At 67.5% G+C, this 136,935-nt stretch overlaps 2 protein-coding genes across 2 annotated transcripts; one reads left to right on the top strand and one right to left on the bottom strand.

Moving 5' to 3' along the window:
- Window positions 1-8,502: 8,502 nt before the first annotated feature.
- On the top strand, window positions 8,503-11,853 carry ARC (activity regulated cytoskeleton associated protein). The gene is made up of 3 exons (XM_055314235.1): window positions 8,503-10,537; window positions 10,778-10,902; window positions 11,126-11,853. The coding sequence occupies exon 1, from the start codon at window positions 8,713-8,715 to the stop codon at window positions 9,901-9,903; it is 1,191 nt and encodes a 396-aa protein (XP_055170210.1). The 5' UTR covers window positions 8,503-8,712; the 3' UTR covers window positions 9,904-10,537; window positions 10,778-10,902; window positions 11,126-11,853.
- Window positions 11,854-62,562: 50,709 nt separating this feature from the next.
- ADGRB1 (adhesion G protein-coupled receptor B1) lies at window positions 62,563-136,325 on the bottom strand. Its single transcript, XM_055314421.1, has 31 exons — window positions 136,164-136,325; window positions 123,045-124,054; window positions 113,136-113,294; window positions 111,932-112,042; window positions 111,347-111,511; window positions 111,091-111,255; window positions 110,510-110,674; window positions 110,091-110,255; window positions 109,808-109,909; window positions 108,471-108,577; window positions 108,071-108,265; window positions 107,849-107,917; window positions 107,104-107,212; window positions 105,748-105,891; window positions 105,178-105,253; window positions 104,669-104,771; window positions 103,896-103,939; window positions 88,378-88,519; window positions 82,474-82,577; window positions 80,057-80,159; window positions 79,321-79,471; window positions 77,816-77,885; window positions 76,495-76,561; window positions 74,419-74,504; window positions 70,903-71,074; window positions 69,042-69,137; window positions 67,498-67,537; window positions 65,044-65,726; window positions 64,065-64,100; window positions 63,802-63,906; window positions 62,563-63,347 (listed from the first exon to the last, which is right to left on the bottom strand). The coding sequence occupies exons 2-31, from the start codon at window positions 123,832-123,834 to the stop codon at window positions 63,147-63,149; spliced, it is 4,725 nt and encodes a 1,574-aa protein (XP_055170396.1). The 5' UTR covers window positions 123,835-124,054; window positions 136,164-136,325; the 3' UTR covers window positions 62,563-63,146.
- Between the last annotated feature and the right edge of the window lie 610 nt (window positions 136,326-136,935).

Below are 136,935 nucleotides of genomic sequence, written 5' to 3'. Positions count from 1 at the left end.
GGACGGGAGGCCAGAGAAAGTGCTAGGTGGGCATGCAGCCGGCAGGTGGCGCCCGGGCCTTGGACGGGCCTAGGAGGCCACAGGTGGGTCAGGGACAGAAGACAGAGCAGAGGGCAGGGCGGGTGCGGGAGAGAGCACTGCGATGGGAGGAGCCCTGGAGCCCACCCCTGCCTCCACGGGAGACCTGGTGGGTCCCAGAGCCCCCTCACCGCCAGGTAAGGGACAAGCACTACACCCCCCCAGGACACCTGCCGTGGAGGGGAGGGGACAGTTGCTCTGCAGGTGGCGGTGGCCCTGACCCCCTGGGATGGCTGGCACCAGCTCTTCCTCACTCTGCGACCTCACCCAGCCCAGTGCACAGCAGCCTGCCCGCTCCCCGCCGCCCCCACCGCCCTGACCCTGTCTTGGGGGCCTGTCCCCTGAGATGCCGCCCCCCCCACCCCCACCCTGGCCAGGGAGAGTGGCCGTGCGTTGGGAGGAGTCCACAGAGTGGGAGAAGCCCAGACAGGAGGCCGGGGTGCAAACAGCCTTTTGTTCTGTGCTGTGCCTCCATTCCTCAGCCACCTTGGGCAATTCCTGACCCTCGGGGTTTCAGGGTCTCAGGGGCCAGCCTGGAGCTCGGCTGGGTGGGGAGGAAGGGACAGAGGCCGGGTCCCATCCAGGGACAGCGGCAGGAGCCCAGTGGTCACACCCTGGCCTTCCCACCCGAGCTCTGCCGTCCACACTGGCTTGTGGGGTACAGACAGGTATCCCAGAACCCGGAGGAGGCATGTAGGGCGGGCAGTGCCACAGAGGCCATGTCCCACCTCGGAGCACCCCCAACAGCAGGGGTCACGTGCAGAGGTCGCTGTCACCCCACCCCCCCAAACTCCCGGGTCAGGCACTTGCCCCAGACACGGATCTGAAGACCAAGAACGCAGCATCAGGGATGTGGAGTGTGAGCTGGCCGAGCTGGTCAGGGGCCCTGCAGGCGCCACGGAGCCACCCCACATCCCTGATCCCCACATCCCGTCAGCCACGGTGAGCCTCTGCAGGGCGACACCCCCCGCAGCTAAAGAGGCCAAGGCTCAGGGGGCATCTGGAGTAGCTCAGTCCTACACTGCACAGCAGTGGACGGTAGTGGACAGGGTAGGACGGGGGCCGCAGCCTCCCTGGGCAGGATCCCCAGCACCCCCCACCACCCAGCTAGCCCAAGCTTCGGGGAGATGCTCAGCATGCAGTGGGGTCCCCTTTCTCCTACGTGATCTGATCTCTGTGTCCACACTCTACCCAGAGAGATCACAGGACAGTGGACCCCCACCCCCGGGATGGGGAAGGACCCTGGCAGGTGGCACTGGCTCGTGGGGTCCACAGCAAAACAGAAATGGGGGCCTTTTGTTCAAAGTTAGTAAGAACCGTAGGCCGACTGTGGTAGAGCTCAGCCTGGAGACCACAGAGAGGGGATGGGGCCCTAGGGACAGATGCCATCGAGGCACCCCTGTGGGGAGTGCCGCTGGTGACAATGAGCCCCATCTGGGAGATCGGCAGGGGGCCTGTGCCCAGCAGACACTTGGCCCCCGAGGACCCAGAATCATCACGGCTCACGCCCGGCACCCAAGAGGTCTGCGGCGGGCAGGGAGGCGCCCACGTCCGAGAAGCGGGAGCCGGGACAATGCCGGATGCCAGCGCGGGGCCGCTGCAGGGCCTGCAGCTGAGCAGGGCGGTCGGGCCGGCAGCGGTGGGACATCCAGGTCCAGACCCCAGGACAGGGCCTCCCCTGGACAGGATGGCCCGGGGCATCGGGGGGCCCAGGCCCCAGCCCCAAGGGGCGAGCAGACACGGCGCACAAGGGACCCCCGAGCCATTTCCGGCAGGGGGTGGTGTGGGGCCGGGGTCCCTCCAGGACGGCCCCTCTCGGGTGCAGGCGCAGCGCGCAGGCCTGCGTGCGTGGGGAAGCTCCAGGCTGCGTCACACTGAGCTATTCTCAGCCTCTCCTTCTACGGCTGCGGAAGTGTGCCTGGGAGCTGGTGCTCCGAGCCGGGAGCCCTGTAAACGGGGATGCAGAGGACAGCAGGAGAGTCGCTACCACCCCCTCCCTGGACATCCTGAACCCCCAGCTCTGGGGGTGTCCGGCCAGGGCCAGCTGGCAGTGTCCCCCCTCGTCCTGAGGGGCCGGCCATGCTGGGGGTTCCTGCTGCACCATCTGATCTGAGGGCCCTGGGCGTCCAGGGAGGCGGCGGGGGCAGCACAGCCTGGCCGGGGGCCCAGTGGGGCAGAGAGGAGGGGGTGGCCACGGGCTCCGGCCCCCACAGGCGGCTCCCCGGCTCCCGCCCCTGCCCACTCACTGTCCCCCCTCCAGGTCACAGACCCAGGCTGGCAGCCACGGTCTCCCCACCTTAGGACCTGCCGCCTCTCTCGTAGTGCCCCCTTCAGGCCCTGCCCCTCCTGCTCCCCCTGCCCCCCCACGGCCAGCCCACCCCTGCCCATCCCCAGCTCTCCTCTGGGCAGCTGGCCCCAGAGCATTCGGGCTGTTGGGGGACCTGGGGGGCCAGGCTCCTCCGGGCAGGGACCAGGTGGGTGGGGTCCACTCCGCGTGCCCAGAGCCGGCTCAGAGGCTGGCACAGCCAGGGAGCCAGAGCCTGCCTGGGTTGGACAGATTGGGAGGGCACCGACGCACACACGTACACACTCACCACACAAATGCGCGTGCGCACAGAGACGTTCACAAACACTAGTAAACTGACACACACAGAGGAAGATGTGGCGCTCAGGGGCTCTGAGCCTGGCACATAGGGGGAGGACAAGGTCACAAAGGACCCGGTTAACCTCTAACCTCCGGCTGGGAGGCTGCTGGGAGGCCTTCCTGGAGGCCGTGACTGTGGGCTCAGGTTTACACAGCATGTAAACCTGCGCTGAGCTTCTGTGCTTAGCTCTTCAAACCGGAGAGGACCTGGCACCCGAACCAGGGGCGACGTGCAAGGGTGGGGTCGGGCACTCGTGGTGGGGCGAGCAGGGAGGGCAGAGGTCCAGGCCACTCCTCACCACCCACCACTCAGTACAGCCTGCCTGTTGCGTGATGAGGACGCCGGGGTCACAGGGGTCAAGGGATCCGCAGGAGGCCATGCAGTGCCTCAGGGAGAAGCGGGCAGGGACGCAGGTGACCAACGGATTCACACTCAGCCAGGGGCACCTGCTGAGCGGGGGCGCGTTTGGGATCCAGACACCGCATGGGCGGCCCCACGGGGAGCAGTGAGCATGGAGCTGGCCGGGCGCTGAGCCCGGGGTTCCCACCCTGCACACCTGCCCCAGGCCACAGTGGGATCCCTCCTGCTGGGGCAGCAGGGAGCCAGCCGGACTCCCTGGGGGTGAGGGGCTGCTCCATGAGGAGCCGGAGCCTCTGAGCAGGGGCCCAGCCGGCAGCCCGCATCCTCGCGGCTCCGTCCTCAGGGCGCGCGGGGGTCCTGGCGAGGCCCCTCCGTCACAGGGCAATGTGCACCCCCTGCACCCACCGTGCTTGGCGCCTGCCATGTCGGGCTCGGGAACTGTTCTCACCTGACTGACCGACCAACCACCTCCCGGCTGAGCGGGACCAGGAGTCTTTCCAGGGAGGGATGTGGATGCCCAGAAGGGGCAGGGCCGAGGGGCCCAGGCGCGGTTGCACGGGGCGTGGACTGAGCTCCCAGGTGCAGCAGGGGCCTGCAGGTCTCCGCACACACAGCCTGCATGCGAGGGGTGCCTGGCTCGCCCCGCCCGGGTCTCAGTTTCCCCCTTCTGTACTGGCTGAGGGTGGTGGCGAGGCTGGCCTCTGGGGCCCGGGGCCCGGCCTTCCTGCTCAGCGGGGCCGCCTGCAGTGCCCAGGAGCAGCCGGCTCCGGCACCTCTGTGACAGCCTCCTCGGAAAAATACAAAACTTTCCTTGGAGGCCGGGTGGGGAGGGAGGCGCTGAGGCAGGAGGCAGGAAGGAGGGAGCGGGGAGAGGGTCTGGTGTGTGGGGGCCCAGAATGAACAGGCTGCCTGTTCCAGGGACAGGACGCAGCGCACTCCCTGTGCCAAGCCTGAGACAGAGGAAGTTCAGGGTGGGGGGAAGGACTGGGAAGATATCGCCTCAGCTCTGGGTGCTCACTCGGAGCCCCCCTCCCAGCACCTCTGCCTCCCAAGGGGCCCCCCACGCCAGCGCTCAGCCCCCCATCTCAGGTGTCTCAACAATGTGCGCCTGGTGCTGACGGGGCTCCTGCCGCCCCTGCCTCCTTCTGCCCTGGCCGCCCAGGGGTCTCTGGCAGGTGCAGCAGGCAGGTGTGGCCCAGGGACCCCTCCCTCTCACTTGCCGGCTGAAAGGCCCCAGGGCGGGGCCCCCCACCTCTTGGAACCTCTGTAAAAACAGGGCGAGGCTATCCCCTTGAGACATGAACGGGTGCCCTTGTCTCTCCCAATCTCCTGGCGTCTCCAGCTCTCTGCCCCCCTCCCCACCCCACTTGTCCCTTCTTCCTCTTTGCCCTTGGGCCCAATGTCACCTCTAACCCACTGTATCCCGAGCCTGGCCCTGGCTCCCCAGGCTTCCTGTGGCCCAGCTCCCCCCGCAGGAGGCCCCGAGGAGGGTGGGCAGCAGGGAGGCCCTGCGGTGGGGGGGCGGGCTGGGGCAGGGCCACCCGGAGGGCCCAGGGGTCCTCCAGCTGCCAGGGCTCAGATCCCAGGCCCTGTGCCAGCTGCTCCTCCCGCATCACTGGGGCCTGTGCAGCCGCCCTGGGCAGCCACCCCGGCCCCACTGCTGCCTCTGAAGACAGAGCCAGCAAGTGGCAAAGCAGAGCCCTGGGGAGGGGACTAGGCCTGGGGGAGCACCGGGGATCGGGGTGGCCTTGCCCTCGGCTCCCAGCTCCAGCGGTGGTGGTGGCAGTGGCGTGGGGCCCCACAGGGTGGAGGCCGTGAGCGAGGGCCGAGGCTGGGCAGGAAGGGCCAGGCGAGTCCCCGTGTCTGCGGTGGCCATGGAGCCCTGCACCCCCTGGAGGAGCCTGTGATCACGCCCTGGGTGCTAAGTGGTGTTACGGGTGACAACCCCGGGAGATTTCCCGGGCGGTTAGCTGCGAGGGAAGCCCTGTGCCAACAGGGGAAGTCTGGAAAGCCCAAGGCCTGCAAGTCCACCGGGCACAGGCAGCCTGACCTGCCCGGGTGAGCATTACCCGCAGCACACCTGGGGGCCAGGCAGTGGGGTCAGGGAGCCTGCACCATGGGGTCCCCAGGGGCAGGTACGAAGCTGCCGGGGTCACGGAGCGGCCAGGGGAAGGCAGGCCCTGCGCAGGCCCAGGGTCTGTTTAGGGTGCGGTGGGGGGCATGGATTGGGGAGGGAGGCCTCATCTCCAAACAGGCCTCTGAGCATCACAGATCAGCTCCTGGAGTCTGGGAGCCCGGCACCCCGGAGGGGATAGAACGGGGTGGGGCGCGGGGTGTTGCTGCCTGGATCCTAGCGTTGGCCACACACACCCCCCACCGCGCGTGGTCACTCTGGCCTGCCCTTCCTGCCCAGAGCCCCCTCCTCCCAAGGCAGGCCCTAGGAGCAGCTGAGCAGCTGGGCTCTAAGCGGGGAGAAACCCCCAGGCTCCCCCTGCTGCATAGCCCCCCCTTCCCCCGCCCCTGCAGCCCTCAGCCCCCCCTTCCCCCGCCCCTGCAGCCCTGAGCGGCCCTGCTCTGGGTGAGGCGGGGGAGGGCCCGGAGGCCGGCACTCTGCACCTTCACCCCTGCTTGTGGGGATGGGGCACAGCAGAGGGCAGGCCAGAACCCCCCCTCCGGGGCCGCGGGGAGCCCGCCTGACCTCTTCTCCGGAGGCAGCAGAAGAATGGAGCCCAAGGCTCCAGTGCGGGCGTTTGTCGAGGGCTTCTGGGGCGATAATTGGGCAGCGATTAAGTGTTCCCGAGCAGAGGCTGTCGCCTGTCACCTGTGACGGCCAGCACTGCGCAGCCTCCGTGCTGGTCCTGCCAGGTCTCCGCGTGACCCACCAGCACCCCCTCCCGCTGGCCCCTGCTCCCTCATGCCCACATCAGGCTGGTCTGGCCACGGGGGAGGGGGTCCCAAGGGGTTCGGGTCTGAGATCCTGTCCCCCAGCCGGGTCCCCCCACAAAGGGGATGCTCACGCGGCCCCAGCCCCTCTAGCGCTTCACTGCTTCTCAGGGTCTGGTCAAACCCTCCTGACCCTCTGGGTCCCGCCTGGGCTCCCTCCTCCAGGAAGCCCTGCAGGCTGCCGCTGGCTGGCCAGGCAGAGTGGGGGCTGGAGGTCACTGTGGGCCTGAGACCCGGAGGGGTGTGCCCGGGCCCCCAGCTGATCTGGACCGGGCCTGAGGGTCACCCTTGGGGATCACGTGGTCTTTGCAAGCCGCTGGTCACTCAAGTGCTGGCTCTCTGGCCCTCCCAGCACACACGCGCACACAGAGGCACGTGTGTGTGATCCCTGCACAGCAGGCTTATGAGGGGTCCTCCTTGACAATGGCCCTGACACAAGCCCGAGCTCACCCCGTACGTGGACACAGACTCAGAGCTACACGCGGCCCCAAGCTCCCCACCACACAGACTCACACTCCTCACACCGGGCACAAGCAGGTCTTGTGCCCGCTGCCTCCTCCCGCTCTCAGGAACGCAGCCTGGGCTGGGCAGCTCCGGGATTCCTGTTCTTGCAGCTTCTCTGCCTGGCTCCCCCTCCCCTCCCTACTCCGTGCTGCCCCTCCGCCTCCCTTTCTGCCCACCCACTCGCCTTTAATTAGAAATGCCAGGAGAGCGATTTGGGGCAAGTTTTTGCCAGAAAGACATTTCCCCCCAAGTAGGGGTGGAAGCTTAGAGTGGGGGAAAGAGACAGATTGGTTCTGGGGTGGGGAGGAGGGCTTCTAGGGGAGCAGGGAGCAGGGCCTGGTGGAGGAGCTGGGAGTGGGGATTCCAGACTGTGTGAATCAGACAGAGTGGGGCTGGACACGGATGGGGGACAGGTGGGGGTATGAGTGTGCCTGGGGGATGGCTGGGTGGGGGGGAATGAGTGTGCCTGGGGGTGGGAGTAGGAGAGGAGCCCATGAGTGTACCTGGGGGTGGGGGTAGGAAAGGAGCCCATGAGTGTGCCCTGTGTGGCTGACAGAGGGGGTGGGAAGCTGACAGGAGGGGCTAGGGCATCTTGGCTCATGGTTGCGGGTCTGTGTGCCCAGGGCTTTGGTCACCTGTGCCCCCATAACATCTGAGGACCCGGGGCCCAGAACCATCCATCCTGGGGTAACCCAGAAAGGATGTCCCTCCCCCACCACTGTTGCCAGGGAGGCAGAAGGGGCCTCCCTCCCGAGGGAATCTCAGCTTCCGGAGCCCCATTCCTTATATGGCATTTTGCTTTTCTCTGCCTCTCCTGACTGCATAAGGCTGCCAGCACCCCTTCCATCCGCCACCGCCTCCTCCTTCTCCTTCCTTCCCCCTCCCCCTCCTCCTCCCTCCCCTCCTCCTTCTCCCTCCTTCCCCTCCTCCTTCCTTCCCCCTCCGCCCTCCTTCCCCTCCTCCTCCTTCTCCTTCCTTCCTCCTCCTCCCTCCCCTCCTCCCCCCAACTCTCTTGCATCCTCTCAGAAGTCTTGGAGCTTCTTGGTTCCCTCTGTGACCTGCGAGGTTCAGGGATCAGTACCCCTCATCTCCTCCCCATGCCCCCCCTCCACTGCCACCTTTCCCTGGAGGCATCACATGGAGAAATCTTGGGTCTCACCAAAGACGTGGGGGGGGGCACCGGGCAGTCCTGTCCAGCCATCGCCACACTGGTGTCACACATCCGCACCCCTGCCGGGCGGGGAGTCCGTCCCTCACACCCAGGAGGGGGGAGCGGCGCGGCGCCCGACCCGAGAGCCCCCAGGCAGGGGTGGGCAGGAGCCCGAGGCCACACCTGGGAACTCACACCTGACACCTGGGCGTGCTTGCACCCTCCGGGCACGGGGAGGCTCCTTGAAGCCTTCAGCTCCGGGGAGGGGTCTGCAGGGCCGTCGGCGGTCGCCGGGGCTCCTCCGTGGCTGAACGCCCGGCCACGCCACCCCGGGCGGGCGCGGGGGCAGCGAGGGCCCCAGGAGGGCGGGGTCGAGGCCCCCCCGGCCGGCAGCGAGGACGGCGGCCGCGGAGCGCGCAGGCCCTGCGGGAGGGGCTCGCTCCCGACCTCCCTGCGCGCCCCGGGCCCGCCCCTGCGCCCCGCCGCCCGCCCCGCGCTTTGGGGGGTCGCTGGGTCCCGGCACCGTCCCTCGCCCCGCAGGCCGAGCGCGCCGGGGAGGGGGCGCGGGAGCCCGCAGGCGATTAGTCACCCCGGCCGCCGGCGCGTGCAGGGGGTGGGTCCTCCCCGGGCGCCGGGCGCGGGCGGGCGCGGGGGGCGGGGCGCGCGGGGCGGGGAGCCGGGCCGGGGCCAATGGGAGTGGGGGCTCGGCGAGGGGCCGCCCACGGCCGCGCTGCCGCATAAAGAGCCGGCGGCCGCGGCAGGGCGCAGAGCTCGGCGCCGCGGCTCTCGGCTCCTGCGGGCGGCTCCGCTCCTCCGCGCTCCTCCGCGCTCCTCCGCGCTCCTCCGCGCTCCTCCGCGCTGCTCCCCGCTCCCCGCTCCCCGCTCCTCCGCGCTCCTCCGCGCTCCTCCGTGCCCTTCCGCTGCCGCAGCGCCGCGGGCACCGAAGGGACCGCCCCGGCTCCACCGCAGCCCGCCCGGGAGCCCTTCGCAGCCGTTTCCCGCCCGTCCGAGCGCCTGGCCACCTGCGCACAGATGGAGCTGGACCACATGACGAGCGGCGGCCTCCACGCCTACCCCGGGCCGCGGGGCGGGCCGGCGGCCAAGCCCAACGTGATCCTGCAGATCGGTAAGTGCCGGGCCGAGATGCTGGAGCACGTGCGCAGGACCCACCGGCACCTGCTGACCGAGGTGTCCAAGCAGGTGGAGCGGGAGCTGAAGGGGTTGCACAGGTCGGTGGGGAAGCTGGAGAGCAACCTGGACGGCTACGTGCCCAGCGGCGACTCGCAGCGCTGGAGGAAGTCCATCAAGGCCTGCCTGTGCCGCTGCCAGGAGACCATCGCCAACCTGGAGCGCTGGGTCAAGCGGGAGATGCACGTGTGGCGGGAGGTCTTCTACCGGCTGGAGAGGTGGGCCGACCGCCTGGAGTCCATGGGCGGCAAGTACCCCGTGGGCAACGAGCCGGCCCGCCACACCGTCTCGGTGGGCGTCGGGGGGCCCGAGGGCTACTGCCAGGAGGCCGACGGCTACGACTACACGGTCAGCCCCTACGCCATCACCCCGCCGCCCGCCGCCGGGGAGCTGCCCGGCCAGGAGCCCAGCGAGGCCCAGCAGTACCCGCCCTGGGGGCCGGGTGAGGACGGGCAGCCCAGCCCCGGTGTGGACACGCAGATCTTCGAGGATCCCAGGGAGTTCCTCAGCCACCTGGAGGAGTACCTGCGACAGGTGGGCGGCTCCGAGGAGTACTGGCTGTCACAGATCCAGAACCACATGAACGGGCCGGCCAAGAAGTGGTGGGAGTTCAAGCAGGGCTCCGTGAAGAACTGGGTGGAGTTCAAGAAAGAGTTCCTGCAGTACAGCGAGGGCACGCTGTCCCGGGAGGCCATCCAGCGCGAGCTGGACCTGCCGCAGAAGCAGGGGGAGCCGCTGGACCAGTTCCTGTGGCGCAAGCGGGACCTGTACCAGACGCTCTACGTGGACGCCGAGGAGGAGGAGATCATCCAGTACGTGGTGGGCACCCTGCAGCCCAAACTCAAGCGCTTCCTGCGCCACCCGCTGCCCAAGACCCTGGAGCAGCTCATCCAGAGGGGCATGGAAGTGCAGGACGGCCTGGAGCAGGTGGCCGAGCCCGCGGGTCCCCGCCTCCCCGCCGAGGACGAGGCCGAGACCCTCACACCAGCCCTCACCAACGAGTCTGTAGCCAGTGACCGGACCCAGCCCGAATAGAGGCCAGCCCGGGCCCCAGCTGCCCACCACACCCCACCTGTGGCCTTTGCCGACCAGGACTTTGAAGCTGGGCTGACTCCTGCACGGGGGAGCCCTTCATCCTCATCTGGCTGGGCCCCCCACCTCAGCTTCCCAGCCTCACACAGACACATGTCATCCAGCTGTGGGCACAATCCCCCAAACGCCGAAGGGCCGCGGGCCCCTGGCCCCCTCCCTCTGTCTGTCTCTCCTGGCCTCTGACCCCACCCCGCACACCCTCAGGCCACGACTGGCCCTCCCAGCTTCGTTATTCTGTTTAACGCCCGGGCCCTCTGGGCACTCAGGAATCAAGTGTCCAGATGGTGCAGGCCAGTGAGCAGCACGCCCAGGGGACACCCCAGAGCAGAAGCTGAGACGGCACCACGGGAACCTTGGCTTCGGGGCGCCGCCTCCTCCTGGCAGTTGCTGCCGCCGGCTGGCGCTCTATCACCGCCGCCCAGGGCATCTGGCCAGCCTTAGGCAGCGCGGCTCCCTCCTGCTGGCCCCGAGCCGCAGCCTCCGTGGAGCCGCAGCCTCAGAGCCCGAGCCGCAGACGCAGCCCAGCAGCACCGCAGCCTCCGCAGACCTGGCGTCCTGGTGCCCTCTGGCCCCTCAGGTGAGGCTCTGCCCCGGGGAACGGCCGCCAGGGGGCACTGCGGGGCAGGGAGGGCCCCCGGCCAGGTCCGCTCTCCAGGTGAGCTCCCCCCAGGCCCAGAGGCATCCCCAGCAGGTTAGCTGCAGGGATGGGGGGGCTGCAGGGATGGGGAGTGGTGGGGGGAGCAAGACCCCAGGTTTCAGGGAGATGGGCTGGGCTGGGTGCGGCTCTCACATGACCCCGTGTGCTCTCTCTCCTCAGCACCAGTGATTCAAACCAGCCTGGAAAAGGATGGGCTGGGTGCGATGACTCACCCCCGGCAGGCGGAGGGTCCCACAGGGCCCCAGTCCTCAAACTCAGCTGAGGAGCCAGGAGGGTGACGACAGGTACGTGGCTGTCTCTCCACGGAGACCCTGACCCTCAGCTGGCTCCCCTGCTCCCCCAGGATCCCAGCCCCCCCCCCCCCCATGCACACAGCACTCATCCCAGGCAAGCCAAGAGGCGGCCCATCACGGGGGCCACAGCCCATCACGCCCGCCCCACAGCCTTCCTGTGCGGCCCCTCCGGCCTGGCCCTGACCCCCGTGACCTCCTCACGTCTTTCCCTCAGGTCTCAGGCTCCCACAGAGCCTTTGCTGCTGTGCCTGGAGCTGCCCCCCTCCTCCTGCGAGCTGCCCGCACCGAGGAGACGAGGGGACGTTGAGGTCGGCGAGAGGGTGGGCCTGGCAGCGGGCTGCTGACTAAGACGGGCCAGCGTGAGGGCCGGGGCTGCCACAAGGCCTGCCCCGCTGGCCACCAGCCCGCCCACCTGCCCCCAGGGCCCCTGCGGCTGGCGTCGGGGTCTGCCCCTTGGGCCCCGTCTTGCTCCAGCCCAGGACCCCTGCCACCGAATGGTGGCCGCCCCCTCCTGCCAGAGCTTTCCAGGAACTCTGAGGCTGAGGCCACAGCCCCGGCCCCGCCCGCAGCCCCAGGCCCCCCCGCCCCAGGAGATCGCAGGAGCCTGGCACCTGGGGCTTAGCAGGCTCTCTGCCAGGCCCCACTGAGCCCCGGGCACGGACCCCCAACCCTCCCGGCACCCACACCCCGGTGCTGGCCGGCCACTCGTGTCTGCGGCCCGAGCAGGCCCTGGCTGGGGGTTCTCGTTTCTGCCTGCCCAGAGGGGGTTCCCAGATTCCGGGTGACTGTCAACCCCTCCATCCTGCACCCCTGCCAGCCTCCCCCCAAGATTTTATTTTTGCACATAAGCCATAACCCATACTCACAGGCTGGCATAGGCTGCAGGGAGGCCCCGGGGTCCTCAAGACGGTGGCCGGTCCCCCCCACCCCGTCCCCAGCGGGTCAGGCCAGGCCATGTGTACCCCTGCCACCTTACCTGAAGATAGACTCTTTTGTAAGATTTTGTTAATAAAACAATGAAACTTCTCTGCGTGTGCTGCTGTCTGTCTGCTGGCATGGGGTGACTGGCACGGAGCTGCAGAGGGAGGCAGCTCGGGGTGGTGGGCCCCTGGAAGCCCTGTGAGTACAGACTGCAGGGTCTTGGGGGCCTGGGGAGCACAGCCCCATCACCCCACAGGCCAGTTGGTTGGGGTCCTGGATCCTCGGGGTAGAAGGGCCTTCGGGGCTCCCCTCATGGAAGCCAGTGCCCCGTGGCCTCCTGGCCTGAGCCAGGCGGCACTGGGAGAGACCCGCCCGCCGCCTGCTGGGGCACAAGGGTGTCCTGAGAGCTCCGAGGGCTTCTGCCTGGGGGTCTTCTCTGGCCTCGAGCCCTGGAGACCCAGGCAAGGCAAGATCCCCGCTGGGAGGTGACCCTGACGGGTCCTGGGGCATAAGCTCGTTCTTCCCAAGCCTGTTTCCTCATCTGTCAAATGAGCAAACCGTCACTAGTATAAATCCACGTGTGGGTCCAAGGACCGAGAGACGAGGGCCATCTTGTGCCCGGTGGGTGGTCGGCCTCATCTGCTTCCATAGGGCTGCAAGGGCCGGGAGAGGGGAGAGCTAGCCTGGAGGGGGCTCGAACCCCTGGACCAGCCAGTGTTCCAGGAGAAGCAGGCCCAGTGGAGACGGACAGTGAGCCGTTGGTCACAAGGAGCTTGCTTGCTCAGTGGCGGGGCAGTTCCCCTGGTGGGGAAGCCCGGGGTCAGGCGGAGCTGCTGTGGGATCTCTTCTTCCCGGTCGAGGACGGCTCAGCTCCGCAGTTAGGCCCGTCGGCTGATTAAGCCAGGCCCACCCAGATGCCCTCGGGGATCTTCCTTACTTAAAGTCCACTGACTATGGGCTTCAGTGACACCTGCCAGAGGCCTTCCAAGCAATGTCTACATTAGGGTTCGACTGAATGCCTGGGGACGGTCCCCTAGCGAGGCCGACGTGTCCAACTGACCAATACAAGTGCCGCAGTCACGGGCAATGCTCGTCACCTACCCAGCGCAGGTCCTCCCCTCCAGAGGGGCTGCCCTGCTCCATGGGGTGCGGGGCCAGGTGGCGAGGCCAGGTGCAGGCAGTGCGAGTCCAGCCCAGGCTGGGGGGGGGGCTGCTCCTCCTGCTGGAGCCTCGCTGCAGGGTCACGGCGGAGGGCGGGGGCTGCGGGGCGCAGGAGGAGGCCTGCGGGGGCAGGAAGGGAGCCGGAGCAGAAAGAAACACCTGCCACGAGGAAATATCGTCACCCTCCGCGTGGAGGGGGCTGGCGGCCCTGAGCCAGGGGCTCCATGGTGAAAAGGAGCCTCTTCCCTATTCTTCTTCCCTTTTATGTCTTTTCAATAATGGAAGCTCGGAAAGAATGGGGAAAGGAAGTTGACAGGAACTGGAGGCTGGGGCCCCGTGGCGATGCCTGAGAGGCAGTGATTCCTCCGGGAGAAATACTACAGCTCGCATCAAAGGCTGGAAGCTGTAGGTGCTTTTTCTTTTTAATAATAAAAAAGTTACTCCCTATAATTGGATGATGGTGAGACAGGCTAACGGAGCACTTGGAGTAATTGGAGAGGCCGCCTCTGTGTCCTAGAGGATGGCGGGGGCGGAGCGGGGTGGGGCGGGGTGGAGGGGCCCAGACCCAGCCAAGCCCTGGGACAGGATGCGCCCCCTCCCCCAGGCCGCCTCACCCCTCCCCATCCCGCCCATGCGCATCGCGGAACACCCCCCCGCCTCCTCTCTTGCCTAGTGCATGGGGAAACTGAGGCACAGGGAGGGGCTCTGCTTGCCTCCCTTGGAAGCTGGACTGGAGACGGGGTGTCCGGAAGCCCGAGGGGCTCACCCTGCAGACCCAGTTGGGTGCGGGGCTGCCAAGGATGAGGCTCAAGCCCCAGGGCTGCCACTTCTATAAAACCACGTATGCCCGAGAGCTGGCCCAGGGTCCGCGGGCAGGGTGCCAGGCTGGGTGGGCGCTCGGGCTGCTACTCCGGTCGTCCCCTGGGGCCTCGGCTGAGACGGAGGCCTTGCTTGTCCCACGAATGTGCTCTCGGGGGTGGGCCCTCAGCCTGGTGCTGGGGAGACTGCAGCACCCCGCAAGGGCCGGCCCAGAACCCAGCTTGGAAGGTGCGCGAATCAGCGCGGGGCTGAGCTGTGTGACAAAGAGGCCCACAAACATACATGTGTGGCGGGTGCCGGGCCCGTGTTTATCCAGACCTTCCAAAGCCCCTGGCTGTGTCCGCTGAGGCCAGAGGGACGGCGAAGGGCCAGGAAGGGCATACCCCAGTCTTGGGCCCCAGAGGCCCAGGGAGGAGGCCCCACGCTCCCACGGGCACCTGCACAGGGACCGCGATCACAGCTCCACGTGCTGCGGTGAGCAGGACGGAGGCAGGGAGGGCTTCCGTGGACAGCCCGAGGGCAGAAGGCCACGTGGAAAATTGTTTGGAGGGATGTGAACTTCACCCTGCCCCAGGGAGGCCCGGCCTCCGCCCTTGGCTGCGGGGGGGTTGCCGCCGAGCCCGTGGACGCCCTGAGTCCGGTGTCCTTGCTTCCCTGGGGCTCTGGGCCGCACGGCATTGGCTCGGCCTCCCGAGGAGCTGGATGCTGAGGTCAGCCACGCAGGCAGCCGACCAGGTCCACGCGAGGGAAGCCCCACGAAGACCTGGGACACCGGGGCTGGGGACTCCCCGGGCGGCCACACTGGTACGCACTGCCACCGCGCAGCCAGGGGAGCCCACGCTGCCCACGACTCCGCGGGGAGAGGGTGGTCTGGACCCTGCGGGGCCCTGCCTGGGGCGCCCTTCTCCTGGGTGCTGGGGGTCTGGGTCCTCTCCCTGCGGTACACCGTCACCCTGAGCATGACGGCTCCGTGAGCTCCGGGGGCCCTTCTAGAGAATCAGCAAGCCCCACGGGTCTCGGGGACCCCAGACTGCAGCTGGCATGACCAGTGAGGGTGGTCTCGAGGATTGTTCCCAGGTGATATAACGTCACAGGTGACACGACTCTTCCTAACCTGTAAGAGACTAACTCCAGGGGCTTTAGGATTAACATAGACATTTAACAAAATCAAACTCAAAATATTACCATTTTTGTTAAGAATTTGTATGTGTTTCATATTTTGAGCTTTTTCACACTGGAGAGAATTTGGCTGATAGAAGTAATGGAGAAGCTCGTGATGCCGATGTGAAGTGTTTAACTGGGCCGCTGGTGTGGGTTTGTGACATTAGGTAGAAATCACGTAAAAGTTTTATGTACGGTGTTGGAACATTGGAAAGAGCTTAAGAATCACCATATTTTTTTTATCCTAATTTATTGAATTTATAAACATTTTTAAGTACTTGGAAATATCACGAAGTTTGACAAAGTAGATTCCGTGCAGAATATGTTGATTTAATGGGTGTAGATGAAAAGGCTTGAGGACATCAGTGGGACCAAACATTATTTTAAAGTCCCCTTCAACCGGCTACGGAGAGCGTGTAGAACCGCGGGTGTCCCTCAGAATCTGAAGGGAAGGGGCCTCTGGGGGGCTCAGAGGTGGAGTGCCTGCCTTGGGCCGGGGGTGTGACCCTGGGGTCCCGGGATCGAGTCTCGAATCAGGCTCCCTGCAGGGAGCCTGCTTCTCCCTCTGCCTGTGTCTCTGCCTCTCTCTGTGTCTCTCATGAATAAATAAATAAAATCTTAAAAAAAAAAATCTGAAGGGACGAGGCCTGGGGGACTTGTCACGTGGAGCTCCAGCACCCATTTAAAGGAGGAAGTGGCTTCTGAGCCCCTGGTCCTGGATGCAGCCGAGCACAGCTGAGCTCCCTCCAAGGGGACTGCCTCCCCTGAGCTCAGAGCTCCGGGTCCCTTGAGGGCCTGGGGACCACATCCAGCTGAGCTCTCCTGTCCCGAAGCCCCGCCCCTGACTCACCCCACATTCTGCTCCCACCTAGGCTCCTCCTCCCCCTCCTCTCCTCTTCCCTTTGGCCTTTTGGGGGCAGTCTCTGGGTCCCTGTTGTCTCTGTCTCCACATATCTCTGTCTCTCTCCTTTATGACAAGCTTCCCCATGACAGGCCCCCCCAAGAGGGCTCCCCCAGGATGGGCCCCCAGGATGGCTCCCCCATGACAGGCTCCCCAGGATGGGCCCCCCAGGAGGAATCCCCGGGACGGCCCCTCAGGACGGGCTCCCCATGACAGGCTCCCCCAGGACAGGCTCCCCATGACAAGCTTCCCCATGACAGGCCCCCCGAGGAGGGATCCCCAGGACGGCCCCCTAGGATGGGCCCCCCAGAATGGCTCTCCCAGGACAGGCTCCCCCATGACAGGTTCCCCAGGAGGACTCCCCCAGGATGGGCCCCCCAGGACGGCTCCCCTCAGGACAGGCTCCCCCAGGACGGCCCCCCCAGGACGGGCTTCCTTCCAGGGCCCCATCTTCCCAACCTGGGAGGGGAGGCACAGGGAGGTGCAAGGATGTGCCCAAGGTTGCAGTGAACCAGCCAGACACGTGGTCGCCTGCCTACTGCCTGGAAGATGCTGGAACTAATGGCCGCACTGCAGGGGTGCTTCTGAGGCCCCCCTCACTGCAGCTGCCTCGGGGGGCCTGCTGGGAACATGCTCTTCTCCACAACAGCAAAGGGAAAGGCAGGCGTTGAGGATGGTGGTTCTGCTGTGGGCATCGCAGGCTTGCAGGACCAATGTACCCAGGGCCCTGCCTGCAGGGACCCCGAGTGCAGACCAGCCTGACCTTGAGGTCTGCCCCCTCCTCTCCCCAGAGGCCAGCACCCCGCCTGGATCCCACACTCAGGGCGCACTCCTCCCCCAGGGTGGGGTCTGGGTTGGCAGCTCCTTGCCTCTGTGTGGGTCTTCGCTTTTCCCGGGAGTTTGGGCGGCTCCCTGCCCCTGCCCCTGCCCTGCCCTCTACTCCCTGCCCCTGCACCGCCCCGCCCCTGCTCTCCTGCCAGCCCCCACCAATGTGCACAACGCACTCCTGCCGCCGAGGCTCTTCAGTCCTACACGCGGCCCACGGCCTCTGCTTCTGTGTCCGTGTCCATTTGTGCTGATTTCCCTGCAGACCCTCTTCCTGGAATCCAGACGTTTATGAAACAAAACTGCTGAGCAGGAAGGCCCTGCTCCCTGACTCCGGCGGCCTCCTCCGGCCTCCCCTGGGGCCTCAGCTCCCACCCCACTCCCCGCCCCATGGGGCCCCATGGCTCCCCCCCCCCCACCCCCGCCACTGCCCCTCCTCCTCTCCCTCCAGCCTCCTCTGGCCCCTCCCTTCCTGCCTGCCGCCCTTTCCTTCCAGAATCCCCTAGAAGCAGCCCTCCTCCCCTGTCCTCCCCACAGACCCCGCCCTCTGCCCGGCTCCCGGCTGTTTCCCCGCTGCCCACCTCTGTCCACCTGGAAGTGCTCCAGGGTGCCTCTTCCCTGTGATCGGCCTGTGTGCAGGAGCCCTGGGCCCTGGCACCGGCTGCCTCGGTTCAGCCCTGGCAAGGGCAGGGGTGCCGGGTGTCCCTCCCCGACCCCTTCCCCCGAGGGCCCGTCCCCCCGGCTGGGCTGAGACCAGGGGAGGACCTGCGGAGACCGCTGGGTGCCAGGTGCTGTCCCTCTGAGCCGCGGCCTCAGGCAGGACGGGGTGGGGGGCCCGGTGGAGGGAGGCCTGGACAGCGCTGTTCCCCCAGATAGCGGCACCCTGAGGAGGGGGTGCGCGCCCCCCGAGGGGTGGGGGAGGCCTGGAGGGGGGTCGGAGCAGGGCCCCATGAGGGCCCCCTCCCTGCTTGCCTCTCCACGGGTGGGTCTCACCGGGCGGGGAATGGCCACCGCCCCCCGGACCCCTCCTCCTCCCCCAATGCCCTGCTCTCTGGCCTCCCATGGACACCACCCTCCACCCCTACCCTTGCCATGGCCTCTGTGGGCCCCCGGCGCCCCCGTCCCTGCACCTGCTTGGTGCTCGCTGAATACAGACCCAGCGGTGCCCTCTGTGCCTGGGGGGGGGTGCACTCCTGGGGGCTCTGGGCTCCCCTGCTCCTGCTGGCTTGTCTGGCGTCCTCCGCAGCAGGAGTCTGGGCTGTGAAGGAGGCTATTTTTAGCCTCTGTTATCCCGTAACTATCTTGCCTCTGTTTCGCCCTGTGCTTGGTACGGCTCTGCCAGAGAGCATCAGTCTGTCTGTGCCTGCTCGGGGGAGCCGTCCAAAGCCCGCGAAGGACGAAGAGCCACCTTGGAGCGGGTGGGCTTCAGCCTGGTGGTAAGAGAACACCCCGAGGGCGTCCTGGCCACTGCAGAGACACCGGCCCCACCCACGGAGGCCGGGAGGGCCTAGGGCGCCAGCGGCAGGGTGGCTGGGGTTCCGGACCGTGGGCCCCGCCTGTGCCCCACCGCGCTCAGGAGAGGGCCTGGCCTCCAGGGAGGGGGGGGTCGCGGAGAGCACTGATGCATGAGGTGTCGTCAGTGAGAACTCGGCCCCGGCTGTCCTCTGATCCCTGGATGAAGCAAGAGCTTGTGGTCCACTCAGACCCCCACATCTCCTGGGCAGCGGCCCGCTGTTCCGTCCTCGAAGCCTGAGGAGAGCCGACCTGGGCTTTGCTCCCCTGAACAGCAACGTCACTGCTGTGTGGGCTCCCGTCTAGAAGGGCCGGGCTGGGCCTTGTGCGCTGCTGCCCGGGGCCTGGTGACGGAGGGGGCGGAGGGGCCGCGCGGGGGGCTGGGTTCCCGGGTTCCAGGCCTCAGGGCCTCCCCTGACGGTGTCCGGCACCTCTGCTTCCTGGTGCCCTCTGCCCACCCTGCACCCCTGCCCCCACCTTCGGGCCCCCTCCACGCTCCCCTCCCCTGGGGGCTCAGGTGTGGAAGGTGTGTTCTGTATTTAGAGTCTGTCTGCATTTCTTCTCCCTGCTGCCATCCGGGTGTTGCCATGGGAACCAGGCTGCGCTCCCCGTGGCATCCTTGACGGATGAGTGTCAGGGCCCACCTGTGCGAGTGTGTGTGATAGGGTGTGTGCGAGTGTGTGAGTGTGCGATGGGGAGTGTGCAAGTGTGTGACTGGTGGGGACTGTGAGTGTGTGTGTGATAGGGTGTGTGTGTCTGAGTGTGTGTGGTAGGGCGTGTGCCCGTGTGGCACAGTGTGCACGAACGTGGCAGGGGGTGCACGCGTGTGTGTGTGGAGGGGGCCAGGCCCCGAGAGGCGCCGTGGGGTCCGCGGTTGGAGCAGCGGGCAGAGGGCAGGTGGTTGTGGGAAAGCCACCCCGTGCTGGCCCGGCCTCCGCGCAGGGCTGTGACCCGGTGGCCACCAAGGTCCTACTCCTGACCCACCGTCCACCCGCGGGGCGGCCCCTGCCCTCTGCCTCCCCTTTGAGCACCAGGCCTGGGCTCAGGCCACAGCCCATCCTCTGGGGCAGGTGTCAGGGGGATTCGGAGCCGCCCCTGGCCCTTGCCCCCGCAGTCACGGGGTCCCCAGCCTCAGGCCCTGCACACTCACTGGGCACAAGTCCTTGCTGACTGGGGTTTTCTCCGCCCCCTCGGGCCTTCTGTGCAGTGGCCGGTCTCCAGGGCCCTCCCCTGCTCCTGGGACCCAGACCAGGGCGGGGGGAGGGGAGCGGCGGGGGGAGGGGAGCGGCGGGGAGAGGGGCTCGCTGGGCGCCCACTGACAGCAGCCCCCCTGTCGCCTGTCATCGGCCTCCACCCACCTGGGAGCTCCTGCCAGGAGCCCCGATGAGCCGTGTGGGTGGGAGAGGAGGGGAGGGGGCAGAGGGGAGGGAGAGCCCAGGACAGCTGAGAGCTGCAGGGGCCGCCTTCACAGGCCTGGAGCTCCTCCCTGCCCCTGTGCCCGCCCCCACCCCTGCAGCCTCTTCCACCCCTGCGGGCCCAGCCAGTGGGGCTGCCTGGGTCTCCAGAGGGATGGGGGGGGGGCTCCTTCCCCTGCAGAGCAGCTCCCAGGGCAGGGCTAGCCTCGGATTGGTCCTGCCCCCCCCCCCCCCCCCCCCACCCCCCGCCGCTGCTCGTCCCCATCACCCCTGCCCTGACACTGGGTCAGGCTTTGGATATATTGGGTTAAACAAATTGCATAATTAACACAAATTTCTCTTTTTTATTGTGGCTACTAGAAAATTTTCAGTCACGTCTGCAGTTCCCTCTTCCTGTCGCCAGTGCTGTGTGCCTCAATGGGGGGGGGCAGGACAGGGACGCCCCTGCGGAGGGGCAGGGGCTGGCTTGCTGATCCTGACTGCTGGGTGACGGGGGTCTCTGGAGCTCCGGCTTCCCTGGCTGCAGGACCGTCTCTGAGGCCAGAATCCCACAGGGGTGTTGTCCTAGAGCCGTGAGGCCCCAAGCAATCACCTGGGGTGATCCAGGACCCCACAGGGGAGCCGGTCTGCTTCCAGCATCGCAGGCCAGCTCAGTGCTTATCCACCAAAAGGGGACCCTCTGGAAAAAACACACAGCGCCTGGGGTGCAGGGCTCGTGCCATGCCACCCATGGCCCCAGCCCCGTGGCGTGCACCCCAGCCCCTCTCTGCCCGCAGCCCATCCCGCTACCTCTCGGGCTCTGGACGCTTCCTGGCTGCACCCCACGCCCACCAGGCCCGAGCGCCCTGGGGTCGGCTTCCCAGCACCTCCCCGACCTAGGGGCCCCCCTGGCACTTCAGCCCCTAGGACTTGGGTTGGAGGCTCCTGGGCTGCTCCCCGCAGGGCAGGAGAGGGCAATGGGGATTTCTAACAGGCTTCCAAATGTGGCTAAAGTGATGCTGATGACAGCCAGGCCCTGGGGGGGAGGAGGGGGTCTTCTCTGTCCCTACCCCATTTTGCAGGCCACATGTCCCTGTGCCTCTGGGTTGGGTACCCAGTGTCAGGTCAGGGAAATGGCCCAGGGGCCCAGGGCTGGATCCTGCGTCCCCCCCACCCACCAGCTGATGACCCCTTAGTCCGAAGAACTAAGGGATCCAGAGCAGGGTGAGGTGGCCGCAGGGGTTTCTGGGCCCAACCCACAGACTGAACCCTTGCTCGTGGCCTCCGCTGACCTCCGGCCTTGGACACCAGACGTCTGTGGGGAAGGGCTCTGTCCCCGGGGTGGGGGACTTTGTAGCTCAGATGTCTCGAGACCTGCCCCCAAGATGCCACCTGTCTGTGCCCCGGACTTGGCCGTGCAGAGCGCCCAGCCCCAGGGCCCAGCCCCGCCCAGCAGGGACGCCCTTGGACACCCGCACTGCCCCGGGAAGCGCCGCTGCCCTCCCGGGAGGCCTCTGGGTGACTTTCCAGTCATGGAGAGTGGAAAGCCGTCGCCGTGCGGACCCTGGTCGCCCACAGAACGTCCCGAGGGTGGTGGCACGTGGCCGATGTCGCCGCGTCTGTTTCAAGCTTCCTTTTAGCAGTTCTTCGGCCCGGGGTCCGGGTGCTGCCCTGGGCATCGCCCGACCTGGTCCCGACCTCCTCCCGGCTTTGACCGAGGCCTGGCGCAAGGAGATGAAGGCCGGCTCCGAAACCCGCACGTGAGCAGGTGCTTCCCGTCGCTCACCACACTAAGGGGCTTCGGGACAGAAGGGGCTGGATCACATCCCTTGATGTGAGAAGAGAGTTGAGAAAAAGTAACGCTCGGGTTACCGGTTACGATAAAAACCCAGCAAAGCAGGAGGAGAGGGGAGCTCCTCCAGCCCCAGCAGGGGAGTCTGCAGGAACGGACACCGACTCGGTCACCAGCGCTAAGAGGCCAAAGGTTTTCCCACTAAGTGGAATAGCGGAATAGTGGAAATCCTAGCTACTGAACGAAGGCGAGAAGCACACACAGACGCACACGCACATGTTGAAAAGGAGGAGGGGGCGGCCCGGGGGGCTCAGCGGCTCAGCGCTGCCTTCCGCCCAGGGCGGGATCCTGGAGTCTGGGGATCGAGTCCCACATCAGGCTCCTTACATGGAGCCTGCGTCTCCCTCTGCCTGTGTCTCTGCCTCTCTCTCTGTGTGTCTCTCATGAATAAATAAAATCTTTTTAAAAAATAAAAAAAATAAAAATTCTGACGTTTGCAGGGAAAGGAGAAGGAACAGGACTGGTGAACACAGTTTGGAACAAGAAGAATGAAGCGGGAGGAATCAGTCTCCCCGATATCAAGGCTTCTCTGCGGCTGCCGTGATCAAGACTGTGGGGTGCTGGCAGCGGGGCGGCCGCGCGGGCAGGGGGAGCAGGGCGCAGCCCCCGGGACAGGGCCCCCCAAGCCATCTGGCTTGTTCTGACTGCCCTGCAAGGGGGCCCCCCTGCGAGCCTCCAGGTGGCTGGAAACCCCCCGACCTCGTGACTGCCATGACCCCTGTGACCCCCGCAACCCCACAAGTGTGCAGGAGGCCCCCACCCCGGACTGACCACCTCGAGGAAAGGGTGGGGACCGTGGGGTTGGCCTAGTGCCCTGGCTGCCAAGGGGCCTGGGGTTGGCATCTTGTGGCCAGTACTGCTCCGGGGTTTGAACACACCTGGGCTCAGATTCCTCCACCGGGTGGCGTGGAGGGCGGGTGGTCTCTGGGCCCACCCAACCGCATCCTTTGCGCCCGTGGCTGCCATCTTCCGGGGGGCTCTGGCCTGTGCCCACCCAACCGTGCCCCGGGAGAGCGTGAGGACGGCTTCTTCGCCATCTGTGCGGCCCTGGGGGGACGGCGCGGCTTCATTACCGCCGCCCTCGATGGGTGCCCAGGTGTGCGATGACCCGTGTCCTGCCTCCCTCCCTGCTGCCTTTACGTGTTTTCAGGGGTCGTGAGGTCACCTGGCCTTGGAGGTCCCCGAGCCGGTCTGGGGTGACCCAGGCCAGGGGTGCTGTGGAGGGGACTTCTGTTGGGGAGGCAGGAGGCTGGCCCTCTGGGCCCCAAGGTGGGGGACGCCCAGGCAGCTTCACCCGAAGCTGGTCCCTTGGGAGGTGCCTGTGGATGGGGGGGGTCATGTCAGCCTCAGAGCGGTGGCCAGGGACACAGGGAAGGAATCGAGTGACCGTCAGGCCCCGGGAGGTGGGTATTTCATCAGTCTGGGGTCGGGGGGGGGGGGGGGCTCGGCCGTCACCTCCTGCTGCCACCAAGGGGCTCCTTGAGGGATGCACCACCTGCGACCCAAGGGCCACGAAGTTCACCCCCGGTTGGCAGAGGCGGGGGCGCCCATGTGCTTGGCGTCAGGAGAGCCCCGTGGCCGAGGTGGTAGCGCCTCTGGGGACAGGTCCCCATTTACCATCAGCCGCATCTGTGTCTCTGTGGGGCCCCGGGGGCCCTAAGGTGACTGCAGTGGGGCTCGCAGGCAAGTGGGGGGATGGACTCCCGCCGGCAGACGTGCGAAGTGGGTGACGTAGCGGCGGTGGGGACATGGGGTCAGTCTGCCGCCGAGTGGAGGACGCGGGAGGATGTGGGAGGATGCGGACCCAAGGACTCCCCATGAGTAACCTGTGTCCTTCTACATCCTGCCGGTGGCCGGCTCGACATCCACGCCCCGTCCCTCCCACGGAAGCCCTGGTGTGTCCGATGTGGCCACGTGGCCCGTTTCCTGCCGACGCGGCATAAGGGTCCCTGCGTACAGCTGACAGGAGGGCTCGTTTCCAGCGGACTTGGAACTGTTCACCCCTTTGGCCACAGGGATGTGACCTCCTTTGTCTGATGTGATGGTCGGAGGCAGGCAGCCACCTGGGGGACAGAGGGAGGAACAGAGAGCAGGAGGAGGGGGGTACCAGGGGGTGGGGGGACATGCAGTGTCCAAGCTTGCTTTGGGTTTCCCGTCCCGACTTCGGGTCCAAGAGGAAGCCACTTATTTGAGGCGCGACTCTTGCACTGGGGTGAGCGTGGGCGGACTGGCAGTGTCAGCGGAGCAGACACACCTGGGGCCCTTGGCGTGAGCTCAGCCACCTCGGACTCCTGCTGGGGCATGGCCGGTGACCCGCAGCGAGCAGCTCCCCCGTTCCAGCTTCCCTCCTGTGCTCAGGGCCCTCCCTCACCTCCCCACCTCCCCACTCACCCCTCACCCCCTCACCTCCTTGTTCACCTCCCTGCTCACCTCCTCACTCTCACCCCCTCACCCCCTCACCTCCTCACTCTCACCCCCTCACCCCTTCAACTCCCCGCTCACCTACTCACTCCCTCACTGAGCCCGGGGCTGCCAGAAAACTAGGGCAGAGTGTGTTATTCCAGGCGCCCAGAAATCTCCTGAGACACTGAAGGGCCCAGACTGTGCGGATGGGCGGCGGCCGTGGGCAAGGACGCAAACGTGGGGGGCTCCGTGCTCGCTTGCTCGCCCACCTGCTCATCCTCTGCTCCACTCGCTGGGCTGTGCTTCCTTCTCCTTCTGTCCCAGCCGCTGTTTCCTGAGGACCCGGGGTGAGGATGAGGCCCAGCCTGCACGCCCTTGCCTCTCCCCCCCACCCCAGGGCCCCTGAGTGTCCACCCCCCACTCCTCCCCGGGCGTCCTCGCACTTCCACTGTCCCTGCCCAGCACGCTTGCCCAGCGTTTTAGTCATCAATGCCCAGTAATCTGCCTCACGCCCCATGTGGCCGTGGCGAGGCACAGGGAGGCAGAGGAATGTGCCCCAGGCCGCAGCACGCGGGGGGGGGGGGGGGGATATGAGCATGAACAGGTGTTCGCCTGAGCCCGGAGCAGGGGCCTCCGGATGTGGCCACAGCCGGGCTGACTGCAGGGGCACAGGCCTGGCCTGGCCGTTGGGCTGTAGGCATCTGGAAGCCACCCACAGCCCTGTCCCGCCCCGGCCTCCCCCTCCATGGCCCCACCAGACCCTGGAGAATGAGGGTGGACGCCGCAGCAGCAGGGCTGTGGGCCGAGGCCCCCGAGGAGCCAGAGCAGGAGCAGGAGGGGGCCCGGGGGGAATGGGGGGGAGCTTGGAGAGCAGACGCTACCTTCCTGTGGCCAGAGACCCTCTCCCCCGGTAGGTGCATCCTCCGCCCCGGGCTGGGCCCTTGCACACCACCCCCTGCCCTGACACTCGCTGGGGCTGTCCCCCACGTGGGCTGCGACACCTTTTCTTCCCTCGCCATCTGGCAAGCTCCTACCCATGCTGCAAGCCCCAGCTCGGATGCCCCTTCCTCCAGGAGGCCTGCCCTGATTCCCCCAGGAACACCTGGATGGTTTCCCCTTTCCTTCCAGTGAGTCTGTCTCCCTGCCAGGCAGAGCCCCTGGGCACAGCCCGTCGCTCACACCGTCTTCCTCTCCCCAGCTGACGGGGGACAGTACATTCTGGGCGTTCGATTATCATGTACTGAATAAGCAAGTGAGTCAGATGGTGACAGCCTGTCGCCGGGAGCCGTGGGCTGCAGCGGGACTCGGAGGAGCCCTGCCTTCCCCATCCCGCCGCTCCCTGCCAGGGAGGGATCCATTCAGCAGAAACTGCGCCACCCCCCGCCCCGCCTCCCCCGTGCTGCCGGCCCGTGTGGACCTCAGGGGGCAGGAGCGAAGTCGCGAGCACAGCGCGGGCCCCGGGCCGAGCCAGCCCCTCCGTGACGTGAGCAGCGGGGGCGCCCGGACTCCCTGGTGTTCAGGGCCTTCCCGGGCCCAGGGGTCACTCCACATGGAGGTGCTGGCGCCCCGGGTCGCTCTGTCCAGCGGTCAATCTAGATTTCCATACACGGGGCTCCGGGTCCTCAAACTGTAGCAGTGACAGCAGAGACCTGGGTCAGGGGGCAGGAGACCTCGGCGTGAGGCGCACGCCCTTCTGCATTCACGGAGCCACACTGCTGGAGCGGGGATCCCTTGTCAGGCCACACCCTGCTCCCCACTGCTGCCACCGTGAACCCCCATGACGCCCCTCCTCTAACGTGGTCCCCCCAAGAGCACCCAGGGGCCTCTGTCCTTCTCTGCCTTCTCCAAGAAGCCTTCCCAGGTTGCCCGTGACTCCGCACCCACTCCGGGGTGAGGGCCACCCTCTCACTTCCTCAGGCCTTTGGTCGCCCACCCCAGGGCAAGGGCTGCACCACTGACACCTGCACCCTGTCTGGAAATTGCCCCTTGAGTCCTGGTCACTGCTTGGCTTCTGACCCCGGCTCGGATGGGTCTCACCAGCTCCACCCCAGGGCCCCCTGAGCCTTTGTCTCGTGCAAGGCCCTCGGCTGCTCCTGGGGAGGTGGGACGCCACCTGCCCTGCACCCTCCATCTCTAGCTGTCCTCAGGCCTCAGTTTCCCCGGCCCTGCTCTGCTCCTCCTCCAGGATGCCTCCTCCAGGCTGGGTGAGGGCCCAGGGAAGGGCTGTCAGGAGCAGGACATCCTTTCCCAGGCCCCAGGCTAGGGTGGGCGTGCCCACTGAGCTCAGGGCCTGGGGGTTCCAAGCTGGGGGGCCCCTGCCAACAGGCACCTCTCAGGGCCCCGGCACCTGCCCACTTCTGCTCCGATATGTCCCCAGGCAGCTGGCTTTGCCCTCAAGTGGCTGCCCTCCCAGCCCTGGCCTGCCTGGGGCCCCCGCCTGTGACCTGCCCTCGTGCACTGAGCTTCGAAGCCCCATGTGCAGGCCTGGCGCCCAGCTCACCTCTTCCTCACTCGGCCCTCGTTGCCATGGAGATGGGCATGCCACCGGGGGCCAGGGACTGAGGGCCCCATTCAGATGTGCCTTCCGGAGTCCCATCATCCCATGTGGCCAGAAGGTCCAGTTCCACCCCACCGTGCTCCGGGGCGTCAAGCATGATTGGCAAGTCCCCACCGTGACACATCCCAGGGTCAACTCGTGCCCTTCTGCTCATGACAAATGACCCAGAGGGTTTGAAGGGATTGGGAACCCTCGATGTGACCCCACAGTGCCCCAGAGCCTGGCCTGGGCCGCGCTGGTGTCCCCTGCCCGGTCCCACCCTCTCCACAGGTCGTGTCAGGGGACAGGGGCAGAGGGAGAAACACCCACGACCCTGAGGCACACGGTCCCTCTGGCCGCAGCTTCCAAAACGCCCCCCAAGGTGGTCACTGCCCGACCCAGGGAGGCCTCATCCGGGGCTTTCCCCTACATGTGGCCCTGACACCGGCCCTGACACCGGCCACAGTGGCCTGCAGCCCCGGCTCCCCTTTCTGTCCGAGCCCGGGGTCCCCGTCTCCAGCTCCTGGGGGCCACGCTCCTCATGGGCCCCTGCTGGTGGCCGCTTCGCATCCTCTTGCCCGCCCACTGCCCGCCTCCGACCTGGAGCGGCCTCGCCTCCTGGGGCCTCACCCGGGCTCGGCAGAGGCGGGGGGCCTCTGTCTGTTGGCTCTGGGACTCTGCCTCAGGAACCGGGGAGCCCACTGTGCATCAGAGATGCCCCCGGGAGCGGCCCCACACCAGTGAGGGTCCCACAGCTGCCCCAGGGCGGCTGGCGGGCAGGGGCATCTCTCAGGCCAGAAAGTTCCTCCAACAAGAACTCTCCGTGGGCAGAGGCTCCTCAGGGGAGCCACCCTGCAGGCACCTGCTGGGGGAGGGAGTCCTGGGTGCAGGGTCGGCCCCAGGCCCCGTGTGGCCTTGCCAGGCTGGGGACCGCTGGTCTGCCTGGGGCTGGGGGCAAGCTGTCCTGGGGAGGGGGGAGACGGGAGGAGGATCCCATGGGGGGCAGCACAGGAGGGGGCTGTCTCCCCAGAGGCCCCTCCAAGAGGCAGCTGGTTAGCCCCACCCCTGAGAGCCCCCCGGTCCCCGTGTGCACCCGAAAGAGAGAATGTCACCGAATCCAGCTTGGGCAGTGGTGGGTGGGGGGTGCAGGAAGACTGGACCCGTTTTATATTCTCGCGGTTTCCAGGGCACAGCCCTGGGCAGCGGGAGCTGAGACGCTTGACCCAGCGACCCCGTGAGCCCAAACCCGTCCGGTGATCTCAGGTGGGTGGGCCCCGGATGCTGCGGGGGACACGCACCCCCAGAGGTCGTCAGGGTGCCTGTCAAGAGCAGGCCCGGGCCTGTCTCAAAGGAGAGCCCTGGAGTGAGGCCGCCTGGGGGCCACACTGTCCCCTGGCCTGTCTGGGTCAGCGCCCAGTGGGGGTCCCCCTGGGCCTCGGAGAACCGAGCCCATGGCCACGCGCAGGGGGAAGGCCCCAACTGCCTGGGCTGTCAGTTGGAGGCCGGAATTCTCAGGCCTGCGGGGCTGTTGGAGGCCGCAGGGGAGCCTTGGTCTCTGGACTCGCTTCTCGGGAGACAGGACCTCGGGCCTCAGGGGCGTCTCTTGGGGGTGCCAGCCCCACGAGCCTCAGCTCAGCCCTGGTGAACCGCCTGGACCCCCTCCCTGCAGCAGTTTGCGGAAGGGGCTCAACTGTCTTCTCGGAACACACGGGCACCCTCCCCGCCAGAGCCCGGAGCCAGAGTGCAGGTCACAGGGGTCTCCGCAGGGACCCACACCTGAGCACGGGGTGCTGAGGGCGTCCTCGGGACTGGATCGCCGGGTCAGAGCAAGAGTGGGGCCGCCGGGGTCGGGCAGGAGCCACGGGGGCCCTGGACGGGAGACGGGCCAGCTTGGCCTGGGGTGGGGGGCAGGGCTGGGCTGTGGTTGTCACTTGTCACATCCTCCAGGCCTGGGCAGAGGGACATGGGACATTGGTCGAGTGAGGGAAGAAAGGTGGCAAGAGGGATGGTGCAGGGAGACTCATGGGGTGCATGGGGCCCCAAGACCCGGGTCTGGCTGGTGAGCTCCTGCGAATGGGGCTGAGTACCAGGCCGGCACCCACCTCTCCTGGTTCTGGGCCGGTGGGCACAAGAGGCCTGGTGGACAGGGCTCTTGGCCCCGGTGCCACTGCCTGGGGAGGGGCCAGGTGCCTTCTCTGGCTCACCCTTGGGTGCGTCCACTGGCGGGCACGTGCTCATGGATCCGCTTGCCTTCGTCTATCCCTGGACGCGTTGGGGCCTTGGAGTGCAGACGCCCCCCCCAGAGGGGAGGGAACCGGACGGTGGTGGGGAGGTGCCAGGAGACGTGTGAGTCCCTTTGGGGCCCAGGCAGATGGGGGCAGTGAGAGGGTGAGTGCACAGTTTTGGGGAGTCACTAGGGGGCAAAGGGAAGCCAGAGCCCCAGCGTGGCTGCCAGGCTCAGAGGTGCCCGCCCCCAGAGGAAGAGCCTGGTCAGGGCCTGAGGGAGGTCCGTCTGCAGGCGTCCCGGGGTGCCCCTCACCCCAGACTGGCAGCCGATTCCGGCCTGTCCTGGACCCTCTGAACCAGAAGGTCCCCCAGAACCAGGCCCCTCGGGGGGTGGGCATGGATGGTCCAGGGGAGGTGAGGGCCGGGGAGGGCACAGGCTGCCACGGGGCCCCCAGGCCTCTCAGAGCACATGACCTCTCCACCCGGCCCAGGCCACGGGGGTCAAGCCCCTTTGGCCCCTCTGCAGTGTCCCTGGGACGTGCTGGTACGGACAGTGTGGATATGGAATCCCAGAGCCTCCAGGGAGGGGGGCCTGGTAAGGACGGGGGCCCTTGAACATCAACTCACAGTAGGAACCTCATCTGTCCCTCCTTCCCTAGGTCACCTGGAGCTCCTGAGGCTGCATGCTCGAGGTGGGGAGCACTGCAGGGTTGGGGTGCCTGGCCAGGGTGGAGGCCAAGCAGGGTTGGGGTGCCTGGCTGGGGTGGGGGGCCAGTGTGGTCCTGCCCCTGCCCCCCAGGACCTGTGCTCCCATCAGGAGAGCCTGTCCATGGTGGCTGCGCCCAGCGACGGCTTCCATGGGTCCCAGTGGAGGTCCACCTGCCTGTTGCCCACAGAGGAGCAGAAGCGGGATGTCGGTGAGCAGGGCAGGCTCGGGGCTGGGGGTGCAGGGTACAGGGTGTTCAAGGGCCTGCTGGGCTGTCCCTGGATGGCACTGTCCTGGTCCTCCAGGCCTGGAGCACACCCCTTCCCTGGGGGGCTTGCTTTGCGTCGCCGTGTCTGCTGGGGGTGGAGGGACGGCTCCACTGGCACCTGACAGAAGGGCCTTGTGTCTGGAGCCATCGCAAGCGGGCGAGGCTTGCTTCAGAGCCTTGCTCTCCCCACCCACCTGCAGCACCACGAGAGGCCACGGCCGCCCCTGCACCCAGACGACACCGGGGTCTGCGGCCACCCGGGAGCGGGTGCGGGTGGGGGTGGGGCGGGCACCACCTGCCGCCAGGCAGCAAGCCCCTGGTGTCCTCCTCCCAGCTGCCCCTCCTGCAGCCCCGTGAGGCAGGGGTGGCGGGGGGCTCCCACCTGCCCTGGGGGCACAGACCCCTCGAGAGTGCGGTAAACAGCATTTTGGGTTTATTTGTGGTTCCCGTGCCTGGTGAGTGGTAGATGCTCAAGAAGCTTCTACTGAATGAACCAAGGAACAAAAGGGTGGACGGACGGGTCCATGGGCCACAGGGCTGCGCCAGCAGGGAGGTCGCCTAACCAGCAGCTCAAGCCTGGGCCTGGCCCTCGCTCTGAGTGGTGGCCCTGGCTCCGGGTGTCAGCGGGGGTGGGGGTCCCTGAGTGGGACACACTGGGACACACCAGCAGGCCTGGGGGCCGTGGGGCACGCGCGGCCGGGAGGGCGTGAGGCCCGGGGAGGGGACGGGCAGCGCGGGGCCCACAGGCGCCCGACCCCAGACCTGACTTTGTGTCCGTTCCCGGCGGGTGCTGGCCGTGCGCCCCCATCTCGGCTGATCAGGGAAGTATTGGTTACCTGCGAGAAGCATCAGGCGTCAGGCCGCCGGAAGCCTGGACGCTGGGTTTTACCAAAGGCTCCAGGCTGCATTTAGTGTACGAGAGAGGAAGCCTGTCCCGGCTGGCCTGAACACGATTGTTGCTTATTTTTGAGACCTGTTGCTAAATTACCTTTCGAAGATGAACCATCTCCCCACCCCCCCCACCCCCCCACCCCTGTCCCGGCCCCAGGGGTGGGAGACCAGCTTCCCGCTCGCTGGCTCGAGTCCTAGGTCCTCGTGCTTTTACTCTGCATCTCCTTTATCACTGGTGGGCGGGGGGGGCGGGGGGGGGGTGCACGCCTTCCCATTTCTCCACTGGCCACGGGGTCTTCAGGGCGCCTCCACTGCCTCTCCCGACACCGAGTTGTTTCCTGGGCAGTCAGTCTGAGCCGTTGTGCCCACGGCAGAGATCTCTTCAGGGGTCCCTGCGTGGCCGGCCGTGCAGACTGCGCCCCGGGTCGGGGCCACGAACCCTAAAACTCTTCTCCCTTTGTTTCTGCCCTGGTGCCCTATTTAGAAAGCCCTTCTCTACTCTGGGATTCCTAATAACAAAGCCCAGGGACGCCCGGGTGGCTCAGTAGTTGAGCCTCTGCCTTCGGCTCAGGGCCTGACCCCAGGGTCCCGGGATCGAGTCCCGCTTCGGGCTCCCCGCAGGGAGCCTGCTTCTCCCTCTGCCTGGGTCTCGACCTCTCTCTGTGTGTCTCATGAATTTAAAAAAAACCACAAAGCCCAGTCTGCTCTGTATATTTAAGTTGTTTGGAAATTCAAATATTGTAACAGCCTGCTCTTGATTTTGCTGTGAGTAGGGACCCAGGCTAGTCTTTTTTCTTCCTCCTCCTCCTCCTCCCCTTCTTCCTTCTCCTTTTTCTTCTTCTTCTTCTCCTTCTCCTTCTTCTTCTTCTTCTTCTTCTTCTTCTTCTTCTTCTTCTTCTTTTTCTTTTTCTTCTTTTTGTTTTGTTTTTTCTTCCAAACGATGAGCTTCGGGACTCCATTGTCTTGGGCTGGAGTTTTGTGCTCCTGTCGTGAGCTGCATTCCCTCCGCCTCCACCGGGCTGGCTGGCATCTGCAGGCAGCTGTGCCCAGGGCCGTGTCCCAGCGCCCCAGTGGCCTCTGCCCTCCCCCGTCCCGTGCTTGCAGCCCCCTGGCTGCTCTCCCACGGTTTCCCCGTGGACACACTGCAAATACAGTGGCGTGGGCCCCGGCCAGGGCAGGAGCTGAGAGGTGTAGGGGCACCCCCAGCATAGGGCTGCTTGTCTGTCCTCTGCAGGTCACCTGGGCAGGGCGACCTTGGACGAGTCCCTGGGTGACAGATCACCGTGGGAGGAAGCGCTCCTGGGCCAGATCAGGGCCATGTCAGACTCACAGAGGAGCAGTGCGCTGGAGGTGATCCAGCACCGCATGGAGGAGCACACTCAGGTGGGGCCCGGGGCCCCCGGTCGTCCCCACAGGACGCCGCCCTCCACCACCCCGAGGCCCCGGGGCTTGCACTGCCTCTCGGCCCCCACTGGCCTCCAGGTCCCTGACGCCCCTGACCTTCTGGGACGTTGTGGCAGAAGGTGCCAGAAGGCAGGAAGTCTCTGGGACACAAGTGGGGGACAGTTGGGACCCAGAGACCGTGCCAGGGGTGCTCAGTGCCTGGAGCCCCACGGAGCCACACACAGCCTGCCTCCACCTCTCGGCCTTGGGGGCTGCAGGGACAGGGTGGCATCTGCAGCCGGGGCCCTCCCAACCTGGGGGGTGCAGAGGGCTCCCCAGCTCAGGCCCCTGCGATTGTGGGGGCCAGGCCCTGCTCTGTCTTCTGAGGGCCTGAGCCACCCCAGGGTGGGGGGTGTGCCGGGCCACGGGGCTGGGTGGGGCAGGGCCATCCTGCCCCCAGTCCTCCTGATTCCTGCTCCAGATTCTCTGGAGGGTGTGGGGTGGGGCTGCCAGATGGGATCGAGCAGGAGGGATCATGGCAGGACGTGTGCCCCAGAGGGACCCCGGCTCCAAGGCCACAGAGCTCGGCTGCGGGGCCCTGGAAACTGGCCGAGGGCCAGCCCGTCCTCGGAGACCCTGGCTCGGACTGGGGAGGAAGGGAAACCCAGCCGGTGGGAAAGGCCCATGCAAAGGCCCTGAGGCCAGCAGGACGGTGGCCGGGCAGGGTTGGGGAGCTCTCTTAGGAGAGGCCGCAGGGCCAGGCGTCATGGGCTCACCAACCAGTTTAAGGGGTGTAACCTGTGTCCTGCAGGTAGGGGCCACAGGATCAGCAGAGGTCGGCCTGGCTGGAATCACACTTAGAGTGAGCTCCCTCGTGGGTGGCCGGGGGCACCCCCAAATCTCTCCTTAACCTCCCCGGGAGTAGCTCATGTTCTCTGCCACCCACAGGTGACCACCATCCCTGGGGGCTCCAGTGGACTCGGGCTCCAGCTCCCCCGGGCAGGTCAGCTGGGGCCTGAGCACTGTGTTCTGTCTGCAGCTCCTCTGGAAGGAGGTGGCCGACCCCGGCATCCGGGAGCTGCTGGCACCCTTGAACCTGGAACCCCAGCAGCCTGTGGAGAAGGTCAGTGGCTGGGCGGCGTGCCCAGGTGTCCCCACGAGTGCCCAGAGATGCCCATGAGCCTCTGCTGGCGGCGGAGCGCGTGGCTGCTGCAACCTGAAGCTCTGGGTGCGCGACCCGGCGGACAGGCAGCAGGGGTGCCTTTACCACAAGGGGACGGGGGCCCGGGGGCCACATCATGCCTGCTGAGCGCGGGCTACCAGCCCGCTGGGCGAGGCCAGGGCGGCAGGGCCTGCGCGCAGTGGGCCTTATGCTCCGGGAAACCCGTTCAGTATCCTCGAGAGAAAGCCAACGGGGATTCCTGGGTGACGCCGGGGGCACCTCCTGCACCCACACGACGTGGGGTCGGGACTCAAGGGCCCGTCCGGGGCACAGGGCCTGGGTGCTGCCCTACGGGAGCCGCAAAGCTTGGGGCCCAGGCCCAGCAAGGAAGCCACGCGAGGCGGGCGGGGAGGGGCGTGGTGGCCCGGGGCAGGGGCTGTGCGGGTCGGGAGGGGCTCCCCCTTCACCCGCAGCCGCGGGGCTGTCCCTTCCCTGGCTGCTGGGGACACCTGCCCTTGCTCCTCCTCCCAGGCCTTCCTCTTCCTGGTTTACGGGCTGATCCTCAGAGAGTGTGCCAGTGGCGATCTGGTGAGAAGGCACCTGACGTGCCTCCTGGAGCTGTCCCACCAGACGGCTGGCCAGCGGGAGGTTCGTCCGCAGCCCGCGCTCCCAGCCCCTCAGCCCAGCCCCCAGGACGCCCGAGCCCGCGGCGTGGACTTTGCTACTTGACGGTGGGGGCCCTTCCGCCCTTGACGCCACCACTTGGGGGTGACTCCCTCAGCACCCAGCGCTGCCCTGATCACTGCGGGGCCCCGTCCTGTCCTCAGCCACATCCCAGCTGCATCCTGACCCGGTGGCCCCAGTGGGGTGCACGCCCTTCAGGGCCGGAGCAGGCCTCACCCGCCAACCTTTGTAGGGCTTTCAGGAGGAGGGGGCAGGGGATAGAGGCCACGTCCCCCACTCCTACCTGGGGCCCAGCTCACAGGCTCCTCTGGCCGGCAGGGCATGGCAGTGGCCAGCGGCATAGCGTCGTCCTCGCACCTGCAGGAGGTGTGGGCCACGCTGGAGCACCTGGGCCGCACCAGGGTCCTGAGGACTGCCTGCACGTCCCCGGACTACCAGGTAGGGAGGGCGGCCTGGGACCTGGAGACTGTCGTCCGGGCACTCCGAGCCTCAGTTCGCTCCCTGGAACTGTGCGGGTGACCCCTGCCCTGCCCACCTCCCCAAGGGGCGGGCACCTGTGAGCCTGGTCCCTGGGGCCCCACACATGAGATCCATAGCCTCTGTAGGGACTGATGGCCGGAACCGTAGGCCGGCTCGGCCTCGGGGTGGGGGGCATGGCCTGCACCTCCAGCTCCCCACCTGGGCACCCGCCCTGGGGGGGGATGCCGAGCGCCCCCGTTCTGCTAGTCATAGGCACCATGCTGGGAAGAGCGAGAGGCACTGCCTGCAGAAGTGGCGACTCCCGCTAGAGGGGCAGGGGAGCGGGGGGCTTTCGGGGCGGGGTGGGGGGCCGGCGCTGGGCCTGGGAGCAGGATCCCGACCCAGGGCACAGTCCCCAGAGGCCGCCCGCCCCGTCGGCAGGAGCTGGACGCTGACGTGCACTGGAGGTGGGTGAGCAGCACCTCCCTGCTCTGCTACGGGCACATGGCTGTGCACGCCGGGGAGCGCATCCTGCCCTGGGTGGACAATGTCATCTCCAGGATGGTCTACTACTTCTCCTGCAGCTGCTACGTGAGCCCTGCCCCGCCCGGCAGCAGGGGGTGCAGGCGTCCTCTGGTGGGGGGGGGCGCCGGGCTGCGGGGTGGGATGCCAGGGACCCCCGCTCAGGCTGTCCTGATCTGCGCGGGCAGGACAACGTCCTGGAAACCAGCTTCGTCTCGGCAGCCGTCATGCTCATGAAAGCCCTGAAGCAGGAGCGCAGCGCCCAGAGATACAGATTCACACAGATACCAGAGCTTATCCAGTGTCTCTTGGTGAGGGGCTCGCACGGGGACCCGCCAGCAGGGGCGCCCAGGGCAGCCAGGGCGACGGGGGGGGGGGGGACACCGAGCTGGGCCCAAGCTGCCGCCGAGCACCTCCTGCTCTGACCCCCCAGGCCATCCTCCAGAAGGAGCCCAACTTCCTGGCCACGCTCTTCCGGCAGAAGATCATACTGGTCATCATGGAGCTCAGGTAACTCCCCTCTGGCTCCAGGAACAGACAGGCCAAGTCCTCTGTGTGTGCGGTGGGAGCCCATGCGTGCAGGGATGGGGTGTGACGAAGGGGCCACAGTGTGGGGCAGGCCTGCTGAAGCCACGTCACATATGGTCAGGGACAGATGGCCTTGCTCCCATCTGAGATGGGCTGTTACCACGGGGACGCCGTGACCCTGATGCCAGTCACACCCTGAGCCCTGACCCTGGTCACACGCTGAGCCCTGACCCTGATCACACTCTGAGCCCTGACCTTTTTCACAGGTTGACCCCTGATCCCATTAACAGAGCTGACACTGACCACAGAATAATTCCTAAGTTTTCTCACAAATAAATGTCAGTAAACCCACGTGAATGGATTGGGGTGGCCTCCCCCAGTCCACACGAGCTCTGTTTTCCCCAACAGCATCCCCACACCAAGCCAGGGTCTCAGTCCTGCCTGGAATCCAGGCCCACTTCCACATCTTAAGTTGTGAAAGCGTCTCCCTGCAGGGGACCTGTTCGAGCCGCGTCTCTCACTCCTGGACCTTGGGCTCTGTGACGAGTCCACAGTCTTCGTGTTTCTTCCAGCAAGCTGCGGCCCAGCCTCAAACCCGTGGTCAAGTCCAGGATCCTACAGACCTGCCTGCAGAGCCTGTATGAGCTCCCGCCCATGGAGATGCTGAAGAGCTGCTTACCCCCGCTGGACTTGGCCCCGGATGTCATGGTGACCACCTGTTCTGGGCGTCGCTCTCCCGTCTCTGGGGGCTGGGGGCTGAGGGCTGGGCTGGCTTGTCCACCCCTTGCTGCGGGAGAGAATGAGGGAGCCCAGGAGAGAGGACCTTGGCCCAGCCCAGGTTTCACCCCGACTTTACCACAGACCTGTCTTCACTCTGGAAAAGTCTGCGTCTTGAGTTCTGGTGGGGTCTGGTGTCCACGTGGCCCACTGATGTTTTGTGGCTCAGATGGGACTAGGGCACAAAAGCACTCCCCCAAGCCCCCCAAACGTGTGCAGCTTCCAGCTGCCTACCCACGGGCTCCTGCAGCCCTAACAAACACGGCCTGCAATGTGCGAGCAGGGCAGCCCCAATCCCCACCCGTCAGGCCCAGCGTGACCCAGCTCCTCACCTGCACCACACGTTGTCCCCCCAGGGTGGCAGAGACACACGTCCACCTACATGCCACCAGGCAGGCAGGTCACAAGGCCATGCCCAGAGTGTGGGCTCACATGCTCCCATCCACGGGAGCCCTGCCAGAGTCCTGGTGGCCTTCCAGTGCGCAGCGACAGGAGGCCTGGGTGACAGGGTCCCGCAAGAACCACTTTTCTCAAGGACTTTAGGTTAGGTCCCACGAACACAAAGCAGGGCAGGTAGGGAGCCGTTGCGCCCACCATGCCCTGCGCTGCGCTGAGCAGGATGCTGACGGGCCGCACACATTCCTGCTCGGAGTTGGGGGGGGGGTCGTCAGGAGGACACGGAGACCCGCCTGGAGACAGGATGCGGCAGGGGCTGGGCTCCCAGGGAGAGACTGTGAGCTCAGAGTCGGGGAGGCCGTGGGGAGCCGAGAGGGCAGGGTGGGGTCACTGCCGGGGAGGGCTCGGCTGCCAGCTGGGGAGCTCTGGCGCCCAGGCCGCTCCATGAGAGCATCACTCCGCCAGGCCCCCGGCCAGTCACTGGCCACGGGTGGCCCTCTGTGAGGGGATGGAAGCTTGGCAGCTGGGTCCTGAGCGGCCAGCAGCCAGGACTGGGTGCCTGGGGGTCCCCGAGTCTAATGTGTCATGGGAGTGCAGTCCCAGGAGGGACGGGCCAGGGCAGGAGAAGTGAGGCCACGGGATGGATGAACCACGGGAAGCCGACCGCCACACACACAAAACGGCGCACAAAGTGGACAGTTCTAGACGTTGCAAGCTCTACTGGTGAAAGTATCCCCCAAATCAAGACGATGAGCATGCTTATCACCCCCCGAAGCTTCCTCACGCCACCGTGGAACCCCTCTCCTCGCTGTCGTCGTCATCACAGCCTGCATCTCCTGGACCTCTGTATAAGTGCGATCACACGGGGACACGCTTGTTTTTGCCCCGGTTCGTCGTACTCAGCACAACGGTTCGGAGACGCGCCTCCGGCACAGCTCGTGTGCACGGCGAATCCCTCTTTGCCGCGGAGCCGTGTCTGTCCGGGTTCCCGCGTGTCCGGCGTCCTCACTGGACGAGGGGCGTCGTGACGCTCCCAGGCTGGGCTGCTACGATACAGCCGCCCTGCACGTCCGTTTGTGGGTCCCTGTACTGACTGTGTTTAGATTTGGGGGGAAATACCCAGGACTGGGTCATCCGGGTCACAAGGCAGACGCGTGTTTAACCTGCCGAACCGCCGTCCAAACCAAACTGGCCGCGCCGGTCGTATCGCCACCCGCTCGGCTGAGAGCCCCGTGTCGCTGGACGCCCTGGTCACCCTGCGGTGTAGCGGCTCTTAGAGTCTGGCCACTCCAGTGGGTGCGTGGTGGTGCGTGTGGCGGCTTAAAATGCCCTTTCTCGGGATGCCTGGGGGGCTCAGCGGATCCGCGATCTCAGGATTGAGTCCCGCATCAGGCCCCCTGCCTGGAGCCTGCTTCTTCCTCTGCTTAGGTCTCTGCCTTTCTCTCTCTCTGTGTCTTTCATGAATAAATAAATAAAATCTTAAAAAAAAAAAAGTCCTTTCTCGGCTAAGATGTGGAACATCTTTGCACGTGCTTTTCACCATCTGTACATCCTCCCTGGGGAGGCATTAGTTCAAACCTTGTTCCTAAACTGCATCACTCGTTTGGTTGAGTTTCTAGAACCCAACCCTCCCCCCACTGCCGCCCCCCCCCCCCACCGCACAGTGATTTGAAACTACCCGCTTCCAATCAGCGGCTTAGGTTCCTATTGTCTTCATGAAGAAATAGCCTTTCCTGAAGAGCGGACATTGTGGATCTCGAAGTTCAATTTATCTATTTCTTTCTCATGGATCGTGTTTCTGGTGTCGAATCAAGGTGTTGTCTCCTTAAACCATGGACACAAAGATTTGTCTTGTAGGTTTTACCCTTCAGTCCGTGACCTGTTCTGAGCCCCTAGGTGCTGAATGATATGGACCAAAGTTTAGCTTCTCGCATGTGGACGCTGGGCTGTCCCAGGACCACCGAGGTCCCAGCTTACAGGTCGCTAAGACCATCCCTTCTCTCCTGGGTCATCTTTGCACCTCCGGAAATTACTGGTCGTGTATCTGCTTCCATTTCCGGCCTCTTTATTCTTTCCCGTGAGCCTATTGACATGTTTTTTGGTGTTTTTGTTTGTTTTTAATTTTTTTTATTCATGAGAGACACAGAGAGAGAAAGAGGCAGAGACACAGGCACAGGGAGAAGCAGGCTCTATGCAGGGAGCCCGACGCGGGACTCCGGGTCACGACCTGAGCCAAAGGCAGATGCTCAACCGCGGAGCCACCCAGGGATCCCTGTTTTTTCATTTTGTGAGATGTATTCATTTATTTGAGAGAGAGAAAGAGTGCAGGAGGCAGGAGCAGCGGGAGAGAGATTCTTGCTGTTGTAGGTTCTGTGCATTTCCACGTGAACATCCGAACCAGCCAGTCACCCTCCGTTAAGCAGCACACTGGGATTTTGACTGGGGTCACACTGAATCTATGGGTCGATTTGGGGGAAACCGACATTCTGACATCATTGTGTCATGTCATCCAGGAGCTCGCCGCACCGCTCGGCTCAGTGAGGTTCTCCGGGCCCCTCATAGGGCTCCCCCGCTGTCTGCGTACGGCATTGGCACGTCTTTGGTCAAATTCTTCCCTGCATGTTTTGTATTTTTTTCTGATATTGCCAATAATGTTTAAAATTTTAGTTTCTGCCTGTCCGTTGCTAGCATACAGGAACACAGTTGACTTCCGTTGCGTGGATCTCGTACCTTCCCGAAACTCCGCTGAACCTCTTATTAGCTTTTTGGAGCCTTGTGTAGAGGCCCCACGGTCTTAGACGTGACCTCAGTGAACCGTCTCCTTCCTCCTCCTCCGTGGGCAAGCTGTCTCCCCCAGCACCCAGCGGCGGGAGCTGACGACGCCCTTGGGCTGGTCCGGGGGACGCACCCACCTTCACCGTCAGGCGGTCAGTCGCTGTGCTTGTCGTGGGTCCTTCCACCCTCCTGGTCAGGTTGAGAAAGTTCTCTTCCGTTTGCGGTTTGCTGAGCATGTTGATGAGGATGGATGTCGGACTTTGTCAAATGCTTTTGCTCTGCACAGAGATGATCAGGTCCGACCAGTGTTTTCATGGTCACTCAGTTCAAAGTGCTTTCTGGCTTCAGTTTCCAAGCTGGGAGGAACACCTAGGGGTGCGGCCCGAGGAGCCCGGGGTGGGGCAGTGTGCCCGCGGGAGCATCCGTAGCTCGCTCGGATCGTGAGGCCCCTGCCCCCCTGGGCTCGTGGGGACAGACCCGATGTGATCTGGGGGCCTGGCAGCGTGAGGGCGCAGTCTGGGTGAAGCCTGGGCCCTGCAGAGAGGAGCAGCCGAGTCCTTGCGGGGGGGCGGTTCCCCGGGCCCCTCGGGAGACGTGGACCGTGTGCCGAGGCGCCGCAGGCCAACCTGGTGGCATGACCAGGCCACCGTCTGTCCCATCAGGTGCTGTACCAGAAGTCCATGCAGGCGCTAGACCTGCTCCTCCAGACCTTCATCTCTGAGAACAAGAGCATGGATGAGATGTGCTTCCTCTTGCAGGTGAGGGTTGGGGTGCCACGGGGTGCAGAATGGCCTCCCTGCACCCCTAGACCCTGGCCTTGGACTCCCCTCAGGGTGGGCCCCACGTGTCCAGGGGTGGCAAGAGGGCAGCTTTGCCCCCACCGCCGACCCAGGTGCTCTGGGGGTGTCATCTCTTACAAAGGCAGCAGCGGGGATGTCAGAAGTGCTAAAGTGGCCCGCGGACCTCAGCTTCTGGCACCCCGAGGGCAGGGAGGAACAGACTCGGGGGGTCTGCGGGCTCTTCTTGCCGTCAAGCATCCTGGCTTCCCTCTGCTGGCCTCCACGGCTGCTGCAGCAAAGCCAGGGCGATCGGTCACCAAGGAGGCTGTCCAGTGGTCCCAGACCGAGCCTCACCTGGGAGAGCTGGGCTGCTGGCCGCCCAGCACGGGAGGGCGAACCGTAGGTCACCCTACCATCACTCACACCCAAGGGCCGCATCCCGGGCCGCGTCTGGGCGGCGGGGGTGGATCCATGGGGCTGACGGGGCCTGGGCCTCCTCTCCCTGTCGCAGCACACGGAGCCCTGGCTGAAGTCGGACAAGAGCCACGAGTGCAAGCGGGTGGTGCAGACCATCTTCCTGCTTCTCAAGTACGTGGTGGACTACGTGAAGCTCACTGTGAGTGGCCCCACGGCACCCTGGGGGCAGGCGGGCCTGCGTGAGGACAGGAGCACGGAGCCTCTGGGCCCCGTGCTGGGGGACAGGATGAAGGCCCTGGGGTGCCCCCGCTCCCGGGCCGGAGGCCACGGTTCAGTAGGGCAGTTGGGGAGATGGCGATGGCGAGGCCGCCCGGGAGCAGAGCTGCAAAGGGAGACAGGGATGGAGACCGGGTGGCGGGGGGCGGCCGAGGGTGAGCGCTGGTCGGGGCATAGGCCGGCGGGCAGCAGGGGCACATGCAGGCACAGGCTTCCACCACTGCCCGCCCACTGCAGGACGAGGCCACCCCCTCCATGTTGGGCCACCAGATCGGCCTGCTGACCCTGCTGTGGCAGGACAGGGACCCGGTCACCCGGAGCCACTCGCGCCAATGCATCTACCTCCTCCTGCAGCTTCTGATCCAGCAGAAGGGTGAGCCGGGAGCCCCTCCTAGGGATGGGCAGCTGGGGGCTTGGGCCTTCTGACCTGGTGACCCCTCGACAGGGAGCATGGGGCGGTTCATGCATTTGAATAAAATGAAGAACTTTGAAGCAAAGGCCCTCCGACGGTCAGAAATGAAGTTCTACAACCTGGTGAAGGTGGGCGCTCAGGGCCGAGCAGGGAGGGGCGCACGGGAGCCCAGGCTGCCAGCTGCTGCCAGAGCACGGCCCGTCTGGCCCCCCACCGGCTGGCCCATCCTACAGCGGGTGCAGGGGAGCTGTCAGGTGGGGCCGGGGCACGGACGCTCCTTTCGGGGACTGTGCCCTGCTTCTCTGCCCTGTAAGGCCTGGGCCTGCACCCTCCCACCCGTGACCAGAAGGCCAGAGTCTAAGGCTCTCACCCACGTCTCCCCGTTGGCAACCCCCCCACCCTGTGGCCTCTCCCCTGTGGCTCCTATCGGGGGTGACAAGCAGGCCTGCGGGACCTTTCCGTGCTTACCACTTCTGCTCAGTACCGTGCTTTCCCAGCGGGCCCTGGCCTCAAGGTGGACTCAGAGTCCAGGGTTTGGGTTCGAGTCTCAGCTCCGCCTGGAATAATGGGGTGGCTGCTCAACCCTTCTACGCTTCGGTTGCCCTGCTGTTCCCAGTGAGGGTCACTGGGCCTGACCCCTAGCCCACCCGGGCCTGCCGGGACAGGTGCAGCAATACCTCATGACCTCCGTGCCGACGAATGTCCCCAGGGAGCCGCACCCAGGGACCTGGGGGCTCAGAAGCCCACTGTCCTCGTGGGTCCCCAGAAACAGAGCCCGAGACAGGAGTCCCAGGGCAGTTATGAGGACGAAGCTCTGTGCCCTGGAAGAGGGAGTGAGGGGAGCCGGCAGGGCAGGGAAGAGCCCGACGGGGGGGTCTCAGCCTGACCACAGGTGCGTGGAGGCACGAAGCGCACCCCTTCCTCGAGCAGGGGCTGGACCCTTGTACCCGTGTCATCACTGGCCCCTGGACAAAACTGCTGACTCCCCCCATCCCCAGGGCAATCTCCAGAGCAGGGTAGCTGGCAGCCTGTAGCCAAGGTGGCTGGGGGGTGCCCTCGGGGGTCCCTGCAAGTCTGCACGCCTGGCATCCGTTTGACCTCTGGGTAAGAGCAGTGCCCCTGCCGCACCCCCATCCCGGGCCCAACGCTGTGGAGCCTGGGTAGCTGCAGAGCAGGGAAGGTGCCCCTCGGGCCCTCACCTGACCCCTCGGCACAGGCCTTGGACAGGAGCCTGACACCGGCCCAGCACACACAGCTCATCCTCACCCTCCTGGGAGGGCTCTGCAGCCACGACCACCTGCAGTGTGACCTGGCCTCACAGCTGCTCCTCATGATCTTCCAGAACCAAAGCATCAAGGTGGAGCAGGTGGGCAGTGGGCTGGCGGCGCGGCAAGGGGGCCCGTGTGCGCGCGGTCGCTCCTGTGTGTATGTGCACCCGCGGCCCATGCAGACGGCACCCCGAGCCGCGGAGGCGGTGGGGCCCCAGGACGCACTAGCCCTCGGCAGTGCACAGCCCTGCTCCTGGGCCCGAACCCCCGCGGCCCCACTGTCGGGGGGCAGAGCCCCGGTGATGCCCCCGGGCCCTGCCAAGGGTGATCACGGCCGCCCCGCTTGCTCCTTCAGCCTCACTCAGCCCCGTTCAGTGGGGGAGACAATTCCGGCCCCGCCCAGCCCCTGGGGATCTAATCGCGGGACCTGGCTTGGCCCACCTGGTCCACAGCCCATGCACACACTGCCGTCTCTCAGGGGCCGCCAGGCCCATCAACCCTCCTCGGGGCTGCTTTTCATTTTCACCGGGACAAGGGGGTTGGGGTGAGGCTGTGGCAGCAGCGGGCAGCACTAGCCATGAGCCGCAGAGCCGCTCCCACCTGCTGCCCCATCGGGTCCAGCCGTGTCCAGATGCCATGTCGTGGGGTGGGGATCACCGGCTCGAGAGACTCTTCGTGGGGGAGGCGGACTCCAACCCCAGCAGGGGACAGAGCGGGAGCTGGGGTGCAGCTCTGAGGCCCTCTCCTGGCCTGCACTCCCACTGGCAGGTGGCCGAGATCCTGCAGGGCCTGTTCCAGGAGCTGCCCTCTATCGTCTTCAAGAACATCCTGCAGACCATGATGAAGGCTGTGACCGTGCTGGGGACTCAGCACACCCAGGAGACAGTCGAGGTGATGCTGTCCTTGTGCCACCCCTCTGAGAGGTAGGTCACTTGCACCACACCCCCGAGGTGGACACCTGTGCCTGGTCTGCGGTCTGCCCTCCCAGGCCACACACTGTCCCCGGGCAGGCAGCGGCGTGCACGAGACTGGCCCAGCTCTCCTCTCCTTCCCAGACTCCAGGACCCAGGCCGGGCCGGGGGTGCGGGGGTGGTCCCCGGAGCTGTTCCAGGCTGAGGGGTTAGGGCAGAGGCTCCAGCAGTCCCAGGAAGGGGGCTTTCAACATGGACGGGTTCCTCAGGCTCAGAGGCCCTTAGAGGCCAAACAGCAGAGGGACTGGAGGTCAGTTGGGTGACCTGAAATCCTAACTGGCCCCCAGCAGCCCCCTCCAGCTGGCCCGGGCCCACACACGGCCCCTCAGGACATCAGATGAGGCCCAGCAGCCTGAGGCTGGAGCTCGTGACACATGCGGGCTGGCCCCGGGCTGCTGAGGACAAGCCACAGTCTAAGCACTCTGAAGTCTGAGAGGTGCTGGGGGACCAGCGTGCCCCCGGGAGCATCTTGGGGCACACTGGCCTGTGACAGGGAGCAGAGTTCCCAGGGGTGCAGGTCCGTGAGCCCCTCCTTCCCCAGGGAGACACACCCAGTGAGGTTCCACTTTGCAGGGATCATCTGTTCATAGCCCACCAGAGGGGTGAGCCCCATGTCCCCAGGGAGGGAGCAAGCTGGGGAGGGACAGGGGTCACATGGCAGAGGATTGCGGCAAAGTGGGAATAAGCACCAACATTAGGGGAAGCCAGCCTGTGCTCAGGGCTTCGAGCAGGAGGCCGAAGCTCAGTGCCATCGGACACAGCCTCCTGGACCCCCTGAGGGAGGGCAGGCTCCCTGCTCCCGTGGGGCCTGGGCATCTCCCCTTCCACACGCCTGGCAGGTCATCCTGCTGCCCTGAGGGTTGTGTCCCACCGGCGCCCCACCCCGTGTGGCCAGCCAGCTGGTGGGCCTGGGCTCCCTGACTTCCCAGACAGGTGCTGCCCCTGTGGAAGGCCCTCGCCAGCAACAACCAGCTGGCCCACAAGGTCCTCATGCTGCTCTACATGAAGCTGAAGCTACGGCCCCCCAAGGAGCTCGTCAGGCTCAGCCAGCAGGCGGAGCTCATCTCCCTGCTGGTGAGCACCCTCCCCACCAAGGGCATTGTCATGGGGGCCCTGCGGGTGCCAGGGTGGTGCCAGGGTGACCTGGCAGGTGGAGAGTCCCAGCAGAAGCAGCCGAGGGCTCTGGACGCTGAGCCTCAGAGTGGGAGCCCCTGGGACTCTCCATGCCCCAGCCAGGCTTGGACAGTAGGGCCCTGGGCTCAGGGTGGGGGGTGGGGGAGGTCGGGGCACCCTGTGGTTGCTGCTCCCAGCTCCTCTGCTCACTGGGGCCAGCCCCTGAGGGAGGCACCCGCCCCTCTGAGTCTGGCCCTGTCACCCGCTGCAGGCCCTGGGTACCATTTACGAGCTCTTGTACACACGAGAGTACAAGGCCACGGTGCGCTGGGCCTTCGCGGGCATCCTGGTGGGCCTGCTCACACAGCTCCACTACCTGTTCGAGCTGGACGTGGTGGAGGGCATCTCGGACTACCAGGAGGACAGCCTGGAAGTGAAGCCTCTCAGCCCCTGCAGGTAGACTTCTGACCGGGCCTCGGGACTCTGCCCCCATGCCCCGTAGGACCCCAAGCAACGCCCTGTCCTGGGTTCCCTCCACACATCCCTGGGACCCCCTGCTGGGGGCTTGTGGTCCACGGCGGGGAGCAGGGGCCCAGCAGCCCAAGGCCAGCAGGACCCGGAATCCTGGCACAGAGGGTGCTCAGCGGGCGGCAGCGCAGCCAGGCCCAGGCCCGAGGGTGGGCGCAGGGTGGGGGACCGGCCCTGAGCCCTGACTCACCTCCCCTAGACACCCCCGTGTGCCCCCAGGACCTGCCTGGAGGCCCTCAAGGGTCTCTTCTGGACGACCAACTACTGGGAGGTGTTTGCCTACCTCCAGCTGCTGAGAGGCTGGGAGCTCTTCGAGCACCTGGAAACCTACACGGAGGGGGTGACCCTCTTGGCTCGGTGAGCATAGCCTGGAGGGACCTGGCCCTAGACGGCATCCCCGAGGAGCCCCTGCACCCCGTAGTGGGCCCTGCACTCTAGACTCCCTCACCTGGGCCAGGTCCCTGAGCAAGCGAGGTCTGTGGGGGGGCGGGGAGCTTGGGGGGAACTCCTGGTCGAGGATGAAGGCCTCAGGCCCGTCCCGTCTGACAGGGCCATGGCCCACTACAACTGCGAGGTCAAGGCTGTCTTGGGGCAGGCCGTCATCTCCCTCAAGAGTTCCGAGGAACGGGACAACATCGTGGCCATCCTCATCATCACCGAGGTCAGGTCACCCTCCTGGGCTCTGCCCTGGCCCTGCTCCTCACCACCAGCCTCTGGCCCTTGAGAAGGTCAGAGGCTGGGACTTCCACTCCTCCCTCCAGTACTGCCCGCTGCCTGGAGGCGCTCCCGTCGTCTAACCCGCTACCTCGCACTGGGCCACGGGCCGGTTTCCCCCGCAGCTGACGATGCCAACCCGACTCAGTTTCTCAACAGCCAAGAGCTCATGCAGTACATGTCCCGGAGAGCCATGGACAACTTCCTGAGCCTGGGCCTGAGCAGCTCCAACCAGCTGGTGCGCGCCATGAGCCTGAAGGGCCTCACCAGCATCCTGATGGACCCCAAGAAGGTGAGAGGAGGGGCTGCACACTCCTGTGCCTGGAAGGCTTCAAGGAGGAGGCATGCGAGGAGAGCCTCCCCGGCGGGTCCGGCTGGGAGGGGTGCACGGAGAAGGCAAGCCTGGCCAAGGCGGGAGAGGGTGGGCATGTGTGGGAAACCCTGCTGTTGTGCACAGAGCTGGAGGGGCCTGGGAAGGCTGGACTCTGGCCTCCTAGGTGGGCCCGTGCCTGCTCCAGCTGGCACATGGGGGACTCACACCTGGCTGGACGGGGGGGGGGGGGGCGTCTTTGGTCCTGCCCTTCAGGCCCGTAAGGATGCATCCATGCCCTCAGCGCAGGTGGAGGGAGGCGGGTTGGGCCCGGAGCTGGGGAGATGAGGCGGGTGGAGCAGGTGTGGAAGGCAGAGGGCATCCCAGAGGGGGGAGCAGGGCGGGCGGGGAGTGGCTGCGGCTCCCCCCACCCCCCCACAGGTGGTGCTGCTCCGCAATCAGCTGGCCGGGCTGCTGGACAGCTTCATGGGGCCCGAGCCCCAGGACCTCATGGGCCTGATGGAGATCCTGGGCGACATCCTGCACAGCCTGGGCACCCAGGGCATCGGCGCCACCAGCATCAGGATGGCCCAGCACCTGCTGTCACTGTTTGAGGATGTGAGGGCTGGGGCAGTTCCGCGGGAGCCTGGAGCCGGGCCTGTGGGATGGAAGGTTCTGGGAGGCCTCTGGGCTGCTTCACTCTGACCTTGCCCAAGCCATGTGCTCCCCAACATGGAGGGCTGGAGTTGGGAGTTGGGGGGTGGGCTGTGGGGCACTGAGGCAGAGGTGGGGGTCAGGGGTGTAACTGTGGAGGTTAGGAAGTTCCCTTCTCCCGGGGCAGTCACGTGGAGGTGTCTGGGGCCAGGGCATCAGGGAGACAGCACAGGGTGGGTGGTGCAGGGGGTGGGGTGCAGCCCGCAAGCTGACAGCAGATGGGGAGGCCCCATCATGACCCCCAGCTCGAAGCCCCGAAGCGCAAGCGTCCCCGGCCCACCCGGATGGCAGAGCTAGAAAGTGGCAGGTCCGGCGCAGGGCCTGCGCCCCAGCCCCCAGTGGGTGTGCCTGGGAGTGGACAGGCGGCCGCCGTGGCCCGAGGCCCCGCAGAGAACCCACCGAGGAGGGAAGCGGGGACCCACCGAGTAGGAGGCCTGCAGCCACTGGAGGGGGTGGCCTGAGGCCCGGGGACAAGCTCCGCTGGTGAGACAGGCCGGAGTGTCAGTGCCAGGGTGTGGGGGGCCCTGAGTATCGAGGTCAGCACGGCACAGGGTGCAGGGGTGCAGTCCACCACCCCCGAGCTGCAGAGGGCGGGCATGAGGGGCCAGGGAGGAAGATGGGAGGGGGCGGGGGCGCAGGGGTGCCGAGTTGGAGCGGCTGCGGGTCCCCCTCCCGCAGGAGCAGGCCCCAGTGCGCGGAGGAGCCATCTCCCTGTTTGGGGACGTGGTGCACAGCGGTGGCAAGAAGTATCGGCCGGCGCTGAAGAGGCAGGCCTTCCAGGCGCTGGTGCCCCTGCTCTTCCACCTGGTGGACTCCTGCCCCGCGGTGGTCATGGCGAGTGCCCCCACCCGCCCTCCGGGGCCCGCCCCTCCGATCCTCACCCTCAATCTCTAGTGACTCCCCCCAGCGTCCCCACCAGGCCACCCTGTCCCGTTTCTTTCTCCCAGAGGGGCTCCCGGGCCCCTTGCCTCCTCTCTGCCCCTGCCCCAGACCCGTGGGACCGGGAGCCAGCCCGCTGGACCCTCCGCCAGGTGGCTGCCGAGTGCCTGCCTATGTGGCTGAAGGGAGGGATGAGTGGTGGGGTGCACGGGAGACCAGGAGAAGGCAGGGGTGTCGCCGGGTGGGAGGTGGACGGGTGCAGCTGGAAGTTCCGAGGAGAGGGTCAAGGTCAGCAGGGGAGGCTGCCTGGAGGAGGCTGGCCTACAAATAAGGGCTCAGAAGCTGGGATCTTAGGCTGAGCGGCCCAAGGCCAAGGGCCCCCAGGTGACGGAGGACAGTCACTCTGAGCCAGCGGGAGCGAGCGCAGGAAGATGCCCGGGCTGTGATGGGGCCCAGTCTCCTGGGGACGGAGCCCCAAGCACCCAGCAGGTGGACTTAGGAGGAAGCTGAGGGCCCCGGGGAGAGGACCAGGGGGGCCAGTCCCTGCTCAGCTCAGCATTCGGGGAGGCCGCTTGGGAAAAGGCCTGTCTGAGCACCCCGGCTGGCCTTGGGGTGTGGCAGGGCTGGTCCCCCGAGGCCTCCCTCCTGGGCGGGGGCCCCACGCCCTCCTGTGCCCTCCGTGGTCCAGATTCCTGCTCCTTGGAAAGACCCCAGTCAGATGGCCCAGTGCCACCCAGGAACCCCATTGCCTTGGTCCCTGTGGGGACCCCACCTCTAGACAGTCACCTGCTGAGGGCCTGGGGGTTATGTGGGGAGACACCATTCTGCTCGTCATGGGGGCACAGACACTTCCTAAAGGCTGTGGCTCTGGGGCGGGTGAGCAAGGGGCCAGTGGTCCTTCCCTGGGTGCCCGCCCCCCAGCCCTTGAGAGAGTCCCTCAGGCCAGGAAGGAGGCCGGGGTGCCAGAGGGACCCCGAACAGAACACCCACGGGGCTTACGGGGTGAGGTCACTGTTGTGGGGCACCCCTCCTTCCTCCCACGGGGGCAGCTCCCCCCGGCCTGGCCACAGCCAAGTGGGGCCCTTGCAGGGCCTGGGACCCTCTGTGCAAAGGGCCACTCCCTGGGGTGTCCCTGGGGAGGCGCTGGTGATGGGGTGCACTGAGCCCTGCCTCTCGCTGCGTGGTGCCCACAGAAGACGAAGCTGACCTTCCTGCGCTGTGCCATCCTGCTCAAGTGGGAGTTCCGCAAGGAGCTGTTTGGGAAGTTGGCGTGGGGCCATGGCCTCAGCGCCGAGAACGACATTTTCATCTACATGGTAAGGTACCAGCGCCCTCCCGGGCCAGGGGGCCAGGCCACCGGGGAGGTGGACAGGGGCCGTGCATGCTCAGGGGCCTCCGGGACCTGGCTTGGCCTGGCACCCTCAAAGGGGCACCTGGGTGGGATGGGTTTGATGCTGGAGGCCCCGCGGGTGGCATCGGACTCGGTCCAGCGGGTGTGGACTGCAGGCCGGCTTGGTGGGGGCCCCCGCAGCCCCTGGACCAAGGCACGGAGCTCATGGCCAGCAGGTGCACCACGTGGGAACCACCCACACCGCCTGGACCCAGAAGCCCTGCCTGGAGGTGGGGGGTGGGGTGGGGTGCGGCTCAGTTCTGTCCCCTGACGTCCGCCCTCGGGGACGTGTGTGCCCCTGGCTGCTGGCAGGAGCGCCTGCCGTCGGTATCTACCTTCTCATCTAGTCTTATTGAGACTAAGTTACACTCGTGGATTTACCCGTTTCTGTGTGCGTGTGCTTCTGTGTCCACCACAGACATCTTGACCGGCGTGGGGCCCTTCCCCAGCAGCCTCGGTGTGACCGCGGGGACCTGTGGGCGGCCCGGGCACTGGGGGAGGGTCGTGGGCGCAGTCCCGCCGCCGCCGCCCCCCAGGACTGTCCTTCCGGCTCCTCCCTGCGGAGGCGTCCTGGGTTTGCAGAGATTTTCCCATCTTCACACCTTCCAGGAGTTCTGGAGTTTTGCCCAAAAGGAAGCAGTTGCTGTCTGGGGCTGGCAGGGCTCCAGGACGCCGTCGTGTCGGGGGGCCCGTGGTCGGGGGGCGCGGCCTGAGTCAGCGCCCCTCGGGGAGCCCGGCCTGGGCCGCACAGCAGGGCCCGGGGCTCCCTGCGGCAGGGTGGCCTGGGGCGGAGGCAGTGCGTGATCGCGGGGGCATCCTTATCCTCGGAGCAGCCAATGGCACAAAAACCAGGGGAAGCAGGCCTGGCCGCTGAAACAAAGCTGGTTCTACCCCTGAAAAGGCTCCGCGGACGTGGCCACAGAAGGGTTGGCCCAGCAGCCGGCTGGCTGCGTGTGTCCCCTGTGCCACCTCCCTCGAGGGTTTGTCCTGGGATCCAGAGGCAGCCCCTGTCAGGGAGCAGCTCTCTCTCCCCTGCTGGGAAGGGCAGCCCCACCCCCGAGGGGGCCCCAGCTCTGGCTCACAGGATCCCCGACCCCCTTGGCTCTGCTGCTGGGAGGGGGACAGTGACTTCTGGAGCTCTGGGAGGGCGCCCGGGCACGCTGTGGGGGGGCGACCGTGGGGAAGGTCCCAGGTGCCTTGACGCAGGCCCCCGCCTGAGGTGCGCGGGGGGGGGGGGGGGAGGAGCTGGTGCTGCAGAGCCAGGGACCCAGGTGGGGGTCATGGCCTTGGGACTGCGGGGCGGTGGGCCTGGGGCAGAGCCAGCTTGTGAGGCCAGGAGCCTTGGGCCATCTCTTCCCCTCCCCAGGTGGAGAGCAACTTCGGCAGCTACCACCAGTTTCTCATGCAGGCGTTGATTTACCTGGGCAGCCCCCACAAAAACCTGAAGCGGATGGCCATGAAGTTCATCGGTAGGTGCGGCCCGGGGCCGTGTACCCCCTCCCCGGTGCCCCTCGCTGCGGTGCTAGGGGCTGAGCTCCCGCGCCCTGGGGTCAGCCCGGAAGGGCCTGTGGTGCAGCCCCGGGTGGTGGGCGGACGCAGCTCCACACCCACCCCCCGACCCGCTGATGGGCCCCTCGCGCCAGGCTGGCTCCCTCAGGGCCGCAGGGGCAGCCGTACCCACCACCTTCCCTCACTGATCCAGGGGGCATCCTGCAGGACTACTTTACCGACCTCTGCTTTTCCCTGAAGAGGGGCGACCTGAAAATCTTCAAGAAATGTGAGCCCCCGGGGACCAAGGACACGGGACCTCTTTGTCTCCCGTCTCTTAAGGCCCCTCAACTAGTCTGTCCCAAGGGCGGGGCATCGTCTTCTCCTGGGGACTCAGTTCCAGGTCAGGGCTGTGTCCCCCCCTCACCCCACACAGCTCCCGGGTCAGGCCTGTGTCCCCCCACCTGCACCCTCCTCAGCACCCGCAGCAGGCTGCTCCCCCTGCCCCCCCCCGGGGCCCGTCCATCAGCCCCGGGCTCTCTGCTGCAGACTTGGAGGTCCTGAAGCAGGACTCAGACTCCGTGAGCCGCAGGTTCTACCAGAACTTTCTGGAAGACATCACTGAACTGTCGAAGTTCGTGAGGCAGTGACGCCCAGCCGCCAGCGCCCGGCTCCGTGTACAGGCTGTGAGATTTCTCTATTAAACGTGACCGAGGTCGCCGTGGCCTCCCGGGCTGTGCTGCCGCCATTCCGTGGGCCGGTGGCCTCGCGGGCCCAGGCTCTCAGTCCCGGGGTCGTCGGCCGGGGGCGCCTTGGCCGCGTGAGCCAGAACCCCGCCTGCTGGTGCTGAGCCCCCCAGTGTTCCCTGGGGCCGGCAATGCCCACGACCCAGCCGCTAGTCTCCCCTCACGCCCCGTCCCGGTCCAGACCCCCAGCCTCTCCTCCTGCTCCCCCCCGGCCCCTGGGACCCTTGGGACCTGGCCCCCACCTTCCTGTGCTGGCTGGCCTGCTGCCTCCTCTCTCCCCCAGCGCCCCCCCAACTGGGCCTAACCCCCTCCCGCCCCAGCCCCCGGTGGGGGGGCCCTCCAGCTGCGTCCTGCGGGCCCCCCCTCGTCCCTGTGGCTCTTCTGGGGATGGCATCTGTGGCTGCTCAGAAAGTTCTGGGCCCGGGGTAAGCGCCTGGTGGATGTGAGTCAGACCAGTGAGTGAGCCGGTGCCTGGGACTCGGCTCTCAGCCTCCTGAGGCGCCGTGGGCCCCCGTGGGGAGGAGTGCAGATGCACCCCGGCAGCTGCAGCTGTTCAGAGGCCCGAGAACCAGCTGGAGACTCCAGCCGGGAACTTGAGGGCAGCGTGGTGGGGAGGGGCAAGCCAGAGGCCAGCCTGGAGGAGGCCACCGGTGCACGCCCAGGGGCTGGAAGGCACTGAGCTGGAGCCCGTGGCGACCGGAGGTCTGCAGGGGACGTGGAGCCTGTGGGGTGTCGGGCAGGGCAGGGGGGGGCCGTCCCCCGTGGCCCTCCCCGGAGGCTCTTCCTCAGACAACCGGGAACGGCCGAAGATAAAGACCACAAGGAACGGCCCCGCCAATTTGGAAAAGAAGCAAACAGGGCTTTGGGGGAAATAGAGTCACTACATTAGAATCTCAGGGGCTCCGTGGGTGGCACCTCGGACGGGAGCACAGCTGCGTAGGGAATCTCTAGGGACTCCCCAGGTTTGGGGGGAGCTGCGCGTCCACACCGATAGGGGGCACCACGTGCATCAAGCGGAGCCCTGGGGCTCTTCCCCAGGGTTAAGACATGCTGTCAGTCGTGACCGCGATGGAGGAGGAAAAATAAATAATAAATAAAAAATAAACATAGTAAAATAAGAGTGAGTGTTGGCTTAGGGACAGGTGGACAGAGCAGCAGAGGCCCCGGGGGCAGGGGGCAGGGGCGCGGGAAGGACGGCAGGACAAACGAGCGGAGGAAGGACGAGTGGTTTCTGTGGTCACATTGGAAATAACGGGTCTTGGCGGAGAGGAGCTCAGCTGGCTCGGCAGCCCCCGCCAGCGCCTCCGGGTGCACGGGGCAGGCATCGGCCACCGTCCGGGCCCTCAAGATGGAATCTCTCAGGGACCTGAGGCATGAAGGGCCCTGAGAACCGGCGTCGGGCAGGTGCACCGCAAGGCGGGGATGGACGCGGTTGATGCCACCGACAGGGGCCTGCAAACACGAGACGCAGCTGAAGAGAGAGGCAGGCGGTGCCCCCACGGGGGGCTCATGCAGGGTGAAGGGCGCTGCCCACGGCGGAGCAGACGGTGGGGGTCAGGAGGCAGCAGCTACCCCACAGAGGAACAGGGCCCAAAGACCAGTGGGCATTCCCACAGCGGGGGGACGCCCGGAGCCAACAGGCGTGCGCAAGGGCGGACTTTCACTAGCCATGGAGGAAGTGCACAGTAAACAAAACGGTGCTCCGTGCTCTGCCTTCCTGGCATGCAGAGGCCGGCGAGCGGGTTGATGCCTGGTGGTGGCGGAGAGAGTTGGGACGGGGATAGACCTGCCCCTGTGCACACGTGAGACAGAGCCCAATAGCTTGGACAAAGATTTCCTTTCTTTTTTTAAAAGATTTTATTTATTCATGAGAGACACGGAGAGAGGGGCAGAGACGCAGGCAGAGGGAGGAGCAGGCTCCATGCAGGGAGCCCAATGCGGGACTTGATCCCAGGACCCCGGGGTCACGCCGTGGGCCCAAGGCAGACGCTCAACCGCTGAGCCCCCCAGGCGCCCCATGGGGCAAGGATTTTCAGACGGAGCGAATGTTAGGACCACAGCTCACAGAAGGTGGGACGGGCAGCATGAACCCGGCCTGACCCCTGCGAAGACAGGCCCCCCGCCAAGATTCTCCGCAGAGCATCAGCAGGACCCAGTCTCGCAGCCAGGTGTCCACGCGTCCAGGACTCAGGCCAGACTGGTTTGATCCTCGAAGGAACACGGACATCCCGTGGGGCGAGGACACAGGGATGGGAGGATGCACACCCGTCTCAATCCTCAGACAGTGAGCCAACGCCTGTGACCCCAAGACGCGGTGCGATGGCGGAAAACCAGAACCTCTCAGTAGAGAAATCGGGAACAGAAAAGGGACAGTGTCGAGACAGTGAGGTGTTGGTGGAAAAGGGCACCGATGGGTCAGGAGAACAGAGCAGGGGGCCCAGACGCACCTGCCAGGTCACAGCAGCCAATCTTCGTCAGGGGGAGCCCGTCCTCCTCTCGTGGGGAGGTGGCCAGACCCCAAGCCGCCCCCGCCGCCCCCCCCGCCGCCCCCCCTTCAAAGAGGAAAAGGGGAATCCAGGCGGGGCCTCAGCAGTCACAGGCGCCAATCCCAGTGGGTCCTCAAGCTGAAGGCAAAACGCAGAACTAGGAAACATCTGGAAGGTCACACAGGAGACAGTCGCTGGTGTCGGGACGGCAGGGGGACGGCGAATTTGGAGGTTTAGCACTGAAGGCACAATCTTTAGGGTTGACTTCTTTCAGGTTAAGAAGCTGCGCTTTGCCAAATCTTGGGGCGCGGGAGAGTGGTGCAGGGGGAGAAGGCCCCGCAGGCCGCAGAGGACTGGGCCCTGCACCCGGGCAGCTGCAGAGCCAATGACGCCCTGGCCACCCCACCCCTCCTTCGCGGTCGGGACTCTGCAGGTACGCGCGTGCGGTTGGCAAAACTCAACCCCAGCAGTATTTTTTAAATTGAAATAAGTCATGTGAAGAAAAATTAAAAAAAGAAAAATAACAGGGACACCTGGGTGGCTCAGTGGTTGAGCGTCTGCCTTTGGCTCAAGGCGTGACCCCAGGGTCCTGGGGTCGAGTTCCACATCGGGCTCCCCGCAGGGAGCCTGTGTCTCTAGGAAATCAATAAAACCTTTAAAAAAATAACAGATCAGACACATAGCAACCCAGACGAATCTTTTTTTTTTAACGTGCTTAGAGGGAAAAAATTAAAAACAGAATGAGCTATATAATCTAATTTCAATACATTTAAAAATCTCTACGCTTTGATAAGATGTTCACGTTAGAGGAAGCTCGTGAAGGGCATACAGAACCTCTGTACTATTTTTGCAACTCTTCCATATGCCTCAAATTATTTTAAAAAGTTAAAAAAAAAAAGCTTTTTTTCCCCCGAAAGCACTTACAAACAAAAAGGACACATTAGCTAAATTAGAGTAGTCGTTTGTGGGCTGGTGGGAGGGTTATGGGTGCAAAAGGGGAGAAATAAACTAGGGATTGGGACTGCGGGCCAGGGTGTGTGAGACTGGGGGGCTAGGGGTGGGCCGGGACCATGGGGGGTGGGGCAGAGGGATGGAGCAGGGGGGGAGGGGGGACCTGTGGATGATGCTGTGGGGTCTGAGGACTGTGGGGTGGGGGCTGGGAGAGGGGTCTGGGGGTTGTGGGGTGGGGGTGGGGGTGGGGGGCCAGGGCCAGAGGTCTGGGGACCAAGGGGTGGGGGCAGGGCGGGGCCCGAGTCTGGGGGCCGTGGGGTGGGGCGGGGGCCAGGGGCCAGGGTGGGGGGCTGAGCAGGGGCTGCTCGTCTCCCACTCCGCTCATACCAGGCCCTTGAGGGAATGCACCCCAGAAGACGGACTGTGTGAGGTTGTGGTTTCTAGTCCCTGTGGACGAGCTCCTCAAACCTTGGAATTTAAATGAGGAAACCCAGAAAGGCGTCCTTTGTGGTGTTAATAGATGACTTTTGGGTGCCCCCCCTCCCTGCTGGAGCCTGGGGAGCCCGCCCTGGGATTGGAGGGTTGGAGCTGCTCCAGCCCTGCCTTGGGGAGCCCAGGAATCCCCTCAGTCCTCGACCGGTTGGTGAGCCCCGCTGGGTGCTGGGGGACACAGTGAAGCCCGCACCCCTTCCCCGCACGGCACCCCGCGCGCCTCTTCCATCGGCTGCTCCTGCGTTAGATCCTCCTGGGACCCTAAGGAGTTCTGTGAGCTGCTCTAGCAAATGAGCCAACCCCGCGGGGGGGCACAGGAACTCCTGACCTGCAGCTGGGTGGTTGGTGGGAAGCGCAGGTGACAAGGTGGACCTGCAGGTGGCCCCTGAAGTGGGGGCATCCTTGGGACGGAGCCCTCAACCTGCAGATCGAATGCTGCCTCCGCTCAGATGCCCTGTGAGAGTTGAGCTGGGTCGCAGGGCATCCTGCAGCGTCCCGAGCCCTGCCTGGAGGAGGGGCCCCCACCCCAACTCCCACGACCCGGATTTGGGTCAGAACCCCACCAAATTAAAAAAAAAAAAAAGGGCAGCCCCTGTGGCGCAGCGGTTTAGCGCCGCCTGCAGCCTAGGGCGTGATCCTGGAGTCCGGGGATCAAGTCCCACGTCGGCTCCCTGCGTGGTGCCTGTTTCTCCCTCTGCCTGTGTCTCTGCCTCTCTCTCTAGCTGTGTCTCTATGAATAAATAAATTAAAAAAAAAAAAGAACCCCACCAAATGGTGAGCAAGGTAACTGCTCAACGCATAAGTAATTCTTAAAAAAATAACGTCTAATTTATGAAGCTCAAAAACACAGAGCTGAAGTAATAGGCCCGTAAGTCCAGAGAGAAGGATTAAAATGATCTGAGTCCTCGTGTTATTTGCAAAGGTGTTCAGGGTGCCGGGGTGGCTCGGCCGGCTCAGCACCTGACTCTGGATCTTGGCTCGGGTCCGTGGTGTCTGGGTGGTGAGGTGGAGCCGCATGGGGCCTGCTGAGGGTTCTCTCTCCCTCTGTCCCTCCCCCCACTCATGCCCCCCCTTCCTAAGAAAGTAAATAAATAAATAAATGCCTTTGAAGCTGAATGATGATGGAAATGACACGTACGGAAAGTTGGGGGCTGTTCTGAAGCAACGCTTTGAGGGGAATTTGTAGCCCGAAGACCTATATTAGATTCTGAAAGCCAAAGGTTACTGTCCTAGCACCCGCTTGGGGAATCATTTTTGTTCCTAATAAACCGGAAGACGAAGGGAGGAGATGACAAGGACGAGAGCGGGAGCAGAGAGAGGGAGCCGCTGGAGGGGCCCACACAGCCCCGGGGGCGGGTGAGGGTCCTGCAGGAGGAGGCCCCCCGCCCCGGGGCGCAGGGTCAAGAGGGGACCCAGCTGCAGACCCATCAGAAGCCCAAAGGGTGATAAGAGAATATTCTGAGCAATTTCTCTCCGACACATTTGAAAGTGTAGTAGAGGTGCTGCCCTCACAGTAGGCAACGCCCTAGGAGAAGCGAGTGAAGAAGTGCAAAGCCTGCATGTGAGTGTGGGGAAGCGGGGCGCTAGCTGGGGGTGAGGTGGTGGCGGCGGGGAGGGGGCATCCCTGATCTGAGGGGCCTGCAGGGAGGGGCGCTGGAGGCGGGTGTGGGCGAAGACACTGGACCCCCGCAGGGGAGAGCGGGGATCAGGGGAGAGCCGGCATCTGGTCTGTCCCAGGGGAGGGAGAGGTAGATGGGTGCAGAGAGAAGCGAAGAAGCGGGCGTCGCCCTCCTTGTGCCCAAGTCCGCGTCAGGGCCTGTCATGCTTGCAAACTCCACCTCCCGCTGGCACTTCATTTTTTATTATTTTTTAAAAGATTTTATATCTTTATTCACAAGAGACACAGAGAGAGGCAGAGCCACAGGCAGAGGGAGAAGCAAGCTCCACGCAGGGAGCCCGACGCAGGACTCGATGATCCCGGGACCCCAGATCACGCCCTGGGCTGAAGGTGGCATTAAATCACTGGGTCACCCAGGCTGCCCCCACTGGCACTTTAAACCAGCTGGACGCCCGGGTGGCTCAGTGGTTGAGCGTCTGCCTTCAGCCCAGGGCATGACCCCGGGGTCCCAGGATCGAGTCCAGCGTCGGGCTCCCCGCGTGGAGCCTGCTTCTCCCTCTGCCTGTGTCTCTGCATCTCTCTGCGTCTCACACGAATAAATACACACAATCTTTAAAAACAAAACCAGCCAAGGCCGTGGTAACGAATCTGTCGACCTGGGTCTCACTCCGCGCTTTGCTTCCAGTCCCATGGGGGACACGACTCTTGTCCCCGCCAGTACTCCATTCCTGCAGACCCCGCAGCAGCCGCAGCGCCTCTGCTACCCTGGGCAAGTCACCCCGTCTGCGTGTCTCAGTCTCCCCATCTGGGAGGGGGGCCGGCACTCACACATCCTCCCGGGGGGCCTGCAGGCTGTTAGGATGCCCCCCATCACCCACCTCTGCCTTCAGGGCCAGCGCCTGGCTGGTCACTCTGTGACGCCCTATCCCCACTGAGCTCCGCCTGCTGTGTCACCCCCACCCAGAAGCCCCCCCACTCCGACTGTCTCTGGGAGCCTGGCGGCTCATTGCCCCCGGCATCTGCACCCTGAGCCTGGACCACAGCCTAGCGTGCCTTGTCCCCACTCCCTGTCCCGCCTGCTCCGCCCCCTGCACTGTCCTCCCCCGGTCCGCCAGCCGCCCCACCGCCTTGGCACATCCTGGGGCATGCGGGGTGCTCTGCACACCCTCCCAGCACGGTCTGGTGGGGATCCTTTCCCGGGACCCCCTCAGCTGCCGGGGGAGTAGATCCCATGCGCACGCCAGGGTTTGGGGTGGCCCCTGTCTGAGGGGGACTGGACCCCAACACCAACCCTTGACGCAGGACACATGGTGACTCTAGAGAGACTCAGAGCCGAGGGTGGGGCAAAGCCAGGGATGTCCAGCAGCCACGGGCGGGGGCTGCGGGGATTGACGGGGGTCAGGGCCGGGACCAGCCGTGTGACCCAGCCACGCCTCCGTCCTGGTGACCTGTCGGGCCCCAGGGTGACCCCGGAGGCCCCCGGGTGGGGCCTGAGAGCACAGCCTCCCTCTCCAGGGCAGGTGGGCCCCTGCAGCCCCCTGGGTGCCCACCTGCCACCCCACCAGCCTCGGGGCTCAGCCTGGTCCCCCTCCTCCAGGGAGCAGGGTCCCTGGGTCCCGTCTCTGCTCTGGCTCTCGGGCACCATCCCCAGGCCATGTCCCCTCGTCCCCTCCGGGGGAGCGTCCTCCCTCCACCACGACTCCACCCCTCCTCTTTCCTGTCCTGCCACCTGCTGCCCCCAAGCCCATCCCATCCGCCTGGGAGCTGAAGGGGTGCCTTTTGGAGGGACTGGGGTGGAGTCTGTGAGCTGCCTCCCCTCTGTGGGTCGGGGCCCCCTGAGCTGGGAAGGGTCTGGGGGGAGGAGAGGTGGGCACAGCCAGAACGCCAGGCCCCCAGAGGTCACAGGCCACGGCACCTTCCGGAGCCCTGACCCCCAAGGGCCTCCTGGCAACGGAGACGGGGGTGCGGCCGGTGGGGTGCGGCGCCCTGCCTCCTCCTGACTCCCCTTCCTGGGCAGGGTCCAGATGGTGTTCCCAGAGAGCCATACCGCGTCCAGCAACACCGCCTCTGCCTTCCTGGGACAGCTGGGGACGCCTGCGCCCTGCGGCTGGTCTGAGCAGGTGCCAGGCTGCCCCCGCTCCCCAGGACGCCCAGGGGTGCCTGAAAGCCCACCCTCCCTTCCTGGGGGGGGGCCCTGCTCTCCCGTCTTCTGAGGTTTGGGGGGAGGGGTCTGAACTGCATGGTCCTAAGATCCCAGATGCGTAAATGGAAGTTTGTAGAAGAGTAAGTCGCAGAGTCCGTGACTGTGACTTCTTTACTCTTTGTCCCCAGGGGCCCCCAGGACCTGGCGGCTCAGGGCGGTGGGGGAGACCCTTGGGGCGGGTGAGGGCTGGCTGGGTGGGAGGGAAGGTTCTGGAGCTGCGCAGCTGGGAGGCTGACTCGAGCAGTGACTGTCTCGGCTTCCGGCTCAGCTAGAGCCTTATTTGGAGGCAGTTCCGAGTGGGGCAGTGACTGGCACATTCTTGAGCTATTCAGAGACACCTTCCCCTCGGGCTTATTTTTAGATCCTGAAAAATACTTGGGGAGCCCGCGGCTCCCCACGCCTCAAGAGGCGGCAGGGCCCCAGACTGCTGGCCCTGGAGGGATGTCGGTCACCCTGTCCTGCCGCCGCAGTGCCAGGGGAGAAACCGAGGCCCAGGGGGCGGGGCCGGCCCTGGCCGAGGCCTCCTTCCCCAAGCCAGCCCCACTGTGGGCCCCTCTGTGGGCTTGGAGCAGCCCGGCCAGTCCGCGGGGCCCCCGGTGCAGGGAGAGGCACACGGAGGGGGAGACCCCAACTCCCCAACGGGGCTGAGAGCTCCCTTGGCCACTGCAGCAGGTGGCGGAGCCATAACGCAGGGGGAGGCCGGTGCGGCCCGGCGCTCCCCCGGCCTGGGGGTGAAGATGCCTCAGGGTGAGGAGCTCAGACCCCTAGAGGAGCCAGGACCCCGGGTTTCACAGCTTTGGAGCCGGCAGCCCGCTAAGCTCCCAGGACTGTGGAGTGGCCAGCAGGCTGGCTGGCGGCCTCCCAGCTCCGTCTGTGGGATCCCGGCCGCCTGGTCACCTCAGGGCAGCCAAACAGGTGCCTCTGTCCCCAGACATGGCTCCAGGGTCAGCAGGGGGACCCAGGGAGCTGGGGGTGGAGCAGCAGGGCAGCAAGGGCCCTCTCAGCTGGTGGAAGGTTCTAGAACAAGTCCCAGAACACGAGGCACCTGTGTATTGGCTTCTCTGTGGAGATGGGCGCCCCGTGGGATGTGGGGCCTGAGAGGTGACGGGTCCTTCGTCCCGAATGAGGCCAGGAGAGGCAGAGGACGCTGCGACGTGGCCCCACCGGGTGCGGGGGTGGGGGAGGGAAGGCCGAGGACCATCTGCTGCTGGGCCGGGAGCCGCCCACGCTGCGGCAGCCGGAGGCTGGTCGGGAAGAGGGGCTTCCTGAGAGGTGGTGGCGAAGGCTTTTCCAGGAAGGGTGCCCGCCTGCCTCCGCACAGGGGTGCAGGGACCGCTGGCTGCCCCCCCTCCTGGCCTTGCCCCCGGGGAACTGGGGCCAGACTTCGTCCTCGCGCCCTCCTTTCCACCCCTGTCCATCCGCCCTCCAGGTGCTCCTCCCTTCCTCGGTGGGCATGGGGACAGGGCCTGGTGACGTCCCCCTTGGCCTCCCGGAGCCCCGCCGCCAGCACCGACATCGCCCCCCTCCATCAGCACCCCGAGCCCCGAGCCCCGAGCCCCGGCTCCCAGCCATGAAACCCTCCTCACAGCTTTGGCTGCATGCACTCCTGTCGCCGCGGTGACCGCCGCACGGTCGCCCCATCCTTAGGGCACGGTGGTACCGTGGGCGGCAGGGGAGGGTGGCCCAGGAGGATGGCACATGCAGGGGCGACAAGGACACAGAGGTCCAAGGAAAGGAGTGGCTGGTGGAGGGAACAGCAGGGGGAGGCCCAGGCTGCCCTGAGGGGCGTGCCAGGGATTAGGGCCTGGGAGTGGGGCTCACCACCCGGGATGCCCGCCCCCCGCAGCATCACTCAGGCCCCCGAGTCTCCGTTTCTTCATCAGGACCAGGTCCAGTGCCCAGAGTGCCGTAGTGTGAACAGCAGGATGAACGGGTGGGTGGGCACCCCGAGAGCAGCTCCCAACACCTGCTGGCCGCCGGCCCGAAGCCCTGCCCGCACAGGGCTCCGCAGCAGGGGGGTGCACGCTGACCCACGCTAGGCCGAATCGGGGGAACCTCCCTGGCAGGTTCCTGCACTCAGGGCGGGCGGGAGGAGTCACTGTGCAGGGGGCATTGGGTGCTGTGAAGGAGGGGCCCCGGGGGCACAGAGGGCGCGGCCTCTCCTGGAAAGACACAGCAGCCCTCTCTGAGGGACCGAGGGACCGAGGGTAGAGTGGAGCCGGAGCCTGCTGGCGGCTGACTCTGATCCCCACCGCCAACCCCGACCCCACCGTCCCTGCGGCAGCAGGTGGCTTGGGTCCACCTTGGTTTTTGGGTTCCTTTCAGGGTTTTTTTTGTTGCAGATGTGAGCAGGGGGTCAGGTCACTGACCAGATCCTGCCCGGGTCACTCCACAAGGGCAGTGGTGAGCCCTGTGCAAGGAGGGGAGGGACTGGGGGAGGGGGCTCAGGACTTTCTGCACCTGCACCCCGTTCCCAGGGGCCTTCCAGCCTCCTTCCTCATCTCTGGGGAATGAGGGGCCGGCACCTCCTGAGGGCCAGGCTTGGAGTCGAGGCTTGAATGAGCCTCAGCTGCTCCCAAATCTCACCCAGGAAAGTGGGCTTTAGAAGTGTCCAGGCCCACGGCTGCGAGGTGGGCTCCGGGGTCCCCGCAGGCCGTTGCCCCCCTGCTGTCCACCCCACGTCCCGCACCCAAGCCTGCTCACCAGGGGCCCCTCTCCAATCCCCAGGCGTTGGGGACCAGTGGTGGGCCGGGAACCCGTGCGGGCAGCCCCCCCCTTTTCAGTGATCTTGGCATTTGTCTCCATCTTGAAGGGCGTGGGAGGGAGGGAGGGGCCGTAACCTCCGGGCACCAGGGCGTGCAAACAGCCCACCTGCACACCCTCCTCGGCCTGGACCTCTGGCATCCCACCTGCTGGGGAGGAGCCTGGCTCACCGCCTCGCCCCCTGGCAGCGCCCGGGCTCCCGTGCGGGCTCAGGCTGCCCCCTGCTGGCAATGCAGAGGAGAGGCAGGACCCTGCATTTCCGCTCACCAGTGGGCGGTGGGGGGCGCATCTCAGAAACCGGGCGAGCTGTGGGCCAGGGGCCCCGGCGGGAAGTGGGGGAGGCAGGGCAGGGTGGAGAGGGGCGCATGGCTCTGGGCGTGTCCATGTCTGCCCCTCACACCTGCCCTGGGGCCAACGGGACGAGCGTGATGCAGAGGGTGGGGGTCCTGGTGGGCTCCTGGCGGGGTCCTGGTGGGGTCCTGGTGGGGTCCTGGGTACACCAAGGCCAGCTGGAAGGAGGCCCTTCCCTCCCTCTGGCCCAGACTGCTCTTCCAGCAACAGCTCAGGGCACGGACAAGTCGCATGCCAACCCCGTGGGCCTGTGGCGGGGGAGCGAGGGAGACCGGGGTCCCCTTTGGAGCCCCCACAGCACCCTAGGGCCACAGGACCGCGGGGCCCGGGGCCCAGGCCCACACGACGGGGCTCCCGACCCCAGAGAGGGCGAGGCGGGGTGCAGCCCGGGCGCCCACCAGGCTTCCCCAGCCCCGCCGACCCTGGGAGAAGGACTGCTCAGCTCAAGCCACCCCAGCCGGCCGGGGCCGGGGCCTGCGGGAGGCGCACAGAGGAAGGACGCACAGACAAGACCTGGGTTTTTAATTCTTTTTATTGAAGAAAAGAAAAGGAGAGAAAAAATAGATTCCCCACCCCTGCTTCTTCCTGGAGTGGGCTTCTAGTCCTGCCCCTGGGGTCGGCGCAGGTGGAAGAGAGGGCTGTGCTCTCCACCTGGGTCTGGGGAGGGGCCCCGGGCCCTGGAAGGGGGGGCGCTGGCTGCTTCCCAGGGGGTTGGGGTGTCTAAAAAATGGTGCCAGGCCAGCTGGGCCAAGCAGGCTGGTCCTCTGCTGCGGCAGCTCGGGCAGGCATCCCGGGGGTGCTGGCCGCCCCTGGCCCGGCCACTGTCCGCCCGCCCGTCCGCCGGCGCTGCGCTCGGGGAGGGCAGAGTCCGCGGCACCCTCGGGCCTCTGGAGCCCTGGGCCCACCCGGGCTGCCGGTGCCTCCTGTCCCGTCTGGCTCTGGTCCCAGCACTGCGGGCCTCCGCCCGGCCGCCATCCGAGCGCCCTGAGGCCAGGATGCGGGCCTGGCCCGCAGCCCGAGAGCATGTCTGTGCCCGTCCTGTGGCGGGGGCGGGCAGAGCAGCATCCCTCCTCGTGGCCCGGTGCGTGGCCGCCGCCCACCTGCTCAGACCTCAGTCTGGAGGTCGATGATGTCCTGGCCCACCAGCGGGATCGTGGCGCCCGACTTCTCCCACTCCACGCTCCGCAGCTCCAGTGGGGACGGTGGTAGCGGCTCCAGTTCCTTCTTCACCCACGCAGGCGTCCCGTGGGCTTTCCGGAGGCTCTCCCACGGCCGCTTGTTGGGCGTCTGCTGCTTTTCTGGCTGCTGGCCGGTGGGCAGGGGACGGAGGGAGGCCGCGAGGGAGGCCACAGAGCAAAATCAGGCGGGGAGCGGGGAGACAATGCAGAGGAGGATCAGAACAGAGAGGGAGGGGCCTGGGGGGGGGCAGGGAGACCTCCAGGGCCAGGCGGGAGCAGGGGGCCCGGATGCGGGTCGGCATGGGGAGGGGGGGACGGCCTGCAGTGAAGGCGCTGCCCCGCACCCCCCCTTGGCTGTCGCCTTCCTGGGAGACAGCCTGACCTGCGCCAGAGCACAGCCTACCCCTCCCGCTGGGCCCCTCCAGGGTCTAGCGTGGGCCGGGTCAGCGTCAGGCCGGCCTTCAGGAAAGGTCGGAGGAGAGAATGCACACAAGGGTGGGAGGCGGAAGGGCTGGACAGGACCCCCCAAGGACTCCCCCTGAGCCCCCGCCCACCAGGAAGGCCCGCCCCGCCCCCCAGACCTTGCTGTCTGGGCCTAGCGCCTCCTTGTCCTTCTCCGAGTGCTGCAGCTTGCGGTTCAGGTCCTGGAACATGTCCTGGTGCCGCTTCCGCGTGTGCATGATTTTCTGCGGGGCGGGAGGGGCGGCGAAGCCTGAGTCGGGAAGGAAGCTGCCCCGCCTCGCAGGTGGGGGGCCTCCTCCCCAACCCCACCCTTCCCCCCCCGGGGAGGGGGCTCCCGGCACCCCTGGCCCTGCTGTTGCGGGGAGGGCACACCGGGACCCACCTCGAAGTCCAGTTCCGCGTACCGAGATTTCCGCCGCTGTGGGGAGAAGGGTTTCTGTGCATTTGCAAGCGGCTCCCTACAGCCTCCTGGGCCACACAGGTCCAGGCCTCTCCTTGCCTGGGCGGGGGACACCAGGGACCCCCACCTCGCCCCACGCCTAGTCTTGGGGCCTCGGCCAAGCCCTTGGGGACATGCCTCCCTGAAGCTTCTGCTCTCAGAGCCCAGGCCCCTTGCAGGCCACCCTCTACCCTAGATGGTGGGTCCCTGGCCTTAGGCTCCGGGGGGACAGGGTGGGCCGGAGGGGGGCCGGAAATAGGAGCCCGGGGCCCTGGGCAGTGGTGACAGTCACGGGGGGCTCCATTCCCCATGAGAACCTAGGGCTCGGCTATTCCAGGTCCAGGTTGGGGGGACGGGGGAGCCTGCAGAAGAAGCTTCCTCACCCTCTGTCCCAGCTTGGGGGAGCCCGACTGTCCCCAGGGCCACCTCCTGCCTCCAGGCTGTGCCAGCGCTGGGCAAGGGTATGTGGCCTAGCCCGCCCGGGATGTGCTCCCGGGGACCAGGAGAGTTGGACGGCTGGGGACCCACAGAGACAGGGATCCGGGTCGGGGGGAGCATAGCCCAGGGACGGGGGTCCCTGAGGGCACAAGGCAATGCTCCCCACAATCCCATCTCTGAGCCCCGTGTGGCACAGGCCGAGTGGAGCTTGGGGTCACTTCTAGGCTTCAGGTTGGTCTAAGGATGGACCTGCCACCCTGACCCCCCAGCCACGGAAGGGTCAGGGGCAGAGTGGGGAGCAGCATCCTGGGGGGGCCCCGCCAGTAGCCAGCTACCCCAGCAGAGGCTGGTCCTCCTTCTCGTTGGGGACTCGTTCCTGCAGCGGGGAGCCAGGACGCCCCCAGCCTTCCCAGGCCTGGACTTGCCAACGCCGTCCCAAACCAACAGGGCCCCCTGCCCCCCGGGGACCCCAGGCTGCCCTCACCTCCAGGGAGCTCACGGACAAGGTGGAGACATTCTCATTCCTGGTCCCGGTCCCCGAGCTGGGCCCTGGGTGGGCAGCAGGCTCCCCGGGCTCTGCCAGGCTGGGGGGCGCTGGCTCCAGGGTGGGAGGCGGGGGCGGGGGCGGTGGGGGAGGCGGGGGCTGGGCAGGGGGCGCCTCCGGGGGTGCCCCGCCCGGGGGCTGGCGGGTGGGCGGGCTGCGGGCAGGCAGGCCCGGGTCAGGTGCCATGTTGAGGTGGATGAGGCGGGTCTGGGGCATCTGGTCGATGTGGATGCTGTGCTTGGGCTCCTCTGGGGGCTTGGGCCGCAGCGTGGCCGTGGCCGTCGGCAGGATTACATAGCTGGTGTCCAGGGCCTTCTCCTGGGCCCGGCTCAGCTCCGAGTCCAGCTTCTTGAAGATGTCCCCGTCGCCGGCAAAGGAGGACTTGGGTGCCCTGTCTTTCTTGAGGGTCAGTGAGTGGTTGGGGAAGTCAGGCAGGGGGCCGCCCGGGCAGTGGGGCGAGCCGTGCAGGCGCAGCTTGGACACGTTGGCCGGCAGGCTGTTGAAGTTGGTGGGGGGCGCCTTGGCGTGGGCGAGCTTCAGCTTCTCCTCCTCGGGCAGCGACGGCCGCTTGAGCGTGCCCGTGATGGTGGCCGTGCGGCACGCCGCGATGTCCTTGTTCAGCACTGTGGGCGCAAGGCGAGGGGGTTAGGGAGGCCTCGGCGGGACCCGGCCAGTCCCGATCGGGCCCCCGGCAGGCCACCGCCCCGGCCCCAGACAGCGGGCACCCACCGCGTGGGGCTCGGTGCTGCGGCGGCGGGGCTTCCTTTGCCTTTTCTAACAAGGCTGGAACAAGGGGTGCTCCTGTCTGCCCCGCAGATAAGAGGACGAATGACCGCCACCCACACACTGCCCTTCCCAGCAGCTGGGGGCCCTGTTGGCCCTGGAGCCGGCCCATGCTCCCTGCAAGTGCAAGGACGCGGCTCCTTGCCGTGGGCGGGATGGCCTGCCCCTGGGGCGCAGGGCCCTGGACGCCTGGCGCCCCGCCCTGTCCAGTTGCAGGGGCCCCTGCTTGCCCACCACCCGCCTCACTCCTACCAGTCAATTTGGCCTCACTGGACTGTGGGGAGCGCACAGCTGCCAGGCCCGGCTGCGCCCCCCTCATTGCCTTCCACGGGCGCCTGCTGTGACCGCGAGCCCTCTCCTCACCGCCGGGGGGACGGGCACCCAGCCACACCCTTGCCCAGCACCCGAACACCAGCACAGCCACCCCGCGGGCACACGCCCCATGGCACACACCCCATGGCATACACCCCCGAGCACACGCGCCCCCCAGCGCACACCCCACGGGCACACCCCTGAGCGGTCACTCTCCAGTCCCCCACCCTGTCCCTCCTCTGACGGCTACGGGCTGACTTCACCCCCCCACCCTCCTGACACTGACCTCCTGCGCCCACGTCTGCAGCCCGCCCCCACTCTGGGTGGCCAGCCGGGGACCCCCCACCTTCCCTTCCCCAGGCTCTCCCACTGAGGTCTCTCCATCCTCCCAAGAGCGGGAAGCCCCAAAGACCCTGTAGTGCACCTCCCCTGCCTAAACCCAGCCACGGGGAGACTCTCGGCCCCCCATGCAGAGCCCTCAGGCCCCTGGCCCCCAGCTGGTGTGCCCCCCCCGGCCCCCACAACACCTGCCTGTGAGGCCTCCTCCTCAGCGCCCCCCCGCCCCGCCCCCAGCCACTAGCTGCTTGAGAGGCCGCAGGCCCGGCTGGGCCAGATTACAGGGAAGAAGTTGCCCAATACCGCCTGAACGGGGCTGGGCTGCCGCCTCCAGAGGCTCTCGCGTCTTGGGGTCACCCCTCAGGAAGCTGTCTGGACTGCGTAAGACCAAGATGGGAGATGGGAGACCATCCTGTCCGGTTCCCATTCAGCCCAACCAGAGGTGCCCTCCTCCAGGAAGCCCTCCTGGTCCACCTGGCAGCAGCTGACACTCCCAACCTGGGCTGTCCCTACAGAAGATGCTCCCCAAATATCTGACGGATGCAGGGCAGCGTGGCCAGCTGATTCCCCAGCTCTGGGAGACCGCCTGGCACTGCCTCACGCACAGGCTCACGGAACCACGACCCCCGATGGGCTTCCTGTCATCAGGCAATTGGGTCCCGTCTCCACCTGCTTCCAGGAAACCCGGCGCCAGCCTAGGTTTCAGAGTCTGTTCTCCCCGCTCTGCCCCTGCCCTCTCTGCCGTCCCTCACTTTCCCGGCGCTCCACGGGTGGGCTGGGGACAAGGACACGCAGACGACACAGCACGGGGCCCCAGGGAGGGCAGGCCCCCTCCTCAGTGCGGGGCCGTGGCAGGCACAGCAGGACGTGGACAGATGAGTGGACAGACACACAGAGAAAAGGAAAACAAGCAAGTGGACCCAGGCCAGGGCCACCTGTCGCTCTCACCTGGCAGGCGCTCACCTGATCTACAGGCCAGATCCACATCCTTCTCGAAGTCCGTCTGCAAGACAGAGGCGGGGCAGGGTGAGGGCCCATGAGGGGCGGGCAGGGCCAGGCGGGGGCTGACCTGGAAGGGGTGTGTGCGTGCACGCTACTAGGGCTCAGGGGGCCAAGCTCAGGTGGCCAGGGGTTCCTTCGTTCAAGGGAACCCTGGCCGGCGGCCCCACCCCTTGTGCTCTCGTCGTGTGTGTGCGTGCACGTGAGCTCCTTCCAAGGCGTTTGTGGGTTAGCTGGGAGGCGGGAGTCTGGTCCCACTGCTGCTCACTCACGATCCTGCCCCCCGGCCCAGTTCCCCCGCCCCAGGCCCCAGGACCCCAGTACAGGGAGCCCTCTGCTCTGTCCCTCACATCCCCTCAGCCGGGCAGGGCACACACAGGGTCTCAGGCCAGAGCCCCGTGCTGCCCGGGCTGCCCCCTGCTGGCGTCACCTGCTGTCCTCCCCAAGGCCTGGGGGACAAGGAAACGGAGGCCAGAGGGGCGGTACGGGGTTTGGACATGGATGCCCGGTGCCAGGCCAGCCGTCCCTCGAGCAGTGGCTGAGGTCCCTGCCAGAGCACCTGCCCTGTCCCAGCCTAGGAGCGGGGGCAGGCGTGTGGGTGGGGGCACATGGGCAAGGCCGGCCCCCCCCTCAGAAAGCCCGTGGGCGGGGGAACCCGCGGGCTGGGAGGGCTGGGTCCTCATCTCAAGCTTCATCCGTCTGTACTGGTGGATGTTGGCGGGTGGGAAGACTCAAAGTCTGAGGTCAGACGTCAGAGGTCAGAGGTCAGGCCAGGAGCAGCGCCTGGGAGTCTGGGACCCCTGCCCTAGCTCCTGAGGATCCAAGTAGCCTCCCCAGGTCTGCCAGCCAGCGTCTGCCGAGGCCCTGCCTGTGATCCAGTGATGCTCACAACCACTAGGCTCCCCGAGGAGCCCCTCCTGCCTGTCAGGCTCACTGCGCGCCAGGGGGCAGCCTGCGGGCGACAGTGCCGAGAATTCACCCAGGGCGCTCCCCAGACGTGGACGGGAGGCCTGATGGTGGGGGCGGGGGTCTGGGAGGGCTCCCTGGAGGTGGTATCTTAGCAGACCCCTGTGAGGTGGGCAGCAGGCGGGGAGGGCATGCAGTGCCCAGGGCTGAGCGGCCTGCGTGATGCTGGAGGCCCAAGAGGACCTGGCCGGGGACAGGGCCACGGCAGGGTGGAGGGTGGTGGATGCCCCGGAGGAGGGAGGCTGAGTGGGGCCAAGTCCCATCCTGGCCAGGCTGCCGGGCGGTGAGGGGGTGCGGAGGGTGCAGAGATGGGGGGTGGCAGCAGCCAAGGCCCCCAGAGGCTGGCAGCTGGCCAGAGGGCACTGTGGTCCTGGGAGCGGGGACGCGCCGATGCCAGCCCAGCCAGACTACTGCCATCTGAGTGCTGCCCCCCAGAGCCCAGGCTGGGATGTCACCTTGGTGAGCCTGTGTCCCCAGCCTCAGACTGGGCTCGCAGCTCTTCCCCAGGGGCTGCTGGAGCCTAGAGCAGCTCTGAGCCCTACCATGAGCTGGGCATGGCCGTTCTGGAAGGAGCCCCCCGAGTCCCCGTTGCCCTCCTCCTGGCGGTCCACCACGCGGCACTTCACGGCGTCCTGGACCTGGGGAGAGAGGAGAGCGGTGCACAGCAGCCCCAGGCGGCGTGTGTCATGGTGGGGGCGAGCACGGGGTGGTGTCCCTGCGTCCCTGTGAGGGCCCTGCGTGCCCGGGCCCAGCCTCCCGCCCCCTCCGACGTTCTCTCCATGGCCTCTGTGGCCATGAAAGTTCAGAATCCTGGGGGCTCCCACCCCCCAGGAACGTGCTGCAGCCCTGCCGACTGGAGTTTGACAGTGAGGACCGCCGTCAGGCTGCACAGGGCCCTGGAGTCCCCCAGCACCCGGGGGGGGGGGGATGGCACGTGAGGGCACCCTCGTCGAGGGGGTCTCAGCCCTGATGGTCATGGGCTCGAGGACGGGAGTGACGGTGGCTCTGTGCCAGCGGCCACCAAGCAGCCGGCACAGGGCCTGTGACGGAGGGGTGCAGGGGTGCAGGGGTGCAGCTGGTTGGTGGGAGCCAGGAGCAAAGCCCCGGCCGCCCTGGACACCGGGTGGGATGGGGTGGGGGAGGGCAGCAGGGGGGCAGCGTCCGCCCTCAAGGAGCTGACCCTTCACGGCCACGACGTGCACAAAGGGTAAGTGAAAGCACAGGGGCAGTGAGAGCATGGAGGGCTCCGGGGGGAGGAGGGTGCGCCGGCGTTCCCGGCTCCCAGACCTGTGGCCCTGGGCCCCTCACTGCAGCCGCACAGCTGGTCGGGGGCCACTGACGCCCACGCAGGCCCTGGGCCTCCTCACGCAGGTGCGCCTCCCTCCCGGCCAACCTGCCCGGTGGACACCTAGGCCCCTCCCGGTGCCCAGGGGATGTGGGCTGCCATCCAGCCCACCGCATAGCGGGAAGAGCAGTCTCCCGGAGCGCCTCGTGGCCCCTCCTCCAGGAAGCCCATCTGGCCAGCCTGCCCCTCTGCTCCCCTGGGAGACCCCGACCACCACCTTCCTAGCCCACCTGCTGGATGTTCCATGTCCACGGCACTGGCCAGCGGCCGCATCGCCTCTGCCCCCCCCCCTCGCCTGTCTTCCTCAGCGCAGCCCCAAAGTACTCCCTGCAGAGGCCCGAGGATGGAGGACCCATCCCCACAGTCCCCTGGTGGCGCGGCTCCCCAGCACAGACCCCATACGTGGGCCCTGCGGGGTCGCCGACGGCTGGGGGGCACCCCAGACCTTCCCGGGGCTCCCCGAGCGGCCCTGCTGCAGACATCCCTGCCCCCTAGCCCGCGGCCCTGACCAGCCTCTTCCCCGGCATCTCCGGTTCCGGGCCAGGTGAGCCTGTTTCTAGGAGGTTCCGAGGGGCAGGGGAGGTCATTGTATGCGTCTGCCCACCCGCTCCCGCCCCTTCAGCCTCCGCGGCCATCCTGGTCCCGTCCAGCCTCACGACGGCCCCTCTTCCGTCCACATCAAGATGCACGTTTGCCCACACTGCAGCCCCCCGAGACGGAGCCCCTTCACGGTGGCTGCTGGGCAGGCGGGGCAGGGGGAAGGGCCTGTCTTGCTCCCTCCCGGGGCCCCGAGGACCCAGGACGCGAGTTTCCGCTGTCCTCAGGGCTGCTGGAGTGTCCCGTGGCTCTCGGGCCCGAAGGCCCCGGGGGGACAGAGCCGGCCTCCAGGTCTGAGCCAGCAAGGGGTGCAGGGGGCGTTCTGGAGAAGAAGGCTCAGCAGGGAGCCATGCTCCCTGCCTCCCGGCCTCCCTGGCCTGTGGGCGCGGCCCCACCTTGCAGAGAGGTGAGGCCGAGCCAAGCCCCCCGCCCCCCACGGAGGGCTGGGGGCGGGTGCCCACCTCTCTGCGCAGGATGCAGTGCACCATCACTATGACGAAGCCCTCCAGGGAGTCGAAGACGGCGAACAGGATCTGGAAGAGGGCGGAGCGGCGGTCGGTGACGGCGAGCACGGCTGACATCCAGGTGAGCGCCAGCAGCGGCAGCACCACGCAGGAGCTCCACAGCGAGGCCCTGGGGACAGCGCGCCCCGTCAGGGCTGCCCCGCCCGCCCCTCCCTTCCCCTCCCCTCCTCCCCCGCCTCCAGCCCCTCCCGGGGAGCAGCCCTCTGCCCCAACCTGCCCTGCGGCCTGGCCTGAGCGAGGTCCCCGGGCTGTGTGCAGCGTGAGAGGGGGGGCCCCCTGGGAGACCCGGGTCCCTCACGTCCAGGAGGCCCCAGGAGGGGAGGCCCACTGGAGGCAGGAGCTGGGGCTGAGGGCGAGGCTGCTGCAGGTTCCAGCTCCCAGGGTCCTCAGGCCGCCCCCCAGGGTGCAGGGCCCCAACTACAAGGTGGCCACGGAGGGGGCGCTTGGCCAGGCCTCTGAGCTCTGGACTGAGAAGCAGGGAGCTGCTCTGGGAGGAGAGACGACACGCAGACACACAGACACACAGACGGGGCCAGACAGTGAGGGTGGGGGGCAGAGACGAGACCAGAGACCCACAGGCTCCACAGGTTCTTCACCCTCGGGGCGGTCCCTGCCCTCTGCGAGCTGGCACCTCCGGGCACTACCGGGCACCACCGCGGCCGCTCTGTGCCCGTCTGCCCCCAACGGGTGCACCGCAGGGGTGTGGGAAACGCGCCTGACTCCCACCCCCCGCCCACCACCATCGTGACTTCCAGGGTTCTGCTCCGTGGGCAGGTGGCCAGGGGTGGGGGCCGAGGTCGGGACCACCCACTCCCCCCCTTACAGGACACCCCTTGCCAAAAGGATGAGCAGAGCTGGTGGGGCAGGAGAAGTGAGGGGTGGGCAGGGGCAGCAGCGGGGAGCTGGGGGCACGGGGGCTGGAAGACCCGAATGGAGTCCAACCTGGAGAGGGACCCTAGGACCACAGGACCTCTCCCCAGCACCCTCTCTGTCCTGGGTGGCAGGCACACAGGAGACAGGCCCACCTCCCCCTCTGTTCCCCTCCGCCCCCCTCCGTCCCCCCCTCGCCCTTCACCCCACCCCCTCCCTACTCCAGGACCCAGCGCCCCATCCGGGCCCCAGCCCCGAGTCTTCCCTAGGGCTGCTCCCTGGCCAGCTGCCCAAGGCTCAAGCCGGAGCCATGTGTTGCCTCGAAGCCTCCAAACCTCTTGTCTCCTGGCCAGCAGCCCGCTCCCCTTCCCTCCCCTCCAGGGTGGGTGACCCGCCCAGGCCAACACCGGGTGCTGGGGGGCGAGCTGTGTGCAGGCCCCAGCCGGAGTACGGGTGCCCAGACCGGCCCCCTGTGCCCGGTGCCGAGCCCGAAGACGTGGGCTCTCCATGGCTCCGTGCACTGCCTGGCTGTCCTCTGTCTGCCCAGCTCTGAACCTGCGCGTCTCCCCTACGGCGGGTGGGGCTCCCTCATGCTCCCCTCCCCTCCAGAGCAGACCCAGGAGGCAGGGCACAGCCCCCCCAGGGAAGTCTTCCTGCTGCGCCTCATCTCCCTGGGGCCTGAGGTTTGGCACCTATGGCCAGAGGCAGGCGGCGGGCAGGTGGCCTGGGCTTGGGGACCTGAAGTCCTCGAATTCCTGCAGCCCAGGCCCTGGGGGGTGGTGCAGAGACCCCGTGGACGTGGCTGCACGGGTGCAGGCCAAGTGATGGTGAGGAGGAGAGGCGCTGGCAGGAGGCCCCCCGGAAAGTCCGATGCCCGGCGGTGGTGCAGGGCCACGAGCCGGGATCCAGGTGGGCAGGGCCTCGGCCTCAGGCCTGACCCGTGACCTCTCAGGGACCGTCCCCCACGGCTCTGGTGACGGCCCGTCCATGGCAGAGGCTGGCGAGAAGCAAACCGCGCATTCCCAGGGCCTCGGGCCTCCCATAGGTTCCTGCCTCTACGGCCCATCCTGCCTTGAACCTGCAGCCAGCACAGCGCAGGGGTGTCCACACACCGCACACACTCACACGTGGGCCCGTGCACACCCACGAGCTCACACGTGTACACAGAGAGCGTCCCCGCCCCCGGCACCACCACACACCAGTGACCGCCCAGCGGAGCATGTTGTCACGCTGCCCCGTCTGTCCGGGCGGCACCTGCCCACGGGTTGGCCTCATCCCAGGCCCTGGAGGGCGGGGAGGGGTGGGCTAGGGGATGACCCAGCGGGCAGGGGACACAAGAGCACAGAAAAAGCTTCAAACACACACCATGTGCTGCCCCCTCCAGGGAGTGAGGGCCAGGCTGCACGCGCTGCGGGTCTGAGTGTGCGGGTGTCGGTGTGCATGTGCTTGTGCATGTAGGGAGCCAGGCTCTGTGCACGGCCGCATGGGCGCATGCAGGGGTGCTGGGGGGCCAGGGCACCCGCTGCACACCCAGGAAGGGGCTCTGGGAGGCAGCGGCCACACGGACACCCCGGCTCTAGCGTCCGCCTGATGGCTCCGACCCACCGTGCCGGCCACTGACGCCGCCTGGACCTGGGTCCACTGGGTGTAAAACCGGGAGCAGGACAAGGGGGCCTCCTCGAGGGCTATGGTAGGAGCAAGTGAAACAGCGCCTGGCTCATGCAGCTCCATGGCTCTGACCTGGTGCGCGGCCCCAGAACGGGAGTGGGTGACCTTGGGTCACAGGGGCAGGGGCGGGGCTCCCCGGGGACCATGCCCCGGGAGTGGGGCACCCCGGCCTGCAGACGGCGAGGCCAGCCTCTGAGCTGCCGCGGGCACACCAGGGTTGCACACCTCCTCGGAAGCAGCACAGGCTCTGACCATGACTACAAACCACAAAGGACCCAGGGGACAGCGTCCTGACGCAACGGTAGCAGGAGGAGGATGAGGGAGACGGACACAGACACAGAGATCCAGGACGGGCACAGGAGGGCGGGGTGGGGGCCCCACGCAGACGCCAGCCAGGGCATGGCAGAGGGGAGGGGGGGGGGCTCAGAGGGCCGGGCAGGACGAGAGGAGGGCTTGGTCTCCACCTACGTGGCCCCCGTCCAGGACCTCAGGGCTCCCTGTCCCGACCACACACGGCCTTCGCCCTCCAGCAGCGCCATGTGCCCTCTGGCCACGTGCCGCCCTCTCGGGTCTGCCTCCCCGGCAGTGGGAACACCCCACCTGTCCCCGGACTGTCCTCCCTGGCCAGGTCACACCCTCACTTGGGGTCACTGGACCCCGCGGCAGGGAAGGGGCAGGCCGGGGGCTCCCTCCCATCAGCCCTGTGGTCCCTGCTGGGGGCTTCCCTGTCTCTGAGGACCTGCCACAGGCCAGACGGAGAAACTGAGCCGCAGGGCGAGGCCGGGGCTAGCCGTGAGCCTACATGGACCTCTGCACCCCAGTCTTCCTGCCTGCTCTGGGGCCTGGCGGGGAGGGGGTGGGCTCTGGGTCCTTTGGACTCAAGGCAGGTGAGGCCCTCGGCAGGCCCAGCCCTACCCTGCCCGCTCCTTCAGCTTCTTGTCCGTGATGCCATCTTTGGACACGAGCTTGTTGAACACCAGGATCCCGATGACCATGTTCACCTGCCAGGCAGAGAGGCACAGGGCGTGGGGGCGCAGTACAGCCCGCGGGGCTCGGGGCGCTGGGCTCCAGGTCCTCACCAGGGCCCCACGGTGCTCCCGCCCACAGCACGGGGACAGGGACCCCACTCCCCAGGCCGGGAGGCGAGGCTCCAGGGGGCTGGGAGAGCCACCGGGACCGGCTGCCGGGCCCCCCAGCGCCCTCTCCTGGGCCTGGCCAGCTGCCCCAGAGCCCCCGCTGGTAGTGGGGTTCTCCTGCCACAAGAGCCCACCCAGGGTGGGGTGCTCCAGCCCAAGCCCCCATGTGACCCTCCCACGCGGCCTGCTCCACGAGGACCCACGGCAGGGTGCACACGGGGGGGCCAGGAGGAGCCAGCTGGGGCCCAGAGGCTGATGCGGGGAGCTCTCCCCTTGGGCTGGGGCCCGGGGTGGTCTGCACTGAACGGCCCATGACCACAGAGGTCAGCGGCAGAGGTCAGAGGTCAGGCTGCCCCCGCCACGCACCCCCAGGGTGCCCACCTGTTCCGACCCCAGAAGGACCTCAGGGGATCCAGCTGCCGTCCGCGCCCAGGCCTACCCTGCGGTCTTCCCACCCCCTCACTCCTTACATCCCTCCCGCCACAGGGAGCTCACCCCTCACTAGGGCCTGACCTGAGGGCAGTCTCGGGGACATCTCCCCATCCTGGCTCTACCCGGGCCACGCTGCCCCTGCGCTCTCTGCCACAGCATCCTTCCCGACCCCTCCTGCTGGGCACCCTCACCCTAGAAAGTGCCTCTTGGTGTTCAAGTCCCGAAAGCAATCACCCCCCGAGGGCCCAGCTGCGCGACCTTGGGGTTCCTCTCTCCTCTTCTCCTGCGTGGGGAGGCTGTTACTTTGCTCCCCGAATGCCCTCCCTGGGGCTCCCAGGCTGCAGGGGCGGCCTGACGGAGGTGTGAGGCCCAGCCCCAGCCCCCTGGAACCCAGGGGAACCCGGAGGCCGACTCCCCGCAGCTCCGCCGCCCACACCGCGCGGGTCGGGCCCTGCCTTCCATCCTCGTGCACACGGAACGTTCCCAGGCACGTTCCCAGGCTCGGGCACCCACGCTGGCAGGCCTGACCGGGGTGGAGGCGTCTTTCCTGGGTGACCTCATTTTCTGACAAGGCCAGGGCAGAGAGGGAGGGGACAGCAGCCGGTGCCGCCCCTCCCACAGTGGGTTCTGCCCGGTCTTTACCTGGGTGTCCCCACGTTACTGCAGGGGCCGGGGGGGGGGGGCAGATCAGGACGGTGCACCAGGGAGGGGACGCGGGGGAGGGGGCTCCTGCCTCGCCATCTGGGCCTCCCGGCCTCCTGGGCCGCCTGTCTTTACAAGGGGAGCTGGCCTGGCCTCTGAAGTGCCGCATTGACATGCAGGGCACGGAGACCTCTTCCTTCGAGGAATAAAGGAGGCTGCTGCCCACCGCCTCCGCGCCCCCAGCTAGCACCCCGTGCCCATGCCCAGGCCCCGAGTGCTGCGGCCCTGCCTGGGGGGGCAGGAGAGCATGGCCCCCCTGCCATGCCCAGCTCCCCCTGCCCGGCCCTAACTTGGGAACGACAATCTTGGGGACCACCTGGCCCCGCTCCGCATCCCCCAGAGGCGTAAGGGAAGGCAGGGCGAGGAGGAGCCACTTCCTTCTCTGGAGGGGAAAGCGGGGGCAGCAAGGGACAAGCCCTGGCCCCCGGCCTCAGGCTCTGCTGGCGGCTCTGCTCGTCACCCAGGCCTAGCAGGCACTCCCCGCTGCCCACTCATCCCCCCAACCCATCACTCACCCCGCGAACCCACATGGATCTCCCTCCCGGCCGGTACGCAGCCGGTGCCCGATAAGCACACAAGCTGTGCTCAGGGAAACAAAGGCCAGCACTGCAGCCCAGTCTCTGCACCCCTGTACCCTGAGGGCAGGTTGGGTGCAAGGTGACCCTGAGGGTGATGGGTCCCGCCCCAGGCCCCAGCCTGGACCATGGGGAGGGGTCAGTACCAGCACGACAGCCGCGGCCGGTCCCACGAAGGCGTACAGCAGTCCCCCCTCCAGGGAGAGCCAGCAGCTGGGGAGGGAGACAGGCTGGTCAGTGGCCAGACGGGACGTCCCCCCCCCCAGGAAGGCGCGGCAGGAGCTCGGTGGTCAGCAGGGCCTCCCGCACGCTGCACATCTGCTCCGGCCTCCAGGCCCTCGGGAGCCCCTGGCCCGGTCTGCGGAGTGACAAGTGGGCACACGGCGGTGGCCCAGGCGGCCCAGGTGGCCGAGGCGAGGGTGTCCTGACCGCCCCAGGCTGGCCCCAACTCTCCTCCTAGACCCTCCCCACCTCACGCACAGACCCTTCTTCCTGACCGATGCCACAATCCTGGGTCGGGTCCCTGACCTGCCTACTCACCCCGGGCCCCATGGCCGGGCACCCAGTCCTCGGCTCGCACGTCTGGCCCCTTCTCATGCCAGACGGGGTCACCGGCCCCACGCTTCCCCAAATCTCCTGGACCCCACAGGAACCCTGGGCCAGTGAAGACACCACCTCCTTCCCGGGGCGTTTCCTCCACCCCACACTGTCTGAACTCCTCTTCAGCCTTCAGAACCCCTAGTCTTCCCCCGATCCAGCCCTGACCCCCTCAGCTCTGCGGCCGTGTCCACGGTTACCTCCAGGCACTCACCCTACTGGGAGTTCCAGTAACTGGATCCTCACCCATGTCCACTGCCCCTGCTGCCCGGCCACGGCCTGGCCCCCCCAACCCCAGGGCTCCACAGGGCACCAGCCTGTGTCAGGCCTCCCCTTGCCTCTGGCTCCCCCATTCTTCCCCGTGCCTGAGGCCGCAGAATCCTCCGGGCCTGGTTCCTCTCCCCCCACCCTGGAAGCCACATGGCTTAGGATAACCCCAAGCTTCCTGGCTTGGCATTCAAGGCCCCCGGACCTGCCTGGCCCAGCTGACCCCTCAGGGCCTCACTGGCTTCAACTGTGAAACAGGCCCCTTACCACCCGCCTTGCCCTCCTTGGGGCCACATGGCCCCCAGGTCACCGTCGTCATACAGGTGTGGACACTCTGGTGCAGAGAGGGCACTGAGGCTAACAACCTGTCCATGGACACCTGAGAGGAGGCGGGAAGCTCTGCTGGCCCTGCGCCTCCGTCTCCATCCTGCTGCCCACCCGCTGCCTGCGAGGAGCGGGCCGCTCCGGCCCCGGGGCCCCTGCCCTCCCAGCCTCGGCTCTGTCCTCTGATTCGGGCACCAGCCAGCTGTCACCTCTACGGCAGTGGGAGGGTCTGGGGGAGCCGAGCGGCCTCCACCCCATCCCCACCCCGCCCCGACTCACTAGTTCATGGTGCTGTACCCTTTGGCCTTGGTGAATCCCACAGAAATGGCCACGACCAGCGCAGGGAGCCCTGGGGGAGGAGCAGAAAGAAAGCGCGTCGGTGCCCAGTGCCCGCTGTCCAGCCCCGGCCGCCCGCCGCCTCCTCCCGGCCCCGCGGGTGGGCCGAGATGGGGGCAGAGCTGCCAGCCCCTGAGCATGAGAGAGGGGACAGGGGAGGGGGGACCGGGGGAGGGCCCACGGGCCTGGGGGCCTGGCGGCGGGTCAGCACACCAAACGCAGGACACCGTGCCGCGCTCGAATTTCAGATAAAAAAGAAACCATTTTTATTGTGTGTCCCAAACGTTGAGCGGGGCATGCTTAAAAATAACTCATTATCTGAAATTCAAATAGAACTTGGCTTCACATTTTATCTGGCAACGTTAGGGAGGCTGGGGGGAGGGGAGGGGAGGGGCCACAGGGGGTAGGGGAAGGGCCTCAAGGGGGTGGGGGAACCACAAAGGGGGAGGGGAAGGGCCACAGGGGGCAGAGGAGGGGCCACAAGGGGGGGGAGGAGAGGAGTGTCAAGGGAGATGAGGGCCACAAAGGGGGAGGGGAGGAGCCTCAAGGAGGAGGGAGGCCACAAAGGGGGAGGAGAGGGGCCTCAAGGGAGATGGGGGCCACAAGGGGGGAGGGGAGGAGCATCAAGGGAGATGGGGGCCACAAAGGGGGAGGGGAGGAGCCTCAAGGGGGTGGGAGGCCACAAAGGGGGAGGGGAGGGGCCTCAAGGGAGACGGGGGCCACAAAGGGGGAGGGGAGGAGCCTCAAGGGGGTGGGAGGCCACAAAGGGGGAGGGGAGGGGCCTCAAGGGAGATGGGGGCCACAAAGGGGGAGGGGAGGAGCGTCAAGGGAGATGGTGGCCACAAAGGGGGAGGGGAGGAGCCTCAAGGAGGAGGGAGGCCACAAAGGGGGAGGAGAGGGGCCTCAAGGGAGATGGGGGCCACAAAGGGGGAGGGGAGGAGCATCAAGGGAGATGGGGGCCACAAGGGGGGAGGGGAGGAGCGTCAAGGGAGATGGGGGCCACAAAGGGGGAGGGGAGGAGCCTCAAGGGGGTGGGAGGCCACAAAGGGGGAGGGGAGGGGCCTCAAGGGAGAGGGGGGGCCACAAAGGGGGAGGGGAGGAGCCTCAAGGGGGTGGGAGGCCACAAAGGGGGAGGGGAGGGGCCTCAAGGGAGATGGGGGCCACAAGGGGGGAGGGGAGGGGCCTCAAGGGAGATGGGGGCCAAAAGGGGGGAGGGGAGGAGCCTCAAGGGGGTGGGAGGTCACAAAGGGGGAGGAGAGGGGCCTCAAGGGGGAGGGGGGCCACAAAAGGGGAGGGGAGGGGCCTCAAGGAGGGGGGTCATAAGGGGGCAGAGGAGGGGGGCACAGGGACAGGGGAGGACGCAGGGGCAGGGACAAGCAGGCCCAGGACAATGGGCAGAGGGGCGGGGTAGGGAGGTGGCCCACCGCCCACCTGCCCGCGCAGCTCACCCCAGCCCAGGCAGAGAAAGCGTTTGCGGATGAGGCGGTTCCTGAGGCGGCCGGTCACGGCCATGTAGGACTGCCAGGCCTCGGTGAGCACCCAGCAGAAGGACGACAGGAAGAAGAAGTGCAGGAAGGCAGCCACCAGCGTGCACACCACCTGGGCAGGGCAGTTGGGTGGGCAGGCGGCTCAGGGGGCAGGTGCCCGCTCACCCATTCCCACGCCTGCCCCGAGGGAGGGGCCCGCTGCGGCCGGGAGGCGCCAGGCCCAGGGTACCCGGGGCTCAGGCCGGGACGTCCCACCGCAGGAAGCCACTGAAGGCTCACCTGGTCCACTGCCTCGAGCTGGCCTGTTGAGCACCCAGGCTCCCTGTGCCCCCAGGGGCTGTGTGGCCCCCTCCGCCAGGGACAGAGGCCCCCCCGCCCCGCCTTCCTCAGCCATTGGGAGACACGGCACCTGCTCATAGGAGCCCGTCTGCTCAGCAGGTGGTGAACTCGACACCCAGGGAGGGCAGGTCTCCCCCAAGGCCACATGGCAGGGCAGACAAGGGGACACAGCCTGGGCCAGTCCAGCTGGAGACTGCAGACACCAGGGCCCTGTGCCCTGGCCAGCTGGAGAGCGAGAACTCCATGTGGCTCCAGCACTCCCCGCCCTAAGCTTTCCTGGGATCCTTTTGGGGTCATCCCCCCACCCTGTCCCGCCTGGGTGCCCCGGGCCATGCATGGGAGGGCACAGACCGTATACCTTATTGCGGGTCTGGGTCTGCCCGATGAGAATGAGGGCATTGGAGGAGATGATGGACAAGCAAAAGTTGATGAGGATGACAGAGCGCTCTGAGCGGATGTACCTACGGGAGAGAGCGGGCTCATCCTCACAGGAACTCGGATCCTGCGGCCATATCAACACTACAGCACTACCTCCTCCCCGGACACGGTGCTGCTACCACCACTGTCACCTCCACCATCGCCATCGCCTCACCACCATCGCCTCCACCATCACCATTGCCATCAACACCACCAACACCACCAACACCACACCCAGCACCGTCGCCATCGCCTCCACCATCACCATCGCCTCCACCATCACCATTGTCACCATCACCACCACCATCACCATTGTCACCATCACCACCACCATCATCATCACCATCACCATCTCCTCCACTATCACCATCACCACCACCACCACACAAAGCACCACCACCATTGCCTCCACCATCACCATCGTCACCATCCATCACTACACCTCCTCCACCATCATCACCATCACCATCACCACCTCCATCACCACCACCACCACCACCATCACCTCCACCATCACCATCGTCACCATCACCACCACCACCGCCTCCACCACCACCATCGTCACCATCACCACACCTCCTCCACCATCACCCCCACCCCCACCCCCACTTCCGCTCTACCACGTATGATTCTAGCACACAGGTGCCAGGGAAGGCCACGGGAACCACTGGCACAGCTGCCCACTCCTGCTAGGGAGGGCTCTTCCTTAGAATTGCTTCTCCTTTTTGTGCAAGATCCCCTCTTGTGTTTGGATCCCGGGGACACAGCTCATTTCCGGGGTCTCACTGTCTGGGGGCTCCTGGTTCCACCCCAGCTGTCCCCCTGCAGCCCTTCCCACCCTGTGTGATCCTGGCTCTGAGGCAGAAAGACAAAGCGTTCTGAGGCTGCGCTGCAGAGCCCATGCCCGCAGCGGCTCAGCCCCATCCTGGCTGTGTGACACCGGGCAAGTGGCCCAGCTCCTCTGTGCCTTGGTCTCCCATCTGCGAGACGGCCGGAGGGGAGAGCGCCTGCCGCTCAGGGCTGTGGCTGAGATCGCAGGGGCAGGAGGCAGGAGGCAGGAGGCGTTAGCTGCCATCACCTCTGCTGCCCGTTTCCCAGTGGCCTTGGGGGCTGAGACCCAGGCAGGGGGTGAGCACAGGGTCCAGGGCTGCGCCTTAGGGGCCATGACACGCCCTGATGTGCCTGGGCGGGTCACTGTCTCTCTGTAGGTCCCCATTTCCTCATGGGGACCGCGGGGGTGGGGTCCTGACTGCAGCTCACAGGGGCAGTGACGCGGCCAGCAGAGCTGGGGAAGGAGGTGCTCTGCAAACCATGGGCAGAGCCCTCAGAGCTGCAGCGGGCGGGGCTGGAGGGGCTGGGCCAGCGGGCTAAGAGGCCGGGGGGCTTGGGGACAGCGGTCCCCCCCCCGCCCGGCTAGGACGGGCCCTGGTGCAGGCCGGACCTGCGTGGCTTGGCAGTTCAGGGTCAGCTCCTGCCCTCGGGCAGGATGAGGAGGGGGCACGGGGAGCACAGGCCGCCCGTCCCCATTGACCCATCGATCTCTCCCTGTGGGCCTCGGGGTGCGACATCAATTCTGCTGCCCACGGAGACAGACAGGCAGCTGCGGGGTGGGTGACCTTGACTCAGACTCCCTGTCCTATACCTCTGCTCGGCGGGGCTCGAAGCAGGGCGCTGGGTGGGGAGGAGAGACCCCCCCCCGCAGGCGCACACCCGCCCTCCCACACCTGAGCCTACCCTGCTGTGCGGGGGGCTACACCTGCCGTACGGGCCCCCACCCCAGGACCGGGGACCGCTGGGGGGTGCCCAGGGGCCCTAGGAGGAGGCCCTGTGCCTGGGGGAGGGGGGTGGGGGACAGGGGTGTGAGCAGAGGTTCTTGCCCTGGGACATGACCCTGGGCTCAGAGAAGCCTGTGGCCTTGCCCATCCACATGGTGGGACACAGAACTGGGGGCTCCGAGGTCCCGGGGCTGGGGCTGCCGGGCATCAGCCAGGAGTGCACTGGGAGGCAGAAGGACGCGTGGCCGCCCCGTGCACTCGTGGGGGGGGGAGGAGCAGAAGGGTGCCCCCCACCAGCACATCAGTGTCATCTGGTGGGGGGGAGCGGGTGGGGGGCTGGCGGGAGGGAGGGGACAGAGGACAGAGGGTAGCGGTGGAGGCAGGGAGGGGGTGGGCAGGGGAAATTGGGGCAGCGGTGACCGCGGGGGGTGGGGTGGCGCTGCTGACCCGGAAGGGGGCTCCGCACCAGACCACCGCCGCGGCCACTCTCACAGAGAAGGGACAAGCCCTGACCCCGACCACCTCGCGCCTGGGACCCACTGGGGCCCCCACCCCGGCCCCTGGCCACACACTTGGGCCCCACCTCCACACGGAGACGTAGATGATGATCAGCATGAGCAGGGTGAGGGACGACACGCCGCAGCCCACGATGAGCGTCACAGACGGCACGATCACCTTCTCCATGTTCTGAGGAGTCCAGGGCGGAGAGCGCGGAGTGAGGGGCCGGGCAGGTGTGGACCGAGGCCCCGGGCGGTGGGCCCCAGCTCACTCCGTGCGGCCCGGACACTGGGCGATGCCGGCCCCAAGCCTTCCCTCTATGACCCCAGCACCCCCACGCGCGCCCCTGCGCCCCGGGCCCCTGGTCTGGGCTGTCCCCAGTGAGGGGTTCTCATCCCTGGCTGGGGGGCGGTCTGCCCCCCACCATCATAGCCACCTGTCAGGCCTGGCGATGAAGGCTCTGCCCATGTTTCACGGACTCCCCCATTCCAGAGGAGCACACAGACAGGTCCCGGGGGCCCCGGGGCCCTCACGACAGCCCCAGGCTGCGTGCCCCAGAACAGCAGCCAAGAGCGGAACAGCGGGCTTCCTGGCCGGCCTCGGCACCAGCTGCATCCTAGCAGCATCCGACAGCAGCGTCCAGCCTCCACTGCCTCACCCGTCCCACCCCCAACACCTGCTGCCCCACACCCCGCCAGGTGCGCCTGCCCGCACTCCTCCCCCCATCCCTCCGGCTCTGCGGGGCCCACTGCTCTGCACCCCCACACCCCTCCAGGCCCGGTCCCCATGGCACTGCTCCAAGCCTCAGCCAGAGAAGTCTGTAAAATGCTACCAGAGGTCACATCCTCGCCCTGCCCGGGGACCCCTGCCCGTCCACCCCCCATCACCGCCCAGATGCTCCAAGGGCCCTGGGGCCTAGGCTGCCCCCTTCTCCCTCCACCTCATGACACTGCCCCTCATCGTGGGCCCTCCCTGTTCCCACCAGCCAGTCCCCCTGCCCAGGACACCCTCTCCAGCCACCTTGTGGTGCCCTTCAAGGGGCCTTGGGCTGTACGACGGGCCTGCTGCCCCCCACGTGCCACCCCAAGTGCCCGGCTGGTCCCCACTTCTGTGTACTTCCCTCACTCACCCCCGTGTCACTGCCTGACCTGCGCGCTCCATGCCGAGGGCCCCTGGGTCCCCTCCCGCAGCGGGCAGGGCACGCCGGCACCGCGTGGCAGGTGGCCAGCGGGTATTTGTGGAGGACTGAGCGGGGCTCCTCCGCCAGAGGAACCCCGGGGCCGTGGGGGGACCGAGGGCCGGCTCTGCAGCCCCTCCCCAGCCTGCTGCCTCTGGGCTTGAGGAGGCGGTGTGCTGGGGGACAGGGGCTTCTTGGGGGCTCCCCCACCCTCAAGGGGCCACTCCTGTCCCTGCTCAAGTCTGCCGTGGCCAACACCCTTCGGAGCAGCTCCGCGGCCCCTGCAGACCCCGGTGGCTGTCCATGCAGCCCGTCCACCTCCCTGGCTCCCCGGCCCAGCCTTCTGGCCCTGGGCTGGCACCTCTGGCATCCTGCGTGCCCCTAAGGGGGTGCTCCCCGAGGGGAGGCATGGCGCGCCCCCCCCCTTGTGCTGTGCCCTGCACCTGCCTGCAGGCTGCTCCGGGGCCTGGACAGCCATGCCCTGCCCTGGAAACACCACCTCCTGCCCCCCAGGCCCTGCGGGTGTCACTCAGGCCCAGCCTGGGGGGTGACTGCCCGGCGTCCTCAGGCCGCCCGGACTCCCCGCCCCTGTGCAGGCTGGACGAACGGACAAGGGAAGCCAGGCTCCTCCCGGGAAGAGGCACGCGTCGGCCAAGGTCAGCCGAGCCGTCAGCGGTCCTGGGGGCGGCTCCAGCACAGGGGCCCCCGGCTGTGGCCTGCACCCTTGAACTTGCTGGCACCCTCGAAGCCCGGCTGACACGCGTGTCAAGGGTGGCCGAGCAAGTGGCTCGCACCCGCTCCATGGCTGGCCCTGGCCCCGACCTCCGTGGCCACCTGCCTCCGTGTGCCCTCATTAGGCCTGGCAGCCACACGCCCGCCAGCTTGCCCACCTGCCCGCCCACTCTCCTCCTCTCCACCTGGCTCATCCGTCACTCCCGACAGCCCTGGCCTCGCGGCTTCTAGGTGATGCGGGGAGGGAGGGAGGGCTGAACGAGCGGGTGGGGGTGCCAAGAACTCTAGCTCTTGTTGGAGGGTTGGTGTGGGGACTTCCAGGGCAAGACATTGGCCCCAACCCACGCGGAGAGAGAGAGAAGACAGAAGCCAGCCGGCCTCCTGCCGGAGACCGGGTCCCTGGCCAAGTGCAGAGCCACCCCAGGGCCTTTGCACATGCTGCTCTCGCTGCCCGGTGCTCTTCCTCTGACCTTCATGTGGCTGGCTCTTCTCTCACTGGAGAGGCCCCCAGCCCGCAGCGGCCCCCCCGAGTGTGCAATCTGAAGCAGCCCCTCATCCTGACGCTCGCCAGGTACCGGCCCCCACACCCAGGGAGTCTCCCTTTGGTTGTCCACACGGTCATCGTGGTTTCTCCCACAGAGCCCCCCGGGTTCAATCTCCTCTTAACCCCCTGCCCATCTGACCTGCCTCCACGCACACGTCCCTCCCTCGGCACCATCTCTGCTGCCCTGCTCCTGCTCCACGGCTCCCGCGCAAGCCAGCCCCGGGCCACTGAGGCTGGGGTCCAGCCGCAGGCCGAGCCGGGACCCAGAGCAGCTGGGCACGCGCCCCGGCACATCGCGGCGACCCCGGGCAGTGGCACCGACCGTGCTTCACGGGGCCAGCGAGTGCTGTACTGCGTGTGGTGCTGCAACACCTCCCGGGTTCGGTCCCTGCTGTGGCTCAGAGGCTCGGGCTTCGCCCCCTCACAGACGTGACTCAGCCGCGGAGACGTGACTCCTCCACCCCCCACGGTCAGCTCACTCCCGCGGTGCTGGTGGCAGAGGGGGGCCCCCCCTGGCTTCTCTGCCCCCACCGGTGACCTCGGCCTCCTGGCTCCTGGGGCGCAACTGCAGCACCCCCCTCCACCAACTCTCAGCCCCTGTGCTGGCTCCGACCTCCTGCAGGCACCCCGTACCCCAGGATCCCCGGGTCCCACGTGCTCGGACCCAAATCCCCACCCAGCCCCAGCCGGGGCGGCACCCCATCTCACCCCAGGCCTGGCCACCACCTGCCAGCGGGGTTATCCTGCCCTCACCGCCGCTGGGACCCCTCCAAGTCCCGGTCCCACCACCGTTCCCTGCTATCCCCCCTGCCACCCCACTCCCCGCTGCCTTCAGGATGCGGCTCCACTGTCCCTGGCCTTCCAGCAGTGCCCGCGCCCCTGCCCTGCCCTCGGAGCCCCACCTGTCTCCTGCCCTCCTCACCTCCACTGGCGTGACCATCCGTCCTCTCCACGAAGCTCAGCTGGTGAACTCCTATTCACCCCTCAGGACCCCGCTCCACACCTCCTCCTCATGCCGCCCCCAGGGAGGGAAGGAAGCTGTGGCTGTGTCCCCAGAGCCTCTGTCCCCACGGCCTGGGCTGCGCAGGCCTGGGCAGACACATGTCTGTCTCCCCCGTCACACCCCGTGCTCCTCCCGTGTAGGACTGGGGTCTGGCACAGGCCCCGGCCCAGCCCCTCATGAGTGTTAGCGCAGATGACGGGCTGCATGACAGCTACGTCCCCCTCGCGCCCCTCCCACCCAGCGCCTCTGCGTCAGCTGTCCCCGGGGCCAGAGCGGGCCGGGACAGGAGCTCCCAGGGCAGGGGACAGAGCCCACCCTGGCCCCCCTGGCACTCGGGCTCCGAGCTCATGCCCATGCCCACGGCGGGGTCCCACCATCAGGAAGGGCCCCCGGCTGCACCGTCTCATGGACCAGAAGCCCAAGGCCCATGGCGGCGGGGCAGCTGGCCCTCAGCCCCCTGGCCACGGGGTGACCCTGGGCACCGCGCACTGCTCTACTGCAGCCTCAGCTCCCTTGGGGCATGGGTGGGCCCCGACACACGCTGACACCAGGAGTCCCCAACCACAGCTGCCGACCCCCTGCCAAACAGAACCGCCAGCTCCCCACAGACCGGCGGCGCCCTTGCCCGCCCACCCCGGCACAGGGGCCCAAATGCTTGGCCCTGGCGGCTGCGGGTGCAGGCCAGCCTTCCAGAGAGGCTCTGGGCCCCAAGCCTCCCGCTCCCAGTCTCACCAGCATCGGCCGGCCGCCCCCTCACCGAAGCCGGCCTCCGTGCCAGAGCTAACCCGGGGCTCGGGCCCCGGCCGTGGACGGCACTGCCTGCAGCCTGCAGGCACCCCACAGAGCCACCCTGCAGAGCCACCCCGAGGGAACACTACCGACCGCTCTGTCCTACAGGGGAGGGAGCAGCAAGCTGGAGTCGCTGGGTGTAAGGGACAAGCCTGCGTTTTGACACTAACCCCACACCGGTCCTTCCTGCCCGGTCCTTCCTCCTGCTGCTCTGAGGGATGAGCGGCCACCTGGGGACTGAGGCTGGGCCCTGCCCTGCTTGCTCTGGCCTCGTAGGGAATCAGGAAGCCCCCAGCCCCACTGGAGGCTCCCCTGTGCACAAGAAGCCTGCTGCTTTAGCACCGCTGGCCACCTACGCAGAGAGCCACCTCTTACAGGGAGCCCCCAGGATGGCCCTGCTGCTACCTTCAGGCTCTCCCACAGAACCAACACCACCAACACGCTGTCGCAGGGACAGCAGAATGAGGAGAGGGCACTGAGGTCAGGGCCGAGAGCACAGACCCCCATCCAGCCAGACTTGTCCCGAGACCTTGAGCAGGGCACCCTCCCCTGGCCTCAGTCTCCCTGCCTGCCAACGGGAGGTTTAAGCAGCAATGACCTTTAAGGTCCTGTGGACCTCTGCCCCCACAGGGGGCCCTGGCTGATGACCTGCCCTCCCTCCCCCTGTCCCGCTGGACAAAGGGACCGTGGGCAGGATGTTCTCAGGCCTGGAGCCATCTTCCACGACAAACCAGGGTTCCCTGAAGGCACAGCTGTGCTGCCCCCTTTGATGACAGCAGCTGCCCTGAATGCCCAGGAGAGCCACATCCCCCTCCCCGGTCTGGGCTCTGCATGTGCTGCTCAATGATCCTTGCACCCGGGCCTGGCCCAGGGTCTCAGTGGGTGAAGACCCCAGCCCCTTCCCTCCTTGGGGGCTGGAGGGGGCTCCCCAGGACAGCCCATCAGCCCCCGTGGGCCAGCCCAGCACCCAGGGCCCCAGCCAGGGAGCTGGCCCCAGATGCCATCACCATAGAAACCAGCAGCCCCCACAAGAATCTCGGGAACAGAAAGGAGGTCCCTGAGATGATGGGGCCCTCCCCGGCAGGGCTGCGGGCCTGGGCCAGATCCAGCCCCCCTCAGCCCCCCTCAGCCCCCCTCAGCCCCCCAGGACCCTGACCTGGGGTCACAGCCGCCTCCGAAGACCAGAGTCCACTGAGGAGGGTGGGGAAGGTCTCCCACAAGGTGGCAGCTCCTTCCTCTCCCTCTGCCCGGCAGGCCAGGCCGGAGCCCGGTCCCCCAGCCCGGGGGCGCAGCACCCACCAAGTGCCGCGCTGTGCCAGCTCCGCCGGGCCAAGCCCTCCCCCGGCCCCAAAAGCCTGGGCCCGGCCTGCCCGGCTCCCCTGAGGACCGGCGCCCTCCGAGGTCCCAGGCTCCCAGGGAGAGTGGGGGAGACTCGCGCGTCGGTCCCGGGGGGAGGGGGAGGGGGAGGGGGAGGGGGAGGGGGTGCCCAGCCCCTCAGCGCCAGCCGGTCCCCGAGTCCGGCTGCCCCCGCCCGCCCCTCCCCTGCCCTTCGCCCCCCTGCCCCTCTCCGGCGCGGCGGCCAGGCCACGGGCGACAGGCGGGCGGGGTGGTCCCGGGCGGGGTGGCCCCGGGCGGGGTGGTCCCGGTCCCGGCTCCCCCCCTCCCCCCCCCCCCCCGCGCCGCCCTCGCCGGAAGCGCCCGCCCCTCCCCCCGCCCCGCCCCCGCGTCCCGGCCGGGGTCTCACCGCGTCGGCGCTGAGCTGGGCTAAGATGGCGAAGGTGGAGAGTCGGTCACAGAGGCAGCGCGTCCGGAGGGCGTCGAGGGGCACCGTGCGGCAGCCGCGCCACGACCAGGGCCCGAGCTGCGGGGGGGCGGGGGCGGACGGCCTGGGGGCGGGACACACGGGGCGGGCGGGGGACAGCGCGCGTGAGCGGCGGCGGCGGCGGCGGCCCGGGCCCCGCGCCCCCCGCGCCCCGCGCCCCCCGCGCCCCGCGCCCCGCGCCCCGCGCCCCCCGCACGCCCCATGGCCGCCGCCGGCCCGCGAGCGCGTCTCGGGAGCCCGCGGAGCGAGCCCTGGCCCCGCGCCCGCCCCGCCCCCTCCCCCGCCGAGCCGAGCCCGAGCCGAGCCCGAGCGAGCCCAGGGCCCGCGGGCGGGGCGGGCGGGGCGGGCGGGGGCGCGCCGGGAGGGGCCGGAGCCCCGAGCCCGAGCCCGAGCCCCAGCCCGAGCCCCGCGGTGACCTTGGGGCGCCCCGCCCGCCCCGCCCCGCCCCGCCGCCACCCGAGGCCCACGGGGCGCCCCTCCACTTCCACGGGGGCCGGGGCGGGCACCCCGGGGCCCCCCCCCAGCCAGGCCAGCCCGCCCGCCCCGGAACTTGGGGGTCTCGGGCCACCCACAGCCGCCGGCCTGGGCCCGTCTCAGCCGCTGGCCCCGCCGCCCGGGGTCCAGGGAGGGCGCCCCTGGGTGGGCGCACATGGAAGGCCCGCGGGTCAGGACCCGCACCCGCACCCGCACCCGCACCCGCACCCGCAGGCCTCCTCGGAACCAGGCCGCAGCCCGCGCCTGTCCCAGGACGTGGGGGAAATCGCGGGGCGCTGCAGCCAGGGGCTGCCCGGGGCCTGCCCTACACTCCCCTGCAGCTTAGGGCCTCTCAGCGCCAGCACCACGGAGCTGTCCAGGGCCTCAGCGGGACTGTCCCCACCCCGGCCCTTCGGGGCGCCTGCAGGCGGGGGCCCCAGCTCCCTGCCCAGTGCCCTCCCCATGGGAGCCCCAACCCGGCGCACAGACACAGACTGGGACAGGGCCGTGCTGCTCAACCCTTGGGTTTGCAAACGGCTAGCCGTGGTCACCCCGCCCCCCTGCCCACCCTGTCACCTCAGGAAGTTACCTATCCTCACCCCTAGCTCCAGTTTCCTAAGCTCTAAAATGGGGAGGACAGTCCAGAGGACGCAGTGGGCGCACCCCCGTGAGGCGCCCGGCACAGCGCTTGCGTGTCTGTGTGCGCCTGCAGGAGGGTTTAGGATCACCAGCCGCCGGGATCTGAGAGCCCCACGGTGGTTCTGTTCAATTGGAGATGTTACACAATCCCCTTCTGAGCTTCAGGCCCCCGGGGAGAAGGGATGTATTCCGGGCTGAGCCTTGCTCTGATTCCCCATTCTCGGGGGGGGGGGGGGGGGGGGGACGGACCTGCCCCTTCCTACAGAGGAGGACCGGCCCGAGGGGCTAGCCCAGTTCCCAGGGGCCGTAAGGCAGGCAGAGTTTGAAGGCTCGGAGCTAGCCCCAGGCTCTGCGGGATGCGTGGGGTTCCGTGGCCCTGGAGGCACCCCCGAGCCCACACTCCAGCCCGTGTGCCCTGTCTCCGGGGTCTCCGGAGTGCAGTGAGAAGACAGGGAGTCCCTCTCACAGGCGCTGTGACCTGAGTCCAAAGGGCCCGGGATTGGGGAGCTCAAAGCTCATCTGTTTTCGGGGCCTTTCCTTAAAACAAATGCAAAGTAGCCAAGGGCCACAGAGGGGAACGGGGTACAGCCAAAGTCAAAGCCTAGCAAGGCCCCGGCAGAGGCCCTCCTCCTCCTCTTCCCTCCTCCGGGGAAGGAAAGACCACTGACCACCAGGCAGAACCAGGACCTGGACAACAGAAGGGATGCAAAGGGACTGCGGGGTCCCGGAGACCCCGGAGCTCCCAGGGACACCCAGGCCCAGCCTGGGCCTCCCCTTGTCCTTGGTCAGAGGTTTAGCAGGGCCTCGCTGGGCTGCCCTGGCGCTGCCCCCTCACGCTCTCCCCTCGCCCCCCAGCCCTGCTGCCATCCACTGTGCCCCTGCCCGGCCCCTGCTGCATGTGAGGCCGCAGCCCTGCCTGCCCGAGCCACTGACCGCACGCCGCGCCAGCCAGCACAGCACAGGCCAGCAGACGCCAAACACCGCCCGCTCCAGGGAGGAGTCCTGCGGGCCACTGCTGTCTGCAGGCAGGGCACCCCTCTCTTAGCTGCCCGCCAGCCCAGGGCGTCAGCCCCGCCGCTGCTCCTGAGAACAGGAGTTCGTGGCCAGCCAGGCCTGGGTTCAAATCACAGCTGTGCTTCTCAGGATGCAGGCAGGGACACTGCCTCCGCTCTCCTCCTTTGAATGAAGCTGCAGCGGGGGGGGGGGGGGGGGCATCCGGAACCCAGCTGTGCGGCTGGGAAGGACAGGGAGGGGATGGCACCCCGAGGCCCGGGCTGAGGGGAGACGGGCTGGCTGGGGCCAGCAGCCTGGCAGGTTCCCAGCCCGTGCTGGCGGGTCTGCAGGGCGCCAGGCTGAGCGCTGCAGGCCACCTCCTGGGACAATGCCAGCGCAGGCTGGTGGCTGGCCCTGCAGGGCTCCCAACGAGGACGCTAATCAGCTTATGGGCCTCCCGGAGGAGGGGTCAGGCGAGGGGCCTCTGCCCACTTTGCCCGCCCTGCAGCCTCAGGCCTGAAGGGCACAGGGAAGCATCACCCTGTTCCCTGGGTCCTGAGAACCGCCTGGGGGGGCAGGCAGCTGGGGCCACTCTGGCAGGTGCCTGGACCTGCATGGCGGGGGCACATCGCGACCCAAGGGACTGCAGTGCGGGCGCCCTGGGCTCCCCCGTCCCTGACTCCTGCTCGCTCGGGCCCAGCAGACCGCCAGGCCTGTGTGGGGGAGCATGGTCGGGCCTGGCCCGCAGCACAGCCGCCCCTTCCTTGCTCCTCCCACACCTCAGTCACCGGCTTCCTGTGCCTTTTATCGCTGAAGCTCTGCAACAGCCCCCGCGCCCCCGCGTAGGTGCAGCCCCCCTAGGTCAGCACGCTGCTCAGAGCCTGTGGTCTCACCCAGGGCCACACGGCAGGCGGCGGCAGGGCCAGGACGACAGGTTTTACCCATGTGACACCCGCTCCAGGCACCACTGTGAACCACTGGATTCTGAAGAACGGACCTCAAACGACCCTCTGACCCCCAGAGCAGAGAGGGGCACCTGTCCCAGCCGCCCGCCCCAGCCCGGAAGAGAGCTCGGCCAAGGCAGGGTGCTCAGGTGGTTAGCCCAGCAAGACAGGCGGGTGGGCGGTCCCTGACCCCATCTTCAGCACCCGTGACCTGGGAAAGGCCAGGGAATCTCAGTCCTCCTTTCAGCAAAACCTCCAGGATGCGTCCCCTGACATCCCGACGCCTGGAAGTCCTTCCCACATCTGACTGAAATCCTTCCTGCTCCGGGGACACCTGCTCCCATCTCCGCACCACAGGCATGTCACTTCCCCTCGCACACGGCAACGGCACCGGGAGACCATTCGCTGCCTCCTGTCTGAGCTTCAGAAATGTGGAGTATCTGGGTCACGGAGCCAACCCCCCACCTCCCGGAGCCCAGGCCGCGGGAATCTGGGTCAGTGACACCTGCTCCTCCTCCCCTCCAGGTCCAGGGCGAGGGAAGGAGCTGGGCCGTGGCAGCTCCCAGGGCCAGGAGGGCACGGGGACCCAGCGGTCAGAGCGGGAGCCCCTCCCTGCCTGAGCTCCCCCCCTACCCAGGCCCTTCAGACTAGGCCCCCCAGGGCAGAGCCATGCCTCCCCCCTCAGGGCACCTGACGTGCTGGAGGCCAGGCTGGTCCTGCCTCCGTGGCCTCCGTGGCCACGGCCAGCTCCCGGGTCCCGCAGAGAGGCCACCCTGACCCACAGCCTCCGTCTCTGGGGTCCCTGCTCACGGCCTCAGGGTCCCCTCCCGCATAGTCCTCTGGGAGGGCAGGCCCAGGCCCAGCGCGGTCGCCTTGCTGCTGGCACAGCCCTGGGGGCACCAGCCAGGACCCGGCAGCCAGCCGCTCTGCCCTCGGAACCTCCGCTGCCTGCCCCCCCGCTGCCCCCCACACCTGCCCGCAGGCCCCACCTGCCTCCTTGCATGAGGCCCTGGGGGTCTGACCGTTGCTCACTGCTCCATGGCACTACCCTGGGGGGACCCCGGGGGCCAGTGGCTGCTGCCCCCCTGGCCTCACTGGTCGTCCCCGCAGCCCAGGGCCACTGCTGCACCGGGCCAGCCATGCTGTCCTCTGCCCAAACCTCCCATGGCCCCCTCCTCGCTGAGGGGCCCATCCACCCCCTGATCGGACCGCACCGCTCTGCCCCTCCGGGGCTCCCCTGTGGCTGCGTTCAGGCTGCAGACCCGGCTCCCGGCACAAGGCCCCGCCTAGTCCCACACTGAGCACGCAGCGTGGGGCCACCGCCTTGCCCCCATGTCCCCGCATCCCCACATCCCCACTCAGGGAGGAGAGGCCACTGCCATGAGCCTGGTCCCAGCCTGGCTCCTCTCCGGGGTGCGTCCGAGACCCTGGGGGGAGGCTCGGCCCGGGGCCCCCCCTGCCTCCTGGCCGGTCCCGGCCCAACAAGGAGGGATGGGGCAGCAAGGCCTGCTCCCCGCTTGGGCAGATCCCATCCCGGTCCCTGGGAGCTGAGCCGCCTCCCCCGTGAAGCGGGCCCCAATCCTCAGCGCACACCATCAGGGAGATGCAGGGACACGGCGCCCAGGGGCTTGGCACGTTCACGGTACAAGAGGGGAGGGCGACACGGAGGGCGTGCTGAGAGCCGCCCCCCGCGTCCACATCCACCCACCGAACCAGGGCATTTGCCGCATTCATGCCTCCTGCCGGCCCACGACTCCGGTCTATTACGAGACTATAACCGTCAGGGTCTCCTGGGGTTTGATGGGCTAATTCACACTGGAGTGTGAATGACTCATAGGTAGCCTCCCACACAACAGAAAAAAGCTGGAGTGGGCACAGCACACCGCACAGGGGACGCGGCAGTGGGCAGGGGCTTCCAGAGGCCCCTCGAGGCCTTTCAGCCTGGCCTCCCCTTGTGCTCCCCGCGCCAAGCACCCGAGGCCCGGGCCCTGCTAAGTGGGGCTTCATCCATCAGGAGGCCCACCTCCCGCCTCTGCCACTGACCTTGGAGCCACAGGTCGGGGCCTGTGCTCGGTCTCCTCCCCCAGGGAGCCTGCCTGGATGGCCCGTGAATTCCTGAGCACTGCAGTTGACCCCCCATCTGGTCCTGGCCTGCTTCCGTGCCGGGACCCCTCCCCGGGGTCCTACCTCACCCGGCAGCTGGAACGCCTCACGACTCCCACCCCCAGGCCCCGCTGGACCTGCCTGCGCACGCCAGCCCAGTCGGAACCAGCGGCCACCCAGCGCGCAGGCGCTGTCTCCGTCAGGCCTTGATCCTGGCCGGTGCCTCTGACTGCACGCCCTCCGGACCCCCGTCCCCCGGCTGACTCCGCTGGTCCTTCGGGGTTGCCCAGGGCCCCTGCCATGCTGGGGAGAGCCCACGGGCTCAGGGCTAGGGGCGGGACCTGTGGTCCTGAGGGACCCCGATGTCTGTGCCCCGTGGACCTGGGCGTGGATGCCCGACCTGGGTCTCACTGAGCGAGCTGCTGGGTGAGCCCCGGGCCCCCGAGGCCTGTGTTCCTGCCCAGGGCCCCCCTTCTTGCCCCCCACTCTTTGCTCGCACCTGGGCCCCCCTTCCTCACCCCCACCCAGTGCCCCCTCCTCACCCCCACCTGGGCCCTCCTCCTGCCCCCACCAGTGCACCAGCCACCCTGCGAGTCTCGGCTTCAGCCGCAGGCCCGTCCCCACCTGAAAACCTGGCCGGCCCCGTGGTGTGGCTCTGTCCTCTCCCCCTCCACCTGCCCTGGGCAGATAGGGTCGCCTGGATAGGGTGGGACCCCGGGCTCCCCAGCCCTGCAAGAAGGTGACCTGGCCTGAGAGGGCCGGGTCCTGCTGACCCCGCTGCCCCTCCTGACCCTCCCAGCTCAGAGACCTGCACCCCAAGATCCCGCCTGAGCCTGTCACCTCCCACGCCCTCACGCTCCAACCACAGGGGTGCTCCATAGCCCACCCGGAGGCCCCTCTCCGGCCAGCCTCTGCCGGGCCCCATGCTGAGTGTCCCCAAACCTGCCCACCGTGGCGGCCGGCCCAGCCTCGCTGCCTCCCAGATTGCCGCGGCCTCGCCAGCCTCCCTCCCCTCTCCCCTCGCCCTTCCTCTCTGTCTGGGTGGCATCTGACCCTGTCCGCCTCGCCACCTGGGCCACGGGCATGTCCTGGTTCTCATGGGAAGGGGCCTGCAAGTCCCCTGGGAGCTCAGCAGTCCCCGCACTGCCCTCAGTGCCACCACCGTCTCCACCCATGCAGCTACCCCCAAAACCACCAAGGTCAACACAGTTGCTACCGTCGACGCCCCCAACACCGCATTTGCTGCCATCACTGCCACCCTCGCCACCGCCACCGCCACGATGTGATCGGCAACACCACCGTCATCGCCACGTTGCCACCACACTATTCCGTCACCATCACCGCTGCTCCCAGCAGCATCCTCAGCCACACATCCATGCTCGGTCACAGGACTGCCGCCACCGCCGTGACCACTCAGTCACACTGTCACCGTCACTGTCCACACGGCTCCTGCCATCGCCACCGTCCACTCCGTCACAGCGCCAACACCACCATCACTACCACCACTGCCCCACGCTCGCTGTGCCGTCATGGTCACCGGCATCACCGCCACATCCATCACAGCCTGACGGTGGTTGCATCACCGCCTCGGAACCAGCACCGTGACCATCGCCGAGACACGCTGGCTGCCGACCCCGCTACCAGCCTCTCACCAGCGAGGCTTCCTCGGCGCCTGCCACATCTGGGCCACTGTGTAGACCGAACCCGTCTCGTCAGAGGCCCCGCCATCCCCGTCTGTGCATGACGGCATGCGGGTGGCCTGCCACACCGTCCCCGCGCCCGTCACGCCCCCACCCCCGCCCCCACCGTCCGGGCGTCTCGCAGTTCACCTGGTGATCGGTGACCTCCAGGTCATCCCACCATCCCGCTTCCAGGGGCCTCTGCACCGAGGCCGAGGGAGGAGGGACAGCCATGGTCCCTGTGGCCTCGCTGACACCCCGGGAGTCCCGCGGTGTCTGGCGTCAGCGCCCTGCAGGTGGGCAGCACTGACCCTGGGGCCACAGCGGGGGTGCGGGGCCACCTGGGGTGTGGGGTGAAGACCGGGTGGCCTCAGAGCGAACAGTCGCACAGCCCGGGAGAGCGAGGCCAGTGCCCTCGGGAGGAGGATGCCCACGCGCCTGCAAGTCCAGCCCGGGGACCCCTGCCTCAACCCCTTTGCCCGCGCTGCTCTTGGACTCACAGGGCCTCCGCTGCCCGCCCCCAGGTGGGCTCCCACTGGGCACCAGGAAGCCCCCTCCCCGGCCCTCCCCACGCGGCCCTCCCCATGCCGGCAGGTGGCTCCCCACTGGGCACAGCGCAGCACAGCCCGGCCCGGCCCAGGAGGGGTCTCCCCGCAGGCTTCCTGGAGGAGGGGCGAGGAAGCCGCCTACAGGCCGAGCATTTCCTGCTCCACGACCTGTATTTGACATGCAGCAGCCCCATTTGACACACGTGGAAACTGAGTCCCAAGGAGACGAAGGCGCGCCCCCAGTGACCCCGCTGGTCAGGAGCGGGGCCGAGACTCGAGGCCAGGCCCGCTGCAGGTGGGACCCCTGCGCGCCCCCCACCTGCTCAGCTACAGCACAGGGCAGGCCCAGGGCGGCCCCTCCGGACACAGGGGCGTGGCTTCGGAGAGGGCCTGAGGGGTGACACTGCAAGGACAGCGCAGGCAGGGGGCCGGCGCCCGAGGGGTGGGCCTGGGAGGCAGCAGGACAGGGACGGGCCGTCCCTGCAGGAACAGAGGTGAGCACAGCCCGGGGCAGCGGGCAGCCCCCAGCGCTGACCCCTCCTCTTGGGGCCCAGGGCTCCTGGGAGCGTGCTCTGCGTTGCCGGGCACCAGTATGAGTGCAGACTTGGGGCGCAGTGCCCCTGGGGGGGCAGACAACGGGTTAACAGAACCCCTGCGGGGGCACCCTAAAGCAGCCTTGCTGGCCAGGCCTAGGCCCCTCCCAGAGTGCCCTGCTGTGTCCCCCCTGCACCCCCCCACACTTCCCGGCACTGCCCAGCTTCCTAGTGCCCAGCCCTGGGGTCCCTGTGGGTCTACTTCCTCCTCCCTGAGGGCAGCTCTGGCCTCCCCTCCCCGAGCCAGAGCCCAGCACAGGCTGGCGCTACAGGGCCTGTGGGGTGGGGGTGCTGCTGGGGGCCGGGGGTGCTGATGGCAACGGCCCCGCCCGGCCCCCAGCCCCTCGTCCAAGGCCTCTGGCCACTCAGCCACATGACCAGGGAGTGGACTCAATTTGTCCCCCCCCCACTGGCAGGCATGCCCTGATGCCAAGCCCCAGGGCCCACCCCACTCTGCCAGGCGGATCTGTGAGCTCAGGGGCCTCCCCTCCCTGACTGGCCACCCGGCCCGTCACCCTCGAGTCTCCGTGGACGCTCCGCTCACAGGGCCACACCCCCAGCCACAGGACAGATGCAGGGGCAGCCAGTCACGGCTGGACGCAGAGCGGAGGGAGGCTCGTGTGTCCCGACACTCCGTCTAGGAAAGGCCCCCACCCCAGGATGCGCCCTCCACAGCAGCATGCCCAGGCCTGGTGCACACCTGACCCCCCCACCGGGGCCAGACTCCACCCTGATCCTCTGCCAAAGCCCCCTCTCCGACACGCCTCGCCATGTCCATCACAGGCCAGGAGCAAGTGGCTGCTTTTTCTAGCAGAACAAGAGAAAAGCAGGGGAGAGGGGCAGGGCAGGGTGGGCGGCTGGGGCCAGGGCCGGCTCCGGCCACCACTGCCAGTCCCACCCTTCACCGCGGCCTGGGGAGCCTGGTGGGGGCGGGGGGCTGGGTGACACCCTCGCAGACTGGGTGGTGGTGGGCCCTCATTTGGTCCATTGTACAGTCAAGGAAACTGAGACCAGGGCTTGCCTGTCCAGTGTGAGCAGAGCCAGGGATTCCCGAGCTGGAGCGAGGAGCCGTCCTGACCAGCAGAGTGTGGCTTGAGGACCCAACAGACCCTGGTCCTTGGGACACAGGCCCAAGCAAGCACCCCAGAGGGACAACTCGAAGCCATGTCCAGGGCAGGCTCAGCTTCTTTGGCCCCTGCCCTCCCCGGGGGCCACTGACCTGTATGTGAGGGCGCAGAGGGGGTGGGCTCACCCTGGTGGACATCCTGCTGGGCGGGTGGCATGGGGACACCCTGATGGCAGGACACTGCCACCAAGGTCACACCACACTGGGTGCTGGGTTCGGGTGAGATGTGCTCAGGGACTGACTGGGTAAATCCCCAGCCCCCGAGGATGGGGACGCGGTCCCAGTGGGGCCCATTCCAGCGGTCTCGTCACCTCCCGCGGGTTCACTGTGTGTCTCCATCAGCGGAAACGCGTGGACAGTGGATGGGACCCAGGCCCTGCCCCGGGAGGGGCACACAGGAGACACATGGACACATGGCCTCCTGGCTAGCTGGCGTCCAAGCTGGGCAGTAGTGGATGGGAGCGTGGGTGTAGGATCGAGGCCGGGACGGGAGTGTGGGTGTTGGATCATGGCCGAGAAGGCCTCTGGGCCAGGTGGTGACTGGGGCCGCAGCACAACTGGGTGCAGGGGCCACACACAAACAGGCCAAGTGTCCCCGCTGCCCTGAGGATGGTGGCAGCCAGGGGGGCCACGGGGTGGCGGGCAGTGGCTGGGGGCACCAGGCTGTCAGCCAGGGGGCGGTGGGGGGTGCCCACGGCCCCACCCCGGGTTCAGAGCACGGCAGCCGTCGCGGGCCATGACCTCGTGGCCTCGTGGCCTTGTCTGTGCCCTCCGGCTCCCAGCCCTGCGAGGAGACAGGCGGGTGGGCTCAGCAGCCCCTGCAGGAGAGGGGAGGTCCCTTGGGGGCTCCGGCACTCCCTTGCCCCCAAGGGCAAAGCCTCAGAGCAGGGGAGGGGGCCGCGGAGGGGGTGGTCTCCTGTCCCCTCCCCCTCCCTTCCGCCCTCCTCAGTCCCCAGCAGAAACCAGCCTTCCTGGGAGACTCGGCTGGGAAGCAGCCCACAGGGACCTAGGACCCTGCCAACTCTCCCTTCCGCTCCCCTCCCCTGGCCTGCCCCTCGCTGCCCTCTCCAAGGAAACCAAGGGTGGGGGCGAGGCTCTTAAAGGGACCGGGCGCAAGGGCAGGGGCCCCGCGGAGGGGCCGGCAGGGGTCTATGCAGGGACCCGAGGGCTACCCCGCTGGCCGCTCGGCATCCTGGGCCGGTCTCCCTGCACACGGGGTGGGGGTGGGGGATCTGCAGAGCCCGGCGGGGTCAGGCTGCAAGGAGGGAGCCCCACGCAGTGTGCAGGCCGCCACCCCCTCCACCAGCCCAGCATCCGCCTGGCAGGGAGTCCGGGGCCCAGAGCCACCAGTAAGGGAAGCCCCCACCCGGTGCCCCGACCCTGCCCTTCCCAGCCCTCACAGGCCTGGCCCCCAGCAGACACCCCCGAGCGCCGGCTCGGCAGGAGGAGCACTGCGGGGAGTGCCTGCCCCCCGCCTGCTCACCACACGGGGCCCCGGCGGCCCCACGTGCCGGCGGCAGATTGGACGGTCCGGTCCCGGATCCCACCAGCTCCGACTTTCATGCTCTAACTGAGCAGCTGCCTGAGGGGGAGGCCAGGAGCCCGCTTCTCAGGACCACGGGACCGAGGCCCGGGATGTGCTCTGGGCCCTCATCAGCTCTGTCACCCATCCTCCACGCGTCCTCCTGAACAACTGGGAGCTTGGCAGGGACCCCCCACCCGCCAGCACTCCCACTCCCCCCTCACTGCCAGGGCCAGGCTGCCAGAGGCTGCGGGGGAGGGGTGCCGAGCCACGCTGTCAGCTGGGGTTCCGGAGCCCAAGATCCGGGTCTTTGGCTGGGAGGGGGGCGCTGGCCACATAACTTGGGCTTCCGGGGCAGGGGGCCCCAGGGAGCTGTCAGGGCCCAGTGTTTACAGAGATGTCAAGTGTGGGTGTCAAGGCTCTGTGTGGAAATGTGTGTGTATAACTGGGGGCGAGGCAGGTGGAGGGTCTGTGCTGTGGGTGGAAGCCTCTGACTCATTTTTTTCTAAGATGAGCACGTCACATGGTCAACTGTCGCAAGTATCTACAAGAGGAGGTGGCCCTGCAAGCATATGACACACGTATGACATATGTGAACACACACAACGGGTTCCAGATGAGACACACAGTCAGGGCCCAGAGTATGACCAGGGTCAAGGTTCAGACTGTGACCAGGGTCAGGGCCCAGATTGTGACCAGGGTCAGGGATCAAAGAGTGACCAGGGTTACGGCTCAGTGCATGATCAGGGTCAGGGTCAGTGTGTGACCAGGGTCCAATAGTGACCAGGGTCAGGGATCAGAGAGTGACTGGGATTAGGGCTCAGAGAGTAACCGGAACCAGGGCCCAGAGCATGACCAGGGTCAGGGCCCAGAGTGTGACCGGGGTCAGGGCCCAGAGAGAGACCGAGGTTAGGGTTCAGGGTGTGACCAGGGTCAGGGCTGAGAGTGTGACCGGGTCAGGGCCCAGTGTGTGACCAGGATCAGGGCTCAGTGTGTGACCAGGGTCAGGGGTCAGTGGTGACCAGGGTCGGGGCCCAGAGTGTGAACAAGGTCAGGGCTGAAAGTGTGACCAGGGTCAGGGCTCAGGGTGTGACTGGGAACAGGGCCCAGAGTGTGACCAGGGTCAGGGATCAGAGTATAACCAGGGTTAGGGCTCAGTGTGTGATTAGGGTCAGGGTCAGTATGTGACCAGGGTCCAGATAGTGACCAGGGTTGGGGATCAGAGAGTGACCAGGATTAGGGCCCAGAGAGTGACCAAGACCAAGGCTCAGAATGTGACCGGGATCAGGGCTCAGTGTGCGACCAGGGTCAGGGCTCAGTGTGTGACCAGGGTCTGGGCTCAGGGTGTGACCTGGGTCAGGGGTTAGGGCTGAGAGTGTGACCAGGTCAGGGGTCAGAGAGTGATCAGGGTTAGGGCTCAGGGTGTGATTAGGGTCAGGGTCAGTGTGTGACCAGGGTCAGGGCTCAGAGAGTGACCAGAACCAGGGCCCTATTGTGACCAGGGTCAGGGATCAGAGAGTGACCAGGTAGGGCTCAGAATGTGACCAGGATCAGGGCCCAGAGTGTGACCAAGGTCAGGGCTCAGGGAGTGACCAGGGTCAAGGTAGTGTGTGATTAGGGTTAGGTTCAGCGTGTGACTGGGGCCAGAGAGTGACCAAGGTCAGGGCTCGTTGTTTGATGAAGGTCGGGGCTTGTGTGACCAAGGTTAGGGCTGCAAGGCTCAGAGTGTAACTAGGGGCAGGGTTCAGGGTTCAGTGTGTGACCAGGGTCAAAGCTCAGTATTTGATGAAGGTCAGGGGTCAGCGTCTGACCCGGGTCAGGGCTCAGAGAGTGACGAGGGTCTTGGCTTAGAGTGACCAAGGGCAGGGCTCAATGTGTGACTGGGGTCAGGCTCAGCGCTCAGAAAGTGACGAGAGTCAGGCCTCAGGGTGTGACCAGGGTCAGGGCTCAGAATGTGACCAGGGTCAGGGCTCAGGGTGTGACCAGGATCAGGGCTCAGAGAGTGACCACGGTAAGTGCTCAGAGTATCCAAAGTCAAGGCTCACCAGGGCTCATTATGTGACCAGGGGTCAGGGCTCAAGTGACCAAAGTCAGGCCCAGAGTGACCAAGGTCAGGGCTCAGCAGGTGACTTGCATGAAGGCTAAGTCTGTTATCAGGACAGGGCTCAGTTAGGGATCATGGTCATGGAAGGAAAATCACTATTTCTAATCAGATGGCCACTGGCTCCCTGTCCCCAAGCCCCCCAATCCTGAACACGTGCAACACTCTTTCTCACGTCGCCCTGCACACACAGGTCCATGCCAGCAGACTCAGTTCCTAGGTCACAGCTGGAAGCCGACTTGGGGCCCTTGCCCTGGACCCTATGTCAGGTCATCTAGGAACCCCTGGGCTCCTCTGAGCCCACGCATAGGGTGAGGAGCACCCCAGCTGGCTATGGAAGGGGAAGGTGCCCAGCGCAGACCAGGGGTGGGGGTGCAGGGGTGGAGCCAGCCCCCTCCAGCACAGCCCCCCTCCCCCGTGGGTCCCAGGCTGCCCAGTCCTGGGTCAGATGCTGAGTCACAGGCCCCTCCAGGAGGATCGGCTTTCTCAGAGGTAACAGACGCAGTGCAGCCGGGCTCCCAGGACCAGACGGGGAGCTCGTGTGCAAATGCTGCCTGGGGCACACCTCAAACGTGGCATAGCTACTGGCACCTCCCTTCAGTCCTCAGGGCCTGGGCCCCCAGGCTCAGAAACCTTCACAATGCCAGGCATCCAGGGTGACCGGGGGCGGGTGGGCCTCGCCGGGACAGTGCGCAGGCTCCCACACCCGAGACAGGAAGGGCAGGTGGAGCTCAGGGCCAGAGGTGGCCCCAGGATGGGAGGCTGAGGCCCCCAGAGGGTGCGTCCGTCCCCGGCCACGTGGGGCTCTGGGGACGGTGGCCAGGCCACACTCTGGGCTGGCCAGAGCTCCCACAGCCCGCGGCCCGGGGAGGCCAAGGGGGATGAATCCCACGTCTCTGGAAAGCAGTTTGCTTCCAAGAGCCTAGGAGAGTCCTAGGACCGGACGTCAAGGGGACCACGGCAACGTGGTGCGGCTGTGGGAGCCAGGACACTGGTGCCGGTCAGGAGAGCGTGAGGCCCCTCCAGCAGGCACGAACCGTGTGGCCCGGGGGCTGCAGCAGCCTTTGAACCGCCCTCCCTGGGGAGGGGGTGGAGGCCGCGGTGAAGGGTTGGACCGATGGACCGATGGACCGGAGGCCACTGCGCAACCCGCCGCCTGGGAACGCAAAGCTCTGAGGGCCGGCGGGGGCGCTTCGAGCGAGGGCCTGATTTCTTGCTTTTTCTTTCATCTTTCTGTTCAGACGCCCCATTTTACACCAAGGGGTTGTGCCGCTCAGAAAACCCAGAGAAAAGCACAGGACAACGACCGTAGCCGCGGGCTCCTTGCCGGGGCTGCAGGCCACCAGCCCTCCCCCAGGCCCTACCTCACACCCCAGGCCCGGAGCAGGACAGGCCGGTGGAACCTGCCAACCGGCCCCGCAGGGCCTCGGCACAGGGCCCTGGTACCGCCCGTCCCTTTCCAGAATGCTGGTCTCCAGAAACTCACATGCACGGTGCGACATCAGGCCTTTGCTCAAACCTCATCTCCTCAGAGAGGCTCCCACAAACCTGCTTTAAAAGGGACTTCACCCCACCTGCCACCAGATCCATCTGGTCCCACTTCTTGGCACGTGGCATGACCTGACAGTTTCATAGGAGCCTATAGGTTCCTGCTTTACTGCCCCTCCTCACTGGACAGGACAAGGTTGAGGATAAAACCTGATAGACAAGTGCCTTGTCTGTGGTCGGTAATACCTGGAGGATAGATGGGTGCATGGAGGTGGTGGATGGATAGTCGGGGATGGATGGGGGTGAGGGATGGGTACATGGATGGGGACGGATGGATGGATGGGGTGGATGGATGATGGATGGATGGATGGATGATGGATGGGTAGATGGGGCAGATGGATGGATGGATGGGGTGGATAGACAGGTGGATGGATGGATGGATGGATGGATGGATGGATGGATGGGTAGATGATGATCTCATTCCAACAACTTCCAGAGTTCCTATACCGCAGCCCACAACTGGCCCCATCCCGCCTGTTCCCCAGCCACCTGCTCTTCCAGCCACACCTCTCACATTCCACCTGTCCCGTCCAAGTTCCACATTTTGGCTCAAGGTGTGCTTCCATCTCAATCCCCCCCTCCACCAGGCACACCAGTTCCCCTGCAAGGTCGGCTGCTGTGGGAGCCCTCCTGACCCCCCAGGACACACACTCAACACTGCACTGCCCAGACCACAAGGGTGCTGCAAGGACCCCCAGGCCGGGGCCAGACTATGCACACTCACACTTCCAGCCAGCTCAGGGAAGGGGTGCCGGGAGGCCTATGGGATGCTGACGCCTGCACTGAGAGAGGTGGGTGGTGACAGGGATGCCCACCTGCCTGGCCCCCCGCCCCCCGCAGTGGGGAAGGCCTAGCTTCCACCAGGCTCACCTGACCCACCAGGATCCAGCGCCAACCTCTTTCCTGCCCTATGTCCCCCAATTCTGACCCTCCTCTGGAGGCTGCTCCCACTTTGGGGCCTTTATACAACTCTTTCCTGGGAAGGGTGGGAGGCGGGCTGGGTAGGCTTCAGGCGGCCTCAGAGCCGGAGCTGGGCAGGGAGGCAGCGTGCGAGACACGGATGGAAGGGAGGACATGGCCTCGAGCCCGACTCTGTCGCCCTCCCCTGTGGGCCGGCCTCCCCTGAGCCCACCCTGGAGGCCAGAGGCCACGAAGTCCACGGGAACTTACACATCCGACTCGTCCCACAGGATACAGGTCTGGTTGGTGGTGCCCTGGGAGAGAGCGGGGAGGAGTCGGGGTCACAGAGCCACCCCACCGGCCTGCGCGAGGGTCACTGCCAGGGGCCACCCTCAGGCATGCTAGGTGGACGTTCTGACTCTGCTGTGGCCCCCGGGGATGGGGTCTGAGGAGGAGGAAATGGGCCCAGGGTGGCCAAGGGACGGGCCCCTCGAGGTCCCCAGCTGCATGGCCTCGAGGAGCTACTGGCCCCTCCCTGAGTGGGGCTGGAGCCCACGATTCTCCACCAAGCCTGCCGCTCACACGTGAGGGAGAGCCCAGGCACAGAGAGGGACGGCAACTTGCCCAGGGCCACACGGTGGGAAGGAGCAGGACCAGTTCCTGCCATGACCCTGGCCTGGGGTTCGGGGCCTGGTGCCCTCCGTCCCGGCTCGGTGACGGCCTGGGCTCCCAGCTTGGCCTCCTGGCCGTCAGCTGCTCCAAGGGCACGTGCGCCCCGGCTCCGGTGAGCGGTGGAAGCCCCAGAGAGCAGGGCGCGGTGGGGCTGTGGGACCAGGGCAGACTCCCGTCAGGAGGGGCCACAGCGCTGGGCGCGGCTGCAGATGCGGGTTGAGGTTGGCCTCCCACGTCGCCCGGCCGTGAGCCACATGTCAGCGAGCCTGTCTCAGGGACACGAGCTAATGGGACACCCCAGGCGGCCGAGGGACCGGGTGGGATCAGAGGCAGGAATCAAGCCCGCACAGCCGCACACGGAGGGCACTCACGTTGTACACGTGGGCAAACTCGATCTCCAAGGGCGTGAGCAGGGAGCGGGGCGGGGGCTTCACGGTCACGGAGATGACCTTGGAGTTGAGCACGGTCGTGTTCCTGGGGCAGAGCCGGCAGGTCGTGTCAGGGCCGCGTAGGGGTTCCATGGTCCTGGGCCCCCTCCAGGCCCTGACCCTAGCCCCAGCGCCGACCCTGACCCTGACCCTGACCTCGACCCCAGCCCTGGCCTTGATCCTAACTGACTCCAACACCGACCTTGGCCCAGACCTCGACCTTGACCCCAACACTGACCCCGGCTCCGACCCTGACCCCAGCCCTGGTCTCAGCCCTGACCCCAGGCTACTTCCCGACCTTAACCCTGACCCTGACCACAGCCCCTGACCCTGACCTCAACCCCAACCCTGACCTCGACCCCTGCCCTGACCCTGACACCGACCCCAGCCCCGAGCCTGGCCCCAGCCCCTCCCGCAGGCCCCTGTGCGCCCCGTCTCCCGCCGCCTCCCACCTCTGCAGGGCCAGGAAGCTGCCCAGGTTCCTGTAGAGCACGGTGCCCACCACGAACACAGACGAGTCGTCCGCCTCTGGAAGAGGGCACTGCCGTCAGCCTCTCCCGCCGCCCCAGCCGTGGACTTGCTCCAGCGACGGAAGCACACAGCCCAGGGCGGGGGCAGGGGGGGGGCTCCTGGGTCACGTCCGCCCCCGTCACGCACACAGCACAGCTGTCAGAGCTGGGGTGGCTGCCTGGGACCCCCAAAGTGACCCCTGGGGGCCGGGGGCCGGGCAGGGCGCACTTCTCTTCCTGGGAGCCAGCGTTGGCTCCAGTGTGCTTCCGGGTGGACCCCTTCCCTCCCCGTGGTGACCGGGCCTGTTGGTGCACTATGCAAAGGCTGCCCAGGAGCCTCCCAAAGCAAGAAGGGCAGGGAGGGCTTCCTGGAGGAGGGGGCAACCTCAGGAACACTGAGAAGAAATGAATGCAGCGCTGGCCCTTGAGGCCGCAGGCCAGACTCCAGAAGGAAGCCCGTGGGCGCTGGGCCCTCAGACCCCAGGGCCTGAGTCTCCTGCAGGGGCCCCTCACCTGCCAGCCCTGTGGAGAAGACGCTCTTGGACACGGTGACCCTGTCCTCCGGCACCTTGGCCCAGTCGCCCGTGGCCCGCCAGCCCTTCATGGGGAAGCTGATGTCTGTGGCTCCGCTGGCCGGGAGCTTATGGATGCTGAGGACTGGGGCAGAGGGGGCGGCCCAGAGACGGCAGGGACAGACAGACAGACACACAGACAGCCGTTGAGCAACGGGAGCCTCGGCCCCGGGGCCTTGCCGCTCAGAGGGGCCAGCCCGGCCACCGTGAGGACCCAGGCCATCCCCCATAGGGCCATTGGTGGCTTCTGCACTCCGGTCCTTGTCCCCTGAGCCCCCTTCCTCCCTGGGCTGCTGGAGCCCAGGCCCCGCCTCACAGGGCATCCCCGGGCTCTAGCGCAGGATGCGGGGGGCTCCCGCTGTCTCCCTGGCCCCCTCCCCCGGCCCACCCATGTGCCCTCTCCCAGCACCCCGTGGCTGGCCTGCTCTCGTAGGTGTGGGGGGACCACAGCCTCCCCGGAGGTGCCCAGCTACCCCTGGCCTTCGCCCACCTTCTGCCCCGACAAAAGCCCACCCCAGCCAGTTCCCACCTCGTCCCTGTCTTTGCTGTCACGGGGCCCCCTGCCCGTGTGCCCTTGCCCCTCCGTGACCCTGTGGGGCCCACTCCGGGGACCAGAGCACCTTCCCCACAGGAGACCAAGGACAGAGATGGGGCCCAGTGGATGGGATATGGGCCTGTGGGCCGCGTCGGTGTGTGGACCTATGGGGCGTGTGGGTACACGAGGTGTGCGTGGACGTGAGGGGGGTGTGGGTGTGGGGTATGTAGAGGATGTGAGGTAAGGGCGTGTGGGTGTGTAAGTGTATGGGGCGCAGGGTGTGGGTGGAATGTGGGCTGATGACCGGTGAATACGTTAGCTGCAGGTATCTGGCAGGATAGGCGGGGTGGTTGACCTCCCAGGCCCCGAGGCACTTGGGGCTGTCTGTGTCCCCGGGGGTGAGCACTGGTCGCCGTCCCGTCTGAGAGACTGGAGGGTACGTCTACACTGGGTGGAGCCAGAGACCCTCCGACGAGACCTTTGGGGTTGGAGGCACAGAAGGGCCAGCTGCACGGTCCCGCGCAGCGAGGACACTGGGTGTGCAAGTAGGGGCTGGCTCTGGCCTGGGACTCGGACTGAGACACCCCAAGGTCCCCCTGTGGGGTCCAGTCGGGCCGCGGTCATCACGGGGCAGGGGCCGCGTCTGCACGAGACCACGGGGAGAGCCGCGGAGGGTGTCTAGCCGCTGCCTGTTCCCGTGGACGAGGAAACTGAGGCAGGAGGGCAGCCCAGGGCTGCGGAGAGGGCCGGGCGGGGGCTCACCCAGGTTGTCTGTGACCTGGTACGCGTCCCGCAGGTCCTTCATGCGGAAGCCAATGACGCCCACGAAGTCCTCCACCAGCCGGAAGAGCTCCTTGGCGTTGGGACCCATCTGGGGACGGGGTGGGGGTGGGGCAGGGAGCCTCAGAGCCGTGGGGACTGCAGAGCGAACTGAGGGTGTCATCGAAGGCCCCCACACCTGGCCTGGGACAGGGCCTCCCAGCCTTCTGCTCCTGCACCTGTGGACTCCCATCCAGGGTCCTGACGCCCATCCCCAGGCACCGAGGAGCTCCGGACCCACCCTGGGAACCAGGCTTGGACCTCAGAGTGTCTGCTGACATTTTGTGGAGCACAACCTTGAGCCCTGAGGGGCTGCTGTGCTCGTGGGCAGGGGCCCAGCCTGGAAACAAGGGCGGGGTCTCTGGATACCCCCAGTCCTTACACCGATTGCTGTCCCAGGGTCAGGAATGGTGGCAGGTTCCAGATCAGTCCAGGAGGAAGGGGGGCTGACCATGTCCCCGTGACCCTGACACATGCCACGTGGCCAACACCTCTGCCCACACCTGAGCCCACTGAGCTGCTGTCCTCTGGTGGGTGGGGAGCCAGAAGCTCAGTCACACCAGCTCAGAGGTCCCGCTGGGGTTCGAGCCCTGGGCCCCCCCAGGCTGGCCTGAGCCCCAGGGAGGAAACAGACATGCCTGTGCCCGCCCTGCTGCTCTGACCATGGGGCCCAGACTGGTGTCCATACCAGCTGGGCCTCCTCCCACTTGTCCCGGTTCTCTTCTGCCAGCAGGTTGCTGATGATCTGCACAAAGTTCTAGAAAGAAGAGGAAGAAAGGCCAGTGAGCAGAGAATGAGGCAGCAGAATGAGGGCTCAGTGTGCGACCAGGGTCAGGGCTCTGAGGCTGGAGCCAGGGACCCCCATTCCCCTTCCCAGGCGCCCTCCCCGGGCTGCCCCCTGGGAGCCCACCTGCGCGTCCCCAGGGGTGGGGCTGTAGTATGCCCTCCGAAAGATCTCAGTCATGTTCCTCAGGACATCGATGGTGGAGAGAAGGTCCCCACTGTAGCTGGTCCCGTCCTGGGAGATCTCCACCAGTGTCTGGATGACCTCGGAGACCCCCTCCCCGGGCAGCCCACGCTGAGCCTTTGCCAGGTGCTCCCGGGTCTGGGGGAGATGGAGGGGGTTGGGTACCACGATTCTGCAGGACACATACCCCTAGGCTTGGGCCTCCTGCAGCCCCCGGCCAGGGGCCATAGCTGACTCGTGCCCACAGGCCGTGCCATGGGACACCAGCCACAGGGCTGGGTCTGTGGCTAAAGGGCAGCGGTGGGTGCCAGGCAGGGCGGGACACCCCAGAGCCCACTCTCACCATCATCTGGATGTTCCGGTAGTCAATGGAGACACAGCGGATGTAGGTGGGGGGCTCCCAGTAGGCGATGCCTTCCTCGTCTAGCTCACAGCGCCGCAGGATGAGGCCTGGGGAGACCGCGGGCCACGTCTGCCTCCAGCGCCGGAATCCCACTTCCCGATCCTAGACTCCAGCCCCTCCAGTCCCCAGCCCCTGGGCGCGGAGCCAGCACAGCCGGGCCTTCCCTGGTTCTTTCCTTCCACACGTTTAGCGGCAGCTCCTGCGGGTCAGCTGCTGGGCCAGGGACGCAGGACCCGACTGCGTGGAGGGGGAGGCCTCTGCCGAGTGGGGGGGGGGGCCTCTCCTGCAGCCCCTCTGGACGCAGAGCCCCTGCAGAGCCAACAGCCTGGGCCCTGCCCAGCTCCACCCGCAGAACAGCGGGGGCCTCAGCTGGCCTGGGTGTCCTGGGGACACTGACGGGCACTGGGTGTCAGCTGGGGCACGGAGCATCCTCCCAGGGAGCGGCCACCAGGGGAGCAGGCACAGCTGCACGCACACACGACAGCGATGACCACAAGGAGCTGCCACCCGACAGGAGCCACCGGGTGGGAAGGGGCACCCGTTCCACATCGTGGACCAGGAGGGACGATCCGGTCACATGTGCAGGCAAAAGGCTGGAGGTCACGCCATCACGTGACCCGTGTTTTCTTTGCTTCTCTGGATTTGCAGGGTGCTCCCAGGAACGTGCAAACAAACGGGGGTGGGGCTCGGATACACCCCCCCACCACTCTCCCTGTCCTGCATGAACCGCCCCACACTTTCCTTCGGACACCCCGTCGGGAGAGCCCCCAACGCCCTCCTTTTGCAGAGTGAAAATGGAGGCTCAGAGAGATCGAGTCCCTTCCTGAACGTCACACAGTAAACCAAGGTACACAAAGCGCTGGCATCCCCTCAATCAGGGGGACAAAGAAGACCCAGCCCCTTCCTCTAGGAGCACATCCCGCTTCTCCACAGCCCCCCAAAACCCTCCGCAGGGTGCACGGGGATTAAGGCTGCTGGCACTCAGAGTCAGCTCCCCCCTCAGGGCCAGCAAGCCCAGGGCAAGTGCACTAACTTCCTTGTGACTCAGTTTCTCTCCTATAACTGGACATCCCACGCAATGGGCTCTGTGCAGATGCTGGCTCTTGGTGAGTGCTCGGACACCGTGAGTGGCTGGCCGCGTGGGTCCCGGCCGTGCTGCCTTGGCTTCAGCAGCATGAGCTGACCGCTCTTTGGGGCCGGGCCCGGAGGGTGTCTCGGTGCCTCCCTGTGAGGATGGGACAGGAGCCCATGCCACCTGCCTTCCCCCCAGACCTCACCTGTGGCATTGCGGGGACACCGGACTGCGGCCACCTCTCCTGCTGGAGTCTCCTTCCAGACCACTGTGCCAAAGTTGTCCTCATCACAGATCTCGTGGGGCTCTGCGGGGGGCCAGAGGCAGCGGGTGCAGCAGGGTATGGGAAGGGGGGCCGTGAGCTGGGGGCAGGCTCGAGGGGCCCTCTGGGACACCTGCTGTCCCGAGGCAGAGCCATTCCCAGCCAGGCTAAGCCCCAGGCCCGCCCAGCGGCTCAGAGCCCTGGGGACAGGACGGAGGACACTCACCGGGACACCGCTGGGCGCTGCACTGCCGATACTCATCCTGCGGGCCCTGGCAGGCTGCTCCCCCGAAGAAGGGACCGGAGCACACACGTTCCCGGCGCTGCGTGCCGCCCCCGCATGTGACACTGCAGCCGCCCCACGACGCCCAGGCCTGCCACTTCCCATCCACTGAGGGGTGCGGCCAGGCACGGACAGGTCCGGGAGCCACAGGACGCAGAGACGCAGCGGCCCGGGGATGGAGCAGCAGAGAGCCATGAGGAGAGAAGAAACAGAGAGCGGGGAGCAGAACCAGAGCTCAGCTCAGTGCAAAGAAAACCAGTGCCTCCCATGCTGGGTCCCTGTGACCACCCCTGTGTCCCACTGACCGCCCCCCCCATGCCCGCCGGGTCCTCCACCCACAGGCCCCGGGATGTGCTCCTGACCTGGGCACTGCTGGAGGAAGCAGTCTCGAGTCTCCACCCAGTGGCCCTGGCATTCGGCGCCCCCGTAGGAAGGCCCGTTGCACTCCCGGGTGCGCTGCTGCCGGCCCTGGGAGCAGCTGGCGGAGCACGTGCTCCAGCTTGACCACTCATTCCAATTTCCATCCACTGCCCGGCCCGGGGGAGAAAGGGGATGGGAAGCCAGCATGAACACCCAGGGCCTCACGCCCAGCCTGGGCCATAGGTGTGAAGGCCTCCGGGGGCCCAGCACCCCACCACACGGGCCGGGCCACGGGCGAGATCTGAAGAGCCCCAGGATCTCGCCACCCAACACTGCGACGGGGACAGGAGCCTGGGTCACCAATGTGGATGCTTCAGGGGCCCTGCCACACCACCATGAGGCCCAGGACGTGGGTGCGACCACTGGGGGGCAGCTCCCCCACACCCATGACCCATGAGTGAGAAGGCCCGAGGGTCCTGGACCTCTAGGCACCCCAGCAAGCCGGCCCTGGACTCCTGGGGCCCTTCCCCTCTCCTTCCTTCACCTGTGCATCCCCTGGGCCAGCTCCCTCCCTCTCACCTACCAGGACACAGGGCGATGTTGCAAAACTTAGTTTGCTTCTCAGGGCCCTCACAGGGGTTGCCTCCAAACTGGGGGGGCCTGCAGGTGCGCGTGCGGTCTCGGAAGCCACGGCCACAGGTGCTGGAGCAGAGGCTCCAAGGTGACCACTCGTCCCAGGCACCGTGCACTGCAGAGGGGACCGGGGAGCGTGGCTGGGCTCAGCAACCCTGGGAGGCTGCCCCCCTGCCCCCCTGCCCCCCCCCGCCCTGCCCCCTCACCTGGACACACAGCCGAGTTATTGCATAGCCGCTGCTCGCGCAGGGGCCCGCTGCACTGCGTGCTGTAGGACGAGGACACACAGAAGCGGGTGCGGGTCTGCCAGCCTTCGCCGCAGGTGCTGGAGCACACGCTCCACGGGGACCACTCCTCAGCCGCGGGGTCACCTGCGGGCGCAGACCGACAACATTGCAGGGCTGCCGTTGTGCTCATACCCCCCGATGAGGGCCGCCTGCCGCCAGGCTCCTAAGCCCCAGGGGTTCAAACCCGGGCTGATCTACGGGACTTGCCATTTCCCCTACAAGGCTGAGAGGGCCCTTGGGTGACCTTGTGCCGCCGTTGGGTCCCTGGGGTTTAGCCCCACACAGGGCCCTTACCTCGCACCAATCCCTAAACAGTCTGCTTGGAGACACACGCCTGGCACCTCAGAGGTTGATCTAATGCTAAGTCATTAAGGTTATTACGTAGAATTAGCAGCAATTAATACAACGATATTTGCCCAAAGACCTCGTCCCCTGAAACCAACTTTCCCCTTGTAGCGTACTAGGACAATCGGGGGCAGGTCCGCCCTGCCCATCCCCGCTCACCTGTCTGTGGGGACGGGAACCCAAAGTGCTGCAGCTCATCGCCCGGCTCCTCACGCCGCCGGGCGTCTGTGGACCGCAGGGACTGGCTCCGGGAGCTGGTGCGGCCGGCGGCTGCGGGACGGGCTCGGGTCAGCGTCCAGGCCGCTGCCTGCAGCACCTCCCCGGAATTCCGGAGGGGCGCTCTGGGCCCTGTGTCCCTCAGTCCCCGGCCAGAGCGGGGCCAGGCAGCCAACCCGGGCCATGTGGCCCCACTGGACAGCTGGGAAACCCGGAATGGGGCCACTCTGGCCTGATGCCAGCCCCCTGCAGGTCACCTCGTGCCCCCCGCCCCGCGCCCCTTCCTGCTCTCCTCCGCCTGAGTCCACAGGCACGGCCTGCAGGACGGCTCCTCTGAGTGGCAGCTGCCCTCTCCTGCTCAGCCACCCACCAGCGCTCCGGCCTCCCAAGCCTGGCCTCCCGACACCCCAGAGCCCTCCTCAGGTTCTTGAGAGCCGCTGCTCTTCCCAGGAAGGTTCGTGGGGGAATAAACCACCCGAAGGATGACAGTCTCATTACAACTTGATTTAAAATTATGGAAGCGGCTAAAATATGCATAAGGACGTTAAAGCCTTATTAGAGAAATTCATTCTGGAGTCAGGTTCAGGCCCGGGCCAGCAGGTCTGGCCAGGGCTCCCCGCGGGGGGTTGGAAGGGGCAAACCCACAATGGGCCCTAGCGAGCCCCCAGGATGCCCAACCCGGCGGGGAGGGGAAAGCTTAACCCCGGGCGGGGCGGGACGGGGCGGGGCGGGGTGGGTTCCACCCTCCTCCTGGGTCCGCCCTCACCTACCCGCCCTCGCCCGCCTGGACCTAGCCTCGCCCCGCCCCTGGCCCCGCCCGCAGCAGGCCCCCCTTGCACCTGACCCTGCCCACGAGGCTTCTCGCCTACCTGGTCCCACCCCGGCCCCGCCCTGGGTTCCTCCCTCCCCCGTGGCCCCGCCCCTCCCATCCTTGGCTCCTCCCCTCCTTGGCCCCGCCCCGGGCTCCTCCCTCCCCTGTGGCCCCTCCCCTCCCATCCTTGGCTCCTCCCTCCCCTGTGGCCCCGCCCCGGGCTCCTCCCCTGTGGCCCCGCCCCCTCCTTTGCTCCGCCGCTGTGGCCCCGCCCCGGCCCCCTCCGTCCTCCCGGCCCCCCCCGCCCCCCTTCCCGCCCGCGCCCCGCGCACTCACGGCCGCAGGCCTTGCGGTTGCACAGGCGGCCCTCCTCCAGCACCCCCTCGCAGCCGCCCTCGGCGCCGGGAGCCGGCAGGCAGGTGCGCGTCCGCGTCTGCAGGCCTCCCCCGCAGTCCCGCGTGCACTCGCCCCACAGGGACCACAGCTTCCAGCCTCCTGGGAGGAATCAGAGGGCGGGGCTCAGGGCCAGGGGCGGGGCGAAGGGCTGGGGGGGGTCTTTCAGGGACTGACCTGGGGGAGTCTCCCCGGCAGGGACTTAGGGCGCAGGTCCCGCCCCCGCCCGCCGGCCCCGGGAGACCGCCTCGCTCGCTGCTCGCTCGGGAGGGGGCACAGGTCCGCAGAGGCCGGCAGGGCTAGGAGGGGCAGAGGTGCTGGGGCAGGGCCTGCCTTGGGGGCCTGGTGCCTACCCCACTCCTCCCGGGTGTCCCACCGGGTGCCAGGCCACACTGCTCTCCAGCTGAGTGCAAGTCTACGGGGACCTGTGCCAAGGTCTCTCCTGGCTTTGAACCCCGGGGCGTCCAGAGTGAATGAGTGAAAAGAAGACAGCCCCGCTGCCAAGGCATGGCTGCCTCTTGGAAGGCTGTGGGGTAGGCACCATGGCAGGGGCCGTCACTCCTGGACACAGCCGCAGCCCCTGGGGGACCCCTCCCCGTGGTCCCCCATCCAGCGTTCTCTGAGCCCCCACCTCCTGGCCGTAATTCCCTCACTGCACGCAGGGACACCACTGGAGACCAAGGCTCCACACCTGGTGGCTGCACTGGGGTCGAAGGCCCCCACACCCCTCCATCCACCCCCTTTCAGGTCCTGAAATGAGTCTCCTCCATCCGGGTCCTTTCGCCCCCCCAATCCAGACCTAATATCCCTGAGGGTCTGAGCCCTGGGTGGCCTGAGTCCACGCCGAGGACCAGTCGAGGACCCCTGAGGGGCCGCCGAGGGGCCAGTCGCAGGGAGGCTGCGCATCCTGGGCCGGAGTGTGAGGGCCGCATCCATGGGCTGGGGAAGGCGGCTTCTGTCCCAAGGCCGTGCTCAAGGGGCCCGGGCCACTCTGCTGCCTGGGCTCTGGCTGCTGCCATCCGTGTGTCCTGGGGGTCACCGGGGCCCCTACGCTCCCATGAAGCAGGATGGGAACACACTTCACCGAGCACCTGCTCTGGGCGGGCACCCCAACCTCGCTCCCACTTACGAGGTGGCCAGGAAACAGTGGGGTGCATCGCCCAGGCCCAGCACTGGAACCTGCCCTGGGCTCGCCTGAGGCTGAAGCAGGCAGCGGCGTGGGCCAAGGGCAGGTCACCCCTGGCCTGTCGGCAGGACCCCGGGTGCCTCTCGGAGTTTGGCTTTTGTCTGTGGCGTGGGGAAGTAAGCCCCACCACATGGGGAATGAGGGCTGTGGAGACCCCCGAGGGTACCCCAGAACCGGCGCTGAGCCCAAAGGCCAGGATCACGTGGTGCCCCCCCACCCCCACCGTGGGATGGTCAAGTCCCTCCCGCCTGGCCTCTGCCTCTCATCTGAGGACAGCGGGGAGCTACTGCCCATACTGATGGTGTGAAGATAAACGGCAAGAAGGGGTTGGGAGATGATGGGTGTGAACAGTCATTGGGGTCAGGGTGGCCCCCAGAGCACCCACTCTGATTTGTAGGGGGCACGGTGTCCAGGTGACTCCGGTCCGGCGCCCATCTAATCTGTGGATGGCCCCGTGGGAGGGCCAGCGCCCCCCCCCCCCCATTGCCTGCAGGCCTGTGCTGGGAAGCCACCAGCAGGGGGAGCCAGGGGCGGGCACAGGGGAGGCTCGGCGGCAGGCGGCACCCACCCTGGGCGGGGGGAGGGGGCAGGGCACCTCTGCCAAGGGCACGCGGTGCCCGCCCCACCGTGGGCTGGTGCCAGGCGGACGGGGCGGCAGGTCGGCAGGGAACCCGCGGAGGGGCTGGCTCGGACCTCAGTGGCCACCCCTCTGGGTGGGCTCGGACCCTGCTCTCGGGACGCCCAGACGTGCTGTGTTGCCTGGGAAGGGCCTGCCAGGGCCACACGGGGGGGAGCAGGGCTGCATTTTGCGTGGTTCTTCGCTCTGGGGGGGCCTGGTTTGAGCCCCTCCTGCGCCTCAGTCAGACGCCCTCATGGGTCACTCTGTTCCCACAAGAGACACCTTGTGGCTCCCCCTGTTCATAGGTGAAGACCAAGGCCCACTGAAGTGGGGTGCCCGTGCCCCCGGCTCGGAACAGGCCAAAGGGGAACGGACCCAGGCTGCCGGACCCTCCAGGAAGGGCTGCTCCTCCCCCAGCCACCAAGGCCAGCTCCCCCAGGGCACGCCCTGCGCAGGGGAACCCCACCCCCGCCCCCGCCGGGGGAGGGCCTACTCCGGGACAGGTGCTCAGCACAAGGAGCCTTGAATCCCAGCCCGCTCAGGCAGCCACTTTCACCCCATTTACAGCAGAGGAAACTGAGGCTCACATAGCGGTGGTCAGGACGGCCAGGGGCTGGGGCGAGGCCCCCCTGAGGGTCTGCCTGGGGAGCAGGAGCCCCAGAGGTGCACGAGCCAGTCTCTCTAGGGCTGAGCGGGACCATACACATGGGTGATCCCACAGAAATGCCACTTCATCCTAAACCACCAACATCCCGTAAGGACTCCAGAGAGGCGGCTGGGTGCAGGAGCATGGGGGCCCCCCCCGGGAGACGGGTGGGGAGCCCCTGGCATGTCCTCCACAGGCACATGGGCCAGGCCAGGTGGGCGGCTCCGGCAGGTGGCAGACTTAGGGCCTGGACCCCGGGGGCAGGAGGGGGGGCAGGTGCAGATGGGGAGACCGTTACCTCCCGCCGACAAGGAGGAGCCAGCGCCCTGTTACAGCTTCCACAAGCCTCCCTCCAGGCAAGGGCCGCCTGCCAGGACTGCCCACAAGCCCCAGCCGGGGCTCCAGGCCCCACTGGTGTCGCCCGCGGAGGCCGTCCCAGCTGGTCACGCGGACCCGGAGGGCCCGAGGGGGCCGGAGTCCTTGGAGGCGGGCCGGTGACAGGTCGGGGTGCATGTCCCGCCAGTCCTTCCTGGCCGCCCCAGCCCAGCCCCCACAAGGAAGCCTGAGTGACGTGGAAGCTGGTGGTGGGTGGGAGAGAGGGTGTCCAAGCCAGGCTAATTGGAGGATGCCACTCGGTTCCCATGGCAACTGCTGCAGAGCTCAGAGTTTCAGGATAGACTCAGGTTAGGCCTCAGCTGCCAGCACACCCACTATTTCAGGGCTGGTTACCTTGGTGACCCAGGTGGTGGGGGGGTGAGGAGGAGGGGGCGAGGCAGGAGAGGCTGGGGAGGGGGGGCACAGGCCCAGAGGATGGGCTGGCCCCCGGGGGCGGGTCTCGCCCTGCACCGGGATCCGGGATCCTCGTGAGACTCAGCTGGGGCCCGGGTGCGGGATCCCTGCTCCCCTCACGCCCCGAGGCCGGGTCCCATCACACACTGTCCCCAACCTTGGCCGTGCTCAGGCCACTGACCCACATTCGGGGGATGCTATTCTTGTTACTGTTTTTATTTTTAACGTGTGTCCCCGCACACGCACACGGCTGCCACCAGCTAGATGGATCCCCCCGAGCCGAGGGGTCCCCCGGGAAGCGCCCGGGGCCGCGGTGCCCAGCGGGCTTCCCGGGGCAGCGGACAGTGGGCCCGGCTGGGGGGCCGGCCCTCCGGTGGAAAGAAGCGCATTCTTTCCCGCACTCAATGCCCCTCTGTCTCGGCGCCTCATTTCCATCTCATTAACGGATGAATGGAGCCGATTAATGGCCGCCGGGGGCGAGGGCCCCTTCCCGCCCCGGCAACCCCGCCTGGAGGCTGTGCTGCCCCCAGTCTGCGCCACCGGCCCCCACCCGGCTCCCCGCTGCCCGCGGGCTCCCTGCGGAGGAGGAGGGCCGCGCACTTCCCGGCGCCTCCGGCAGAGGTCTCCCCAGCCCCACGGTGGGGGCGGCCCCGTCCTCGTGTCCTCGTGTCCTCGCCACCGGATCCCCAGGGACCCGCGGCAGGTCCAGCCCCCCGAGAACACCCCTGCCCCCCCCAAGCTGGGCCTGTCTAGAGACCCCCAGGCTCCTCCTCTCCCACCTTCTCAGGGATGTGCCAAGGGGGACGCTGGGGACAAGTCGGCTCCCTGACGCCCCCCTAACCCTACACCTGTCCACAGACCCTCACCCCACGGCCCCGCACGCGCTGGTCCTCCACCCGGGGCCCACGGCTCCCGCTCTCAGGCCCGGAGGCCAGCAGCCCACTCAGCCACAGCAGGTGCCGTGGGACCCGCTGCCCGCAGGCCCCGTCTCGGGGAGGACAGGGAGGACAGGGACAGCTCCTGCAAGCGCCCGTGCTAGCGGCTCCGTCTCTGTCAGCTTCACGCAGACCCGAGGACCGGGTCGTCCGGTCCCCACTTCACAAAAGGGAAACCGAGGCTGACCTAGGTGGCTGGCTTGGCCTCATCTGCGGGACTATACGTTTTCTCACTGCTGCTCGTCCTCGTCAGGCAGGTATTTCCCGCCCTGGGAAGGGTGTCCCACCCCAGCTCTGCCCTTGGGATTGGTGACCTGGACGCCTCACTTCCCCACCTTGGGCCTCGGTGGTTCCACTGACATCCTTCCTCACCATCTTTCCCGGACGTGGAGCCCAAACAAGACCATAGTGTGTGTGCTACAGCCCTGGCCGCCGGGCGGAGGGAGCGTGGGGCGCGCTCTGACCGCGTGGGAATTGCCCTGAGGCTTCCACGTGCGCATCATTTTCACGGGGTCACATCCTGCTATTTCCTCTGGGATGGGCATTGTCTACAATGAGCCCGAAACCTTGTTTTCTGGATTTTTATAATCGAGTCCTTGTACAAAAAGAGCAGCATCCCAGGCCGGGATGATAAGCCTAAGTCCCTGGCAGGAAGGGTCTGACACCCTCCTACGCCCCCTCCCATTCCCCGTCACCCCCAAACTCCAGAGGCGCGGCTCTTCCACCTGAATTCCCATCTTCCCTCCACATTCCAAGCCCAGCCTCTGTCTGGGTCCCGTGGACCCCAGAGAGGGGCTCTGGCCACTTCCTCCTGAGGGAAGTTGGGGGAAGGCCTCCGAAGCCCTGCAGGGGCCTGTGTGTCAGGCAGGGGCACCCGGCAGAATGGGGACCCGCCTGCGCCTCAGGCAGGGCTGGCTCCTTGCCCCGCATCACCGCCTTGTCCCCCTGGAGGCCACTCCCGTTGAGGCCCCGCACCCCCACCCGTGCAGGCATGTGATGCCGGCGGCACATACACACACCAGGACACGGACACACGCGGGGACACGCGCGCACACTCGCTTGCTCCTGGCCCCCTGGATGCGGCTTTTTCATTATCTTATGTGTCGCTTCTGCAATAAAATTCTTTAATTAAAACATGAATATTTAAAACAACCCTTGAGAGAAATGGCCCCGTCTCACCAGAGGCAGAAAAACGCAGAGAGAGACACTGTGGGCAAGAGACAGGGGGATGAGACGCAGGAGCCGGCCCTGAGAGACCCCGCAAGACCCCAAGAGACCCCAAGAGAACCCGAGAGAGCCCACGAGACCCTGAGAGATCCCAAAAGAGCCCGAGAGAACACAAGAGAGCCCCGAGGGACCCCGAGAGACCCCAAGAGGGCCCGAGAGAACTCATGAGACCCCGAGAGACCCCAATAGAGCCCGAGAGACCCCAAGAGAGCCCCAAGAGACCCCAAGAGATCCCGTGAGACCCCAAGAGATCCCGTGAGACCCCAAGAGAGCCCGAGAGACCCCAAGAGACCGTAAGAGAGCCCCGAGGGACCCCGAGAGACCCCCGAGAGACCCCAAGAGACCCCAAGAGGGCCCGAGAGAACCCATGAGACCCCGAGAGACCCTAAGAGAGCCCGAGAGACCCCAAGAGAGCCCTAAGAGACCCCGTGAGACCCCAAGGGAGCCTGAGAGACCCCACGAGACCCTGCAAGACCCCGAGAGACCCTAAGAGAGCCCGAGAGACCCCGAGAGAGCCCGGAGAGGGCCAACCAGGTGGCCAGGCAGGCAGGCAGGGGACAGCTGCTGTGGCCTGAGGAGCGCTCGCTGGGTCGGAGGCGTGACGTGGCCATGTGGCACTTGGACAGACCGGACAGGGGGAGGGCCGAAAGTGGGCCATGGGCTGGCCAGGCCTCCTGCTCACTCCTGGCTCCACCACGCGAGGCCTTCCCGGGTGCAGATGGAGGGACGTGCAGGCCCCAGCCTCCCCCGGCCGGCGTGAGGGGACGAGGCTCCCGGGGCACCTGGCTCCGCGACGAGCTCTGGGGTCTGGCGCCTGCCGGGCTCAGCCACGTGTCTCCTGATGGTCCACGTGCCACCCGCACGCGTGCACACGAGAGCAAGCTTCCCGGCAGAGCTTGTCCTGGGAGACGCCTGCAGCCAGAGCCCCGGGGAGCAGGGCTGGCTCCGCCGGCGGCCCGTCCCCCGCCGGCTGTGTGTGACCCCGGCTGCTGCCCCAACCTCTCCGTGCCTTGCCCCAGCGCACAGGCACTCATCCAGGGCCCACTGCGGGCCGGGCGTGGGCCAGGGGTGACGTCGGGGAGCAGGGCAGGCGCTCTGCCCGGGGGTGCTTACAGCTCAACAGAGACACAGCAGGGCACGGACCCAACAAAATCGGGAAATTATCCGCATGTTCACGGGTGATACGTGCAGCGTACAGGGGTGCAGAGCGGGGCTCGGACTGCTGCCATGTCACACAGCGCGGTCAGAGTTGGTCGAGAAGGTGGTGTCTGAGCAAGGACCTGAGAGAGGGAGCCCTGTGGTATCTGGGGAAGAGTGTTCCGGGCGCAGCTGGTGCAAAGGCCCTGGGGCAGGAGGGCTCAGGGACCCCTCCCAGGGGCTGCATTCATTCATCCCAGGGCTGGGATTCATTCATCCCGAGGAAGCCCTCGGGATGCGGCTGCTGTCAAAACTACTAGGATCACTTCACTCCCAAGGTCCCAGAAGCACCCGGGCCTTCTGGGTGCAGGGACGTGAACTGAGCTGTGGGCTGCGTCAGGGACGGGTGACCGCGGGCTGGCCGGCCTTGCCCAGGGCAGGTGACCTCCTCCGCACGGCGGCCAGGCCCAGCCCACACCCCCCCCCAAACCGTCCTCCCACCGACCGCCAGCCCTGGCCACAGGTCCCAGCGCTGCTGCACTGTGCCTGAGGCGCTGAAGTTGGCCCTGCCCGGAGCCCTGGTCAGAACACACGCATGCCTGAACATGTGTACGTGCCACGGGTGCTCGCCTGCACACGCTCACGCTCCAGCACACTGTACTGCACACGCGCACATGCACACACCAGCTGTGCATGCGTATGTAACCTGCACGCACACGCACATGTGCAGGCTCAATATCCTGCACGCACAAGCCACGCAATATCCTGCACGGCCTTGCACGCATGTACACGCCATGCACACACAAGCACGCACCGATGCGAGGCACACGCGAGCACACAGACATGCCACGCATTCACCTGTGTGCACACACTGGTATCCAGGGATGCACAAACATGCAGCATGCACACGACGCAGGCCCTCACCCATGCACTGCACAGGGCACACGTACTTGCACACATGCACACACGTGTGTGAATGCAAGTGCACTCACACACCCCTTCCCATCCCCTTCTGAGCACCACCGCCAACAGGCCCTTCATTGGGGCCCCCGTGCGAGGATCCCCACAGGTCCAGCCCCGTGCCCGGGTGCCCCCGTCCTGCCGCCGCCTCCCCGCCCGGCCCGCTGGCTCCCACCTGACCACGAACACAGGCTGTGCGATGTCATCGCTGCCTGCCATTGTTTTTGCTTAGAATCACTTCCACGTGGTCTTTATCCCTCATGCAATCAAGGAAAGATTGTTCTTGCTCTTTCCCTTTTAAAGATAAGGGCCCGAGGGGCCGACGGAGAGGCTGGGACTGCGCCAGGGCTCCCCGTGAGGGCAGGTCAGGCTGACCTGGTCCTGTCCTGCTACTGCAGACCCAGAGCGCCCCGCTCCAAGGACAGTCCACCTGGCGGACCCCCGGGCATCCCACACTGAAGCCCCACTCTGACCTCTGGATCTTCCTCCCGGCTCCTGGCTAGAATTGGGGGTGGCCTAGCCAGCTCCTCCCCCGTGTCCCGCATGCCCCCCCGGCCCTCCTCCTCCTACCTGCCCGGCCAGCTTCAGCTCCCTCCTGGCCCCTGTCCCGTCCCCAGGTCCCCTCTGAGCCCCCGCGCCCTTCTGCATTGACAGCCCAGGGACCCTCAGCGCCTGTCAATCACTCCTCTACTTAGAGCCCCAGGATGCGGCACGGAGCAGCTCGCACGGGCCCTGGGGCCTCGTACCCGACGTCCCTCACTCAACGTCCCTCATAGCAGACAAAGGAACCAGGGCCCAGGGGTGAATGACCTCTGGGGAGTGACAGAGCAAGACTAAAGGGCCGGGCCAGGGCCGCCGGGCCTGCACTGTCCTCCTACCTGACCTCCCACACCAGCCACTGCCCCGTGCTCGGCTCCTCCTCGTCCCCCGGGACCACTTCCATCCTGCACACCTGGGAAGCTGCCCAGCCAAGGTCACGATGACCTACATCTTGCCCAGCCCAAAGGTCAGCGCTCCCAGCCCCTGGAGCTCGCGGCCAGGGGGACGCCGGGACCTCCAATGTCCCCCGGGCACTTCTGCCAGTCTCCCACCTGCCCCCCCTTTCCCCTGCTCCTCTCCAGCCAAATGCACAGCTTCCCGGAGGCTCCGGGACCTACAGCCCAGGCCCATGACTGCGGCGTGTTCCCGGATAGCTGGCTTCCTCTCTAATCCCTTGGGGCTTCTTTTCTGCCTTTAAAGACTTTGTTCTGAGCAGTCCATTGACCTCATTGGCTGAGAGCCCTGGACAATGTCACCTGGCCCCACAGGTAGGCAACCAGGCCCGGCCCTGGGATGCCCGGCACCTGTACTTCCTGCCGGCCTTGCACATCGCTCAACGGTCGGAGAAGAGCCGAGCCCGGCTGCACCCCCCCCCCCCCGGCTCTGGCCCAGCTCCAGCCTCCCGATTCTCCCATGAAACCCCAGGGCGCCTCCACCCCAAGCCCACCGAGCCCTGCCGGCGCCCTGTCCCCCCAGCCATGTCCTCCTGCACGGGCTCCCCACTCCCCAAGAAGAAGTCAAGGTGCCCCGAAGGCAGACAACCGACCACACAAGACCCCCGGCCCCTCCTCTGGGACACCCGGCACACGTCCACCTCTGGCCTCTGCCCCGCCCGTGCCCAGGCCGGCAACGCCCTTCTGATGCCCTTGGGGCTCCCTGCACCCCTCCCAGAATCGTGCACACGGTCCCCTGGTCTAGGTGACCCCCGACCTCCAAGTGAAACAGCAGCCGAGACCACCGGGGACCTTGCCGTGCGTTGTTTCCCGAGGTGCCCTCTGTCCCACTCTTAGAACCTTCCTCTCCCCGCGGAAGGCAGCCTGGGACATGGGGCTCTGGCGCTGCCTTTCATTGCGTGTCCCCGGTGCCCAGAACACCTCGCGGGCGCTGGGTGACCAGCTGCCAGACACGCGATTGCTGCGGCCGAACCACACGCAGCCTCCGAATTCCCACTCCGACCACATCTCCAAACCGCGGGCTCGGGCTCGCTTCTCCTCCGCATCCCGGAGGCCCTCAGACCCCGCCACGGCCCACGGCAGCCCGCTGCCCCCTAGCACATCTGCCTGAAAGATGGAGGGACCCCTCCCCAGCTGGGAATTAAGACTCGGTGGTCCTGGGAGAAGTCCATCGTCCATTCCTTTGCTCCTGGGCGCCAGGCACGTGGCCCTGGGGCCTCAGGGCACCTGCTCACAGCAACCTTATCTGTGCATTTGGCTTCCCCGGGGGCAGGTGACCGACCAGCCCCGCAGAGATGACCCTTGCCGCCCGCCCTCCACCCCAAGAGCCAGCCAGGGGTCCTCTCCCAGTGGTCACTCACCTGCTGCGCCATCCCCACCCCGGTCCTGGGTCAGGCTGGTGAGGCAGTTCTCAGGGCCACCAGCCACGCCGTCCCTCAGGCAGACGTCCCCGCGGGGGGCCAGGGAGCCAGAGGCGGGGTCGCCGGTGTCCCCGCCCAGGCAGGCACAGGGGGTCTGCATGATGCCGCAGGGGTGCGAGCTGCGGCTGCCCGCCAGACAGGCGTCCAGCCAGCGGCACAGCATCTGGCAGGCGGCCCGGCTGGGGTTGCGGTTGCCCACAACCAGGTACTCCACGGAGAAGTCATCGCTGGGGCCCGGGGACCCCCCCGGCAGCCGGGGGCCTCGGTCGGGGGGCGGCTGCTGGTGCAGCATCTGCAGGAACTGCTTGCCGGCCTGCAGGAAGGCCAGGGGCGCCGAGGGGTCACAGAGCTGCAGCACCTCATCGAAGCTTTCCACGCCCAGGTAGGTGCGCGTGGACTCCAGGAAGGAGTCGAACTGGTAGGTGCGGACGCGGCCGGGGCCGCCGCAGGGCGCGGGAGCCTTGGCCACTTTCATGTAGAGCGTGTAGCGCCGGGGGTCGGGGTTGCGCAGGGTCCAGGAGCAGCGGGAGGCGTTGGCGGGGAACACAGCGGCAGCCGAGAAGTAGCCGAAGAACTTGCCCTGCACCAGCGTGGCGCACTGCTCAGCCCCGGGCCCCGCGTCCGCCCCCACGGCCGCCCGCGCCCGGCGCCCCAGCAGCAGCAGCAGCAGCAGCAGCAGCGGCGGGCAGAGGATCCGGAGGGGGCCCGGGGCGGCGGCCTGGCCCCTCATCCTAGCTCGCGGGGCCGCCGGGGTTCCGCGGGCTGGGCAGGCAGGCGCGGGCCAGGCCTTGACATGCCAGGGTCCGGCGACGGCAGGGCCGGGCGGGGGGCAGGAGCCGGGGGCGGGGGCTCCGAGCGGGGGCAGGAGGAGGGCAACGCTTCGACCTCGAGGGCGGCTGTGGCTCCTAACGTGCAGGGTCTCGACGCCGGCCTGCGGCCTCCAGCAGCAGCTGCAAGAAGAGCAGAGGGGGGCGGTGTGAGCCCCTGGGAGACCGGGACGCGGGGCCCGCTGGGGGCTGCCCGCTGCCCACCCTGGACTACGGGGGGCCACGGGCCCTGGCGTCGCTCCCAGGCACCTGCTCCGTCCACCTGTCTGCCACCTGCCGGTGTGTCCACCTGCAGGGGCAGGGGCAGGGGCCCTCCTCCTCCGGCCAGGCCTGAGCAGGGAGTGGTGGGCAGCACCGGCCCAAGGCCCAGAGCTGCGGGGACCTGCTCTGGACCCATCGGGCTGAGTGGCCTGGCGTGGCTCCCGCGGCTCTGGGCCTGCCTGTTCCTGTACAGCTGCTGTTCGCCCGTGGGGCCCCTGTGGCTCCCTCTGGCCCTTCGGTGGCCCTGGCTCTCTCCTGGGCCATCTCCCTCGTGGGTCTTCGTCCTCTCTGCCCTTTCTCCTCCTCCTCATATCCAGTCTTCCAGGGAAGCATCCACACGGGAAGGGAACGGGGGGCACGGAGAGGAGAGGTCACAGGGTCCGTCCCCTGGGGGCAGGAGCGCCTAGCCCTCCCCGGTGCCTCCTCACTGCAGGAGCAGCCCGGGCCGTGGCCACGGCTGTGACACTGTGTACAGGTCACGGCCGCCTCTCAGGGCCTCCCTCCCCTCCTCCTACCCTGGGGCCCACTGGCCCCGGGGCCCTGCAGCTCCGGGCAGGGAGGGCTGGGGACCGAGTCACCCAGGCCACATACGTCCAGGCTTCAGCCAACACCCTTGCCTCACCCCTTCTCTGCCAGGCCGGCTCTGTGACCTCCCGACTTCATGATGGGGAGACCGAGGCTAAGTGACTTGCAGAAGTGACAGTGAGGGGTAGGAGAACCCACCCTGGGACCTTGTGCCTCAGCGGCCCGGGATGCCCTCCCTGCCCTGGGAGAGGGTGCTGGCCTGGCACTGGGGGAACGGGAGGCAGCCTCCACCCACTCGCAGGGGCACCACGTGGAGCCACCCTGGGTGGCACCCCTCCTGGATTGGTCACCACGTGGACCCTGGCAAGTTCCTCCTGGCCCAGGCCTCAGCTTCCCCGAGGCCCTGGCTGGGTCAGCTGTCTGCCCACGCCGCAGCTGAGCCGTGGCTGAGGAAGAGCCGCAGCCGGGCCCCAGGCGGCCTGGTCTGCCCTCTGCTGACCTTGCCCACGCCGGTCGCCTGCCCACGGGGACCCGCTGCTTCCTGCTACCCGGGCCCAGCCGGCTGGCGTCCTCCCCGCATGGGCTGTCAGTGGAGCGGGGCGTCGGGCGCAGACGGCCTTGAGCTCTGAGCACTCCGGGCTGGGGTGGCCTGGACGCAGGCTGCCCCCTCCTGGCCCCGTGGCCTCAGCAAGTCCCTCACTGGCCGGCCTCGCTTCCCCATCTGTGAAATGGGGGGTGAAGCCCCACTCTCTTGGCAAGAGGGTAAGAGCTACACCTGGGAGTTCAGGCAGGGCGTGACTCTGCAGGGGAGGAGGTGGGAGGGGGCTCTGGCTCCCCAGGTAGCTGGGCCAAGCCCGGTCCTCTGGGGGCCCTTCAGCGGCAGACAGAGGCGCCCTGAGAAGAATTGCAGGCGTCTCATCCCGGCCCCTCTGGGCAGAGCTGGGTGATGCACTGGGCCCTTACCTCTGGGAAGCCCCTGGTCCCCCCTCGCCTCTGGACCACGCGGGGCCAACCCTGGATGTGGGTGTAGCAGAGCCCACCTGCCCTGGCCACCTGCCCCCACATTATGGGGCCGGAGAGGCCACGGCCAGGATCCTACAGCCAACCCCAGACTTGGGAGGTCCCCTGAGGTCTTGCTGCGGAGAGATGGCAGCGTGTCCCCAAACTTCACCTGAGCCTCAGCCCCGGGGGTCCCCGTGGCCCAGGCCGGGAGCTCCTGTGGAAGCCGGCCCCCAGTCCTGGAGGATGGCCAGTCCCAGAGGGTGTTGGCCGAGCCCAGCAGAACTGACCCAGCCGAGGGTCCACTGAGCCCCACCCATGTCTGCCCACCTGGCCGTGCCCCATCACTGACCCCCGTGAAATGACCCTCCTCGCCCCAGCCCCTGGCAGCCCATCCCATAGCCTTCCACGGAGGGGGACGGGTCTGGGGGGCCAGGAGCAGGTGCAGGAGGTGGCATGTGCCAGGCACGGGGTCCTCTAGGGCCTCCACCTTCCCACGTGGAAGAAGAGATGCCCAGCCATGTGGTGCTAGGGACGAGAGCGCAGCCTCTGCACCCCATACCCCAAGGATTCGGCGGGCCCAGCTTGGCGGGGACATTCTGAGGAGCTCTGTCCTGTGCCAGCCGCAAGTGCGGGGGTCCCTGCGATGGTTCCATTTTGCAGATGCAGCATATGTGGGGCCACAGAGGAACTGTGCGCCTTGTGGGGGCTTGTAGGGCCTGGCGCCCGAGCCAGGATCCAAGCCCGGGTCTGGCAGGCAGAGCTGCTGACCTCTGCACGGCCCAGCCCCACCCCAGGCAGGTGGAACCCGACCTAACCCGATGCCTGTCCCAGAGCTCGCGGGAGCCAGGCCACGCTGAGGTTCTCTTGGCATCCCCACCACCAGCCCTCGTTGTCCCTGGCTCACCCCACTCTTGGAGCACCTGTCGGGGCGAAGCCCACCTGCGGGGTCCTGCACACCAGGAAAGAGGTGGCAGGGAGGGTGAGAAGCAGGGCAGTGCCCCAATCAGAAGTGCTCCTAGAAGGGCTGCCCTGCAGTCCGCGGTGGGGAGGGGACCCCGGGGAAGGTAAGGGAGGCATGCTGGGGCCGGCGGGGGTGGCGGAGGGTGCTGGGGAGATAGGAGAGGAGCCCCAGGGGCCGGCCGGCTGTGGGACGTGGGGGGCAGGGGTGTCTGGCCTGGACACTGAGGGGGGCGTGCAGGGGTGAGGGTGCGGTAGAGCTGAGAGCCCCCTGGGGCAGCCGTTCCGGGCTGAGCCTTCCCAGACTCCTGGGGCCTGATGACAGGGATCTCCAGCAGTGCACCTCGGAGCTCTGGGTTCACCGCAAGGGCCACCCGGGAGCCAGGGTCAGGAGGGAAGTGGGGCCCAGGTCACCTCCCGGCACCCTGGCGCCCTCTGGAACATCTCTGACTCAAGCTGCTCCACGCGCGGGGCATTGGGCAAGGCTCTGCTGCCCAGAAGGCTGTCCCAGCTGCGAGTCTGAGCAGCGCAGCCCCGGCCGGCCTGGCTTCCGCTGGCTGCGTCCAGGGCAGAGTGTCATTGTGGGCGGCTCCTCTGCCTGCACCCGCCACTGACCACCCACCCTCTACCTCCCCGGCCTCCCTTCATCCCCAGGAACTGCCCACCTGCTGCCCTCTAAAGAGAGCTTGGATACCTGGCCCCGCGAGCCCTCTTGCACTGGGGCAGCCCCAGCAGCCAGAGCCGGGCAGGCAGGGGGCATATGGCCACAGGGGACAGCGAGTCGAGTCTGTCCCAGGCCAGGGCAATTGGTGCGGAGACAGGGTGGGGTGTACGGGGGTGGTCCTGACCCACCAGGCACTGGGGGGGGGTTCTGGGGGGCACAGAGCCTGGGGGGATCCTAGGATGAGTGGGGGCAGGGCCTGATGCGGGCATCATTCTGGGGTCCCTGTGACCACTGGGGGCAGTGCGGGCAAGGAGAGCAAGGAGGTGGCCTGCACGGGATCTGGGCTGGGGGGGCAGTGTCAGACACGGCCGGGCTTCCGGGGTGGGCAAGCAAGTGATGGGCGGCGGGGGCCTCTCCGAGAGGGGGGGCAGGCTTGTGCACGCATATGGGCATGCGTGAATGTGTGCCTATGCATCAGTATACGCCTGTGTGCCGGCACGTGTGCACACGTGTGCGCATGCGTTAGAGCACAGACGTGTCTGCGTGTGAGCACATGGGTCTATGGATTTGTGTGTGTACATGTACACCTGTGCCTGTGCACCCATGCACACGTGTAGCGTGCGTGTGCAAGGTCTCACGGCGGGGGAGAGCCCGGCTCCCGCAGCACCTGACCTGTGGCGCCCGGGGCGGGCTCGGGGCCCTGCCCTCGGCCACATCCTGCCCCGGGGCATCCCCTGGGTGTCGGAGCTCTCCGAGCCTGCTGCCCACGGCAAGGCACCCGAGGAGGCTCTGGTCTGCCCCGGGCGCTCGGCCCTGTGTGGCCCCGGGTGCTCCTTGGCACGCGCGCTCGCAGGGCAGCTGCCCCCCACAGGCCACCCATCTGGTCTTTGGCTCCCCACAGGCTGGGTCACTGGCGCTTTTGGTGCCCGCTGCCCCTCTCGGGCTCCTGAGGACGGCGGCGGTCAGCAGCCCGGAGCCTCTTCGGTCCCCACCTCTCCCCGTCAGCTTCGTAGGGCCCGACTGCCTTGGCTGCCGGGACTTCTTCCCCGCATCCAGCCCCTGCCCCCTTCCAGCCAGCTTCGGCCTGCACCTGCTGCCAAGCCTCCCACATCCTGCGGGGCGGCCTCAGGGCGAGGGCAAGGGAGTGCCGAGCCAGCTCACAGGGTAGAGGCCCCGGGCAGGAGGCCGTGACACCCAGGGAACCGGCCATGCCACCCAGGGAACCGGCCATGCCTGGCGGGGACAGGATGCTGGGAGGCAGGGGGAGAAGGACGGTGTCCCCAGGCTGGAGCAGTGACCGCAGGCCGGAACGGGCCCAAGGTGGGAGCCAGGGCGGGCAGTGAGGGGGGAGCAGAATCAGGCCCACCCCGAGGCTCACAGGGCCACCGTCAGCCGCTGGGCACTGTGCCCGCCCTCCACACTGTCCCAGGTGTAGCCACGCACGTGCAGGCCACCTGGGCCCCTGCCCCAACGGCAGAAGACCCCAGAAACCAACGGCCTCAGTTTCTCCACCGTGCGAGGGCCTGGGCTCGACGCTGCCCCCTCAGGCTCCATGGTCCTCCAGCCTCCCTTGGGTCCGTGCGACCGTCCTCCCCAGGCTGGGCACCCTCCCCCCAGGCCCACCTCAGGCCCAGCCTCCGCATCCCTCCCCACCCACCCCAGGCCGCCAATGGCGTCCCTAGATGCCAGCCACAAAAGGCACTCTGTTGTCCTGGCCGGCCCCCCGAACAGTGCCTGCCTGTGTGTCCTGGGAAGAGGCTGCACTGGGGGAGGGGCGGGGTGGACACCCCTCAGCACCGAGGATAGCCCAGGGGCTGGCTGGCGGGCAGGCCGGGAGAGCGAGCTGGAGAGGCCGTCCGGGGACGCGCAGCCGCCTCCACCCGCGCCGCCAGGCCCCCCAGCCCTCCTGGGCCGCGGCCGGTCCGGCAGCCGGGTCTCGGGGCGGCAGCGGCCGCGCCGGCGGGGCGGGTGGGGGCGCTGCCATGGGTGCAGGACAGCCCAGGCCCAGGAGGGGCCAGGAGGGCCCAGGCAGGCCTCCCCGCGTGAGCACGGAAGCAGGTCGGGCGTGAGAACTTGGCCCCCATGCCACAGCCGCCACCTGCTCCCTCCCAGCCTGTGCGAGCCAGTTCCCGGCGAAGCCGCCCGCCGACCTGCGGGGTATCCCCAGGCTGCCCCGAGGAGCCCCCAGGCCCCGAGAGGCCCACAATCACTCTGCCTGCCGCCCCCCCCCCACAATCCTCCTTCCCTTGTCTGCCCACCTGGGCACAGGGGTCGTGGGGGCAATTGCACAAGAGAGGAAGCCCCCCCCAAAGGTCCACTGCTGGGAGGGGCACATCCTGTGCTGGCTCTGCTCCAGGACACCCCACACCGACCCCGACCTGCACCCCCCGCGGAGGGCAGGGGGACTCAGAGCTATCACCCCATATCCCACCCCACCGCCCCAGGCCCCTGGGCCCAGAGCCAGCGGCCAGCTCTCAGATGGGCCTTGCCACACCTCCTCTTGCCCCGAATGCCATCGCCCCAACTACCTGCAGGCCTCGAGGACACTCGGAGCACCCAGGCTCCTGGCTGTGCTGCCATTTGGCCCCCCGCTGCCTTGCTGCCCCTGCCTCATGCCCTTCCTGGGGACACCCACGAGTCTTTCAGGGTACGGGGAAGGGGCCTGCCCCAGGAAGCCGTATCTGAGCCTGCTGGGCTCTCCCGGGAGTGGATGTGTCCTGCCCCCCCCCACATGCACGCGCCCAGTGCCCATGCACACATGCACATGCATGCACTTGTACGTGCATGCACACCTGGGACCGGCATGCACCGTGAATGCAAACACGCGCACACAGACAGGTTCTCCTGGAGGGAAGCCTAAGTGGGGACGAGGACCGCATCTGTCCCAGGGGCGAGAGGCTCCCCAGGGGGGTGGGGGCTCTCATGAGGAGGGGGTTGCTGCGATTCTGAGTTGTGACCCGCATCGCTGTGCTCTCTCCTGTCTGTGTCCGCCTGCTCTGTGCCCGGAGTGAGCCCCTGTACCCCGAGACGGACGGAGGCTCACACCCCACACCAGGATCTGTGCTCCCCGGGTTCCCCGGGAGGATGGGCTTGTTCAAGGTCACCTGCCCAAGGTCACATGGGGAGGGCCGGGGGCAGCAGAAAGCTGGGAAGAGGTGGTCAGGAAGGGGCCCGGGGGGCTGACCCAGGCGGAATGTGCTGAGGCCCCGGGGGCACCCCGGGTGGGCCTGGCTGGGCGGAGACGGAGGGCTCCAGACAGCTCGTGGAAGGGATGAGTAGAGACGGGCACTTAGCCTGGAACTGCTTCACGGACCCCAGGCCCTCTGGCTCCCAAAGCCCCTGGCCTCCCCCAGCAGACCCCCTGGGTGCAGCAAGGCTGACCCCCCTGGGAGGCGCAGGGCAGGCGTCCCGGTGCTTGGAGGCACAAAGGTTCCCCCAGATGGAGGCTGCAGCAGGGGTCCCGACCGCCACCTCCACGGTGACCTCTGCCCTCTGAGGACAGACAGAGCAGGGTGGGGCTCAAGGCCATAACCGCCACCCTTGCTCCCCAGCTCTGGACGGAGACAGGAACACGCTGACCTGGCACCCCAGAGCGGGACCGGGGGCCCACGGATGGACAGGCGGGGTGCTGGGCAGCATGTGTGGGTGTGAGACCTGCGTGCACGCGTGTGTGCTGCAGTGTGAGGGAGCGTGTGTCCAGGACAAGCGTGTGTGGTGAGGCACTTGCAGGACGAGTGAGTTGCCGGTGTGCAGGTGTGCAGGTGTGTGCGTGCCCAGGGGCGGGTGTGCGAGTGCACCTGTTCTGGGAGAGGAAGGCTCCCGGAGGCGCCACCTGCGAGGTCGGGCTCTTCCGGGCCCGGCTGGGAGCAGGGGCAGCAGGCAGCTGAGAGCACACTTTCTGGCCGGCTGATTCCCTCGCCTGTCTTGCGTCCCCCAGGGCCCGGATGTCACCCCAGCCGGCTCAGGTCCTCCTGAGCCCTGCCCTCGACAGCCCCAACTGCTGCGTGCCCCTCAAAGCTCTGGGCACTCTGGGGCGCGGGGCGGCGGGGTTCCTGGCCCTGAGTCACGGAGCCTTGGAGAAGCGGCTGCTCCAAAGTCACCTTGGCAAGCAGGAGGGAGGTCAGGGCCATCGCTCCCCTGCAGGCTCAGGGCTTAACGGGGGCTGCAGGGAGCACAGCCTTCAGAGTGTGGGTGCTCCCTCCTCCCCCCATCCAGGTGGGGGTCCATGATGAGGCCAGGCCACCCCCGGGGGGCCCTGCAGGGCTCCAAGGCCTCTGCCGGCCAGTCCTCAGTGTCTCCTCCTCAGGGACCCTTGGCTCACGTCTCAGCCAAGAGTCGACACCCCAAAACTGGCAGCCAGCCTCCCAGGGCTGCCCGAGCTGGGGCCCAACCCTGGCGCCGGCCCTGGAGGCCCTGCGGCTTCTGGTGGTGCTGGGGCCTCAGAAGTGCACGGGCAGGAAGACAGGCGGGGGGACCAGCACACGCACTGGAGGTGCCCAAGGTGACAGCATGGGGTGGGGGCGAGCCGGGCGCCCACTGGGTACACTGAACCCTTCCACTTGCCTGAACCCTTTACAGCACACAGGTGTGGTTGTCTTGTGGAGGCACGGAGCATTCTGGAAAGTCAGGGAGTCATGGGCAGGGTCACAGGGTCACAGGGGCAGGAGGACCTGGGGTTTGGGAGTGGGGTGGACTCCCTTGGGCCCCAGCCCCTGGCACTTCCTCCTCGGTTAATAGGGACGGGTTCACGTGAGGAGGAGGGGGGCAGGGGAGGGGAGGGCGGGGTGGACACGGGCTCCCCCCTTGCGGGCCTGGTGCTTTGTCCGTGAGCCGCGGGCTGTGCCCCAGCCGAGGCCCTGTGTAGGGGGAGGCCACGTGGGGTCCAGAGTGGGAACAGCGGGAGATCCGAGCCCAGCTGCACCTGTAGGTCCCGGGGCTGCCCCGGGGGGTGGGGGTGGCTCGTGATCTGCGCCCCTCAGCCCTGCAGCCGAGCAGAGCTCACCCTGGGATGTGCACACACACCGTGGGGCCCAGATGCTGGCAGCGGTGGTCCCTGCTCCTTTATGGAACCTGCACTGCATTGTGGGGCTGCTCCTGCTGCCGACGGCGTGGGGGGTCGTGGGTGGGTCGGGGTGAATGTGGTCTGCAGGGCAGCAGGTGTGGGCACTGCAGCCCCCTCATTAGGTGTGTGCTCTGCCTCCTGTGACCCTGCTGCCTGCAGGGCACCCCCCCCCCCCCCCCGCCGCTTTGGCAAGTCCCTGAGGCCAAATCACCGCCCTGTTCAGGATCCCCTCATTCCCCCCCAGCTCCCAGGAAGCAGCCCAAAGCCTCCAGGGCTGAGGTCGGGCCCCACGCCCCCTGAAGCCCCCGCCTGCAATTCATCCTCCTTTGACCGTTTCCAAAGGCCTGCCACAGGGCCTTTGCATGGCTGTTCCCTCCCCTTCGGGATTACCCACGCGCCCCTTCGTGGGTCCTAGGAAGCTCTGTGGGAGCTTGGGCCCCCGTAGGCCCTCTGTCCTGCACCCCCGGAGCTGACTCAGAGCCTCTTTGCCCCCTCTTCCCACCGCCTTCTCTCTGGGGGGTGGGGGTGCGGCCATGCCCCCGCGGCCCTCACTGCACCCCCTGCACCCCCAGGGCCAGTGTGCAGCTGGGCACCCCCGCAGTCGGTGCAGGTGCGCGGCCGAGCCCTCCGGCGCAGCGGCGGGGCGGGAGGGGCACGAGGCGGGACAACGGGGGGGGGGGGGGGGGAGGGTGGGAGGGGGGCCGCGGGGTCCACGGGTCAGCGGGCCCGGGCTCCAGCCAAGGCCTTGGGCCGCTCCCCCCGCGCCCCCCCCCGGCCATCCGCACGCCTGCACACCCCCGCGGCCGGCGTGCGTGCCACACGCGCACACACACACGCCCGCTCGGCCCGGCAGGCGCCCCGGGGCACGGGCCGGCGGGGGGCGGGGCGGCCGGGGCTGCCCAGGATGGGGCGGGCGCGGGCGGGCGCGGGGAGACGGAAGGGGCGGGCAGCGGCGGGGGCGCGGGCGCCCTCTCCCGGCCGTCGGGGGCAGCGCGCCGCCCGCCGCCGCCGCCACCGCAGCCCCGCGCCCGCCGCCGGCCCCAGCCCCAGGGGTCCCCGGGGGGCGGGCTCGGGTCCCGGGGGCCGCTCCGGGAGGCGGGGCCGGGCCGGGCGGGCCGCGGGGGGGGGCGAGGGCGCCTCGCGGGGCTGCCCGCGTTCGGCGCTCCCGGGGCCTGCGGGGCGGCCTCCGGCGGGGCCTGGCTGCCGCGCCCGCAGCGTCCAGCCGCCCGGGGACCCGGCCGGACGCCGCACACCCCGCTGGCTGCGGGCTCGGCACGCTGGGTCGCGGCTCGGGCGCCGAGGGCCTGGGCCGGAGGGGCTCCGCCAGCCCGAGCCGCGCTCCCATTGCACCGACGCGGCCACCGAGGCCCGGGGGCGGCCGGAGCCCGCGGACCAGGGAAGGGACTGGGAGGGCTCGGCGACGTGGCGGGGTCCCGGCCGGTCCGGGGTCCGCGGGGGGCGGCGAGAGGCTGAGGCCGACGGATCGCCTTGTCTCCGCCCCCGCGTGGGAGCGGGCGGGGACAGGCGCCCTTCTCCGCGATCCGAGGCGGCGAACCCCGCGCTCGAGCCCCCCGCGCCGTGCCCGTCCGCGGAGCCGCGCGCCGCTGGGGCGCATCCCCGCCGGCCTAGGGCTCGGCCCCCGCCGACCTGGGCTCCGGGGCTCCCGGGCCGCCCCCGCCCCCCAGATCCAGGCGCAACAAGTCGGCGAGCAGCGCCGAGGAGCAGCGAGCGAGCCGGGGAGGCAGGCGCGGGGCTGGGCGCGGGGCGCCCCGGGATCCCCGAATGCGCGCAACGTCCGCCTCCAGGGACCGGGCGCGGTGGCGGGTGCTCGGGTGACTCGGCGGGCGGCCCGCATCCCCTCCCCAGGCTGCGACTCCGCCGGGGCGCGGGCGCGCCCAGGAGCCCCCGCCCCCTCCTTCGCGGCTTGACCTTGCCCGGGTGCTCGAAGCCGGACCCCGCGGCACCCGGCGCCGGGGCGCAGAGTTTCTCCGTCGCCTGCGGCCGCGGAGGGAGCGGCTCCCTCCCTCGACCTCCCCGTTTGCCTCCTGGGCTGCGGGGGTCGTCGGGGAGCGGGAGGCTTCAGGGTTGGAGAGGACGCCATGGCCGCGTCTCCAGACCCCAAGCACCATAGACCGACCACCTCCTGGATACGAAAGGGGACCCCAGCCTCCGGTTTCCCCGCTCCGCCGCTCGCGCGGCCGCTGCTCCGAGGGGGCGTGTGTTCGTGTCTGTGGGGGAGGGCACCGAGGGTCTCCTTGGGTCCCCGGGGTGGGGTGGGAGCGCAGACCTCGGAGCCACCTCCCCAACACATACGCCAGGAGGTTCCTCCGGGGCGGGGGTGCGCCCCCCCTGCCCACCCACGCGCCTTCACGCCTTTCAACTCCTCCCGAGTTGCCGCTGAGGAATCCCTGCCCCAGACCCGGGGGAATGGGACGTGATGGGGAGCGCCGAGCCGAAGGGTGCCGAGGAGAGGTGGGTTAGGGCTTGCAGGTCCCAGCCTGGGGCCTGGCGCCGCGAGAAACTTGGAAGCCCCAAATCAAAGTGGGAAGGGTAAGGTGCCCGGCGGCTGGGGCCTGGCCGCAGGCTGGCGCTCCCTCGGAGACGCCCGGGAAGTGACCCAGCAGGAGCCTCCGAGGTCGGCGCAGGGACTGGGGCTGCGAGCCGCAGCCTCCGACCAGCCCTCCCGGCCGCTGCCCCCTCCCCGGCAGGCCCGAGGCGCGCTCCGCCCTGCCCGGGGGGCCACGGGGCCCGGTGAGAGGGCGCACGGCAAGGCCCAGGGCCCCCAGCCTCCCCGGGAGGGAGACGATGCTCATTCCTCGAGGCAGCTACGCGCGGCTCCCAGAGAGCGCAGCGGCGCGGAGGGCCGGCGGCCTCGGCTGGTGGGGACGGGGACCCAGGAGCGCCCGGCGCCTGGCCTCCCTGCTCCGCGCGGAGAGGGCGCAGGGCCGACCCGAAGTTCGGAGCGGCTTATCCGCGCGGCCTGTCCGACCGAGTGGGAAAGAAGAGGAGATCGGAAGGAGCCAGGTCGCTGGTGTGTGGGGGTGGTTGGGGGGGGTGGGGGGCGCTAGGGTGGCCCTCCGTGGATTCCGGGGAAAGAGAACCTCCGGGGGTTCTCCAAAGCCACTGCCGCGTCTATGGGTGAGGGCTGAGAGGGGGCGACGCGGTGGCTCCTGCCGCCCAGGGGCTCTGCGTGGGGGGAGGACACCTCCGGACCCTACAATGTCTGTAGGGGGCTGTGAGTGCGGGGAAGGGAAGGGGGACACACCGGGGTGTCTCTCCTCAACCTACTGGGTCTGTGTGTGCCTGTGGGGGTCACATCTGGGCTCCCAAGACCCCTGCCAGCCTCTGTGTGTGTTGGGGACAGCCCGGGAACGCCTTCTCCAGCCTGGCCTGGGTCTGTGCATGTGATGGGGAGGGGGTGCCTTCCCCAGCCCTGCCTGCCAGCCTGGCCAGGCTGCGTGTGCGCGGGGGGAGGTGAGCAGCGCCGAGGAGCCTCTCCGGCGGCCAGGGGGGCCCCCTCCTCAGCCCGCCCGGTGCGGGCGCCCGGAGACCTGCCGGATTCCGGGGCTGCCGCCGGCGGAGGAGGCAGGGGGCTGGGGAGGGGGGTCCAAACTCCCGAGCTCCGAGCGCAAACCTCGGAGCTGCGAAGCCCCAAACGGCGAAGTTAGAAGTCCGGCGGCCGCCCCTCCCCCGCCCCCTCCCGCCCTCGCTGCGCCCGCCGCCGCCCCCCAGCCCCCCGCGCCCGGCCGAGCCCTCCTTACCTTCCCCGGCAGCGGCGGCCCCGCCGGCCGACACTTGATCCGGCGAGTTGCAAATCCCCGGGAGCGCCCCGCGTCCCCGGCGGCCGAGCCGGGCGCCCGACCCGAGGGGGGGCTCCTCCTGCCGCCGCCGCCCCCGGCCCGCTCCAGGCCTAGCCGGGCGCACCCCGGGGGCCCCGCCGGCGCGCGCAGGCCCCCTCCCCCCGGCCGGGGGCTCCGGATGCCCGGGCTGCGGGCGATGCGGGGCGCGCGGGCCCGGGCCCGGCCAGGACGCGGCGCGGCCGCCTGTGCTCGCGGCTCGCCGGCTCCGCGCTCGCTCCGCCGGGGCCGCCGCCAACGCCGCGCCCGCCGCCGCCGCCTGCGCCCGCCGCTCCCTCTCCGGCCGCCGCCGCTCCGCTCCTCTCGCCTGCCCCGCTCTTCTCGCCTTTTTTCCCCTTCCTGAGGGGGGGGCGAGCCGAGCCGAGCCGGGGGCGGGGCGGCGAGGGGAGGAGGAGGAGGAGGCCGAGGACGGGGAGAAGGAGGAGGAGAGAGGCGAGCTGCTTCCCCCCACCGGGCTGCCGGCGCTCCCCAATCTCTCGCTCTCTGAAACTGGATCCCGAATCGGGAGCCAGAGACTGCATTACGGATTACATCAGGCTTTATAGAGCTTCCAGATCACACATTAGAGGGGAGCGCGAGCGGGGGGCGGGGTGTGGGGGAGGGGACAGAGATAAGGGGGGGTACGGATAAAATGCATAGGCGCGCACACCGAGGAAAGCCCAGCTCCTGCCCCATG

This window comes from Nyctereutes procyonoides, unplaced genomic scaffold (assembly GCF_905146905.1).
Source record: "Nyctereutes procyonoides isolate TBG_1078 unplaced genomic scaffold, NYPRO_anot_genome, whole genome shotgun sequence".
Classification (NCBI taxonomy): domain Eukaryota; kingdom Metazoa; phylum Chordata; class Mammalia; order Carnivora; family Canidae; genus Nyctereutes; species Nyctereutes procyonoides.
This window is presented reverse-complemented; position numbering and strand designations above follow the sequence as displayed.

Coding starts and splice junctions, on each gene's coding strand:
- ARC (XM_055314235.1), top strand. CDS start 8,713: ATGGAGCTGGACCACATGACGAGCGGCGGCCTCCACGCCTACCCCGGG.
- ADGRB1 (XM_055314421.1), bottom strand. CDS start 123,834: ATGAGGGGCCAGGCCGCCGCCCCGGGCCCCCTCCGGATCCTCTGCCCG. Junction 112,043..113,135: donor CAACCGCAAGGCCTGCGGCC/GTGAGTGCGCGG, acceptor CCCGTCCCGCAG/CCGCCGGCCGCACCAGCTCC. Junction 107,213..107,848: donor AGTGGGAGGAGGCCCAGCTG/GTATGGACACCA, acceptor CCCCGTCCCCAG/ATGGGTCCCAACGCCAAGGA.